Source organism: Podarcis muralis, chromosome 15, assembly GCF_964188315.1.
Source record: "Podarcis muralis chromosome 15, rPodMur119.hap1.1, whole genome shotgun sequence".
In the NCBI taxonomy this organism is placed as follows: domain Eukaryota; kingdom Metazoa; phylum Chordata; class Lepidosauria; order Squamata; family Lacertidae; genus Podarcis; species Podarcis muralis.
Window position 1 is genome coordinate 42,218,400 of NC_135669.1, and position 141,469 is coordinate 42,359,868.

A 141,469-nucleotide genomic window follows, 5' to 3' on the forward strand; every position below is an offset into this window, starting at 1 on the left:
GTCATTGCTAGACTGGTTCATTTGGGCCAAATGGAGCACTGCCCCAACAACCTCGGTTTGCCCTCAGCCAGCCCCCCATCTGCCTGCCTGCCTGCCTGCCTTCTTACAGCCAGCCCAGAGCCAGGGCTCTGCCTTTCAGCTTCCTCCTCCTCAGTCTCAGTAGAACTCAGCTGGGAGGAGGATGGGGACAAACCTAGACTTAGTTGGCTCTGCCTTCCATTGGCTCCGGCTCCCCCTACTGTTAATCTCCCTGCCTTTTGCCTAAGCAGTCCCAGTAGCAACCAGCCGCGGCTCATGACTGTCCCATTTTTATTTTTAAAGTTCCATTGGCACCCCCATTTCAAATAAAAAAATACTAAGGGAATGCTATGGCACTTCCTCACATGGAAATACTGTATGTGCCTCAGAGGACCCACTGGAGAGACAGTCTGGTGTAACGGTTAAAAGTGCTGGACTAGGACCTGGGAGACCAGGTTTCGAATCCCCACACAGCCATGAAGTTCAGTGGCTGACCTTAGGCCAGCCACTGTCTGTCTCAGCCTAACGTAGCCTAACAGTGTTGTCGTGAGGATAAAATGGGGGGTGGGGGAAACCATGTCTGCCCACTTGAGTCTCCTTGGAGGGAAAAGTGGGATAAAAATGTAATAATAAAGTAAACCTTGGGTGGGTGGGTGAAAAATGAAGTGTCTTGGCTTTTTAACAGGGGAGGGAGAGAAAGGGGACAGTATTTGGGGCTTTTTAGTTTAGAAAAGGACGCAGGTGGTGCTGTGGGTTAAACCACAGAGCCTAGGGCTTGCCGATCAGAAGGTCGGCGGTTCGAATCTCTGCGATGGGGTGAGCTCCCGTTGCTCGGTCCCTGCTCCTGCCAACCAGTTCGAAAGCACGAAGTGCAAGTAGATAAATAGGTACCGCTCCAGTGGGAAGGTAAACGGCGTTTCCGTGCGCTGCTCTGGTTCGCCAGAAGCGGCTTAGTCATGCTGGCCACATGACCCGGAAGCTGTACGCCGGCTCCCTCGGCCAATAAAGTGAGATGAGCGCCGCAACCCCAGAGTCAGCCACGACGGGACCTAATGGTCAGGGGTCCCTTTACCTTTACCTTTAGTTTAGAAAAAGGGGTCATGGCAGAGGTGCATAAGAATCTATTGGTGGAATGGAGAAAGTGTATGTTGGGAGATTCTAAACAAAAGGAAGGATGGTTCCTCGCATGGTTAAAACTATGAAACTCCCTCCAAGAGGTTGTGATGCAAACGGCCACCAACTTGGATGGCTTTAAAAGTTGTTGGGACAATGGAGTGCTCCTCCAGGGGTGAAGTTGTACCGCAGCACGGAAGTGACTTTCCACGGTGTGCAACGCCTGGGCAGTGTGTATGGAGGTCCTGGGCTGCCCAGACGACAAGACCCCCTTCTCAGCCTCGCTGGAACTCATGTGGGACTCAGGAGAAGGCTCTCAGTGGCTATTAGCCATGATGGCTAGGTTCTCCCTCCGCAGTCGGAGGCCGTAATGTTTCTGAACATTGGACTCTCAAGTGGGGAGCGAGGGCGTTGCGCTCAGGTCCTGCTCGCGCGCTCCCCATTGGGGATCCCGGTTGCTCACGGCACTAGATGGGTCCCCTTTGGCCTGACCTCTCCTGATCTTGATTCACGTCGTCACCATCGCCGCTTCGGATTCGGGGTGCCGCTTCGAGCAAAGGGGAAGCCTCCTCCGGGTGGGGCGCGAGCCAGCCACCCCCCGCGCTCCTCCCCACCGCTTGCCGGCAACGCTTCCACGTGACGGCGAGGCTGGATCCAGGGAGCCGCCCACCGGGAGCCGAGCGAAAGAAAACACTCGGCGGCGGGCGGCGAGAGAGGCAGTGAGCGCACCTGCTCGCTGCGCACGGAGGCGCACCGCTCGCCAAACCTCTCCAAGGGCGCGCCTGACCTCTCCAAAGCGCGCAGGGAAGAAGACGGAGAGGTCGCCTCTCGCTCGCCACGTGCGCCGCTGCCCCTCGTCCCATGGCCCTCCCCGGCCCGAGGTGAGCCAGCCAGAGAGGGCCCTCCATGCCGGCGCGCCAGAAACAGGAGGCGAAGAAGAAGAAGAAGAAAGGCGCCGGCGCCGGCCGCGTGGATGCGGCGGCGCTGCTGCTGCGGGAGCGCACGGCAGCCGGAGCAGCCACGGGCTCCCTGGGCCAGCCGCCTCCCGCCGCCGCCGCCGCCCTGCCGAGGATGTTCAGCTGCGTGGGCTGCTTCTGGGTCCTCTTGTCCTCCTGCCTCGTGGCCGTCTGCAGCTTCAGCTTCCTCTCGCCGGCTTGGATCGTGAAGGAGCGCGGCGGCGGGCGGCGTTTGGTGGTGGCCACGGCCGCCGCCCTGGAAGGCAGCGAAGGCGGCGCCGGCGGCGGAGAGGTCAGCTTCGGGCTGCTGTGGCACTGCTCCGAGTCCCTGCGCCACATGTACGACTGCTACACCTTCGGCGGGCTGGGAAGGTTCAGCGAGATCCCCTCCGGCTCCTGGCAGGTGAGAGACGGGTTGAGCCTATCTAGCTTTGTGTTGTTCACACTGGCAGGCAGCGACGGCGGGGTGGGGTGGGGGAGGCGGTTCGGATAACGGGACCTACCCAGCCCACCAGGAGATGCCGGGGATTGCACCTGGGACCTCTTGCGGGCAAAGCAGGCGCTCTATACCACTGGGCTACAGCTCTTCTTTTAAAAATCAAGAAAGGTTCTAGTCCTCATGCTTCTGAATTACAGGCTGGTTGAATGGGAACATAAGAAGCTGCCTGGCAACAGCTCTTTCTCTTTTTAATAAGTGGATATTCCCAGCCCTACCTAGAGGTGACATCAGCAATTGAACCCGGGACCATTCTGCATGCAAAGTGGATGCTCTGCCAATGAGCCTCTGCTTGGAGCTGCCTTATATCAATTGTGCCAGGCGGTTAGTCTTTCTAGCTCAGTATTGCTGGTGGCAGCTCTCCAAGGTTTTGGCAAGGGGGGGGAAGGCATTCCCAGACCACTAGGGAATGGTGGGCATTGAATCTAGGAGCAAAAGGAACATATGAGGAGCTGCCTTATGCACATTAGATGCCCCTCTGTCAAAGATGCTTTAGCTAAGATTCCTTCATTGCAGGGGGTTGGGCTGGATGACCCTTGGGGTCCCTTCCAACTCTACAGTTTTATGGTTCTATACTGAGTCAGACCATTGGTCCTTCTAGCTCAGTATTATCTACCCTGACTGGCGGTAGTGGCTACCCAGGGTTTCCCATGGGGAGACATTCCCAGCCACACCTAGAAATGCTAGGGACTAAACCTTCTGCATGCAAAGCAGGTGTTATGCCATAGAGGTGTGTGATCCTTCTGCTGAAAATAAGCATAAAATTCTGGTTCTGAATAAAGAGCTGGAGCCAGAAGCTGCCTTTTGCTGAGTCTGACCATTGGTCCATCCAGGTCAGTACTGCCTACACTGACGGGCAGCGGCCCTCCACGGCTTCAGGCGGATAGTTTCCCCTCCGCCCTCCCTAGAGGTGCCATTGGGGATTGAACCTGGGACCTTCTGCATGCAAAGCAGATGCTCTGAAATTGCGCGGTGGCCTTTCTCCTAGCCCCTGTGGAATTGCGTCGTAAAATTGCACCTAAATCTGCAGCGGCGACTTCCAAGGAAGGTTGTTTCGTGTCAAGGTTGCCAGCTGGATTGGCTTGCCTCTGAGGTTTTTAATTTTAATTTGTGTCCTGGGTGTGTGTGCACGCGCGTGCCTTGTTTTGATGATGCCAAAAACGAAAGCCTAGCAGAAAACAAGCCGGAGATGTTTGCTGGGCTGTCCGGGTGTCAGCAGGCCGACAACACGTGCTTTGCAGTTAGAAATCTGTTGGGAGCTTCAGGGGAGGAAAAAAGAAAGCGCTTCTTGACATAGTGCATAGTTCGTACTGGGGCATTTGTTCCCACAAGAGGGAGCAATGGCCGCGCAGGTGAATGAATTTTAAGAGTGGGCTCACAGAGGCTGTCATGGTGGTTGTTCTCCCCTCCACTGTTGAAGGCAGGATGGTGGGAATCACAAATGGAGAGAGTGTTGCTGTTGACACTCAGGTTCTGCATGTGATCTTCTCTTTCGCGCATCCGGTTGGCCGCTGTGAGATGCAGGGCACTAGGTGCACCCAGTGTTAGAAATTAGCCAGAAGCCAGGCGCGTTTTGCTACTGGCACGGGTCCAGTTGCAACCACGAGGGGATTTCTGGATGGCAGTTGGGTAACCACAGTTTAAAAACCATAGTTATTACCATTTCCACTGTGTCTCCCCCCCCCCTCCTTCTTGCATTCTGGGGCAAGTGAATTGTAAGAGCAAGCTACAGTCAAGCAGTGTAGTTGAGATCAGAGAATCGAAGCCTTGGAAGGGACCCCAAGGGTCATCTAGTCCAACCCCCTGGCGAATAGACTATGGTGACTGTAACCTAGGTTCAAGGTGCCATTTGGCGAATAGCTTACATATCTGAGTTTCTAACACTGGACGCACCCCCATGGGCCTCTTCCAGCAGCTAGGCTTCCGGTGTTCTTAGAAGCTTCCAGGTTTGATCTCCAGTGTCTCCTATTATAAAAATCTTGGGCAACAGGATTGGGAAAAGACCTGTCTTTGCCTGAAACCTCCTTCCGGGGAGTCGGGCCACTGGATGGGGCTGATGGGGGAGATGTAGTCCAAAACATAGAGAGAGGGGGGCACCAGTTTGGGACTGGCCAGCCCAGACAATACTCAGGAGAACAGCAGACTTACAAGTATCGTAGCTTTCGCAGGAGGCTTAGAGCTGGTGTTTAGAACGATTTCCCAGTTAAAGCATCGTCGTTAGGGTGGCTCTTTAGAGAAAAAAAGTCAGTTGCAATTAACAAAGAAAAGTAAGGATGGGGAAGAATAAGGCCCCCAGAATAAGGCCAATGAGGAGTTGCTATGCTTGGTAAGGTGATGGCCCTGAATGTTGAATATGAGTTTGAAACTGGGTTTTTATGTAAGAATTCAATGGAGTATCCTGCTGAAGGGCATGGCTGACTGGCTGGCAGGTACCCTGAACTGGAATGCTCCTGTTGACAGCGATGAAAATTACATTGCAGTAGTTTGTTGTGGGGCATGTATTTATGCAATGGAATGGAGTACACGGTCAGTTGGTTGGTTGGCTGGCTGGCTGGCTGGTCCCCTGAACAGGAACAGGGGCATAGATAACATTGCTATATTTTCTTGCTGGTTCCACTTGCCACTGTATACATTTAAATGATTTATAAAGGATTAAAGCAACATTTAAACTCTTATTCATCACGCATCGGGGGTTGGTCCTCCCCGCCGCCCCCCCTGCAAATCTTTCGTTCTTGCTCAGTGATGGTGTGGAATCAGCGCGGATTCTTGTGTAGCGCATTAATGGGCTAACAAATGTGTTATTATGGGGTCTGTCAGCCACAGCAGCCTGACACTCTTTTACCCCTGTGGAAACTGCCATGGTTGTTGTGGAGTGGAAATGTCAATCGGCAGCTAATTATCACCGCTATGGAACTGGGCTCTTCCACTTGGCTTTTTTGCAATATTTACAACTCACCTTTCATTGACTTGTCTAAGAGTTGGTTGGAAGACTTGTTGATCCGGAGCACAAGAGAGTTTGATATCTATCTATCTATATCTATATCTATATCTATATCTATATCTATCTATAAGGCACCCCCTGCCCGTATGGGCCAGTCTTGCCAGACTCTAGGGTTGTGCGCTCATCTCACTCTATAGGCCGGGAGCCAGCGCTGTCCGGAGACACTTCCGGGTCACGTGGCCAGCGTGACAAGCTGCATCTGGCGAGCCAGAGCCGCACACGGAAACGCCGTTTACCTTCCCGCTAGTTGTTGTTGTTTAGTCGTTTAGTCGTGTCCGACTCTTCGTGACCCCATGGACCAGAGCACGCCAGGCACTCCTGTCTTCCACCGCCTCCCGCAGTTTGGTCAGGCTCATGTTTGTAGCTTCGAGAACACTATCCAACCATCTCATCCTCTGTCGTCCCCTTCTCCTTGTGCCCTCCATCTTTCCCAACATCAGGGTCTTTTCCAGGGAGTCTTCTCTTCTCATGAGGTGGCCAAAGTATTGGAGCCTCAACTTCACGATCTGTCCTTCCAGTGAGCACTCAGGTCTGATTTCCTTAAGAATGGATGCGTTTGATCTTCTTGCAGTCCATGGGACTCTCAAGAGTCTCCTCCAGCACCATAATTCAAAAGCATCAATTCTTCGGCGATCAGCCTTCTTTATGGTCCAGCTCTCACTTCCATACGTCACTACTGGGAAAACCATGGCTTTAACTATACGGACCTTTGTTGGTAAGGTGATGTCTCTACTTTTTAAGATGTTGTCTAGATTTGCCATCGCCTTTCTCCCAAGGAGCATGCGTCTTTTAATTTCGCGACTGCTGTCACCATCTGCAGTGATCATGGAGCCCAAGAAAATAAAATCTCTCACTGCCTCCATTTCTTCCCCTTCTATTTGCCAGGAGGTGATGGGACCAGTGGCCATGATCTTCGTTTTTTTGATGTTGAGCTTCAGACCATATTTTGCGCTCTCCTCTTTCACCCTCATTAAAAGGTTCTTTAATTCCCCCTCACATTCCCGCTAGTAAGCGGTCCCTATTTATCTACTTGCACCCGGGGGTGCTTTCGAACTGCTAGGTTGGCAGGCGCTGGGACCGAGCAACGGAAGCGCACCCCGCCGCAGGGATTCGAACCGCCGACCTGACGATCGGCAAGTCCTAGGCGCTGAGGTTTTACCCACAGCGCCACCCGCGTCCCTATCTATATCTATATCTATATCTATATCTATATCTATATCTATATTTATCTGAGTTGGCTTCATTCTGGAGAGTTTGCATTTCTGCCTTGAACTTCTGCCAATTTCATTCCTGAGTTTTGTGCTAAAGGGGGGTTTCCCTCTTTCCTGGCCTGACCCTGCACCTCTTGGCAAGTTGCTTTGGTACCTCTCTTCCAACAGCACAAATAGCTTTGGGGGGCTTTTTTCTTTTTACTGTGCTCCTAGCATGGGGGAATCAAGTTGAAAATAACAAGCGCCCTCCTTGGCCCTTGCTGCAAACTTGAGCCTTGTTGCCCCCCCCCCCCGCAAATAGGAGCAGAACCTGGGGCCTTCTTCATGCAAGCAGATGCCCTACCACTGAGCTACTCTTCTCCCCCTAAAAATGAAGCAACATTCCAGTCCTCATGGTTCTGACATACCATATTTTCCGCTCTATAAGATGCACTTTCCCCCTCCTAAAAAGTAAGGGGAAATGTGTGTGTGTCTTACGGAGCGAATGCAGGTGGGAGGCTCTGTTCAGCGCTCCCTTTAAAAAGCTGTGTGGAGCATGTGTGTGGCTCTTGGGGGTTTTTCCTCGAGGAGGAAAAGCGCTGCGATCCTGCTGGCTGTCCTGGCTTCTTGCTTAGCCGCATGCAGCCTCTCCTGGGCAAGGGGAGCCTTCATCCCGCTGCCTGGGAGAGGCTGCGAGCAGCTAACCCATAAGCCAGGGCTGCGCAGTGATCCCACTTGCTGTCCTGGCTTCTGGGATTCAGACCCCCCCCCCCCTTGTTTTCCTCTTCCAAAAACTAGGTGCATTTTATGGTCTGGTGCATCTTAAAAGGTAAAGGTAAAGGTACCCCTGCCCGTACGGGCCACTCTTGACAGACTCTGGGGTTGTGCGCTCATCTCACTCAAGAGGCCGGGGGCCAGCGCTGTCCGCAGACACTTCCGGGTCACGTGGCTAGCGTGACAAGCTGCATCTGGCGAGCCAGCGCAGCACACGGAAACGCCGTTTACCTTCCCGCTAGTAAGCAGTCCCTATTTATCTACTTGCACCCAGGGGTGCTTTCGAACTGCTAGGTTGGCAGGCGCTGGGACCGAGCAACGGGAGCGCACCCCGCTGCGGGGATTCGAACCGCCGACCTTTCGATTGGCAAGCCCTAGGCGCTGAGGCTTTTACCCACAGCGCCACCCGCATCCCCTGGTGCATCTTATAGAGCGATAAATACGGTAAATAGGATTATGGGAAGCTGTCTTATACTGACTCAGGCCACCGGCCCACCTACCTCAATATTGTCTGCACACACCGGCAGCTGATCTCCAGCGTTTCAGGCAGTGGGACATATCCAGCTCTACCTGGAATTGCCACTGGGGATTGAGCCTGGGACTATCTGCTTGCAAGGCCAGATGCCCTGCCACTGAGCTACACTCCCCTCTATTTAAATCGGGAGTAGGGGAACCCTTTTCAGCTCGAGGGCCGCATTCTGTCGTGCGCAACCTCTTGGGGGCCGCATGGCAGGGCCAAAGGCAGAAGTGGGCAGAGCAACAAATGTGCTTCGTAGAAAACGTCAGGGGTTTGATACATGAGCACCCCAGCGACACAATTTTACATCTTCTTCCGCATAAGCGCAGAAGCACAGAAGCAGGCAGGGCAAAGCACTCAAAGGGAGCTTATCCAGGTGATCTGTGTTGTGTACCTGGAAGGGGCATGTGAAAATGCCCCCAGGGCCAGATAGAGAAGCCTGGAGGGGCCACATTTGGCACCCTGAGCCAGAGGTTTCCCTACTCATCATCATCATCATTTTGTTTGTATGCTGCCTTTCTGTAGTTGAAACCATGCTCAAGGCGGCTTACAACATGACGAGATTTACACAATTACAAACGTAACAGAAGTCATGAACAATAAAAAAAACCCACATCAAAAAGTACACAACCAAATGGAAGCAATTTCCACATAAATAATAAAATCCCAAACCAAAGATACAACAATAACATCAATAACAGCAACAACTTCTCCCAACCCCCTGTAAAAGGTTTGAAAAAGAATCACACAGTGCCAAACAAGCTTGAACGTTGGAGGCATTTGGAGCCTCAAACCTGCACAGAAGTTTAGTTAGGTGCTAATAGTAGTTAGGGACACGGGTGGCGCTGTGGGTTAAAGCCTCAGCGCCTAGGGCTTGCCGATCGAAAGGTCGGCGGTTCGAATCCCCGCGGCGGGGTGCGCTCCCGTCGTTCGGTCCCAGCGCCTGCCAACCTAGCAGTTCGAAAGCACCCCCGGGTGCAAGTAGATAAATAGGGACCGCTTACTGGCGGGAAGGTAAACAGCGTTCCGTGTGCTGCGCTGGCTCGCCAGATGCAGCTTTGTCACGCTGGCCACGTGACCCGGAAGTGTCTCCGGACAGCGCTGGCCCCTGGCCTCTTGAGTGAGATGGGCGCACAACCCTAGAGTCTGGCAAGACTGGCCCGTATGGGCAGGGGTACCTTTACCTTTACCTTTAATAGTAGTTAGGCTACTATTCCTAGCTTGGTGGCGAAGAAACTGGAACATTTTTGGCTTGCTAAATTACTGTGTTTGAACAGATTTAGAAGAGACGCTGGGCATGTATAAAGACACACTGTGTGTTTATGATGTGGCTTGCAGGGTGTTCTGAATAAGCTTTGTGGTTGTCCGTGTGCACAGTGCGGTTGTAGATGTTTGGACTACAACTCCCTTCATCCATGGCCATTGGCCATGCTGGCAGGAAGGCTAAGCAGAGCCCCACTGGATCAGACCAAAGGATGCTCCAGCATCCTCTTCTCACAATGCTCAAGCAGATGACCCAATGGGAAGCCTGCGAGCAGGAGCTGAGAGCAAGAGCCATGCTCTCCCCATGCGTGATTCCCAGGTAATGGTCCCCAGACACATACTGCCCCTGACAATAGAGGTACAACACAACCATTGTGCCTAGTAGTCATTGATAACCTTCTCCTCCATGGGTTTGTGTAACGCCCTTGCCAAGCCACTCAGGTTGAACTATGCGCCATATTATCTTTAGGGCAGCCTTTTTTTCATGCAGCGCATTGTTAACAGTGGCAGAGCTTCCTTTTCCTCCCGCCCCCCTCTTCCTCTGCCAGTGATAGTTAATTTATGGAACTCTCTCCCACAGGAGACAGCAATGGCCCCCAACTTTGAAAAAGGATTGGGCAAGGCTGTTGATGGCTACCATCTACGATCAGAGATAGCAATGTTTCTCCATCCCTGGGATACAGCGGTTGTCACCCTTGGGCCAATCAAGGCCCTGCCTTGCTGTGGCTATTCATTCTTCTAGCATGTCGCAGGAGTTCTGCTGGCATTTTATCGGCGCCGTTGGCATTCTGTTGAATTTCCACCAGATCCTAATTTCCCTGCTGTGCTGGTCCCGGGGGGAAGGTTACTGTTATCGTAGTCCAAGTTCAGTCCTGAGTTACTAGCCTGGTAATAGTCCACAAGGTGCGAGGCGAGGTCCGAAACAGGGAGCCGGGCGGAGACAGGAACACTCAAAGATCAGAAGCAGGAAGCCGGGTGGGGAACAGGAACGCTGGAAGGTCAGAAGCAGGAAGCCGGGTGGGGAACAGGAACACTGGAGGAACAGGACTGGATGCTGGCCGAAACAGCTCTTCAATAACGACGTTGCTCCCGCAACCTGGGACTGGGCTGACTGGCCTTTATCTTCTCTAAGGCCAGGGGCGGTCCCGGCCCCCAGGAGCCCCGCCTCTCCTGGCCTTAAGGCGAGCACTCCTCCTGGGAGAAACCAGTTCCCTTCGCCTCTCTGCCCTAAGCCTCTGCAGTTCAGGAGAGGCCGAAGGGTTACTGGGTCCCGGGAGAAGCTCACCTGTAGACACTGAGTCCTCAAGCACCTCTGGGGCCAGAATGGATTCACCTGGTGCCTGCTCCTGAGGATCTGGCACAGGTGCAGGCTCCTCAGAATCTAGGCCTTGCCCCAGTTCAGCCGGCCCTGGAGGCGGGGACTCCTGTGCCGGCTGGGATTCCTCCGGTTCGCTCTCAGAATCAGAATCCCAGGCCATCACACCTGCCCTTGAAAAAAGCTGGTCTCAGCTGCAATAGAGGGTGGTGACCTTTACGAATCTCGAAGATTTCCGAGGTTGGCTTCAGATGTTGTTGGAAAACCTGCCTCCCCACCCCATTGCTGGGGCTGGGGGTGCTGAAGTAGTGCCCCGCAAATCCTCTTACCCAAGCGGTGGCTGAGAGAAGGAACCTGAGGATGTGTATGTGTGTGTGTGTGTGTGTGTGTGTGTGTGTGTGTGTGTGTGTGTGTACACAGCCTGTGCCTTTTGTCTGAGGGAGCCGCTCTCACCAAAGGATCATTAATGCACGCTGTGTGTTTTGTCGGAAGGGGAATTATGCTAATCGCCTTACAAATGATGCTTTGAGTCGTGCCTGGAGGTTAATTAAGGGGCCTTTCCCCTCAGAAAGAGGGGCACTGTGTCTGTTTAAAAATGCAAACACTGTTTTAGATCGAAGGAGCGGTCTCCCTGGACTTCTTGTTTTGCAGCTTGAGAGCAATGTGTCTAGCTTCATTATATATATATATATTTACCCCCACTTCCAATATCCCAGGCCCGGAATGGGGAAGTCTGTGGTCCTCCATAGGTTGTCTCCATCTCCCATCAGCCCTTGCAGGAGTGAGGGGACACTGAGGGTCACAGTTTGCACTATACAACTTACTCATCTGTACCCTAAATGATGCATCTGCAGGGCGGGGAGCCTATATTGCCTATACTGCCTACCATAATTATGTACTTCAGATTTTGGGTCCTTAGGTTTCTTGAAGCCTCAGGGCCCATTACTAACTCCAGCCCTAGCAATCGGTTATCGCAGTAAGACCTGCAGAAGCAATCATCCCTCCTATTAGCATCATTCGGCTGTGTGCGCTGTTCCTTTTGCAACCAAACCACTCGCCGTCCATGCACAAGAGTACGGCAGGCTTGTGGGAACTTCTGGCAGAAGTAGAAAAAAAGCTTTTTTTGCAGGGGGAAAACCTGAAACTGAAAAGCATCCAGCGAGCAGGCTTAAAGAATTTTGTTTAACTTTTTTGGAGTGTGTGTGTGTGTGTGTGTTAGGAAATTGAATGGAGTGGTCTTGGCAGAGGGCCTGGCTGGCACCCTGGCGAGGAATGCAGCCTACTGCAACATTTTGTTGCAGGTCATGCCTGTTGGTTCAGTCTCAGGTTAGCTTAGGCAACAGATCTCTTTCCTGCTTATCTGTGTATTCAAGGGAAGGATCTTTTTCCAGCCCAGAGGGTGGCTTTGAAAGAGAAACTGGGGGAGGGGGGCTTTGGGTAGCGCCTCTCCTTGCTGGGAAACGCTCTCCTTATTTGGCACGGGGGAGTAATTCAATTCAGTTTTTCTTTTAAAGACGAATCTTCCTAATTTGCACTTTCTGAAACAATATGCAAAGCACACCGACCCTTCGAAATCTCCAAATTCTGCAAATTGATGGGCATTCCAAACCCTACAGGGAGATGCATGGGACTGAACCCTCAACCTTCTGTATGTCAAACAGGTTCTCTGTTGCTGAGCAGCAGCCCCTCCACCCCACCCCCCCAGATTAATGTGCTACGGATTAATTAATATGAATGAATCACACATTGTGAATTGGGGAGACTTGGATGAAGCTAACCATGTGTCTCTTTGGGTTTTCCCCCTGGGAGCGTGCAGCGTCTGCTAAGATACTGATCCGGCAGGAAGGGCGGGGGTGCAAGAACCTGGGGGGGCTCCTCTAATGAGGATTCCATTCTTGATGTTGATTGGGTGGCAAGGAAAGACCCCTTCGCTCCTCTGGAGCAGTAATGAAGGCAGGTTGGGAACAAGAGAAAGTGGGGGTCTGATCTGGCAAATGACAGCACCCGAGGTGGCCGCCTAATTAAAATTTCATTAAGCTTCTTTGCCTGCCTTGGTGGGGGTCTCTGGCTGCACAACTGATGTGCTAATGCCTTCGCTTGCCTCTTTCCTTTCTCTTTCCCTCCCTGTCTATCATCTCCTCCCCCTCCCAGATTAAAAAAAAGGAGCATTGTGTGGACTGCACACAGCAATCATCCCCTCTCCCTTCTCTCCACAAACATCAGCAATGGGGTGTGTTTATTACAGGAACTTGCTTTAAAGCAAGGCAGACTTATTTGCACATCTACCCACTGTTGGCAACTCTGACTGGCAGAGCAGGGTTCCCCACCTCATGCCCCATTGCCTGCTACACTGGGGGGTACCTGTAACCACTCTAACCACTATGCAATACTGCCTGTTGGTGCTATGACTTTACCCTTGTCCAGCCTCTTCCATCCCCTCCGATTGCAGGATTGCTTTGGTTTTCATTCGCTATGGAAAGTAAAGGCAATTGTCGTCTGCAGCCTTTGCGCACGAACCGACGCTGTCAGCTCTGGTCAACTCTCACGGCTGCAGCTTGGAGATGATCGCATGTGTGAATGGAAGGGTGCTTGGGGCTGTGGGGTTGGCTGCAAAAAGGCGCAGCCTGGAATCTATTCATAGATCAAGGGAGATGAAAGCATCGCATTAAGAAAGGCTTCCTTGCTGTTTCTTGAATCTTAACCCCCTACAGCATGAGAGACGTTTCTAGGGAAACGAGTATTGCTGAGCAACTGCAGAGTCCAGTACGATTGCCCTTCTCCACTGCGTTCAATAAATTTGGGGAAAACATAGTATCGCTGAGCACATGCAGAGTTCAGTGCAACTGTATTTTACACGGACCTCTGATAACTCTACTCAAAGAGTGAGGGCTTTTAAGAGAAGGGCAGGCAGGCACTTTACAGGGACAGACCGCTGTCCCTTTGGAAAGGGGGTTGGTTTGGATGGCCTCCCAGGTACCCCTCACAACTTACTTTTGATCCTAACTTTGTGTTTCCTCTGGCACTGAACGTTTTCTTTTACTGCGCTTGCAAACCACATGTCGACTGTTGTGTTTCAGGGCTGGGGATGTGCAACCCTCCTAGATGGTGCTTGGCTGAAACTCCCATTATTGTCCCTGGCCATGGAGCTATGCTGGCTGAGTTGGGAGTCCAGTCCAACAACATCTGGAGTACCACAGATATTCCCCACCCCCCAGTCGACTTGGCGGGTGAGCAGAGGTGATAGAATCATAGAATTGTAGAATTGGAAGAGGCTGCAAGGGTCATCTAGTCCAACCCCCCAAAGGATCCTGGGAATTGTAGTTTACCCCTTGAGCTGCAATTTCCATCTAAGGGACCCCTGACCATTAGGTCCAGTCGTGGCCGACTCTGGGGTTGCGGTGCTCATCTCACTTTACTGGCCGAGGGAGCCGGCGTACAGCTTCCAGGTCATGTGGCCAGCATGACTAAGCCGCTTCTGGTGAACCAGAGCAGGAAACGCCGTTTACCTTCCCGCCGGAGCGGTACCTATTTATCTACTTGCACTTTTGTGCTTTCGAACTGCTAGGTTGGCAGGAGCAGGGACCGAGCAATGGGAGCTCACCCTGTTGCCTGGATTCGAACTGCCGACCATCTGATCAGCAAGTCCTAGGCTCTGTGGTTTAACTCACAGCGCCACCCGCATCCCTAATTTCCATCTAGTCCAACCCTAACCCTAATCATTGTCCTTAGCAAACTACAGTTCTCAGGATTTTTCAGGGGAAGTAAATGTACAGTGTAGATGTGGCCGCATGTGGTGTGAAGAGCAATGAATCAGAGAGAACTTGAGCAAAATAAGTATCTTCTCCCCATGCCCCAGTTGGCTCTATCCCCTGACTCCAATCCTGCTTACTTCCCTGGTGAGCTGGCATTGAGCCAAATGGGCTTCTCAGAGCATTCTGTGACATCAGAGCACTTCCACCTATAATTGGGGAGGGCTGGAGCTTGTAGATAACAGCCAAGTTGTTATTTTTTTTAGCCTGACCTCTTTTGAATTTTGAGAGTTCACCAATAAGATATGCAGAATCCAAGTATTTGAAATTCTCTTCTTCCCTCTTTTTACAAACAGCTTTACTTAACTTTCTAATAAAAGGATAGAACAAAGAGGTTTGATACTCGTTTTAAAAGCACTATTTGTAGAGAATGAATATGTCATAAACATCATTGTCTGTAATAAACATTAACTTGTGAGGTTGCCCAATGCACAAGTTGGCTCCAGTGCTTCTGTTTAGTCAGGTTGTCAGCTTCCTAAACATGTGTGCTTTAATTGTGACACCCTTCCCCCCCTTCCAGACACAAGAGGGTCCCCCTACCGCATAGTTTGAGGACTCTGCTTCAACTACCCCTTTACTAGGGAGGTGCTTTCCATGGTTTCATTCTCCTCTCTTGGTCACTATTGATCTCTTTCGATCCCACAAGCAGAATCTATTTTTTTGAATTATTTCCCTGCCAACAAAAGGCCATAAAATCTCCCTGTCTCCTGCTTCTCTTCCCACCCCCAATCCTACTCCTGAGGGTGATTAATTGTTTATCCCCCAAACAAATTAAGAGCCTCTTGGCGGGCCCATCAATATGCCTTTATGTGGCCTAATAAATCCTGATTAATGACAGACCCGTATAAATCTCTGTATTACCTTTTTGGTGGGTGGTACGAGGTGTGAGCTTCAGCCATCCTCTCGGTTTAAAAAACACACACAAACTTTAAGACCTGCATGCGGAACAATACTTAAATCGGTTAGCTAATTCACAGTTGAATTAAAATGTGCTCAACAGATTATTCTGAAGGCCGAGGATAAGAACTTGTGTCCCTGTTCCCCAACTGGCTGGCAAAGACTGACTTTCCTGTTAAGACAGCCAGAGTGTCTTTGGTTAGAGATACGACAGAACAAAATTAAGACCATTAAACTCAGTTGCTTTGTTTGCAGTTTGACAGCGTAACCGACTCACTCAGAAGCTGCTGGGCTCTTTTCTTGGACGTTGGATGGCTACCTGTCAGGGGTGCTTTAACTGTGATTTCTGCATTGCAGGGGGGTTGGACTAGATGATGTTTGGGGGGTCCCTTCCAACTGTATGAATCTACGAGTCAGCAGTCTCTCTTACTGGATTGCCACTTGGTGGCTGGATGACCGAGCAGCCTTCTCCAATTCATAGTCCTGGCAAAGGGGAAAACCCACTGGTGGCTTGGTACATGTATGAGCTCACAGGCCGCTGATAAAACAAGGCTGAGCAACCTCTGATCAGGAGCCAAATGCAGCCCTCCCTCCCCCCCAGGTCTCTCCCTCTGGCCCCCTGGAACTCTCCCTAGGCCACGCCTCCTCTCCTCGGGCCACGCCCCTCACCAGCCCAGCTTCACAGCCTCCTTGAATGGTTTTGCGTGGCTGGAAATGTGTCCTTGGACTCGGACAACGTCCCTTGCTCGCCTGGATGGAGGGTAGAGAGAAAAGTGTGAGAGTGACTATATGCAGAAACTAGCTTGATATGCCTCTGTCCTGTATGCCTGAAGGAGCGTCCCCACCCCCATCGTTCTGCCCGGACACTGAGGTCCAGCGCCGAGGGCCTTCTGGCAGTTCCCTCACTGCGAGAAGTCAAGTTACAGGGAAACAGTCAAAGGGCCTTCTTGGTGGTGGTGCCCATCCTGTGGAACACCCTCCCACCAGATGTCAAAGAGAAGAACAACTACCAGACTTTTAGAAGGCATCTGAAGGCAGCCCTGTTTAGGGAAGCTTTTAATGTTTAACAGACCATTGTATTTTAATATTTTGTTGGAAGCCGCCCAGAGTGGCTAGGGAAACCCAGCCAGTCAGGCGGGGTATAAATAATAAATTATTATTATTATTACTATTATTATTATATTTTATTTAAAATGTCTTCTTTTTTATTATAATAATTAATTGTATCCTGACTTTACCCCAGACTGGGACTTAAGGTGGCTTACATGAATTAAAACACCCCGTATAAAATACGGAAAGTGAAAAAACATATGAAAAATATTAGTTAAGAAGTAATCAATATAATTCAAACAATATTTAAAACAAATCTGTTAAAATACAGACAGTAAAAACAGCACAGAATTATTATAAGCCCTTTCCTTGAAAATAACAGTCACTTCCACAAAGCCTGCCGGCGGAAGGATAGCAAGCAGGGAGTCACTCTAGCTTCTCTAGGCAGAGAGTTCCAAAGTTGTCTTGGGGCAGCCACCAAGAAGGCCCTCTCCTGCATCCCCACCAAGCCTGCCTGTGAGGGTGGCAGGACTGAGAGAAAGGCCTCCTCCGAAGATCTCTGAGCCCAGGCATATGTGAATGGGAGTGTCCTCTGTTCCACCTAGTGGCTGACATTGCATGGTAGAAAGCTCCCTTCCCCCCAAATAAATAAGCGTATCAACAGATGCTGCAATTGTTAAGCAAGGGCAGGACAGATTGTGTTTTTGTGTCTTTCCCCAGTCAGCCTATCCTTTTGCCACTGAACTATTTTTGGCACGTTCCCTTCCAACTCTTTCCTGTTTTTCTCTCTCTCTCTTTCTCTCACCCCAGATTTCCTTCCTGCTCTGTAGTAAAGGACAAGGGAGGCTCTGACTTCCCGAAAGGTCAAAGATGGGTGTGTGTGGCTGTTTTTTTATTGTTCTAGCAGCTGATCACAGTAATTTAGTTTTCCTGTTTTAGAGAAGTGGTGCCGTTTTTTAAAAAAGCGCTATGCATTCCTGCGGGACCTGCCATTGTGCAGGACACAGACGAATTGGCCGCCTCCACCGTGTGAGTCTGCTTGGCAGGCAGACAAGTCGGAAGAGGCTCCTTATTTTTCCAGGGTTGTTGTGGTTGTTTTTTTGCATCCACAGTTAGCAGATATTTTGCACTTCAAGCTGAATCATAGGAACATAAAAAATTGCCATAAAGGTAAAGGTACCCCTGACCGTTAAGTCCAGTCGCAGACAACTCTGGGGTTGCACGCTCATCTCACTCTATAGGCCGAGGGAGCCGGCGTACAGCTTCCGGGTCATGTGGCCAGCATGACTAAGCCGCTTCTGGCGAACCAGAGCAGCGCACGGAAACGCCATTTACCTTCCCGCCAGAGCGGTACCTATTTATCTACTTGCACTTTGATGTTCTTTTGAACTGCTAGGTTGGCAGGAGAAGGGACCGACCAACGGGAGCTCACACCATCGCAGGGATTCGAACCGCCAACCTTCTGATCGGCAAGTCCTAGGCTCTGTGGTTTAACCCACAGCGCCACCCGTGTCCCTTACACTGAGTCTAATCATTAGTTTGCCTGGCTTGGTATTGTGCGTTCTGTTGGTGTCCCGTTCCCAGAGTTTCAGACAGCGGGATGTTCCCAGCCCTACTTGAGCACAGGCCATTCTGCTTGCAAGGCAGGTTCTCTGCCTCTGAGCTGCCGTTCTTTCCCTAAATATAAAGTGAGATGCTATTCCTCATGCCTCTGGATGAAGCGACTGAATTAAACAAGAAGTTGCCTTAAACTGAGCCAGACCTTTGGTCCACCTATCTCAGCTGGACATGACGGGGGTTGAACCTGGACCCTTCTGCACGCAGAGCAGGTGCTCCCCCGCTCAGCCGAGGCCATTCCTTGCTCTTTTGTAAACACACAGCCTGTCATCCCCGGGAGCTGAGAGGCAATCTGTTTCCTTGCATGAATGCAGGTTCTGGCACAGACTTTCCTCTCTACCCCCCCCCCCACCTTAAATGGAAGCTCCATTCCCCTGCAGGGAAACTCTGAAGCAAGCCGAGTGATGGTTATGGCGAAGGGGGTGGGGAGAGGCATGGGAGGCAGGGAGTGGAGTAATCTCTTGCTCAGTTCCAGTAAATAATACATCAAGATGGCAGATCAGAAATGAAATTATCATTGGAAATGCAGAAGCACTGGCTAGTAATCACATGCAGACCACTACGTTGTGTTTTTGAGTGTGTGTGTGTGCATGCAGGGGGGCTACTTCTGCCCTCTTGATTAATTATGTAGACAAGAGAAGGTGAGGCATCTTCTTATGTTATTATTGTGCGGCTCCCTGCAATGCATGGATTATTGGGGGAGAGTTATAAAAACCCCTCCTTGATATGGGGCAGAGGGATTTGCTTTGATCAGCTTGGAGGACAAAGAGAAAGCTGGTTCCAAATGGGAAGGTGCACATCTGGAGGGCCACCCCCTCCCACCGGCCCGGCCCCCATTGCTCATGCTGGGAGTTTCAATCCCGCAGCCCACAACCCTTAAGCGGTTTCAGCACCATGGTGAGTTCCAAGTGAGCCGCTTGCCCCACCAGGCAAGGAGGCCAGTGGTTTCAGCACCATGGAGAGTTCCGCTTCCCCCAAATAAGGCCATCAAAGTGGTCTGCTGGATCTTTCAGTGTACCTCAGGTTAAGTACTTAATTCTTTCCGGAGGTCCGTTCTTAACCTGAAACTGTTCTTAACCTGAAGCACCACTTTAGCTAATGGGGCCTCCTATTGCTGCCACGCCGCCGGAGCCCGATTTCTGTTCTCATCCTGAAGCAAAGTTCTTAACCTGAAGCACTATTTCTGGGTTAGGGGAATATGTAACCTGAAGTGTATGTAACCGAGGTACCACTGTATATGCAAAAGAGGTGTCTTTATTCACCTTCCTCCCTTAAGAACAGAAGAAGCTATGGAGGAGCTGCCCCCCACCCAAAAAATGTTGGTGGATTTAATAATAAAAAACAATAATAACAATAATAATAATTATTTTTATTTATACCCCGCCCTCCCCAGCCAAGACCAGGCTCAGGGCGGCTAACACCAAATATAAAAACAATGGATTAGAATACAGCTTAAAAAACGAAATTAAAATACAACATTAAAACATTAAAATGCAGCCTCATTTCAGTGGAACTCAATCAAAAACTTTTTTGGGGATAAAAACGTCAAGTCTGCACCAAGGCTAACTATCTAGACTGGTCCTACATGGGCCAGAAAAAAGCCAGGGAAGTCCCCAAATAGGAGTTCCAACACCGAAGAAGAGGGGGAGGGAATCAAATTGATTCCAAGCCAAAGGCCAGGCGGAACAACTTTGTCTTACAGGCCCTGTGGAAAGAAATCAGATCCCGCAGAGCCCTGATCTCATGAGACAGAGCGTTCCTCCAAGCCGGAGCCAGTGTTGAAAAGGCCCTGGCTCTGGTTGAAGCCAATCTAACTTCCTTAGGGCCCAGGACCTCTAGGGTGTTGCTATTTGTGGACCTTAAGGTCCTCCGTGGGGCAGACTGGGAGCTCTCATGGTCCCTGCCCATTGCTCATACTGGCTGGGGGGCCAATGGTTGCCCCACCACAGCCGTGGCTGAAGCCTCATCCATCCAGAGAAGGTGCCCATGAGGCAGAGAGTTCCAAGTGAATGGCTTGCCCCAGCTAAGACTAACAGAAGAGCCTGGCTACTGGATCATGCCAGAGGGGCCTCATCTAGTCCAGCATCCTGTTCTCACACCAGGTACCCCAATGGGAAACCCACAGATGGGGTGCAAGAGCATTCCCCTCCCCCCCTCATGCTAGAAGCATACGGCTTCTGGCCCTGGAGCCAGCAGGCAGCATCTAAAGCGTTCCCCGGCTGCGTGGCGCCAGGTCATGCATCCATTAATGGGAGCTTATCTAGCCCCCGGATGATGAGGGTGAAGAAAGGAGCAAAATGAATTTCTTTTATGAGCCCATGTAGTATAGTGGGTGAGTGGGGGAAGAGAAGGTGTTGGTTGAGGAAATGAATTCCAGCTATGAATACCGAATGGAATCTCTAAATAACTGTGTGCACGTGAAATGTTCTTTTCCTGCTATTTGGGGGCGGAAAGGAGAGGGCTCATCAGGGTTCTTCTCGGGTGTAATTCTTGGGCAAAGTATCCGTGGACAGCATACTAAAGAGCCGAGAGATGAAAACCTCTCTATGTAGTAGAGTGTAGTAGTGGTGTAGTGGTTAAGAGTGGTGGACTCGTAATCTGGTGAACTGGGTTCGCTTCCCCGCTCCTCCACATGCAGCTGCTGGGTGACCTTGGGCCAGTCACACTTCTTTGAAGTCTCTCAGCCCCGCTCACGTCACAGAGTGTTTGTTGTGGGGGAGGAAGGGAAAGGAGAATGTTAGTCCCTTTGAGACTCCTTCGGGTAGTGATAAAGCGGGATATCAAATCCAAACTCTTCTTCTTCTATGTGTGGCGAGTACGCATTATTGGAAGCGAACTCATTGGAACTTCTAAAAAGATGCATACTAGATTCCATTGGCAATTACCGAGTGTTTAAAATTATTGCAATTTCCACCCCTTGGTCCTTAAGTCCTGCTCCATCTTCTGCACAATAGCCTTCCTGATTTGAAACGTATTCATTTGTCTGTGTTAAAAATGTATATCCTGCTTTTCACCATCTAGCCCTCGAAAGCGGCTTTGCGACGATAAAGATACATGCAATGTACACAGAGGTGCTTCTGTTCTCCCTGGCTGGCTGGGCGCCTTCTGCGAAGGGTGCATTTTAATTAAGGGACGTTCAGGAGCGGCCGGCAGGGCTGGTAACTGGATCCGTTTAATCTATCAGCGGAGGCAGCGAGACGCGTCGGCAGCCTCTAATGGCACTTGCGTGTTCAATCTCTAATCCCGCCAAGCATGTAATACATTTCCTATTAATGCTCAACTGCCGGCATCCTGATCACCCCGGGGACCGAGCGGCGGGTGAACCGTGGGCGATAGATTTAACGGCACGAAAGGGACCGCGAGAGGTGTGCGTGTGTTACAGGGAGTTGGGGAGCAAACTCGGGTCCTGATCCATCCTGTGTTCTGCTTCCTGTGAGACAAATTGTGCTGGTCCCGGGGGGAGGTTACCGTGGGGCGAGGTCCAGGACCTGAGTCGAGGGTCGGCAGACAGTCCTCCACGGGCAAAGCGGGGTCCACAGGGAGGAGCCGGGCAAGGACAGGAACACTGGAGGAACAGGACTGGATGCTGGCCGAAACAGCTCTACAATGACGACGTTGCTCCCGCAACCTGGGACCGGGCTGACTGGCCTTTATCTTCTCTGAGGCCAGGGGCGGCCCCGGCCCCCAGGAGCCCCGCCTCTCCTGGCCTTAAGGCGAGCACTCCTCCTGGGAGAAACCAGTTCCTTTCGCCTCTCTGCCCTGAGCCTCTGCAGTTCAGGAGAGGCTGAAGGGTTACTGGGCCCAGGGGGAGACTCACCTGTAGGCACTGAGTCCTCAACCACCTCTGGAGCCAGAATGGATTCACCTTGTGCCTGCTCCTGAGGATCCGGCACAGGTGCAGGCGCTTCAGAATCAAGGCCCTGCCCCAGTTCAGCCGGCCCTGGAGGCGGGGACTCCTGTGCAGGCTGGGATTCCTCCGGTTCATCCTCTGAATCGGATTCCCAGGCCATCACACAAATAATGTTCTTTAATTATTGTGTGTAAGAACAAAAGGCGTTGGCCCTTCAGGCTTCTCTGCCTGGCCCACAGAACTCTCTCCAGGCCACATACCCCCATCTGCAGGTGATTACCCTCTATGGCCCTTGCTTTGCACCATTTGTGGGTACTTCTGGGCTGGAAATGCATCTTTCTATGGCTCCTCCTGTGGGATGCGGGTGGCGCTGTGGGTTAAACCACAGAGCCTAGGACTTGCCGATTGGAAGGTTGGTGGTTCAAATCCCCGTGATGGGGTGAGCTCCCGTTGCTCGGTCCTTGCTCCTAGCAGTTTGAAAGCACGTCAAAGTGCAAGTAGATAAATAGGTACCGCTCTGGCAGGAAGGTAAACGGCGTTTCCATGCGCTGCTCTGGTTCACCAGAAGCGGCTTAGTCATGCTGATCACGTGACCCGGAAGCTGTATGCTGGCTCCCTCAGCCAATAAAGCGAGATGAGAGCCGCAACCCCAGAGTCGGTCACAACTGGACCTAATGGTCAGGGGCCCCTTTACCTTTATGGCTCCTCCCATGTCTGGCATGTGGCCCCTGAAAGGTGGCCCAGAAGGGACAGCGGCCCTTGGGCTGGTGAAGGTCCCCTACCCCTGGATTAAAAGGCAGTGTGACTTACCTGCCTTTCCTGTACCTGTGCATTTGATGAAAAAGTGTTCAGAATTAAGTCAAATGGTTTTTTTGTCTGCAGAAAGACCGACTCAGCAGCAGTGTTGCTGCTCTGCGTGCAGGACAATCCAGGTCCAGCCCCTAAAGAGGGTTTAATCTCCTGGCTCACATGTCCTGCCTCACCCCCAACCCAACATTTTCTTCCCCAGGTATTGCGTTAAGGGCTCAAGCAAGCCAATTCCCTCTCCCCGCCAGACACACCCAGTTGGGAACTCACTGAGTAGGGGACGTTGTCAGGCCATTTGGGGGGTTGGGGTGGATTTAACTTTTTTTGTTCTTAAATCGTTTTTATTAATTTTCCAATAAAAAGCACCCAATTAACATGTCAAGTCATAATCCAATAAAAATAAAAAAAAACTAAAATTAAAAAAAGATCAAATTATCTTCCAAGTTGTAATTATTAATTTTTGGACTTCCCATAGTCTGGACCTTGAAGCACATCTCCAAATCTCAATCCTGCCTCTCGTCGTTATTTCCATATTTCCCACATCTCGATTTTAACACTCTAAACTTCTTTGTCTCTGGCTCTGCGATTCTCATTCATGTCAGAAATCATATATCCTTTCGTCTGTCGATGTATGAGTTTAACTTTTTTTTTAACAAGCAGATATAGAGGTAGAATTCCTGCCCACTGTGAATGTGCAAAAATGCCTTCTTTGTTTTGAGGCCACCAAAATGATTGGCACCCGACCGTCCAAGTTTGGTATTAGAAGTGCTTATGGCAGTGATAAGGATCTGTTTGCTTGGTAGTCTTAACAGGGTGTGTGTGTGTGTGTGTGTGTGTGTGTGTGTACAAATGGAAGACGTTATCTCCTTCCTTGTCCACTCACCCCTTTGACCCTCTGACCCCCAGTTGATACTGAGCTCCAGCTCCTGGCAGCCAGCGTGACCAATGGTCAGAGCTGGCGGGAGTTGGGCGTCCAGCACAATCTGGTGCTCTACAGAGCCCCTGTTCCCATTGGAAGTGCATGTGGTTCCATCTTGTTTAAACCCCCCAGACCCGTCCACTTTCCCCCCACCGTACTTATGACGGCACACCTCTTAATTGCTTGGCTTGAAGCAGATAACCAGAGGGTCAACCCATGCTAACTGAACAGTGGCGCATCAGAGAGCCTGTGCGGTGTAGAGGTTAGAGTGCTGGACTGGGACCTCGGAGACCAGGGTTCAAATCCCGCACTCAGCCAGAAACTCGCTGGGTGACTTTGGGCTCCGGCTCTCAGCCTAACCTACCTCGCAGGGTGGTTGTGAGGATAAAAAGAGGGAAGAGGAGAATTTGGAGGAAACGGAAGTATAAATGTAACAATGAATGTGGTTTTTTTTTTTATTCATATTTTCAGACGAGTGCTGTGCTCTGTTCGGGGGGCTGTGCTCTCCTAGCCTTCAGCTCCCTCCTGGCTGTCATTGTGATCTTCCTTCCCAGCGGGCCGTGCGAGAGGAGGGTCTGCACCCTGGCTGGATACATTCAGACGGCAGCGGGTAAGTCTATAAACCATCCTTCTTTGAAACTTGTATCTGCGAGTTTAACTGGATCAACTGTTTACAGCAGAGAAGGGGGACCTTTTATATGTGTGTGTGTGTGTGTGTGTGTGTGTGTGTGTGTGTGTGTGTGTGTATACATATACACATTTTTATTGGTTTTTTTAACATATCATTTCCAACAATCATATAACATAACTGATGATTTTTCATTCTTTATCACTTATTCTGCATTTCTTAATTTCTCTATTACTCTTAATTATCATTCACTAATAACTCTCCTCACAGTCTTTCTTGCAATATTTCAAATAGTCCTCCTTACAAAACTTCTTGCAGTCCTGCTAGTGTAATCTGTTCATTACAATTTTCAAACAGTTCGTATATTTACTCCAGTCTTCTAAGAATTTCTGGTCCCGCAGGTTTCGAACCCTTCCTGTTAATTTATCTAATTCTGCATAGTCCATCAGATTCACCCGCCATTCTTTTTTCGTTGGTAATTCTTCTGAGAAGGGGGACCTTTAGAATCCCGAGGGCCGGATTCCCTTCTGAGCAGCCTTCTGGGGGCCACTGGTGGGCGGAGCCAGAAATGTGAATCTTGCCTTGCTGCAGTAGGCTAGTTTCTACACCCACATTCACACACCCCTCTCTCTATCCAGGCAAGCAAAGAGGCATGATAAGAGGTAAAAGGCACATTTCTAGCCAGGCAAAAACACTCGAGAGGTGTGGCCTAGGAAGAATTCAGAGGGCCGGTTAGAGAGGCTTGGAGGGCCAGAGGTTCCCCATCCCTGATTTAGCCATTTAATTTTCTAAAGAAGAATTTCAGCTGTGTGGGTGTAGATAGGTACATATCTATAGAAGAATATATATCGTATATATTATGTATATGTTATTATTCTATTTTTAAAAAATGTTTCCTTGTTGCTTTAATCAATTTATATTCACTGTATTTTTCCTTGAGCTTATTCCTTCTTTGCTACTGGTGTTTTTCTAGACTTTTTAAAAACATGTTTTGCTCCAGTGAACTAGAAACTTAGATGCGCCTCCGCTGAGAATATGCGAACCTTCTCCATGGAACACATAGTGGACTAGAAACCTAAATTTGCCTCCCCTTGTTTTACGGAGAACATGAGCGCTCTTCACAGAACCCTGTGGAAGGGAGTACATTTGCGCCTGCGATTCTTTACCTGTTCTTCTTCCCATCTGCCCCCCTGTGCCAGTAGATAGATAGATAGATAGATAAACCACAATGATATTGTTTATTTATTTTTGCTGCTTTTGCTAAAGCGGAGACAGCGCCTGGGTTTCTTGATGAAGAAGACCAAAGCTAGCAGGTGGAGGGGAGGAGGAATGGGCGAGCGACGTGAGGTACCCAAGAGTAGCCTTACGACCTGAATCCCAATTGATTTCAGATTATTACTGTTGACTGGTAAAGGCACCCCGTTTCAAAGCACCATTAATCCACAGCGAACTGAAATTAAGAGGCATGGTGCTTCCTGGGCCATGGTTTGTGCGCTGAGGCCAGGAAGAAAACGTCTTAAATGACCTCATTAGCTTGATTATACATGGAACAGTAAATTCTCCTTTGTCAATACAGCTTCCAGTTCTGTAGTCTGTTTACCTCCAGTGCGGAATCTCTCAATTCCACCGCCCACGGATCCTTTGTTTTATTTAGTTGCTGGAGTCTCTTTCCTCCCTTTTAAACATGGGGGTACAATGGCAATGGTGTCTGTCAGGGGTGACGCTGCTTAGATTAAGGACGAGCAAATGTGTCACAGTTACCTCCACTGCTTCCCATTTTTTTCCCCAATCTCCAGTTAAGTTTTTCGCATTTCCACATTGGAAAGCCAGTCTGGCTGTAGTGGTAAGAGTGTTGGACTAGGATGCGGGAGACAGGAAGACCCTCATGAAAATTATTTTGCATTTTAGGGTGAATTTCTCACAATGCATGTTTTTCTATGCAGTTTTGACTAACATACATATTTTTTGCAAGCTGTTTCCCCTAATATGCATGTGTGCATGAGAGAGAATTTCACTAAAGTATACATTTTGATGCACAATTCCTCCTAATACATGTCTTTGGCTTGGTTGGGGTTGCAAAATTTGACAAATGGTAGATTTCAAAGGATTGTCGGGTTACCTTTCTTGCGTTGTAATGGGAAACTGCCTAATCTGCCGTTTTCTGAACCAATCTGCAAACAAAATTAAATTTCTCTCCCATCCTTAAGCATACTTCAGGTTGGTACCTTTGCACCAATGCCAGGAAAATGAAACTTGAGCATTTCAGAGCTTGAGTCTTGAGAATAGTCATTAAAAACAACAACAACAACCAAGCCAGTTCCTCTCTCTCTCTTTTTTAAAATAATTTTTATTAACAGGCCAATCACATCACATTATCCATATCACATTAGTTCCAAATTATACAGCCAAATTTTAAATTTTGTTGGGGGTACCCATACATCAAGCTCCGCACGAGTCCAAAACAGCATCACTTATCTTACTGCTTTAATTAGACAGTTCTGTCCAGTTTGATCCGGATAGTCCTTTATTACTTCCTTTCTCTTCTTGTTGTTATCGTAAATTCCTTTCTTTGCGATCTCTGATGATTTTCACAAGCAGGTTGTAAGCTGGCATTCTATGTGGATTTTGTACTCTTCCAAAAGTCATATCGGTCAGGGACAGCCTGTACAACCAAGCCAGTTCCTCTCAAGAGGGCTTTTTAAATCCTTGCAACAGTTCCCCAATCTTTTTGTTTATTTTTTTTTTTAAAGAAAAAGGATTTCTTTTCCTCCTACCCATCCCCATTTGAGCAAAGATGATTTGGAGTAAAAATGTACAAAGATGTGCTTTGGAGTGTTGCGGGCAGCCCAAGGGCTGAAAGTAGCAAAGACCTCCACTTGGCCAGTTTTCTACCCTGGCAGGAACCATTTCTCTCCTGTTTAAAAGAAAGAGCCCAAAAGTAAGCTGAAATTTAAATAAGGTGGTCTCCCAGTAATATCACATGGGGTGCTTTGTTCTGCTTTTTGAGTGGGGAAGGGATGCAGCTCTGCGACAGAGCCCTGCTTTGCAATTCCCAGCATATCCAGGCAGGGCTGAGAATATCATCTGCAGAGCAGCTGCCAGTCAGTGCAGACAGCACCAAGCTAGATAGACCCAATGGTCTGATTCAGTGCAGGGCACCAGCCTGAAATCCTGGAGGGCTCCTGCCTGTCAGTGTGGACAGTACTAAGCAACAGGAGAGAAAGATCTGACAAAGGCAACTTTGTCTGTTCTGAACCTTTGATTCAGAACCATGAGGCCTGGAATCGTGGTTTATTTTTAGGCAAGGAGCTTTAACTCAGTAGGAGAACACTTGCTTTTTTGCAGATTCTATTTCTGGCATCTCTGGGTAGGACCGGGAATGTTCCCCACCTGAAATTCTGAAGAGCCATTGCCATTCAGTGCAAACTATTCTGTGCTGGATTGACCCAATGGTCTGTAATAAGCCAGCTCCCTATATTCTCCTGGTGCGTTTATACTGTCCAAAATGTTCTGGTAATTTTTTCAGAAATTGTCATTGGCGGCATTTTTTCATCTCCGCCAAGCTAAGCAGTTGGCTCCTTACCTCTCTCGCCCTGACCTAGCCACTGTGATCCACGCGATGGTCACCTCCAGACTGGATTATTGTAACTCGCTCTACGTGGGGCTGCCCTTGAGACTGACCCAGAAACTCCAGCGGGTGCAGAATGCCGCGGTGAGACTCCTTATGGGGTCTTCGCTGCGAGATCACATTCATCCGGTGCTTATCCAGCTGCACTGGCTCCCGGTGGAGTACAGGATCAGGTTTAAGGTGCTGGTTTTAACCTTTAAAGCCCTATATGGCCTAGGACCCTCGTACCTATGGGGCCGCCTCTCCTGGTATGTCCCACGGAGGACCTTACATTCTTCAAACAAAAACATCTTGGAGGTCCTGGGCCACAGGGAGGTTAGGCTGGCCTCAACCAGAGCCAGGGCTTTTTCGGCTGTGGCTCCGATCTGGTGGAACGCTCTGACACAAGAGACTAGGGCCCTGCGGGACTTGACATCTTTCCGCAGGGCCTGCAAGACAGAGCTGTTCCGCCAGGCCTTTGGCCAAAGCACAGCCTGACTCCCTTCTTTGGCTATCTTCACAGAACTCTAGCCCAATGGTTGCCATTAATTTGATTGGAATTAATTTTATAATGAAATGATTTTAGAATGTTGTATTATTTTACTGTTGTTAGCCGCCCTGAGCCCGGCTTCAGCTGGGGAGGGCGGGATATAAATAAATTATTATTATTAGACCACATCTTGCTTCCCTCTGCTCCTCCTATTATTTCACCGCTCACCGCTGTGTTGAATTTTTGATTGGAGGCATCTCAGGGCAGAGACCTGCCCTGTCGTATTGCCTCAAAGCATCAGACAGACTGACGATGCTACTCAAAACAGCTGAAGAATTGCAGTTCCCTCCTAACACGCCTCCAGGAATAAGATGAACCTGCTGGATCAGGCCAATGGCCCATCTAGCCTAGTATCCTATTCTCACAGTGGCCAATCAGATGCCCTAATAAGAAACTAGCAATCAGGACACAAGCACAACAGCACTCTCTTCTCCCTCCTGCAACATAATAATAATAATAATAATAATAATAATAATAATAATAATAAATTTTATTTATACCCTGCCCTCCCCGGCCAGAGCTGGGCTCAGGGCGGCTAACACCAACAAAATCACAGTAAAAACATAATAGGGGGAAAAGAAAAGAAAAGAAAAGAAATTAAAATACAGGTTAAAAGGCAATTTAAAATGCAGCCTCATTTTAAAAGTAGCCGATATATCAAGACCATAAGGGCAGGGAAACATAATGGTCAGACATAAGGGTCAGACTGAGTCCAAACCAAAGGCCAGGCGGAACAGCTCTGTCTTGCAGGCCCTGTGGAAAGATGTCAAGTCCCGCAGGGCCCTAGTCTCTTGTGACAGAGCGTTCCACCAAGTCGGGGCCAGTACTGAAAAGGCCCTGGCCCCAGTTGAGACCTAACCACCTTGCGACCTGGGACCTCCAAAATGTTGTCATTTGTGGACCTTAAGGTCCTCCGCGGGGCATACCAGGAGAGGTGGTCCCATAGGTACGTAGGTCCTAGGCCGCGTAGGGCTTTAAAGGTCAAAACCAACACCTTAAACCTGAGCCCGTACTCCAACTTGTATTCCGAAGCATCGCGGCCTCTGACTGCGGTAGCAGAGCACAGCCATTCTTGGCTAATAGCCACCCATAGCCCTCTCCTCCTCCATGAATTTGCCTAATGCTCCTTTGAAGCCGTCCAAGTTGGTAGCCATCGCTGCTTCCTGTGGGAGCGAGTTCCATAGTTTAACTATGTGCTTCCGGTCTGCCTCCGGGCGCTCCTTGCATCTTCCTCGGCCACCCACGGAGACGCCACATGGCATTCGCATATGGATTCCGCCCCCCTGTGCTAACTGGCTGTTGTCGCCAACGGCTTAATCCAATTCCAGGTCCAATAATCCTTCCCACGCTCCCCATCCCAAAATCTCAAGGGCTCCAGATGCATTTGTACTTTTCATTTTCTTAAAAGAAAAGCAGCATTTTGCAGGGGGGGGGTCTGAGGGAAGGGGGTGATTCTGGCATCTGTCACTGGCTTTCTAGTGCCTCCTCAGACGCTTTGGGGCTCATCTGAGAGAGATTTACGGGGCCGCTATGGATCATCAGCAAGTTGATAAGGCTGTCATGTGGGAGGACTGCCGTAAACTGTTGCTTATGAACAACAACAGTAGTAGTAGTAGTAGTAGTAGTAGTAATAGTGTGATGGCCTGGGAATCTGATTCAGAATCTGAACCGGAGGAGTCCCAGTCTGCACAGGAGTCCCCGCCTCCAGGGCCGGCTGAGCCGGGGCAGGGGCTTGAATCTGAAGCGCCTGCACCTGTGCCGGATCCTCAGGAGCAGGCACCAGGTGAATCCACTCTGGCTCCGGAGGTGGTTGAGGACCCATTGCCTACAGGTGCGCCTCTCCCAGCCCTGTCAGGGGAAGGTGAAGCTGCCTCTGGGTCCAATAACCCTTCAGCCTCTCCTGAGCTGCAGAGGCTCAGGGCAGAGAGGCGGAGGGAACTAAGTTCTCTGAGGAGAAGTGTTCACCTTAAGGCCCGGAGAGGCGGGTCACCTGTGGGCCGGGACCGCCCCTGGCCTCAGAGGAGATAAAGGCCAGTCAGCCCAGTCCCAGGTTGCGGGAGCAACGACGTTGGAAACCTGTTTCTGCCAGCACCCAGCCCTGTTCTTCCAGAGTTCCCGTCCCCGCCCGGCTCCTCGCTTTGGACCCCACTTCGCCCTTGGTGGACAGTCTCCAGACCCTCGGCCCAGGACCGGACTCTGACCACGCCTCATGGTAACCTCCCCCCGGGACCAGCACAAATAGTTTCTAACACTTTCTAAATGGTATCTCCAAGGACAGAAGTGTTGTGGTTTATGCTTAAAAAGACACCCCAGAGTTAAAGGCTGTTTGAAAATTAACATAGGAAGCTAACTTAGACGGAGCCAGAGCATTGATCCATTTACCTCCATGTTGCCAACACTGACTGGCAGCAGGGTTTCAGGCAGGGAGACTTTTCCCAGCCCTACCTGGAGATTCCACCAAAGATTGATCTTGGGACCTTCTGCATGCAAGGCAGATATCCTACGCCGCCCCCCCCCCCGCCATAGTGAACTGTGACTGATGCAGTAAAGAAGTAGGTTTTGTCTTGCAGTGGACATGGCAATGTGCAAAAGTGGGTTCCCTGGATCACAGCTCTCATCGTCCCTGCCCATTGGTCATGCTGGGACCATGGGTCCCTGCAACCTCTGGAAGGACTGTTGCGTCTAGAGCCTGATCCATCCAGAAGAGGCAGCCAGGTAGCAAGGTTTTATCAGCACCATGGAGAGTTCCATGTGAGCCGCTTGACCCAGCTATGACAACCAGAAGAGCCCAGCTGCTGATCAGGCCAAAGGGGACCAGCGTCCCGGACTCCCAGTGGCTAACCACATGTCCCAGTGGGAAGCCCACAAGCGAGGAATGAAAGCAACAGCCCTTTTCCCCTCGAGGTGGCCAGCAACAGGGATTCAGAGGCATGCTGCCTCCGACACGGGTGGCAGAACATAAGAGTTGTTGTCTCTGGCAGCCACCCATAGTCTTACCCTCCATGAACTGGTCTATATAAGACTGGTCTGGTGAAAGCCTGCGATTATCATTATTTGATCTATTTGCGGGCAGGACTCCATCTCCCTCCCTGCCCGTCCCCTCGCCTCCCTGAAAGGAACGGGCATCCTGCCAACAGCTGCTCTGAAGCTCTGCCAGGTAAGCATTTACGCCCTCCAGGGGAGGACAGTTGGCAGGTTGCGCGTCAATCCCTGCATCTTTACGGACCCATTGGAGAGCAAGTTCAGATTCCCTCCCCTCTCTCTCTCTCTCTTTTTAAAAAAGCCCTTGCCTGGGCCTTCCTGAAAGCTGGCGGCTCTTTGGATTCAAGAACCTTTCCTTCATAGCTTTTATTTTTAAGGCAAAGCCATGCCATGTCTCTCTGATCCTCTGGTCCAAAGTGGCAGGAAAGGGTTCCTCGAACCCTGAAGCAGCCTTCCATCTCGATTCAAAATGTGGTCCTGTTGTACCCAAACATAAGACGAAAACTCAGCTTAGGAGCTGTCCTGCAAAAGTTGCCTATCGCTTGTGAAGAGGTGTCCCAATTGTGCGGCGAACGACAGACCTCTTTCCAAAACGCTTGTTTTGCCATCCTCCGACGCAACACCCATCTCTCAGAGGAGCAGTCTCTGCCCAGGGGCCGTCATGTTGCAAGCCTCCGCAGGGATGTTGTGCATTTGCTTAATCCTCCCTGCTCATGTCTAGAAGAATATCTGGCTGGGGAGGTGTTTAATGTAAGCAGATTGCAGCCAGCTCTCTTAAGTAGCTGCCACCCAGTCAACAGGATTACCGAGGTGAAGACTGTTCAATAGGAGGGCATGTGGCTTTCACCACCGTCTCCCTAGTTCTGACTTAATTGGATTTTTTTGGGGGGGGGAGGAGAGACAGGATTGACAAGGGCACCCCTTCTGCAAGGAACTCTCTTTCAGGGAAAGTATTCCCAGCTGTTTTGCAAGCCAGTTGGAATATCCAATTGGGACTCCCCGCAAAGGTTAATTAAAAAAAGATTACACAATGCTAACCTTTTTTTTTTAAGTAACCTAATTAAATTCCCTAAGTCTGGGTGGCTTTTGTTGTCCTCCCCTGCGAAGTTCTTCAGGAACTGGAGGATACCCTGGCCAGCAGTTTGCAGGCTTAACCTGATTAGGTTTGAGCCTCAAGGCAGACAGGCTGATTGCTGACGCCAGGGGTCTGTGCCCGGTGGAACTGGGTGGGAAAGCAGACTGGCCCAGCTAATCTATTTAACCTCCTCTACTCCCAATGTGGAGGGATTGGCTTGAGAGGGCCTTTCTGTGGCTGTGCAGCTGCTATACATACGCACCAAGTCGGACTATACCTCCCTTCTACCTCTGTGTGCTACCTGCTCTGACTGGCAGCAGCTCTTCAGGGTTTCGGACAGGAGTCTCTTTTCTCAGCTCTGCCTGGGGGTGCTGGGGACTGAACCCAGGACCTTCTGCATGCAGACTCTCTCCCTTTCATTCTCCTCTCTGAAATCCTGGAGAGTGGCTGCCAGTCAGTGTAGAGAATAGTAAGCTAGATGGGGCAAAGAGCACTCTGCCCTGTGCACCAGTCTCTTGGTCTGGCATTGATCTGTGCAAATGATGAGTCTTAGGGAGTGTGTAAGTTGGAGTTTTTGCCATAAAACAAACCACCTTGCAAACCCTTGAACACCTGGTGGGGCCTACAGCAAAGCGTTGCTCCTGATAAGGGTCCCAGTTTGTTTGCTTTGCCCTGCTCCAGTATACTCCATTCCGTTGCTCCTCTCGCCTGGTTTTCCATCCCTCCAACCTGTTGGCATTAAGTGACCTCTGGGCATGCTCTGTACTCAGTTGGGCTATTTTGGGGTTCTCTCCCCTACACTTCAGGTTTTGCGGGCGGGTTGGTACTTCTGCAAACCTCGGGACTCAGCAGATCCTGTTGATACCCTCCTCTTGCATATAGGGCGCTGCTTTGGCGACACAAGCCTTGCCACACACACACACATACCAATACATCAGAAATAGTGCACCTGAGAGAGGAGAGGGAGCTATGGCTGCATCCCCTGCCCCGTATGATGGATGGTGCTGAGCCAGTAATTGACTATACTGTTGTTAAAGAGGCTGACAGCCCCATCCAAATGGGACTAGAGGGGAGGGTGCTGTCCTGCCTGGTGTCAATTCTGAGTTATAGGAGGGAGAATCCTCTTAGGCTCAAGTGCGCAGCAGCTATAAACAATTCCCTATCAGAGATCAGAATTAAAGCTGCCAATTATTGCAATGCCTTTACACAAATTCCAGTTCACACGTCGAATACTGTGTACATTTATGGTCGCCTCAACTCGGAAAGGATATTGTAGAGCTGGGAAAAGCTTCAGCCCAAACGACCCAAGGCCTGGAATGACTCCCCTGTGATGGAAAGTTGCAGTGTTTGCAGCTTTCTTTTCTAGAGAAAAGGGGAATAAGCGGAAATCTGTTAGAGGTGGTGTACAGAAGGATGCCTGTTGTGGGCAAATTGAGCAGAGAAAAGCTTTTCTCCTGTACAATACTAGAATCCGCGAACAGCCAATGAAGCTAGCCATTGGAAGATTCAGGACAGGCAAAAGAAAGGACTTCTCTGTGCAGCACGTTGCTAAACTGTGGAACTCACTGCCACAGGATGCAGAGATGGCCAACAATTTGGCTGGCTTTTGTTGTTGTTGTTTAGTCGTTTAGTCGTGTCCGCCTCTTCGTGACCCCCTGGACCAGAGCACACCAGGCACTTCTGTCTTCCACTGCCTCCCGCAGTTTGGTCAAACTCATGCTGGTAGCTTCCAGAACACTATCCAACCATCTCGTCTTCTGTCGTCCCCTTCTCCTTGTGCCCTCCATCTTTCCCAACATCAGGGTCTTTTCCAGGGAGTCTTCTTTGGACTGGACTTTGGCCTGGGAGTGGCCAAAGTATTGGAGCCTCAGCTTCAGGATTTGTCCTTCCAGTGAGCACTCAGGGCTGATTTCCTTCAGAATGGAGAGGTTTGATCTTCTTGCAGTCCATGGGACTCTCAAGAGTCTCCTCCAGCACCAGAATTCAAAAGCATTGGCTGGCTTTAGAAGAGGTTTAGACCAGGGGTCGGCAACCTAAGGCCCATGGGCCACAAGCGGCCCATGGGGGTCATTTAACCAGCCCATGGACCCCCGCCGCCCACTCGGTTGACTCCCGTGCGCCACGCTAAACTGCATTCTGGGAATCAGGAGTGGGGAGGGTTGCTCTTGCTCTCAGGACCTGCTTGTGGGCTCCCCATCTGGTTGGCCCCTCTGAGAACGGGATGCTGGACTAGAGGGGCATATTAGGCCTGATCCAGCAGAAAAAATTCTCACGGGTGTCTAGCATTTTGTGCACCAGTTGAAATCTGCTCTTGTGATTTGTCTCTGCCCCCTATCTCCCATCAAACACTTTGCCAAATTTGAATCAAGGTGTGGTGAAAATGATTGCCGTTGCTCCATTAAGGAAATCTAGTTGGTGGTTGCGAATGTGTTGATTCATCCCTTTTAGGGTTTGGACTGGCCTGGGCAGAAGCGGGACCCTCCTCCACTCAGAGGAGTGGAATAATAATAATAATAATTTTATTCTTTATATTCCTCTCATCTGACTGCGTTGCCCCAGCCACTCAGGGCGGCTTCCAGCAAAATATAAAAACACATTAAAACATCAAACATTAAAAGCTTCCCTATACAGGGCTGCCTTCAGATGTCTTCTCAATATTTAGATGGCAGTTAGTTTATTAATTTAAATGAGAGTGGGGAACATTTTTAGCCTGGGGTGTCTCTCATACCCCCCATGGGCCAAATTTGCCAGGTGAGCGGAATCAAACCGGGAGGCTAATTAGACCCACGAACTGGAGGCTGCCAACCCTGGTTTCCCCCAAAAAAATATGCTACCTAGTACCAACAAAGGCTTGTAAGTCAATCCAACTCATTGTAAGCTCATCGGGGCAGGGCTCTGTTTTTGCACTTAACCCTGTCCCGTAAAACTAAGTGCGTGTTGATAAACGTAAGCTGCGGCTCGGCGGATTTGCATCCGCAACGGTGCCACTGTGGCGCTGCAACAGAGAGCCTGCGTGCCAGGGGAGCCTGGCTGGCAGCGGCAGGTGTTGATCAGGGCTCCGTGGCGACAGGAAACACTGGGAGAGGTTTGGAGCAGGCAGAGGGAGCGAAGAGAGGAATTTAATGGGTGGGTGGAGAGTGGCCCATCTGTCACCCATGACAGCGCAAGGACTGAGCCCGTGATTCATTTTTTGCCTTGATAAATATATTAATCAGAGAGGTAATTGAACCAGAGTGGCTCTTGACGGGTGGCTTTCGGGAACCAACAGCGAGCCAGTGCGAAGTGTGGCCCAGGGGGTGGGGAGGGAGGGAATTGCTGTGGGGCAGCAGCCGCCACCTCCCGTCTCCCCATCCCACCCCATAGCCTTCAGGGAGTGGGAGCATACCTCATCCCCCCCAATATTTTTTTGGGATAACGTGTTGGATGCTGTTCAGTTGTGGTTCGGCCCTTGATGTTTCTGCTGCATACGATTTGAACAAACATGCGGCTGAGTAAGGAATTAGGAAAATGAGAAGCTGCCTTTGTACGGAGTCAGGCCCTTGGGGCATTCCAGCTGGTGGTTATGCGCACTGACTGGCAGCAGCTCTCCGGGGTTTCAGATGGGGAGACATCCTCAGCCCTACCAGCAGATGTTGGGGATTTAAGCTGGGGTGTTCTGTGTGCAACGCAGATTCTGTCCCGCTGGGTTCTGATCCTTTCCTTCAAAATAAAGTAAGAGTCTAGTCCTCATAGCTCTGAATGAACAGGTGACTTTCATATCTGCCTTATTTACTGCCTTATATGCGGAGTTCAATTGGCTCACCTAGTTCAGTATTGCCTACACTGACTGGCAGCAGCTATCCAGGGTTTCGGGAGAGCTATGAGTCTATGAGCTTGGAAGATGGTGGGCTCTCCTTCAATGGAGTTTTCCAACGGAGCTTGGATGGCCATCTGTCAGGGATTCTTTAGCTGCGATTCCTCCATTGCGGGGGGGTTGGGCTAGATGACCATTGGGGGGCCCTTTCCAACTCTACAGTTCTATGAGTCTATGAATCTTCCCCACCTATACCTGAAGACGCTGCTAGGGATTGAACCTGGGACCTTCTGCCTGCCAAGCAGGTGCTCTTCAACAACAAAAACCAAGACTCCAGTCCTCATGGTTCTGAATCAAGCATGGGTTAAAGAAGGGGGCTGCTTTTTCCTGAGTCAGACAAATACTCCCTTGAGCTCATTCCAGTCTACAGCTCTGAATGTAGACAAACCCTGGAGATTTGCTGCCAGTCAGTGTCGAGAATACAGAGCTGGATGGAGCAATGCCCCAATTCAGAATAAGGTAAAGGTAAAGGGACCCTTGGGACGCGGGTGGCGCTGTGGGTAAAACCTCAGTACCTAGGGCTTGCCGATCGCATGGTCGGCGGTTCGAATCCCCGTGGCGGGGTGCGCTCCCGTCCTTCGGTCCCAGCTCCTGCCCACCTAGCAGTTCGAAAGCACCCCTAAGTGCAAGTAGATAAATAGGTACCGCTTTATAGCGGGAAGGAAAACGGCGTTTCCGTGTGCTGTGCTGGTGCTGGCTCGCCAGAGCAGCTTCATCATGCTGGCCATGTGACCCGGAGGTGTCTCTGGACAGCGCTGGCCCCCGGCCTCTTAAGTGAGATGGGCGCACAACCCTAGAGTCGGACATGACTGGCCCATACGGGCAGGGGTACCTTTACCTTTACCTTTAAAGGGACCCTTGACCATTAGGTCCAGTCGTGACCGACTCTGGGGTTGCGGCGCTCATCTCGTACATTTTCCGGGTCATGTGGCCAGCATGACTAAGCCACTTCTGACGAACCAGAGCAGCGCACGGAAACGCCATTCACCTTCCTGCCAGAGCGGTACCTATTTATCTACTTGCACTTTGACGTGCTTTTGAACTGTTAGTTGGCAGGAGCAGGGACTGAGGAACGGGAGCTCACCCCATCGTGGGGATTTGAACCGCCGACCTTCTGATCGGTAAGTCCTAGGCTCTGTGGTTTAACCCACAGCGCCACCCGCGTTCCCAATAAGGCAGCTCCTAATTTCAGGGAGCAGATATCCCTTCCTGGCCAAGCAAATTCCTGCTGTTGGGACTCCTTGTTTTTCATAGATGTTGGTGGTTTCAGAGTGATCCCCTCCCTGGAGTGAGCAAAGCTGTCCCAACCCTTCTAAGGGGCTACTGTGGTAGAGTCCTCGACAGCATTTCCTCCCCGTTGTCAGTAAAAATAGTCCTCTCCCAGCTTCCTGTTTATGCAGCAAATCCTGTGGCAGGTCTGTTTTTATGCAGCTGCTGGGAAGTGATGCTGTTCCTTTTGGTCGTTATAGAGGGACATCTCAAAACTCACGTTCAGCTGCCTCCTCTTGTCTCCTCCAAATAGCCATTCCTTACTCTCTCTCTCATCCCAGTGGTGGGCAGCCTGTGATTCAGTAGAATGAACTTCACACATGCGCTGAGACCCATACCTCTCTCCCTGCATTAATTCACCTGGGTTGTATTTAAGGCCCTGCCTGCAGTATATATTTAAAGGACTATGATGCCATTTTTAACAGTGGTTTCACAGTCAGTCCTGTTTGTGAGGGGTGTGTGTGTCTCCTAACAACTCAGAAGTGTGCATGCACACGAAAGCTGATACCAAGAACAAACTTAGTTGGTCTCTAAGGGACGCGGGTGGCGCTGTGGGTTAAACCACAGAGCCTAGGACTTGCTGATCAGAAGGTCAGTGGTTCGAATCCCCACGATGGGGTGAGCTCCCGTTGCTCGGTCCCTGCTCCTGCCAACCTAGCAGTTCGAAAGCACGTCAAAGTGCAAGTAGATAAATAGGTACCGCTCCAGCGGGAAGGTAAACGGCGTTTCCGTGTGCTGCTCTGGTTCACCAGAAGTGGCTTAGTCCTGCTGGCCACATGACCCAGAAGCTGTACGCCGGCTCCCTCGGCCAATAAAGTGAGATGAGCGCCGCAACCCCAGAGTCGGCCACGACTGGACCTAATGGTCAGGGGTCCCTTTACCTTTAAGGTGCTACTTAAAAAAACTGGAATTCTCAGGAGTCTTAGAGGGAAGGCACAGCTTCTTACAGCTGTGATACTGCTTTAAATATATAGAGCAAAAGGGGCCTAAGTTTTACTTCGAACAGACCCTAGTTAGACCTAAGTCATGCAGGAATCTCAGCTAAAGCATCCATGACAGAGGGCCACCCATCCTCTGGTTAAAAACCTCCAATGAAGGAGAGGCCACCACCTCCTGAGGGAGACCGTTCCACTGTAGAACAGCATTTACTGTCAGAACGTTCTTCCTGATGTTTAGTCAGAATCTCCTTTCTTCTCACTTGAAGCCTTGGGTTCGAGTCCTACCCTCCAGAGCAGGAAGAAACAAATATGTCAAGAAATTGCTCCCATCACGCCTGAGGCTGACAGGAGTTGGTGTCTAGCAACACCCGCAGGGGCATAGGTTCCCCGTTGCAGATTTTGGGGAGCTGGGGGTTGCTGCGAAGAGGTTGAACAGAGGAGAGGAGAGGGGAAGAAGGGGGGTGTCTTCCCAAACCGCCTTCTGCCCGAGGGAGAGTTTCCTGACCAAACACACCTCCAGACGTCTCTGCTGTATCCCTACAGCTCTCCCAAATCCTCCTGCGGCTTCTGCCTTCCTCAAAGTGGGTGGCGGAGAAATATCTGCCCCCTCCCTTCTTTTTCTTGGGCATGGGGTGTGTGTGTGTGTGTGTGTGTGTGTGTGTGTGTGCCTGGTTCTTATGCCAGACTGCCTCGGTTCTGGGCTGCCTTCCAGAAATGCAAAGTGCTGCTAAAATTAGTTTTTGAAGGAAGATGGTATGCTTGCATGTGAAACAGGGCGGTGGTGGGGTTTTGCCACATCTTAAAAGCTAGGTGCAGCTGCCTTTCTCTCCCCCCCCACCATTTAAAAAAATTATTAAATATTTTGCACATCAAAATAAGGCGGGCGCTGCTTTTATTTCTTTTTGGCTCTTGGAAAGAATTGAATAAGCAACGTGGGGCAGGTTTCCTGTTCCTGGAGTTGGCTGCCTTGCAACATCTGGGCAGCTGCAGGCTCCCTGCCCTGGCTTTACAAGAACAGGCAAGGTCCAACAAGCCAGCCAGCTGTTTCCAAAATGGTTCAGGCGGATGGCTCTGGCAACCTCAGAAGCAGGCCTTTTGCTGCTAGGCCCTATAACTAAAATGGTAAAGGGACCCCTGACCATTAGGTCCAGTCGTGGCCGACTCTGGGGTTGCGGTGCTCGTTTCGCTCTATAGGCCGAGGGAGCCGGCGTACAGCTTCCGGGTCATGTGGCCAGCATGGCTAAGCCGCTTCTGGCAAATCAGAGCAGCGCACAGAAACGCCGTTTACCTTCCCGCTGGAGCGGTACCTATCAGCGGCGTAGCGTGGGTTGTCAGCACCCGGGGCAAGGCAAGTAATTTGCGCCCCCTAACCTGCTGCCACTGCCAGCTTCTTCTTGCTGCTGCCTGGGCTGGGGTATTTACGGTAGCCGCGGGGGCGGGTCCGTGTCAGGTGATCTGAGGCGAGTTGCCTCTGTATTTTGTTTTGCAGCTGGAGGCTTCATTAATTCCGTCATTGATGCATATATTCTCATAGGATACCTGCCCATAATGTTCGGAGGTAATTTATTGCCTCCAATATCTGCCAGAAATACCTCTACCAGAGCAATCCCATATTTGTCTTACCCTCGGGGGGGGGGGACTATTGTGCCATAATGGCTGCTGTATCCCATGCTTGCTCAGATGTTGGGGGTGCAGGGACAACAACATAGGTAAAGGTAAAGGGACCCCTGACCATTAGGTCCAGTCGTGACCAACTCTGGGGTTGCGGCGCTCATCTCACTTTATTGGCCGAGGGAGCCGGCATACAGCTTCTGGGGCATGTGGCCAGCATGACTAAGCCGCTTCTGACAAACCAGAGCAGCGCACAGAAACACCATTTACTTTCCTCCCAGAGCGGTACCTATTTATCTACTTGCACTTTGGCGTTCTTTCGAACTGCTAGGTGGGCAGGAGCTGGGACCGAGCAACGGGAGCTTACCCCGTCGCAGGGATTCGAACCGCCGACCTTCTAATTGGCAAGCCCTAGGCTCTGTGGTTTAACCCACAGTGCCACGCGCATCCCTTATGAGATACCCGCTGTATCCCATGCTTGCTCAGGTGTTGGGGGTGCGAGGACAACAACATAGAGAACCGCAAATGTAGCAACACACAAACAGTCCTTTGAAACACCGCCAGTGCCCACCAATTGGGGATTGTGCCATTGACGTCGCTCGCAAGCCGTCCACTCTCGGAGGGAACCAATGAACTTGCAATGACAACAGACACACAAACACACCCCAACATGGACTCTCACACCTAGGGGCAAAGGAGGAGTCTATTTTACCCTGATTTATATGCAGATTTAGGCAGTTTGGACCCAATTGAGTTTTAAATTGCTTTTTGCGTCAAACGCTCACTTACGTCCAAGCCACTCGTGTTGTTAGTGAGTCCGATTATAATTGGGTTGTAGCCAGCTAAGTTTAACTCAGAGAGCACCTACTGAAATTAATGGGCCCAGGTTAGTTATGTCCATTGTTTTCAATGGGTCTGCTCTGAGTAGGGCTAGCATTGACGATAACCCATAATATGCTAAATCACATATATAAAATAGTCAAATGCTCTGTTTCTGCAACGTGATTAATTTGTTCCATCGCCCTCAAAATTTGCCACCACCTGCTCCTAAATACCCCCCCCCCAAGTACGCACTTCCACAGCTTCTGAACACGAAGGGGTTATTTTTCGCTTTGCCCTAAATACCCCGCCAGTGCCCAGGCGCATGGCTTTCAAGTTCTTTGCAAAGGATTCTGGGTAGGCTGGCTGAATTATCAAAGGCCTCTTTTGTCCAATATGGCTTTCGAAAGCTGGACCCATCATTCTCCCGGCTTTTTTTCTTGGCAGACGAGGAAGGGTTAAGCCTGGATCTGCCCCCCCCCCCCCCGTGACCTTGGTGGAGCAGTCGGATTGCTTTGGGAAGCCAGTAAAACCGATAAACCCTGTTGCCTTCTGATAGGGATATAAAAAATATAATTACTTCAGCGGTGACTTATGATTCAATGAAAGCAGAGCCTTCTCTCTCTCTCTCTCTCTCTCTCTCTGCCCCCACCGCTCTGGTTTTCTTTTATTGAATTATGCAGTGGTATTCCTCAAAGACCGTTAGCAGATGGCCGACTCCGTCCAGGCGTTTAATAGGTTGAATTAGTGCCCTTCGGAGAGAGTCTCCCTTCCAACCAAGGTGGATTAGAATGCCATTTCCACCACACACACACACACACACACACACACACAGACAGACATGGCCCACCCCCAGCGAGTGTCGTTCTTCTGGGTTGCCCTGCCGCATGTTTACAACAGCGAAGAGAGGGCGCTGCCATCGCCGTGTTTTACAGAGAGAAAGGTTCACGGAGCGAAACCCACCAAGGCGTCGGACTGGATCGCTCTCTTTACCACGGTGCTTTCACGAGGGCCCAGCAATGATGCGCGATGCTTTGCAACTCCTGTTTTGCAAGGAACGGGATGGAGGGGAGAGTTGGGGGGGGGGAGAACCCCACACCAGTGAGATATTCAGAATGGGGAGCACTCTGTTGTGTGCTCTGGATAATAGCAAACTCAGGTGGCAAGTGCAAATGGGAACAGAGCCGAAATACAGTGGTACCTCGGGTTAAGAACTTAATTTGTTCCAGAGGTCCGTTCTTAACCTGAAACTGTTCTTAACCTGAAGCACCACTTTAGCTAATGGGGCCTCCCACTGCCACCGCCTGATTTCTGTTCTCATCCTGAAGCAAAGTTCTTAACCTGAAGCACTATTTCTGGGTCAGCGGAGTCTGTAACCTGAAGCATCTGTAACCCGAGGTACCACTGTAGGACTCTTGAGGAACAGGAGGGAGGAATCGGCAGGTTCAGAGTAGCCCCGAGGGTTGGAGAAAAAAATGAAAGGGGGGAGAAAAAACTGAAGATTCAGCATCCACAACCGGCACGGCCAACCCCCAACATAACTCACTCCCTGACTAGCTGTGCAAGATGCTTAGAAGCTGCTGCCAAACCTTTTTATATGAAGAACCATAGAATTGTGGAGTTGGAAGGGACCCCCAAAGGTCATCTAGTCCAAGCCCCTGCAATGCGGGGATCTCAGCTAAAGCATCCATGACGGAGGGCCGCCCAACCTCTTCTTAAAAATCTCCAATGAACCTCCCGAGGGAGACGGTTCCACTGCCGAAAGCCTGTTCCCATCAGAAAGCTCTTCTTGTTTAGTTGGAATCTCCTTTCTTGTAATTTGAAGCCATAGGTCCTACCCTCCGGAGCAGCAGGAAAAAAGGATATCAGCTGATTTTCTGTTTTGAGTTTAATGTATGAAAATTTTAAGGTGTGTGTGTGTGTGTGTGTTAAAGTTACCTGACTATCATCAGAATATTTTGACTGATCTGGATAACTGGTATATGTGTTATCTACCTCTCTTTCAAATCAGAACCAGTGAAGGCCGTGAATATCCTGTGTGAGTGTCTGGAGGCGGTTGGAGGATGGATGGCGGCTAACAGATTGAGGTTGAATCCTGACAAGGCAGAAGTACTGTTTTGGGGAGACAGGAGGCAGGCAGGTGTGGAGGACTCCCTGGTCCTGAATGGGGTAGCTGTGCCCCTGAAGGAACAGATGGGAGTCATTTTGGACTCACAGCTGTCCATGGAGGTGCAGATTAATTCTGTGGGCAGCTCCATCTGGTATGCAGGCTGAGACCCTACCTGCCCGCGGACTGTCTCGCCAGAGTGGTGCATTCTCTGGTTATCTCCTGCTTGGACTATTGCAATGCACTCTATGTGGGGCTACCTTTGAAGGTGACCCAGAAACTACAACTAATCCAGAATGCAGCAGCTAGACTGGTGATTGGGAGTGGCCGCCGAGACCACATAACACCGGTCTTGAAAGACCTACATTGGCCCCCAGTACATTTCCAAGCACAATTCAAAGTGTTGGTGCTGACCTTTAAAGCCCTAAACGGCCTCGGTCCAGTATACCTGAAGGAGCGTCTCCACCCCCATCATTCTGCCCAGACACTGTGGTCCAGTGCTGAGGGCCTTCTGGCAGTTCCCTCAGTGCGAGAAGCCTAGTTACAGGGAGCCAGGCAGAGGGCCTTCTCGGTAGTGGCACCCGCCCTGTGGAACGCCCTCCCACCAGATGTCAAAGAGAACAACAACTACCAGACTTTTAGAAGACATCTGAAGGCAGCCCTGTTTAGGGAAGCTTTTAATGATTGACGCATTACTGTATTTTAATATTTTGTTGGAAGCCACCCAGAGTGGCTGGGGAAGCCCAGCCAGGTGGGCGGGGTATAAATAAATTATTATTATTATTGATTAGAGTTTGGATACGGTCCTTATGTACGCTTAGGGAAGGGTGTAGCTCAGCTGGTAGAGTCCCTGCATTGCGTCCAGAAGGTCCCAGGTCCAATCCCTTCTCTACAACCCTTCAAGGTAGCTAGGACTGAGAGCGGCTGGGCTGAGCTTCTCTGCTGAGTGGGCATTTGAACCCTGGCTCAGATCCAGCGCTCTGTCCTCTGCCAGACAGCGGCTCTTTAGCACTGCGTGTGGCAGGGTCCCACAGGAGGAGCACAGGATTTGAACTCGTGACCCTGGAGCCCACGTGCGCTCTTCCTCGCAGTGACGACGCAACTTCGCCTCGGAGCTGCGCTTTCCTGTTTTGGTCGGCTTGTGCTGGAAGAGCCGCTTTGTGGGATTTCTTTTTTAATCACAGCGCTGACAGGCGGAGAGAGCGAGAGACTATTCCCTGGAGTGTAGGGCTGGGATTGAGGAAGTCGGCTGCAACCACGCGGCTTAGAAAAGTGACTTTCCTCTCTGTAATGAATGGGGGAGGCTTGACAATTCCACTCCGCCTGGTCAGCATCTGCGTAAAAAAGAAAGAACGAAAGTGGTAGGGTGGCGAGTTTATGGGTGTGTATATGTACATGGAAGAGAGACTGGGAATTTTTTTAATTCTGTGCCATGACTAGCCTTACGTTAGCGGCTCACTCTGGCCTCTCCTACCTCTGATCCAAAACATTTTCACTGAAAAGTATACTCAAAAGTCTCTGTGCCTTCGGGGAAATTTCATGCAGAAGGCTGCATCTTTTTAAAGGCACGATTGCATCCCCCCCAATGGATCTGTTAAGGAAGGGCGCCTGCGAGTTTTTTGCGCGATCTTTTCACCGGGAGATCTGCCGAGCGGTTTGGAAATAGGGAGAACGGAATTTAAAAGAGGGAAAGTAGCAGAGGGAAAGTGGAATTGATGGGTCTGTCCATTCCTGCTTCAGATAAAGAGTTTCTCCAAGCGATGGAGAATGACTACATTAATTACCGTCCTGCCGGCATCCGCCCACAAGGCACCATTCATTAAGATCTTACTGAGGCGGGAATGCCTCTGCTAAAACGCCCCCCCCCCCCATTCCCCATGGGATCGTAATAGGGGGGGGGCTGAGGAAGGGGAAAGCGCAATGGACCTAATAATCCCATCCCAGAAGACTAATCCGGTTAAATGAATCTGATATCTGAGATGTTTTCGGAATCCCAATTCCACTGAGGGTCGTATATTTCGCCTAAGTACAGTGTATGGCCTTGTGAAAGTACCTTTTATGGCTAGGCAGATCTCTCTCTCTCTCTCTCTCTCTCTCTCTCTCTCTCTCTCTCAGTGGATGTGGGTCTCTCTGCCTAGCATAGCTCTTTAGCCTGTGGCCCCAGCCCCACCTACTGGGGAGCAAGCCCCATTGAATTCAATAGGACTCACTTTCAAGTAAAGGGGAAGGCAGCCATTGAGGGAGGGAGGTGGAATGGCACACACTAGAAAGGGCAAGCCTGGCTGGCACCCAGAACTGGAGCACTCCTCATTGCAATATTTTGTGGCAGGGACAATTTGCCATTTTTAAATGTATATAAACCTCTCCCTTCCTCCAGAGATCTACGGTTTTGCCCCCCCCTTTTTTAATCCTCACAACAGCCCTGCTAGGTGGGTTAGGCTGACGCTTAGCTAGTAACCCAAGAAGGTCACCCACTGAGCTTTGCAGTTAAATGTGGATTCGAACCCAGCTCTCTTTGCTTCTGGTCCAAAGGTGGGGAGTCTCTGTCTCCCCATGCCCTGCAGACCAGCTTTGCTAGGTAGGCGGGGCCACCCAGCCTCAGTTGATTGACAGGTGGGGCACCACTTGGGGATATGGCTTAGAGGGCTCGATTGCACTGCCCTTTCTGTCTTCAGCCTTCCAACTAGCCAGGGCTCACCTAAATTATTCAAACTGCAGATTTTGCACGGCGCTCAGAACGAATACTGGCTGTGGACTTGATTTCCAAGTACAGAGTTTCGATATTCCCTCTGTGTATATTAAAAAAATATTTTTTGGAATAAACAGAAGTGGCCCCGGCATCACCCAGGTGATTGTGGAGCGCTGTGGGGAGGATAGCCAGACCCCTCACCCTTTGATCCTAATCTTAGATTTCACCTACTAGGGAGGAAAGAAGCTGGGAAATCCTTGTTTTGCAATAGCAGGAGGACACAAACGCCTCTTTTGCTCTCTTTCTCTCCCTCTCTGCAGATGATAACGTTCTCTGAGATGGCTATTATTTAGGCCATTATTCTAATGGGGCATGTTGGCCATCTTGAATTCATCATCTTAATAGGAGACCATTTGCAGTATCCCATTAGCTTAATAAAGGCTCCCAGCTGCTTGGAGAGCTGGGGGCTTGATGTTAGCACAGGGCATTGGGGAGCAATGGCAGCAGAGGGAGCGCGAGAGAGAGCAAAGGCACATTAATTCGACAGATTATATTGGATGGCGATGCTGACGAGGCTCCTTTTCTCCAGACCTCATCACACTCTTTGTTTCTGCAAAGCATTCGCCCTGGCAGATTAGGCCCTGTGTTGGTGGATTTCAGGCTCTGCATCTGGATTAGCTCCTAGGGCTGCGCTCCCTTCTGGGTGACCCTCTGGAGGTCAACATGGGCAACAAATGTAAATGCCTCTTTTGCCCAGTAGGGCTCCTAGGTTCCTAAGTTTCTGAGGTGTGTTCAAGGGCAGCCCCATATAGAGCTCATTGCAGTAGTCCAGCCTGGAGGTTACCAGAGCATGGAGTGCCCTGAGCGAAGGTGGGTTATCAGGGGAGGCCTGCGTGGTGCCCTGCAGATATTGTCGCGCTCTCAGCTCCCGTCAGCCCCAGCCAGCATGTCTGACAAACCAGGGATGGTGGGTGGTTTCTAGAGAACGGCTGTCTCTGATCGGCCCAACAACCTGGTCTGGCATGGTCCACATTGATATATATTCTGCCAGTATCTATCCCGGTTGCAATGCTTGGAACCAAGTACAGCTGATAATAAAACACATTTTCTCCAGGCGCCTGCAGAATTGTGGGCCTGCTATTGTTCTAACAGGGATGCGGGTGGTGCTGTGGTCTAAACCACAGAGCCTACGACTTGCCGATCAGAAGGTTGGCGGTTCGAATCCCTGCGACGGGGTAAGCTCCCATTCCTCGATCCCTACTCCTGCCCACCTAGCAGTTCGAAAGCACGTCAAAGTGCAAGTAGATAAATAGGTACCACTCCGGCGGGAAGGTAAATGGCGTTTCTGTGCGCTGCTCTGGTTCGCCAGAAGCGGCTTAGTCATGCTGGCCACATGGCCCAGAAGTTGTCTGCAGACAAATGCCGGGTCCCTCGGCCTATAGAGTGAGATGAGCGTGAAATCCCAGAGTCGTCCGCGACTGGACCTTGCGGTCAGGGGTCCCTTTACCTTTATTGTCCTAACACCAAAAGACGAGCTAAGTTAAGTTATGAACTTTTAAAATCCCCATCTAGCTGGAACCAGGTGAACCTCACCCCCACCCCTAGAAAATATGGGAACAGAGTGAGAGAAGATTTTGTCACTTGGGAGACTGTGATAATTGGGATGGAAATCTTGACCCAGTTCTCTGCCTCCGAGGGGAATCTCTGCATGTGAAAAGCGCCACCTCGTTCCCCTCTCTCTTTCCCCGTTGGGTTTGTGGCCCACTGGGGACCTCTTCTTGGGCTGGGGCAATTGAAAGAAATTCCCTGCAAGTTGCTGTAGTGTGCGGTCCTCTCATTTTTTGGCTGAGCACATGCACAAGAGACATCTGCCTCCACGCACACAGATTTGTGCGCATGCTCTGGGGCCGTTTTGACTCTCCTTCGGGAGTAAGGAAGAAAGGGTCCTTGGATCTTGGCGCTTGCAGGCAGGGAGAGCCTTTTGTCAAATTTGCCTCCGCAAGATCTGAGCCGCCTGTCAGCCTTTTGAACGGGGAGTTTTGCTTCGCCTCTGTGATCTCTGTTTCTTCGTCTCCTGTGGGGAGGTGTTTAAACACCTCCCTGCCTTTAATTATCTGTCCCCTTTGGTGACTGAGTGAAAGGCTTGAACTGATCAAAGAGACAGATGGCAGTTGACCGAATTTAGAGACCCCCGATGCCATTCTACTTCACTCCCAGTGCAACTTGATGCCCTTTCGGCATTTGGGATGCAGCTCAGTGGCAGAACATCTGCTTTGCATGCAGAAAGTCCCAGGTCCGATCTGGGTGAAAGGGCTGGGGAAAAGACCCCCTGCCTGAAATCCTGGATTGCCACTGTCACTGCTCAGGGAGGGCTTTTGGTGTGTTTTAACATTTTCTTGGAAGCAGCCCAGAGTGGCTGGGGCAACCCATTCAGATGGGCAGCAAATAAGCAATAATAATAATAATAATATAGGTAAAGGTAAAGGGACCCCTGACCATTAGGTCCAGTCGTGGCTGACTCTGGGGTTGCGGCGCTCATCTCGCTTTATTGGCCGAGGGAGCAGGCGTACATCTTCCAGGTCATGTGGCCAGCATGACTAAGCCGCTTCTGGCGAACCAGAGCAGCGCACGGAAACGTTGTTTACCTTCCCGCCGGAGTGGTACCTATTTATCTACTTGCACTTTGATGTGCTTTCGAACTGCTAGGTTGGCAGGAGCAGGGACCGAGCAACGGGAGCTCACCCTGTCGCGTGGATTCGAACCGCTGAACTTTTGATCGGCAAGCCCTAGGCTCTGTGGTTTAGTTAATTAATGCAGCTACTTTTCTGTCTCAAGCCGAGGTGTAATTTGGGTAATTTTTAAGATTGTTCAGCTCCATGCCTTGTCACTCTCTGTTTCTCTCACTCCTGTATATGTGGGTACAGCTTGGCCCAAATGTACACACAAAAGAAGATGGTAAGGAGGAACACACCCCTTCAGGTTGCCAGTGGTTTTGTGGGGCTGGGGTTCCTTTTGAATGACAACTCACCTCTGCAAGCAGAAAGCTTAGTGCAGGGGTCAGCGAACTTTTTCAACAGGGGGCCGGTCCACTGTCCCTCAGACCTTGGGGGGGACGGACTATATTTTGGGAAAAAATTAAAATGAATGAATTCCTATGCCCCACAAATAACCCAGAGATGCATTTTAAATAAAAGCACACATTCTACTCATGTAAAAACACGCTGATTCCTGGATTGTCCATGGGCCGGAATGAGAAGGCGATTGGGCCAGATCCGGCCCCCGGGCCTTAGTTTGCCTACCCATGGCTTAGTGCCTCAGGAGAGGAAATGAGCTTACCTAGCTGGCTCCACAGTACACTAATTTCTGTTTCCAGGGAGAATACCCCCCCAATGCTCTCCCACCTGTAGTCCGAAGTAGTTGAGCCCAATGCTGCCTTGGATTCTGTACAGCAACCGCTTTGGCTGCCGTATTCCAAAACATTGACCTTCCAAGTGGCTGCAGGACCAGGACCATGGAGTCACGAATTCCAGCATTCATTAACCGCTCTGGGGCAGGGAGAAACTTTGCCTCACTGCGTCCTGGCACATGACCTTGTTCACCCTGCTTGGTAGGTCTCCGCGCTCACCCTGGGCTCCCTTTTTTATTTTAGGTTTGCAAATTGGCAGTGGTGCCCTTAGAAGATCAGACCTTGGGCGTGTTCTTTAATTGGTGCAAGAGGGCTTGGGAAAGCAGCGCCGAAAACCCACGCGGGCTCATTTGATCCTCCCGGCATGTTGCTTTGATAATTACAAGCTTATAGGTGAAGATGAGTCTTTGATGTATTGACAGCTTTCATCCGGGCGGGAGGAAAATTTCGATGAGGTTGAAGATGTGCACGGTTTTCCTAAGTGGATACAGGCAAAATGGTCTCCTTCACTTTTGACAGGTGTTTCTAAGGCTGGGAGAGGAAAGCAGAGATATCCTTGGATGGATTAATTTTCTATATTTTTAAAAAAAATTCCAAGACAGCAAGCAGAAAGAACAGATTGTAGTTAATTGCTGCTAAGCATCCACGGTTCAGAGCAGCTCAGGAGGGAATGGGGAGCAGCACACACTAGCTGGTGGGCTGAGGCGGACTCTGTCTTGACCTTGAAGGCAACATCCGAGGACTTTGAGGAAAGAGAGAAAGAAGGCAGCCAGAGTTCTGACTATCTTGGCTCTCCTTGGCAGAAGCAGAACTTGAACTCAGGTTACCATTTCTGCCATACAGTCATACCTCATGTTATGTCCGCTTCATGTTACGTTCTTTCAGGTTACGTCCCGCGGCAACCCGGAAGTACCGGAAAGGGTTACTTCTGGGTTTCGCTGCTCGCGCATGTGCAGAAGTGCAAAATGACGTCATGCTCAGAAGCAGCAAATCGCAACCCGTACATGCGCACACGTGCTGCTGCGGGTTGCGCTCTTTTCATGTTGCGAACAATGACAAACCTAGGTCATAAAGAAGGTCCGTATAGTTAAAGCTATGGTTTTCCCAGTAGTGATGTATGGAAGAAGGCTGATCGCCGAAGAATTGATGCTTTTGAATTATGGTGCTGGAGAAGACTCTTGAGAGTCCCTTGGACTGCAAGAAGATCAAACCTCTCCATTCTTTAGGAAATCAGCCCTGAGTGCTCACTGGAAGGACAGATCCTGAAGCTGAGACTCCAAGACTTTGGCCACCTCATGAGAAGAGAAGACTCCCTGGAAAAGACCCTGATGCTGGGAAAGATGGGGGGCACAAGGAGAAGGGGACAACAGAGGACGAGATGGTGGGACAGTGTTCTGGAAGCTACCAGCATGAGTTTGACCAAACTGTGGGAGGCAGTGGAAGACAGGAGTGCCTGGCGTGCTCTGGTTCAGGGGGTCACGAAGAGTCGGACACGACTAAACGACTAAACAACAAACAACAACAAAAATGTTGCGATTCATGTCTAATTAAATCTGAGCGGAGGGAAGGGTGAAAGGACAAGCAGGTGACTTGGCTGGCTGAGGGCAAGCTGGGATGTTGTCCAACAAGCGACACACCCCACCCCCAGGACATAAAAACTTAAGAGGAGCCCTGCTGGATCAGACCAATGGCCCATCTTAGTCCAACATCCTGTTCTCACAGTGGCCAACCAGATGTCTCTTTGTAGATCAGAGATGGGGGAACCTGTGGCTCTCTGAAGATTTCTGGGCTCCAGCTCCCCTCGACCATGCAACCAAGCACTGTCAATGGTCAGGGATGATGGGAACATCCGGAGGGCCCATCCCAAGAAAATATGTGTACACAAGCTTTGGGGTATTGTTTAAAGCGTCTGTTTTTGGCGAGCGACCGAGTTTAATTAACGTGGCATGTCAGTGATTTTGCAAAGCTCCCAGTTAACTAACCTGCGCAACAGAATCGCTTTATTAATACGTCTGCCCAGGCAGGTCATGGCAAAGTTTTGCTTTATAAAAAATAGTCCGTTGCCCAATTTATATAGAAAGAACATGAATTGTCTTGTTGTTGTTTTTTATTCAGAAGGCTTTCACTAGTGTGGCCGCCTTTTTATATTGGCTGTTTTCGTGTGCTTTCTGTTTCTTTCTTTCTTTTTTTAAAAATAAGAATTCTGTGGTTCTTTTGGATGAAATAGTCATTACTCTGCTGTGATTTCCAGTTTATTTAGCTCCCCTAAAATTGGTGTTTAACCCCTGCGCAAACTCACTTTTCTTCTTTTTTGTATTTTGTATTATATCTCATTGTGCAGGATTGATTGTATATGCTTGTGTGTGTTCATACACCAGGTACATACCAGGTTCATACACCAGGTTTGCTGTTCTTGGAGCCTGTCTATTATTATTATAATTATTATTATTATTATTAATTTTATTTCAATTTATATAATGCCTCTCATCTGTAGATCTCAGGGCTGTTCACAACATAAAAATACAATAAAGAAAACACAAAACACATAATAAAAATAAGAACAAAACAAACCAATAATCCTTCATCTCACAACACATTTAAAAGGGTATCTGATGTTAATCAGCCAGAGGTCTGGCTGAAGAGGAACGTTTTCGCCTGGCGCCTAAAGGTGTACAACTAGACATGTGCTATAAAATCTGATGGCAATATTCTGCCTTGGCTGTCTGGAGGTGTTAATGCATCTACATCCCAGTTGCTGGGAAGGAACTGCAGTTGGGGAAAGTTCCTTGTGGGCTTCCCATTGGGGGCATCTGGTTGGCCGACGGAAGGACAGGATGTTGAACCAGATGGGGCCCCCTAGGCCTGATCCAGCAGCTAGGCTCTCCTCATGTTCTTCCCCAAAGCCCCTCCTTGGATCATGGCCATTTGGCAGGTTTCCCCTCCCCGCTCTGAGCCTTCTTAACAAGAGAAGAAAGCAAACCCAGCCACCTGTCAGCGCCAAAATTGGGCGATGAAAAGCAGCCACTTTGGGAGAGTCGCCGCAGAAGACGCCGCAGCCTGCGGCGCTCTTGTCTTCTTGCCACTTGTTTCTAATTGCACGCATGTTAAGATGCCGCTTAGAGAGAGCGGGGGCACTTCCCCCCCCAGCCCCTCCTCGCCCGCCTGCGTCCCTCAAAACAAGAGGCAGACAGATGAAGCGGTCGGTAGTGAGGATGCTCGCAGACACCAATCTGTTACTCCACCCCTCAGGTTCCAGATGAAGAAAACTAAATATAGACCCTTGGGATGTCTTCGCTTTTGCCTTCTGCTTCTTCAACCTGTGTGCAAAGGCTGAAATCTGACTGTGCATCGTAGCCTCTCCTAAGCGACCCTAGTCAGAAATGCCCCCTCCCCACTTTTACCTCCCCTCCCCCCTCCTGGGGCCAAGCAATCCCTCAGCAAGGACGCGTTATTGGCGAAATGGGTCTTCTGGCCTTGTTTCAAAACTCGCCGCAGACCACTCTATCATATTACTTTTTAAAAGTAACTCGGTAATCAATTTGACTCCAGGGCTCGAGGCAAAGGGATAATGCTTAATGGCTCAAACCCGATCTATATTAATCATAGCACTTTCCCCACCAAAGTCGGGCTTCCCGACTGAGGGTTGGTGAGCAACAAACATCGGAGTGAGCGTTTGTGTCAGAGAGATGTAGTTAGCTTCTGAGCATGTGCAAAGTGTTTCCGTACAGCAGGAGTGGGGGGCTTTTTCAGCCTGAGGTCCACCTTCCCTTCTGGGCAACTTTCCAGGGTCTACATGTTGTGGGTGGGTGGAGCCAGAGGCAAAAGTGGGCAGGGCGACGAATGCAAATTTCCCCTAGTCCCCCCCCTCCATTCTCCATTGAGACAAGCAAAAGGCATTCTCTGAGTTCAAGGACATATTTCCAGCCTGGCAAAAACACTCAAGGCATAGCTGTCAACTTACAGATTTGAAAATAAGGGACCAGCAGCTTCAAAAACAAGGGATCAGCAGCCAAAATAAGGGATTTTCCGAACACAGGTATGTTCAACTTCTGAGCCCCTCCGAGCCAAAGGCAGAAAGCCCAGCCAGCAGCCAAACGAAGCCTCAAGGAAAACCACCGTCACCTCTCCGCTGGGAAGCGCTGAGCAAAGGCAAGTCCCCAGGCAACACGGCCGATTTGATCAGCACAAGGCATGCAAGCTCCACCCCCCGGTCATTCTTAGACTCCTTATTGGGTGAGCAACGCAGCCAAGCAACACAGTTGGAGCCTCCCTCCTCCCTGGCTGGCAGGGAGGGAGGGAGAGGAGCTGCTTCCTTTGAAACCCGGGAAATTTAAGGGACATCATCAATAAGGGACAGCAGCGGGACATGGCGCTGGGATAAGGGACTGTCCCGCCAAATCAAGGAAGGTGCAAAGCAGGACCAGAAAGGGGCGTGGCCTAGGAAGAAAGGGTGTGGCTTGTGGAGTGTCCCAAGGGCCAGCTAGAGAGGACAGCATTTGGCCCCTGGCTCTGAGTTCCTCATCCCTGTTGGTTACCTTATACTTTTGTACCCATGGTGACCAACTTTTACCAAGTTGCAATTGCTGGGTGATTCTGAGCACCTGTGGGGCCGGGGTCCCGGAAATGTGAGTCATAGCAGAATTGGGCCCAGAGTAAGCCTGGAGTAAGGAAGCACTGTTCCCTCCCTCCCAATTACATTCTCTTTTTAGGGCTCTGTTTGTTTTCTCTGTCTCAAATTCCCCCTGGATTCTGGTTTGACTACAAAAATTTTCAAAGAATTACGTAGCTGTTTTGCTGCAGTTCTGATCGTTGTTTGCAAGTTCACTGCAAGCTCTGCAATCAGGAGTGGGCACATTTTCTTTGGCGTGGCAGAGGGGGCTCCAGTCAGGAGTGGGTGGGGCCACATATTTGTCCTCCCTCTCTTCCTCTTTTTGCTTTCTCTTTCTGTCCCCATTCCTCTCTCTCTCTCTAGCACCCCTCTGTGGCAACAGAGAACAAGTTGCACAACCCTAATAATAATAATAATAATAATAATAATAATAATAATAATAATTTATTTATATCTCGCCCTCCCCAGCCAAAGCCGGGCTCAGAGCGGCTAACAACAATAAAAATAACACAGCATTCTAAAATCAATTATTTTTAAAATCAATTCAAAATCAAATTAATGGCAACCATTGGGCTAGAGTTCTGTGAAGATTACCAAAGGAGGGGGTCAGACTGTGCCTTGGCCAAAGGCCTGGTGGAACAGCTCTGTCTTGCAGGCCCTGCAGAAAGATGTCAAGTCCCGCAGGGCCCTAGTCTCTTGTGACGGAGCGTTCCACCAGATTGGGGCCACAGCCGAAAAAGCCCTGGCTCTGGTTGAGGCCAGCCTAACCTCTCTGTGGCCCGGGACCTCCAAGATGTTTTTGTTTGAAGACCGTAAGGTCCTCCGTGGGACATACCAGGAGAGGCAGTCCCGGAATTACCTGATAAGAAGAGAATCTGATCTGGGTTTGTTTTAACTCATTACAGCTAGAGAAAACCACAGTTCCCTGAGTCCAGACGAAACAGGGAACGGTGGCTGTTTTGAAAGTGGAAGCTTTTGATCTCTTCCTTTTATGGAAGGTTCATCTAGCTAGAAACCACTGTTTTATCAGTGACCGCTACCTTCCCATGGCAAGGCTTCATTTCTGTGCAATTGCATTTAGAGCTTGTCACAATCCAGTCCACACACCCCCCCCCCGCGCTCCATCCTGACTGCCTTGTGCGCTAATGACAGCCCCCTCCCCCAAATCCACCACCTCTTTCCCCCTCCACCTCAGCTGCTATGCAGATGGCCCCATTTGCATCTGTCAAGGTTTTAATTATCATTCAAATTAAATTAAATTTGAAAAGGCAGCGAGCTGTTCACGCTGGAGCAAGGTGCACACTCGATGTAGGCCACTTTTTTTCTTTGTCTCCCCCTGCCAGTCTTTAAAAAAATGGTGGGGAATGTTTAAACTATAAGCCGACCCCCCCATCAGCTGATGTGTCCTGTAATGTTGGTTGATGTGGCTTTGTGAATATGTAATAAATGAGCCACGCATGATATTAGCGTGGCATCTGTTATGGTCCCAGACCAGGACTCCTCTGAGTTAGAGTCCACCAGCAATTGTACCACTGAGAGGGGATAAATCCACATCCTGGTCCACCCTGTGCTGGTCTTTGGGCACCAGAGTCCACTTCCCCTCCAACCTGAGACAACGCTGCCTTCAGACTCTGATGGCAGGTCAATGGGCCCCTTGGGGTCGCAAAAGATCCCTGAGGAGAGGTCCCTGCAGCTAGACACCCTGTTATCTTGAAGGAGTTAGCAGCTGCAGGGAAAGGCAATGTCCCTTTAGCTGGTCAGGAGGGGACTTGTGACTATCCAACGCCTGCTAAACCTCAGCTAGTGGCTCCAGGCTCTTGCTAAGACAACATGGATGCTTGGTCTCAGCGGCAGGAGTGCTGTCCATGGTCCTGAACTTAAACCTGGCTCTCCTACCAAGGTCCTTGCCATTGTGCTTACTAAGAAACCTTTGAACTTCCCTTCCTTGGGCCATTCATGGGCATCCACAGATTTTTTTTGGGGGGGGGGCATAATGTTGAACCAATAGTTCTCAACTTGCAAGGCAGGTCTCCCCATGCGAAGACAGTTGGAAGGGAAGGGGTGAAGTTCCACTGCAGAATGATTCCCCTTTTCCCATGATGATCAGACATAGGTAGCTAGGTTTTGTATTAATGGGTAAAATAGCCTTTCCTTTCCTCCTCCCTCTTTATTTGATTTGACAGAGATGACTAACGTAGGGACAGGCAGGCGAGTCGTGTCTGCGTGTAGACTAGTAACTTTTATTTTGCAAGGCCGAGACAGTGTGCGTTTACCCAACATCAGCGCAAAACACAGAGGTCTGTATTTGGGTCGATTTTTGAACCCTCTGCGACCTCGGCCTCTCTCTGAGTGAATTGGCTTTCTGTGTCACTAGCAAAAGGGGCAGCGGGCAGGGAGGGGGGGAGAGAAAGAGGCAGGCTGTACTCAGCACTGGAGAATTTAATTTCCACTGTGCCGAAATAGAAAGCGATTGCCCTCCCGCCCCACCTAACAAACCAGAAAATCACACTCCTCTCCCTCAGTTTCCCGTAAGCTGGGGAAACGGCTTTCTGGCAGCCATGGAGCTGTGAGCTTAGATAACAGGATGGCGGTGGTGCCTCGAGACAGACCGATCCGTTGGGTCTTTTAATGCAATCAAACCAATTAGAAAGCAGAGGATTCCAGGGGAAATTATTGGGGGATTTCCTCTCCTCTGAGACACCTCCCCTTTTTATTCTTAGACATTTGCTTTGCTTACAGCGGTGGTTTAACTCCTTTTACCGCCATAGATAAATAAATCTAGGCCAGGGATCACCAACAGAGTGCACTCCAGATGTTGCCGGACTCCACTCCCCATCAGCGTGGCCAGAGGTCAGGAGGTAATGGGGAGAAACCACATGGCCTACACATACCTACACCCCAATCTAATGTAAACCAAGGGAGTGTGTCTGTTTGCTGTGGATGGAAGTGAATTTCAGGGGCTTATGGTCTCCCAGACGCAGCCTGTTCACCCCCACTCTCCATCCTCCAGGCAGATTGCCAGTCTGGAAGAGGGAGAGTGGAGGGTTTTAGCAGCAAACTGGAAGGTTTTAGCAGCAAAACAACTGTTTTGGAACCTTAAGTTTTGCCTGTGCTGCAGACATGGAGACAACTAGATTTGTTTTGTTGGTTTGCTTCTACAAATTCCACTGGACTTCCAAAATTCCAGTTTTGTGTGAAATGTGCTGGAGGATGAGAAGCGTCCTTCAGTGGGGAGTTCTATCATGAAGCTGAATGTTGGAAGACTTGGGACAGAGGAAAGAAAGGACTTCTTTCACACAGCACAGACTGTGGAACTCTCTGCCACAAGAGGCAGTGATGGCCACCAACTTGGATGGCTTTAAAAGAGGATTGGGCAAATTCTTAGAGAAGGAGGCTACCAGTGTTTACTAGCCACAGTGGCTATGCTCTCTCCTCAGCTGTTAGAGGCAGCACGCTCTCAACATTTGAAACGTGCCCGCTGGTTCCAAAAAGTTGGCAACCCTTATACTAGAATTTTGGGGTGGCGTGTGCGATGCCCAGTGAAATTCTTCGGCAGTAGTTTTTAGAGTTGACCCTAAGAAAGCTTTCCTTTTTGTCAGTTCACGGCAGTTGATGGCCTCTGGCTTAGATGGCTCTCTTTTCTTTTTGAAGCGAGGGGTGCTAGTCACATTCATGGTCTGTTGATGGGAGAGTTTTAAAAAGCTGAACTTCCATGTTCTGGAGCAGACTACCACTGCTGGTGACTAGATCCTGGATTTCTTGTGGCTGGGGATGATCCGGCAGGGGCTTCTCTTATGCCAGTTCTCAAGCGAGGAAATGGAACGTTGTACATGGTAGACCTTTCCTGCTGTCAGGTTGTAATAAATTTGGGGGGTTACTGTTCTTGCTGTCATTGTGTGCATAAACATTTTGATGAACTCAATCAGAAAGAAAGAAAGAACTGGAAAGACGACAGAGGGGAGGGGGGAGAGAGAGAGAGAGAGAAACATTTGGCTTGTTTATTTTTCCAAAAGCATTTATTGATCAAAGGTCAAGATGCACCCTTCACTTTTTAAATAAATAATTTGGCTCCGCCCCCTGGAAGCAACACAAGGTCTTTGCAGAAGCAGCAAAGTAGGCTTGGCCAACCCAGTGTCGTCCGGGTCGCGTCACCCAATGGCAGTTGTGTGAAGGGTGCTTGGGGAGACGTGCCCCATGGAGACCCCACCTGGGCAGCCTGCTCAGTAGTACGTCTCCTTCTCTACCCAACCCCCTGGGTACCGACGGATCAGGTACTTCCGGATCTCGTCATAGACGAAGATCAGCACGCTGAAGGGCAAGGCGCAGAGCCACCAGGTGACCCGCAGCGGGAACATCCTCAGGGCCACATCCAGCCCGGGGCAGTAGGACAGGAAGACGGCCAAGGTGGTCTCTTCCACGAGGCCGAAGATGAGGATCCTGTTGCGCATGCCCTGCTGGAAGAGGGAGAGCTTGCGTGTCTTGCAGATGATGAGGTCGGCCCATTGCACCACCACGATGCTGATGAAGAAGGCGGTGTGGCAGGTGTACTCCACCACCTTGCGCTGCGTGTAGGTCCACTCCTGCCCGTAGCTGTCTTCCAGGTCGTTCTTGGTCTTGTCTTCCCAGTCCAGGCGGAGGCCCAGCAAGGTGAGAGGGAGGAAGCCGTTCTCCGCCATGATCACAAAGTAGGAGTAGAAGCCGGCCAGGGCCTGCATCATGCCAATCTGCCCGTACGCCATGCTGATGAGGCGCTGGTTCACCAGCTTGTCCTTCTTCGGGTCCCGCGGTTTCCTCTTCATGATGTCGCTCTCGGGGCCCTCGTAGGCCAGGGAGATGGCCGGGACCATGTCCGTCCCGAGGTCAATGCAGAGGATGGTGATGGTCCCCAAAGGGAGAGGGATGTTGAGGAGGATGAACAGCAGGAAGGGGGAGATCTCGGGGATATTGCTGGTCAGGGTGTAGGCGATCGACTTCTTCAGGTTGTCGAAGATCAGGCGGCCTTCCTCCACACCCGTCACGATGGAGGCGAAGTTGTCGTCGAGGAGGATCATGTCCGCGGCCTGCTTGGAGACGTCGGAGCCGGCGATGCCCATGGCGATGCCAATGTCGGCCTTCTTCAGGGCCGGCGAGTCGTTCACCCCGTCGCCCGTCACGGCCACGATGGCCCCCTGCCTCTGGCACCCTTCCACGATGATCAGCTTCTGCTGCGGGGAGGTCCGGGCGAAGACGATCTCGGTGTGGTTCCTGAGGATGTTGTCCAGGTCCGTAGAGGTCATGTCCTTGAGGTTGGTGCCGTGGATGACGCAGGCTTTTGCATCCCTCGGGTTGACTTCACTGACGGGGATGTTGAGCCGTGCGGCTATGTCCTCCACGGTTTCACTTGTCTCGGAGATGATGCCCACGCCCCTGGCGATGGCCTTGGCTGTGATCGGGTGGTCTCCGGTCACCATGATCACCTTGATGCCGGCACTCCGGCACTTGCCCACGGCATCTGGCACGGCGGCTCGGGGCGGGTCAATCATGGAGATGAGCCCCACAAAGCAGAGCTGCTTGATGGGAAAGTTGACCTTCTCTGCGTCAAACTTGAAATTCCTGGGAAACTGGCGTTCGGGGAGGTAGGAGTGACAGAAGCCCAGCACTCTCTCTCCCAGCCCGCCCAGTTCATCGTAGGCTTTCTGGAACTCCGCTTGCATCTTCTTGTCCATGTTCACCTCCTTCCCTTGGATCATAATGGTGGAGCAGCATTCCAGGATCCTTTCGGGAGCTCCCTTCATCACCAGGATGTGGCCCTTGGGCTTGTCTTCAGCTTCGTGGATGGACAGCTGGTATTTGTTTGTGGAGTTGAAGGGGATCTCCACCACTTTGGGATTCTTCTCCCGCATCTTTGCCACGGGCCCAGCGGACAACTCTATGCATTTCAGGAGCGCGGACTCGGAGGCATCCCCAGTCGTCTCCCTCTTGGTGATGGGGACTGCCTCCTGACCCACTTTGAAGTCCGCTCTGTTGCACAGGCCCGCGATACGAGCCAGGGCTGCCCATGTGGGGGAGCGCTTGTTCAACATGGCCCCAGCCTGCTCCTCGGTGGTGTCCGCTTCGTGGATCTGGTTGTCCATCCACATGTGGGAGACGGTCATGCGGTTCTGAGTCAGGGTGCCCGTCTTGTCCGAACAGATGGTGGAGGTGGAGCCCAGCGTCTCCACGGCCTCCAGGTTCTTCACGAGGCAGTTCTTGCGGGCCATGCGCTTGGCAGTCAGGGTGAGGCACACCGTGACTGTGGCCAGCAACCCTTCGGGCACGTTGGCCACGATGATGCCGATCAGGAAGATGACGGCATGCAGCCAGGTGTAGCCGAGGACAATGGAGAGAGCAAAGAAGCTCACACCCAGGAAGACGGCCACGGCCGTGATGATGTGGATGAAATGGGCTATTTCCCTGGCGATGGGGGTGGGGCCTTCCTCCAGGCCGGAAGCCAGGGAAGCGATGCGCCCCATCACCGTGTGGTCCCCCGTCATGATGACGATGCCGCGGGCCGTGCCTTCCACGCAGTTGGTGGAGAAGAAGCAGATGTTGCGAGTCTCCAGTGGGTTGTCGTTGGTGAAGTCCGGGGAGCGGCTCTGCGGCTCCGACTCGCCCGTCAGGGAGGAGTTGTCCACCTTGCAGCCGCTGGCGGAGATGATTCGCAAATCGGCGGGGATCCGGTCTCCGCCTTTGATCTCCACCAGGTCCCCCCTCACCACATCCTCGACGGAGATCTGCATCTTCTCCCCGTTGCGGATCACGAGGGCCTGCTGAGGCACCATGTGCTTGAAGGAGTCCATGATCTTGGAGCTCTTGGCCTCCTGGTAGTAGGAGAAGCAGCCGGTCACAATGACCACGGCCGCCAGCACGATTCCCAGGTAGAGGTTGTCCTTGAGGACATAGGGCTCCATCATGACCTGGATGCCGTAGGCCAAGAAGCAGAGAATGGACCCCAGCCACAGCAGCATGGAGAAGCCGCCAAACAGCTGACGGCAGAACTTCACCCACTCCGGGGTGGTGGGGGGAGGCGTCAAGCTATTTGGCCCCTCCCGAGCAAGGATCTCCGCGGCATGGGCGCTGGTCAGACCCTTGCTGAGGTCCACCCCATACTTTCTGCTGATTTCCTCTAAGGTCAACTTGTGGTCCTCAAGTTCCACTTCCTTTTTCAGGTCGTCCAGCGTATGTTTCTCATGACTCTTGCTCTTTGGCTTCCCCATGATGGGTGCAAGACACTCCTCTTCTCACCCGTCTCTCAAGCTCCCACTCTCAGTATCGTGCGGCACTGCTCTGGTGGGGCGGGGGTTAAAGGAAGGAAGGGGGGACGGGCAAGTTGGGGGAAGGAGGGGACCCGGATCCCCAGGAGTGCCCCCTCCCAGGAGCTCCACCCCTCCACTGGCACAGCCAAGAAAAAGGAGGTGAACGGCAGGCGAAGGGTTGGCCCAAAGGCCACCTGTTAAAGGAACAGCCCTACCCACCTTTCCAACAGAGGGAGAAAAGGAGAAGCGAGGACACGCCCCCTAACCACCAACCAACAAAGCTTCTGTGTCCTAGCAGCCGTGGCCCCGCCCCTTGTGACCAAGGACCCACCCACTCCCCTGGCATTGTTGCATCATGCAAGTCCCAGCTCTTAGCAACTGGGAACCAACCCATTGATGGTGATGTCACACTGCCCTAGCAACAAGCGAAGGTCCTGTTGTTTATTAGCAACCCGGGCCCTCCCGCATCTGTTGCTGCTATAAGGCCCAGCCCACAAAGATGGTGCCAATGCCCAGTGGCATCTCCAGGCACGGCTGGGATAAACCCCTTGTCTGAAACCTTGGAGGGCTGCTGCCAGCCAGTGTAGGCAGTACTGAGCTGAATGGACATCGATGATCTAACTTGGCAGGAGCCAGTTTCCTAAGTTCCTGTTTAAACCAGCCCTTCATTCAAAACCACGAGGACTGAAATTATAGAGTCATGGGGGGGGTCATAGAATTGTAGAACCTCTGCTTAAAAACCTCCAAAGGAGTGTCCACCACCTCCTGAAGGACGAGTCTGTTCCACAGTCGAAGGGGTCTTACTATCAGAAGGTTATTCCTGATGTTTATTTGGAATCTGCTTTCTTGCAACTCGAAGCCGTTGGTTCCTACCCTCCCAGAACAAGAGAAAACAAGTTTTATTTTTAGGGGCTCAGCAGCAGAACACCTGCTTGGCATGCAGAAGGTCCCTGGTGGAATCCCCGTGTCTCTAGGCACAGCTGGGGAAAATCCAGATAACTGCTGCCGGCCAGAGTATACAGTATTGAGCAAGGTGGATTCAGTGGTCTGATTTGGTAACAGGCTTCTTGGGATCCTGTTCTTGGCTACCTTTACTGAACCCACAAGCAACCACTTATGCTTCAGAAATCAACATCTCACCGTGGGAGACTCTCCCACGTCGTCCCTTTGATTGTCTTTCCCTTAACCCCCCCCAAAAAACCCTTATTTTGTTCCTTCCCTCTTCGAAGCGAACAGCCCCCAAAGAATGAAGCATTCATTCCCTGACAGCGCCAGGACCCCTAAATAAACCTCCCTGTCACCCTGGCCACACATCCCTTCCCGGCTCAATTAAAATTCAGCCTTCACGCTGTGATATGCGATGCAGCAACCCTTCTCTCTCTCCCACCTCTGCTTCCCTCTGCTGCCAGGCTGTTTGGAGAGGCAGCGAACGCTGGGGCCGGTGAATGAGAGTGTCATGCGGGTCAAGAGCCGAGACGGACACCCCGTCCTGCAGAGCCAAGCGCTTATTGTTTGGTCGCCGCTGGGCTTTCTCTTGCCGTGTGAAAAAATGTGCCGTAGTGCCATAGCAACCACAGAAGAACAGCCACAGAGGGGGACGCGCCTCTCCTGTCCAAAATAAGACCTCTTCCAGCTTTTGTCTTTAAAAAAAGAACACTTTCCTCCTTTTTAATGTTTCAAACTTCTGTCTCCCCACCACCACCAGTGGAAAGGATGCCAGAAAATTATATTGGGAAGGGTGTTTTGAAAAAGGAGTTGGTGGCAAATAGGACCTGCGTGTTGCTGTTTAGGGGTTCACAGCTCCCAAAATCTGGTCTGTTTTTTGGCTCTCAAATAGTAATCAGTTTTCAACACACACCCCCTTTTGATAGATGGTTGCTTCTGGTATAAATAAAGCAATAAAAAAGGGGGGATGGCATTATTATCCATCGTTCTCATTCCACTTACATCCTACCTCTCCTCCAGGGAGCTCAAAGTGTCATATGTGGTTCTCCCCTTTGCCATTTCGTCCTCACAACAGCCCTGCAAGGTAGTTCAGGCTGTGACTGGCTCCTAGTCACCCACGGAGCTTCCAAGCTTGAGTCAGGATTAGACCGGGCTGACAGTGAGGTTATAAGTCCCTTAGCCTGTTCAAACAGCTCCCTCACAAGCTCAGAAGAGAGGTGGCCCTGCTCAGACCCAGGTTCCAGATGCTGCCCTCCAGATCTCTCTGCCTGGCCCTCCGGGTTCTCCTCAGGCCACATCCTGCACCCTCCGTGGAGTGCTTTCTCCTGGATGGAAATGTGTCATTGAACGGCGGCACATGCCTCATGCTTGTCTGGATGGGAGCTCTCTCTCTCTCTCTCTGTGTGTGTGTGTGTGTGTGTGTGTGTGTGAACTGCCATCTTTTGCATGCAAAGGTAGAAATTGGGCCCTGCCCACAATGGTCATTCCGCCTCCAGAAGGTTGCCGCTGATACAATGAGGCCCATAGGCTCACAAAATGTTCCCTACCCCTGTCGCAGAGCTCTCTTGTTCAGTTGGTGAACCTTTCAAGGGCTGGGTGGGTGTGAGAAACAGATTCTATCAGCATAGAGATGAAAGGCATAACCCACCCAGAAAAACAAACTTATGTTTATCTGTTTTCCCCAAAGGACAGTTGGCAATTAACAGGGTCAGGAACTCGCTTGAGGAATGCTATTTTTAGTGGCTAACCCTCATATTTCAAGCATCCCACAAACTCCCCCTCCCTTCCCTTGTTTGGAGAGTTGAAAATCTCCTCCAAATGTTTGCTTAAGCACCATAGTCTCCTCCTATCTATTCTAGGCAATCCAGGAGCTGTCCGTGGTGTTAAATGAAGGCTTTTCACGCAGCTCCCTTGACTTGGAATCTTAGAATCAGAGATTTTGAAGGCACCTCTAGAACAATGTAGCTTTATCCCCTGCACTGCAGGAATCTCAACTAAAGCATCTGTGACAGAGGGCCATTCAACCTCTGCTTAAAAACCACTAAGGAAGGAGAGCCCGCCAGCTCCCGAGGGAGTCCGTTCCACTGTAGAACAGCTCTTACTGTCAGAAAGTTCTTCCTAATGTTTAGTCGGAATCTCCTTCCTTGTAACTTGAAGCCGTCAGTTTAGGTCCTGCCTTCTGGAGCAGGAGAAAGCAAGCTTGCTCCATCTTCCATGTGACAGCGCTTTAGATATTGGAAGATAACATACGTCTCTGCTGACTCTCCACTTTTCCAGGCTCAATGTACCCAGCTCCCTCAAGGCTTAGTTTCCAGACCCTTTATCATCTTGGCTGCCCTCCTCTGCATGTGTCCCAGCTTGTAAACTTGGGGCAGTGTTAGAAACTGTCGAAGCCCAGATGAAAATGGAATTGCGGGTTGCTTCTGGATCAGGCCATAGGGGGCACATCTAGTGCAGCAACCTGTCCTCACAGTGGCCAAGTAGACGTCCCAATGGGAAGCCCCAAAGTAGAACCTGAATGACAGCAACTCTCCCCAGTTGGCTAGCTTCTGGCATTCAGAGGCATCCCACTGCAGTTTTATGGGGTTGTAAGTCATCACAACTAGGGATGCGGGTGGCGCTGTGGGTTAAACCACAGACCCTAGGACTTGCTGATCGGAAGGTCGGCGGTTCGAATCCCCGTGACGGACCGTTGCTCGGTCCCTGCTCCTGCCAACTTAGCAGTTCGAAAGCATGTTAAAGTGCAAGTAGATAAATAGGTACCTCTCTGACGGGAAGGTAAATGGCGTTTCCGTGCACTGCTCTGGTTCGCCAGAAGCGGCTTAGTCATGCTGGCCACATGACCCGGAAGCTGTATGCCGGCTCCCTCGGCCAATAAAGCGAGATGAGCACCGCAACCCCAGAGTTGGCCACGACTGGACCTAATGGTCAGGGGTCCCTTTACCTTTAAGTCATCATGCCTAGTGATGTGAGGTGAGAATATTCTCAAGAATTTAACATCACTAATCACGACCCCCTTGAATTGAGCCTTGGCAGTCATAGCAAGCCAGCACAGGGTTCGGATCTATACTTAGAGTAGGCCTCTTGAAATTAGCATACATTGCAGTCATAGGCACCTTAATTTCATTGAGTCTTCTCTTGAGTAGAATGTTGCTTCCAACAAGCACAGAAATTTAGATGATGGTGCAGTTAAATTAGGAAACATTTTCTTAACCAGATTCCATTATTTCATAGAAATACCACAGACTCCTTGTCATTCAAACGATGTACGGGAGCAGTAAGGATTTCTTTAAAGAACAACAGAGGATTTTTATCATCTGCTTAGAGGCATTCGAAAGCCTAAATCAGCAGAATAATAAGCCAAGCAGATGCGAAGGCGATATCTTGCTAAGGACTGTTAGAAAAATCTTTCTTGGAAATGTGAGCTTGAAAGAACAATAGTCTTCTGCTGCTGATCTAACTAACGTGTGCTTGAGAACCCATTTAATATTTTTTCATTAAAGATCTCCCAGCTCACCTCTGGCAAAAGGAAAAAGAAAAAGGATAAATGTTTCCTGCCTAGAGATCCATGACTGGCGCGTTCTATAAAACAAAGCGAATAATAACTCTGTCCTTGAGATCAACTTCTTCTTTCAGAGATAAGGTGGTGATTAATTGAAATTTTGTTCCCTTCAGAGATTGCTGTGTGTGTGTGTGTAAATAAATAAATGGTTGAGGCTCCCAGCCTTCTGTGGCATCTTGCCATAAATATTTCTCCTTTGGTGATGGAAAAAGAATCTGTTCCTGGCTGTTTGAAGGTGAAGATACTAAGAGACAAGCTGATGGCCCTTTAAGGCCGGGCCGTGGAAGCACCAAGGGCCACACTGACATGTGCAGAACCTTCCAGGGGCCATAGGAGGAGCGCCCTGCTTGTGGGCTTCCCAGTGGTTTCGGATTGGCTGCTGTAGAAAGCTGGATGGTGGATTAGCTCGGGGATGGGGAACCGGTGGCCCTGGTGGACTACAACTCCCATCATCCCTGACATTCGGCAACGCTGGCTGATGGGAAGTGTAGTCCAAGCATATCAGGAGGGCCACATGATCCCTGTTCCTGGACTAGATGGAGCTTAAACAAAAAAAATTCCTTCCAGTAGCACCTTAAAGACCAACTAAGTTAGTTCTTGGTATGAGCTTTCGTGTGCATGCACACTTCTTCAGATACTCCCACTGTGTATCTGAAGAAGTGTGCATGCACACGAAAGCTCATACCAAGAACTAACTTAGTTGGTCTTTAAGGTGCTACTGGAAGGAATTTTTTTTGTTTTGACTATGGCAGACCAGCACGGCTACCTATCTGTAACTAGATGGAGCTTGGGTCTGTTTCAGCAGGGTTATTGCTGTGTCCTTATTTGTTATAGTCTTATATATCCATGTTTGCTAAGATCCTCCTTGTTTTAGTTGAAGGCACACTGCCTTAGGTTCATCCATCAAGAAATGCAAACGATGTTAAAAGGGCAAATTGGCTTGGTTGGAAGAAAAGCATCTTAATAAAAGTGACTGATTCTCCCCACCTGCCCCCAACCCCCTGCCCGCCGTTGAGAAGATGTATGAACCCATCTTGCTGAACTCATCAAATCCTTCCCCTCGGGTGGGAGGCGGTTGACCCCCTCTCAGAACAATTCAAAACAAGAGGCTTGGCGATGGGCGAGACTTCACTTGGTAAAAGGCCAATGTCATATATCACAAGGGGGGTGGTGGTTCTGAGCAACGGAGCCAGCAAGATTGTAGTTCCGTGAAGCTTTTGCACAGCCTTGGCACAAGCGAGTTTTGAACCCAGGACCTTGGCTTCATAGCCAGGAATACTACATGCATTTAGAGCAGGGGTTGCCAGGTCCTGATGGGAATGGATCAGGCCAAAGGCCTGTTTAGACCAGTGCCGTGTTCACACAGTGACCAACCAGAAATCCATGAGCAGACTCTGAGTACAGCAGCACTCTCACTACCTGAGATTCCCAGCAACTATTCAGACTTGGGAGCTAGGCAGCTTTTATAGAACTAGGCAGAACGCTACCGGGCCTTTTATTGTCACTTGATCTCCGCTGAGTTGGAATCCGTTACAGAATTAGAGATAAGAGTTTATGAGTAGAGATAAGTTCATGTTAGTCCATAGTCAGATTCGACGTGAAGGTCTTCGTTTCAGTCATTGAGCAGAAGTCAGAAGTCAATTATGGGTCAGAAACCAGGACAGGGCCCTGTTTCAAAGTATTCACCTTCACCAGCTAATTTTTAAGGGGAGGTCTGAAGAATTCGTATAAATAGATCCTGTTATTTTCTAGGTTTCTCAGAGATAACAACTAAGTGTGAGTAGATCAACGTGTATCTCATAAACTCTTATCTCTAATTCTGTAACGATTGTGTCATACATATCCTTATGAGTTTGAGTTTGTAATCTCTGTTTGAGTTTGTAATCTCTATTTGAGTTTGTAATCCTTGTCAGAATACATACTTTTGAATGGATTAGTTTTTGTTACAATTGACTATTGATTTGCGAGTAGGGACCACTCCCACTACTGAAACTTATATTGGCCAGAGTTCTTGGTGTGCTTTTTTCTCGGTATATTTAATAAGAATAACTCCAACTTATTCCTGGTGGGGTGCAACAGAGTGCTAGTCTTTAGCTCCTTCTCCCCCACAAGCTTCCAATTTGGTGCAGGCCAACAACCAGTCTAGCTCAGCATCCTGTTCTCACAGGGAGCAGCCAGATGCCCCACTGGGCAGCCCGCAAGCTGAGAATCCTCCGGAAAAACAATCTCTCAAAGGACCTGTTGTTGGCATTTTACCATTGGACTGTGGAGAGTGTATTAACTTATGGTCTCTGTGTGTGGTTTGGGAGCTGCACGGCCAGGGGAAAAACAATGCTGTCCAGGATCGTAAAGACTGCAGAGAGAATAATTGGGTGCACTCTTCCCACCTTGGATCAAATCTATGCTTCCAGGTGCCATAAGAAAGCCGCAGAGATAGCGCAGGATAGTTCTCCTCCAGAAATGATCTCTTTCAGCTTCTGCCTTCTGGAAGAAGGTCCAGGGTTATAAAGACTAGGACTAGCCGCCTGAGAAACAGTTTCTGTCCAAATGCGCTTTTGGTTTTAAACGCAGTGTAAGGAGTCTGTATATGGGACGCGGGTGGCGCTGTGGGTTAAACCACAGAGCCTAGGACTTGCTGATCAGAAGGTTGGCGGTTCGAATCCCCGTGACGGGGTGAGCTCCCGTTGCTCAGTCCCTGCCCCTGCCAACCTAGCAGTTTGAAAGCACGTCAAAGTGCAAGCAGATAAATAGGTACCGCTCTGGCGGGAAGGCAAACAGCGTTTCCGTGCGCTGCTCTGGTTCACCAGAAGTGGCTTAGTCATGCTGGCCACATGACCCGGAAGCTGTACGCCGGCTCCCTCGGCCAGTAAAGCGAGATGAGCGCCGCAACCCCAGAGTCGGCCACGACTGGACCTAATGGTCAGGGGTCCCTTTACCTTTAAGGAGTCTGTATGGGAGTATATTGTATTTAAAAAATGGGGTATCAGAGTTTTTAGGGGGCTAACCAGGTTGGGATAGCAGGGATAGCAGGCTTGTTGGGTTTTGAATGTCTTATGTGGATTTTTCAATTTCGTTGTTCTGTATGGGACAATGACAATAAAGATTATCGTATCGTAGAAAGCACAGCAGAAACTCTCACAACTTGTGATTCCCTGCAACCACTATTTAGAGGCACACCGTCTCCAGCCATGGGGGAAGAAATTAGCCGTCGGGGCTAGTAGCCATTGAGATACCTCCATGAAATTTGTCTAATCCTCTTTCAAAGCTATCCAGGTTTGGCCAAGCGCAGATTCGGCTGGGCAGAGAGAACCGTTGTTTGCTAAAGGCCACAGCAGAGGCAAGGCTATATATATATGACTCTCTGGGTGTTTTAGCCATTGTTGCTTATTGATTTTGATGGCTCCGTGTATATTGTGAACCACCTTGGGTTTTACGTGATAAATAAAAGGTAAGCCTTTAAAATAATAAATGGCATTGGAGACATCTCACCCTCCCCTAGCCAAAAGCTGCCTGCCCAGAAGCTTTTCCGACTCGCCCCCCCTTCCGCAACGCAAATAACATTTGCAAATAAGGGTTGCACACTCTTAAATCTTTGGTTTTGTGGTCTGCCGTATGGCTGGAATGGGGCTACAAATGGCTGTGGGCGGGGGGTGGGTGGGCTGAGAGAAAACTGGAAGATGGGGGAGACACTTCAGAGAGGATAATTATTTCCTGTGCTGATTTACAGCGTGTTGGGAGAAGAAGTGTGGAATGGACTAGGGAGTGGGGGGGTGGGGGTGGAACCATGGTCTTCTGAATGGTGACAGGACTTGGGAGCGGGTCTGATGAATGGGAAGCTCTGTTTTTGACCTCCACATAAGAGTATTAGCAGCCTGAAATGGAGGGGGGTGGGAAAGCTGATGTTTGGGTCTCTTCCTATTAGAAACACACACACACACACCCCTGTGTCCCAGATATAAATAATAAGTAAACCTCTGAATTTTAGTTAGGAGCTTAGCTGCTTGGACACATTGAGCACTATTGTTTTAAGGACATGTTTATAGTTATTATAGAATCATAGGGTAGCAATGCAATCTGCTATATGTTTTGGGAAATGGTTTCTCCATTTGCTTTCTGGGCCTCTTGAGATGGCACTGCCATCTTTGTTGATATTTGGACGCCGGGTGCCATTTTGAAGCAAGATGATGGACCACAACTTGACTTTGTTGTGACCCCACCCAGTTTTGTATGTGTGACTGACAGGTCCAAACTCACAAATTACACAATCCCTTTATAAATCAAAATATATTTATGTTTTCTAAAAAATTCCCAGGCAGTGCTGGGCATTCCCTGCTAAATAATAATAATAATAATAATAATAATAATAATAATAATAATAATAAAAAAATATTATTATTATTCCAAATTTATATCACTTCCTTTCACAGAAGTTATATGGTAGCTTTCCAAACAAAGTGCTATTCTGTGCCCACTTTCAGACTAGGATTGAAGGAGGAGTTCTGATCCAGTTTGCATTTAAAGTTGAATTTCCCTAACCCACCCTGTCCCTAACAACACATTAACTGAAGCGTAGAGCCATCTTTCAAAACCCTGCAGTTCTCCGACCAAGTAATGGGTGCAAGAGTAAATATATTAGGAGGTGGGAGTGTGTGTATAAAAGCAATTATTAGCGGAGGCTGCAGACAAATTATATTAGGGGGAAATGTTTATATTCGGCAAAACGTCATAAAGGAATGTGTCTATTAGGGAAAATTTGCACTAAAATGCTGCTGGATTTTCATGGAGTCCCTCCCCCCCAAATGCAAACTGATCTGGAAATGTGGCAAATTGGATTTAAGATCAGGGTGGGGGGGTGGGAGAATCCCCTGCAACAAATGTTGTGTGTGGTGGACAAGGAATAGTTTTTCCCTGGAGAGAATGGAGCCATCGTAGAGACTCCAAGGTGACCAAGGAAAGCCCTGCCTGCCTCTTTGGCCACGCCTGTCCTATTGGTTCTGCTAACCGCTGGCTTTTTTAAGCAGAGACACCCCCCGCCCCCCCAGGAGAGGAGAGAGAGGAGCTAAAGGACAGACTCTTCCGTCCTGATGCAAATGCATCAAGATGGTTTTCGAAGAACGCTGGGATTTTGCCAGCTGTTGCAACCTAAATTGAGCCAAAAATAACCGCTCCTTGCTGGAGAGAGGGCGAGAAAGAGGAAAACAGCTCTACCCCCCAACACCTGGCCTTGTGGGCAGCTGCAGGCAACAGCGAGACTGGGGAGGGTGTCTAGTGCCTGCCAAACCTTTGGAGTTTGGGATTGTAGGTACTGCTGGAGTCTATCCCACCTGCGTTGACCTCATTTCAACCATGGCTACCAGTCCCGGCTCCTCAACAGCTTTGCTTCCCCACAGGGCCACCTAATAATCAGTTCTGGCTCTTTAGCTTTTTGGCATGCCAGCCTTGGTTGGCCCCTTTAACCTGGAAGAGGGAGAACGCGGAAACCGAGAGTCCCCTCCCGCTGCATCTGATCGCCTTGGGTGCACTCTTGGCAACAGGGAGCGTGGCGTCGCCTCTGCTGCGCTTGGAGAATGTCATAGAATCATTGAATTGTAGAGTTGGAAGGGAACCTGGGGGTCATCTAGTCCAACCCCCTGCAATGCAGGAATCTCAGCTAAAGCATCCATGACAGAGGGCCATCCAACCTCTGCTTAAAAGCCTCCAAGGAAGAAGTAGCAACTTTGCCATCTTCGGGGGGGGGGGGGGGTTCTTCAGGCCCTGGTACCAGGCTTGCCCCTACAGCCTTCTCTGTCTGGACCTTGGTTGACTGCATAATCGCATGAGCCCTGTTCCAGAGTATTTTTAATTCTTGTGTATATTCTATCAACGGGACGTGGGTGGCGCTGTGGGTTAAACCACAGAGCCTAGGACTTGCCAATCAGAAGGTTGGCGGTTCGAATCCCCATGACGGGGTGAGCTCCCATTGCTCGGTCCCTGCTCCTGCCAACCTAGCAGTTCAAAAGCACTTCAAAGTGCAAGTAGATGAATAGGTACGGCTCCGGCGGGAAGGTAAACGGCATTTCCGTGCGCTGCTCTGGTTCGCCAGAAATGGCTTAGTCATGCTGGCCACATGACCCGGAAGCTCCCTCGGCCAATAAAGCAAGATGAGTGCCGCAACCCCAGAGTCGGTCACGACTGGACCTAATGGTCAGGGGTCCCTTTACCTTTATATTCTATCAATTCAAAAAAGATTGGTTAATGAAGAAATTACACATCTTTCTTTTTATTTTAATAACTTTTTAAATTCAAAATTAAAACAAAACATATTATCCAGAAACATATCATCCTTAGCCCCCCCCCCATTTTTCCTCCCCCCTCCCTCCTCCTACAGAACCCACCCACCCCCACCCCCGGACTTTCCTCAGTTCCAGTCTTTGATTTCTCTAAAAATGCTGTTTTCTGTGTGTTACACAGTTGTGTTGTTGTTGTTGTTGTTTAGTCATTTAGTCGTGCCCGACTCTTCGTGACCCCATGGACCAGAGCACGTCAGGCACTCCTGTCTTCCACCGCCTCCCGCAGTTTGGTCAGGCTCATGTTTGTAGCTTCGAGAACACTATCCAACCATCTCATCCTCTGTCGTCCCCTTCTCCTTGTGCCCTCCATCTTTCCCAACATCAGGGTCTTTTCCAGGGAGTCTTCTCTTCTCATGAGGTGGCCAAAGTATTGGAGCCTCAACTTCACGATCTGTCCTTCCAGTGAGCACTCAGGGCTGATTTCCTTAAGAATGGATGCGTTTGATCTTCTTGCAGTCCATGGGACTCTCAAGAGTCTCCTCCAGCACCATAATTCAAAAGCATCAATTCTTCGGCGATCAGCCTTCTTTATGGTCCAGCTCTCACTTCCATACATCACTATACAGTTGTATAGATCCTCAAAATATTTAGCTGATTATATCAATAAAAAGTTTGTCAATGTTTATTCAAAGCCAGCCAAGGAGTCCAGTTCGCTTTGTTGCATCTTTCTACTAACGAGTGTTTGTTGAACTAATTGGCTGATGAAGAACTGAACGAAACTGTACAGTGGTACCTCGGGTTAAGTACTTAATTCGTTCCGGAGGTCCATTCTTAACCTGAAACTGTTCTTAACCTGAAGCACCACTTTAGCTGCCACCGCCGCACGATTTCTGTTCTCATCCTGAAGCAAAGTTCTTAACCCAAGGTACTATTTCCGGGTTAGTGGAGCCTGAAACCTGAAGCGTATGTAACCTGAAGTGTCTGTAACCCGAGATACCACTGTAGTTGCTACCCGGAAACACTGTTCAGCAGAGTTCAGAGTTGGACATCAGAATTGGACATTTGCTGATTATACAAAGCTTTGCAAGCTAGATCTCCGCCGGGCAAAGTCTGGCACCGTGACTTATTCAAGGACTTTCAGAGACTTCAGTTTAATAGTTTTGATGTTTTGCATTATTCCATAAAGTTTTCTATTCTGTAATTGTTTCTGGCCATCGAGTTGCTTTCGATATTGCTAAGCTAAAACTTTGTCTCCTTTCTCATGGGGACGCCGTAGTGGTCTGCCCCAAATCTTGTTAGAGGTGCAGGACAAATTTTTACACTCCAGTTCCCCCCACCAGCCACTTAGAAGGGGAAAAGGCTGTCTCTTTATAGTTCACACTTTTTTAATTAGGTTTTTTATTAAAAGATTTTCTTGTGTTACCAATAAACAGGGGGATGCACACAGCGTCTCCACTTTCAATTCATAGAGTCTTTTTCACAGTTCGTTTACATGTAGGGAGAGACGCTTTTTTCATACAACCAAGCCCTGGACCCCCTAACCTCTCTCAATGTCAGTAAAAATAAATAGTTCATGCTTTGTTGGTGGAGATACTTAAGGAACAGAATGGGGGACTGATGCCAGTTCCTGAACATTGAGGCTACCGAGACCTGGGTGGTGGTGCCATCTAGAAACTTTAGGGTGAATTGCAGCTGTTTCTTTTTAATCACCGTTCTCCACAGCCTGCTAGCTTCTGGGTTACACTGCTGCTGTGTGTGTCATACTTGGGGCTGCCTCCGGAAACTCCCTGTACAAAAAACTGCAGCTGCTGGTTTAATGGTTTTGCCCCTGTGGATCTCATTCTCCCAGTTCTTAAACAGCTCTTCTGACTTCACACAGCCCATAGTTCAGGGGTCTGCAACCCGCGGCTCCGGAGCCGCATGTGGCTCTTTTACACCTTTGCCGCGGCTCCAGGGCGGATACTAGCGAGGGGAGGAGGCGCATTGGGCGCCCCGACACTCCCCACTGTGGCGGGCGCTGTACTGGCTGTGACGTCGCATGGGGGCGGTGCGTGCGTTAGTCACGCACCGTCCCGATGTCACCTTCCCGCCCGCTGTCAGATTAAGGTAAGAAACAATATATGCAGTGTTATATTTGTTTTAAATGTCGCAATGGTTTTGCAGTTCCCAGTTTTTTTTCTTCGGAAACGGGTCCAAGTGGCTCTTTTTGTCTTAAAGGTTGCAGACCCCTGCCATAGTTGAAATAATGGAATTAGATGGGTTTAAAATGGGACTAGGCAGATAAGGCTCCTGAAGGCTTCTAGCCACCCATGATGGCTGGGGGCTACTTTCTGTTAGAATTCCTGCTCCATGGTTGCAGTCATGGGATTGTTGTCTATCCCATGACGGTATATGTTTTGACTCCACAGAGTGGGAAGTGACGGAGACAGGATGTTTGTGTTCCTGTGTTCCGTGAAGTGGGACTATTGTCCTTTGTTTTTCTCTCTTTTTGCTGTCTGATGCTAGAGAGAGGGGAAGCCTTGCTGCGGTGCTCCGTGTGTGTTTATATGTAAATAAAGTAGATTATCCAAAATGCTGAGTTGCTGAGGTCTGTTACGCAAGCTGCGAAGACTCTGCGGATCCCTAAGTGTGCCGGTGTCTCTTGGCATCGGTCACTATGATGTTCGGGCTGAAGAAAGCTAATGAAGCTCCCGAACAATCGTCCAGGAGGGAGAGAACATGCCAGTCGGACATGTGTGTCTGCGGGAGTCCTACTCGAGTGTAGGCTGAACTCCTGACACTTTCTATGTCAGATAAGGATGCCTCTGAATACCAGTCGCTGGAGGTCACAAAAGGAAGAGGACTGTGACTTCCTGGAGGCATCCGTTTGAGTGCTGGACTTAAGAGGCCCTTTGGGGTGTTAATGAATGTGGGTTCATTTCTTTCAATGGGTCTGAGTAGAATGTAGCTGGAGACAACCTGTATTTATAGCCCACTTTCCTCCAAGAAACTCAAGGTGGCACCTGCAGCCCTCCTCTCCATTTTATCCTCCCAACAACCCTACGAAGTTGGCTAGGCTGAGAGAGTAGCTCCCAAGTTTGCCCAGTGAGCTTTGTGACTGAGTGGGGGATTTGAACCCTGGTCTCCCATGTCCTAAAAGGTAAAGGTAAAGGGACCCCTGACCATTAGGTCCAGTTGTGGCCGACTCTGGGGTTGCGGCGCTCATCTCACTTTATTGGCCGAGGGAGCCGGCGTACAGCTTCCGGGTCATGTGGCCAGCATAACTAAGCCACTTCTGGCGAACCAGAGCAGCGCACGGAAACGCCATTTACCTTCCCGCTGGAGTGGTACCTATTTATCTACTTGCACTTTGATGTGCTTTTGAACTGCTAGGTTGGCAGGAACTGGGACCAAGCAATGGGAGCTCACCCCGTCGCGGGGATTTGAACCACTGACCTTCTGATCAGCAAGTCCTAGGCTCTGTGGTTTATCCCACAGTGCCACCCGCATCCTAGTCTCACCCTAAATGCCACACATGCACACACATTGTCTTATTTGTTGTTATTTAAACCTTTTCCACCCTTGAATAGTACATAAGAGTTGAGAGAGGAAGTTGAAAGTGTGCCACTCTTCCCCACTTCTTCTTCCAGCTCTATGTTCTTTTCAAGGCTCAGATTAATTCTACTGGCTGCAGCGTTTGCTCATATCTTACAAAGTGTGTGCATGTGGGTTTTTTTGTCTCCAGGCCAGGGTGCGAGGGGGGTGGGCAGATCTGGATGAAGTAGGGCAAGAAGTGACCCTTCTCCCGGTTGAGGAGAAGGCAGAGCATCCCTGCAGGTCTTCCTTTCTGGATTTCAGCTGTGGGAGGGAAATGGGTGTTTTACGGGCAGGTTGTAAATCCTCCAGAAGAAGGTTTTATATAGCGGAGAGCATCCGCTACTGTAGAGCGCAGGTAACACAAGCCTGTAAACCACAGCCCCGGGGAAGCGAAACCCCCCGCTCCCTGGAAGCCAGGCAGATTAGAAAGCAGAAATAAAAGGTGACCTTCTGTTAAATTGATGCTTGTGGTCTCAGCCATAAACCATCTTGCTAGCTGACAATGACTTTTCTGGCGAAGGACTCTGAGTGAGGGATTCTTAATGGGTTACTGGTGTCAGGGCGGGAAGGAGTGTGGAGGGCAGTGCAGCAAAATAATGAATGGCCTGAGCCGGGCGACTGCGGGAGGTCGCAAAACTGTCCTAACCGAGGTGAGCCGTTAACTTTTGCGGGGTCAGAGGGATGTCTTGGCGGAGGGTGAGAGGTGTCTGGCAAAGGAGCACACCGCCATTTATCGGATTGCCCCTCACCTGCCGCATCCTTGCCTGTGACCTTCACTCGTCCACTTCTGCCACTCCGGGCTCCTCAGAATGTAAAAGAAGAGCCTGGCTGCTGGATGAGGCCTGGGGATTTGGCTCAGCATCCTGTTCTTACAGGGGACAACCAGGAACCCAAAGGGAAGCCCACAAGCATATACTGCCCCTGACAACGAAAGGAGAGCATAGCCATCGTGACTGGTAGCTTGATCAATGAGTTTGCCTAATCCTCTTTCAAAGCCGTGCAGCTTGGTGGCTGTCACTGCGTCTGGTGGGAGAGAGTTCCATCGTTTAACTCTGTGCTACGGGAAGAAGTTCTTCCTTCTATCTCTCCTGAATGTCCAGCTTTGCTGGATGCTCATGACTCCCAGTGTTACGACAGAGGGAGAAAGGTTTTCCTCTGTCCACTTTCTTCATGCCAGGAATCATTTTATAAACTTCTATTATGTTGCCTCTTACTCTCCAAAACTCTGCAACCTCTCCACATAGCGGTTTTGCTCCACCCCCACCCCGATTTAGTATCTAGTATTATGAGAGAGAGGGACGCGGGTGGCGCTGTGGGTCAAACCACAGAGCCTAGGGCTTGCCGATCAGAAGGTTGGCGGTTCGAATCCCCGCGATGGGGTGAGCTCCTGTTGCTCAGTCCCAGCTCCTGCCAACCTAGCAGTTCGAAAGCACGTCAAAGTGCAAGTAGATAAATAGATACCACTCCAGCAGGAAGGTAAACGGCATTTCCGTGCACTGCTCTCGTTCGCCAGAAGCAGCTTAGTCATGCTGGCCACATGACCCGGAAGCTGTAGGCCGGCTCCCTCGGCCAATAAAGCGAGATGAGCACCGCAACCCCAGAGTCGGCCACGACTGGACCTAATGGTCAGGGGTCCCTTTACCTTTACTATTATGAGAGAGAGGTGGAAAATGTCCTTCCCTTTGACTCTGCAAATTGAGCCTGCAACAGGGCTGGGGGAACTTCTGAGGGCCTCGTGCTAGCATTGGGCAAAGCAAAGGATGCAAAATTTGCTTCTGTATGTTAGCAGTCACAATCAGAGGGCAACTGATAATTACATTTGGAAGCTTCTTCTCCTTTCAGCATCATTCTGGAACTTAAGTTGAGCAATGAGTGGTCCACACAGCTGCTCTTAACAAGATCCCCATTAAGGGATCCCTGTTAATTTTGTGGACTCCCCTGGCGTGTGACTCCGCTGACGGACAGCACTATTAAGCGGTCATTAGTAAGCGTGTCTGAAAACGTGGCTTCCACCACCACCAACAGTTTATTGAGTGTTCTGGGGCTCAGTGACAGGAGAAAGCCGCGGTTCGTGCAATGGGAGCTTAATGGGTTTATTTTCCTACTTGCTCGAGGTGGGCATTAAAGCTGACAGCCGCTTATTAGCTTATTTGATGTTTGGACAAATCTAATTCTAATATTCCCACACTGCCAAACAAAAAAACCGTAAAGTCATTTCTGTGGATAGGAGAACACTGTTGTCAAGGATAGATTGCGCAGAATTGCTGAAAATTGGGTGCAGAAACACAAGTGAAAATGTTGACACAACACTAGAAGTGTGTGTGTGTGTGTGTGTGTGTGTGTGTGTGTGTATTACTATATATATACTAATGCCATCTTCTCCTTTTCTGCCTTCTCTCCTGCTAGTGTTCATCATGGGATTTGGGCTCCTTGTCTACCCCTTCGGTCTCGGTTCCACTGCTGTGCAGAGGCACTGCGAAAATTCAAGCATCTACTACGCTGGTGACTGCCAGATCGGATGGGGCTACATGCTGGCAATCGTGGGTGTCATGCTCTCTGTCTTTCTGCCCTTCTTTGCAAAATACGCCCCGAAAGAGCACGCCTCCCCCACTCCGATACCCACAATTTTATAGTACTTTCCCAGTATCGAACATCCAGATGTTCCCACCTGAAATCGGCGGACAGAAGAAATATTAGGGCACTTCCGTTGAGCCTCATTGCTAATAAATGAATGGGCAGGGGGAATAGTAGAAATGACAGCAAGAAGCACTTGAATGACTATAAAAGACCCAAAGTGCACTGATGAGTCTTCCATACACATGAGAAATGGACGTTCTGGATCTGCATAATGGGTGCTCAGCAGTGGTTGGGTTGCCTTGGACATTTATAATGGCTGAACGCCTCAAAAAACCCTGTTTTTTATCCTCAAAAATCTCTGTCTACCTCCCAGTTTCTTTGTGTGTGTGTGTGTGTGTGTCAAAGCCTTTTTTAAAGCCTCAATCCACTTTTTATATCTTGTTTCTTAAATATCTGGACTTTTTTGAACCTGCTTTTTGGTTTTTTCCAGCCTGATCTGTGCTATTTTGTAAAGTAATATAATAAATGGCAATTTTTTTGGAGGGGGCATTCCTTGGAAATGAGTTGAGCTGTGGCAAAAATTGTGTGCCGTTGACAACAAATGTGTCTCTTCCTTGCCCTCTGTGGCCGAATCAGTGCATGCCAGTCCTGAAAATGTACAGAGACACCTTTTTCTAAGATCAAAAGTGTAACTCTCTGAATTGGCTGTTAAAACTTTTTTTTTCTAGGTTAAAGAGGTGTTTTCTGTGCCTAAAAACATGTGGCTCATATTTCAGGAAGAGCAGGGCAAGATTCTCAGCCTGGCTTAGAGGGCTCCCCCTTGCGTATCTTCACGATGAAATTATTTTTAAGAGCCTTTGCTGTGGCGGCTCCTGAATATCTCATCATTAACTGTGACAACTGCTAACTTGGATTGGTTTAAAAGGGGGTTAGTCAAGTCCACAGAGAATGGTAGATCTATCCGTGGTTTCAAGTCAAGATAGTTGATCTGATGCAGCAGAGCTCCTATTACATTGCTAACTATAGTAAATATGAAGAACGCAATTCAAAAATCCTCTTTTTTTTAAGCAAATGGCATTGTGCCTAAAGTATCTGTACCTGATGCATAGCCCCATATAATTGCTTAATTGGTCTCTGTGTCTTTGCCAGGGAGTTGGCCATAAATATTAGTGTTTCTGAGAATTAGCTGTGTGTGGTCACTCAATCTTTCTCTTCCTGCTAAACTTCCACTGGAACAACATACACGTGAAAGGCAGAGGCTGTCCCTTTAAACCAGTGGTTCCCAAATTGGGTGACACTGCCCCATGGGGGGGGTGTCAATGGAATTACTTAGGGGGTTGCTAAGAGGCATGGGGGGGTTGCTGGATATATAATTTTTGGCTGGATGTGTAACAGTTTTGTTGAATCTAGTTTAATTTAGTTCAACAAAACCGGTGATCCAGTGATTCCAGCCTTTCAAATCTGATAGTCATTGTTTTAACTGGATTTGGAATAAATGTGCAATTAGTTGTTACTGTTTTGAGTTTTATTGTGTTATTCTCCTCCTCAGTGGGTCGTGCAAACCCTACACCCTTTTTATAATGTAAAGGGCACTGAGGATGAGTTTATGGAACTTAGAGGGACCACTTAATTTGGGTACCACTGCTTTAAACTCACTGATCGGTTTAACCAAGCTGTGGTTTTAACACAGAGTTGCATACCGTAATTTGAGCCACACACAAAAAGGTAAAATAATGCAAGCTGACTTTTTTTCGGTTTTCTTAAGCAATAACTGTTAACCTTTATTTTTATTTATTTCAATAAGAACTTGGCCTCAGGCCTGACCCTCGTGCATACCAGGACGCAGGGAGAGTAATTCATAGGTTCGTAGTCAGTTGAGTCTGTCTGGCCTGTATCTTCCTATGTGTACGCATGTAAGGATTAAAGGAGTTAAGCCACTTATCTGAAAATACACGTACTGAAGCCAGAAGTCCTATCTACAGATTGCAAGGATGGTAGTCAGAGAGAGAGGGGGAGAGAGAGGAATGAGTTCTGTTTCCATCTTGAGAACCGTGTCGCTCTGAGTTGTTGACCCTGAGTCCGTGACTGCTGACGTCTGGCTAGAGCTTCCTATTCAGGTAAGGATGCTGAGCGGGGCCATTTCTGTGGCTTATAAGATACAATCCGGCATAAGCAGAGCTGGCTCTCTCCCATCTGAACAGAACTGGATCTGATGTGGGGAAGATTCTCGCTGCAGGCCTGGCATCTGCTCTGGTTTCGTTTTGCCACGGCCAGCTGCTGTAACAAAACGCACCATTTGCCTTAAACCTTACGAAATGATTTGGGTCCCGAATCAGATCTCAGCTTCATTTCATTAAAAGCAAACCAATTCTGGCTTTTATCATTCATATCCGAAGGTTTCTCAGCAATGAAACTGGTTAGGGTTTGGCAGTTGGTCTGTTTAGACCAGGGGTAGTCAAGCTTTTTATACCTTGTTGTTGTTGTTTAGTCGTTTAGTCGTGTCCTTCGTGACCCCCTGGACCAGAGCACGCCAGGCACTTCTGTCTTCCACTGCCTCCCGCAGTTTGGTCAGACTCATGCTGGTAGCTTCGAGAACACTATCCAACCATCTCGTCCTCTGCCGTCCCCTTCTCCTTGTGCCCTCCATCTTTCCCAACATCTGGGTCTTTTCCAGGGAGTCTTCTCTTCTCATGAGGTGGCCAAAGTCTTGGAGTCTCAGCTTCAGGATCTGTCCTTCCAGTGAGCACTCAGGGCTGATTTCCTTAAGAATGGATAGATTTGTTCTTCTTGCAGTCCATGGGACTCTCAAGAGTCTCCTCCAGCACCATAGTTCAAAAGCATCAATTTTTTATACCTACCGTTCACTAATTCATCTTTCTTGGTGGTGAAATTTCCTTACTGCCCACAAGTGCTCAATGGAAGGAGAATTCAGCTTGTGCCGTAGAACCTCCTACCGCCCACCTAGAATCCTGAAACGTCCACTAGTGGGTGTTAGGGACCAGGTTGACAACCCCTAGTTTAGATCAAAGCAGAGACTGCTGTAACACTGGTGTTAACATATGGACTTCCACTTTCCTTGATGACCCTGGAAGTTGGAGCATTTAACTAAACAACCAAGACCCTCTCTTTGTTGTCGTCGTTTGCTTATTAATGTACATTATCATATACATGGTTGTCCGTATCCTTCTCGGGTCCAGGTCCAGAGCTCACGTGCTTGCAGTGCTGTTTCGTGTGCTTCCAAGATTATGAGATGTGATCAGGGACCTGCGGCTCAGCTGAACAATTATCAGTCGTTGTTTTTGAGGTTTGCAAATTGCCCTGATTCTATGGCCAAGTGACAGAGGGAGGAGAATGCAGAACGTCCCAGGTTCAGTCCTCGTTGGCATCTCTAGGCAGGGCTAGGGAAAGACTCCTTGGGGAGCCAATGTCAGTCAAAGTAGACTAGTAGCGGAAAACCTGCTTGCTGGCTTTTTTGTGTGGGTGGGTGTCGAATAGCTGAAGGTTATGTAACTGGGGGGATGCGGGTGGCACTGCGGGTTAAACCACAGAGCCTAGAACTTGCTGATCAGAAGCTTGGCGGTTCGAATCTCCGCGACGGGGTGAGCTCCCCTCGCTCAGTCCCTGCTCCTGCCAACCTAGCAGTTTGAAAGCACCTCAAAGTGCAAGTAGATCAATAGGCAGCGCTCTGGCGGGAAGGTCAACGGCATTTCCGTGCACTGCTCTGGTTCGCCAGAAGCGGCTTAGTCATGGTGGCCACATGGCCCGGAAGCTGTATGCCGGCTCCCTCGGCCAATAAAGCGAGATGAGCGCCGCAACCCCAGAGTTGGTCACGACTGGACCTAATGGTCAGGGGTCCATTTACCTTTATGTAACTGGGATGGTAGCCTACAATGCAAAGATCAGAGCTGCATCTGTTGTTCCACCCACTTCTTGTCTGTGGCCACAGCCACAGCTGGCATGAGCTCTCCAGTGTCCCTCAGGCAGAAATTAAATTCCCTGTCTGCTGTGTATTGAGCTAGGTGGACCCATCAGTCTCGCTGACAGCCACTGTGGTGTAGTGGTTAGAGGATTGGGCTAGGACCTGGGTAGCCAGGGTTCAAATCCCCACTCAGCCATGAATCCCCCTGGCATAGCTGTCAACCGTCCCTTATTTGGCAGGAAAGTCCCTTATCCCAGCGCTGTGTCTTGCTGCTGTCCCTTATTGATGATGTCCCTTAAATTTCCCGGGTTTCAAATGAAGCAGCTCCTCTCCCTCCCTCCCTGCCGGCCTGGGAGGAGGGAGGCTCCAACTGTGTTGCTTGGCTGCGTTGCTCACCCAATAAGGAGTCTAAGAAAGACTGGGGGGTGGAGCTTGCATGCCTTGTGCCAGTCAAATTGGCCGCATTGCCTGGGGACTCGCCTTTGCTCAGCGCTTCCCAGCGGAGAGGTGACAGTGGTTTTCCTTGCTGCATCCCCTTTGCCGGGTTGCTGCGCTGTGGGAACCACCGCTTGAGGCTTTGTTTGGCTGCTGGCTGGGCTTTCTGCCTTTGGCTCAGAGGGGCTCAGAAGTTGAATATACCTGTATCTGAAAAATCCCTTATTTTGGCTGCTGATCCCTTATTTTCGAGGCTGCTGGTCCCTTATTTTCAAATCTGTAAGTTGACAGCTATGCCCCCTGGGTGACCTCGGTCCAGTCACTTACTCTCGGCCCAATCTACCTCACAGGATTGTGGGGATTAAACAGGGAGGAGGAGAATGATGTTCCACCTTGTTGAGCTCCTTGAAGGAAAGGTGGGGTATAAATGTAAAAATAAGACGAAGAAAGCCGTTTCCTATGGATGTATGCTCACAGGGAGCCTTGGACATGGAAAAGGGCTTCTGCTTCCGCTTTGAGGAGTCATTTCCAAATATATATATTCTCTGAGAAGAGGTGAGGGCCCACCCCTCTACTGCACTCAGTCTTGCTCCATTAAGAGTTGAAGTGGCTTTTGATTGTCACAAGGGCCAGCCAATCAGCCCTGTGTACTAAGCAGGGCAGAAGTGGCTTTCATGACAGGCCAACATTTTGACTCTGCAAATTAAAGCTTCTTCTGCAAATGGGAAACAGAGGTTTCCTCTGAGCTTCATCCAGGGGAGAAGATGGCGGAGGTGTCTGAAATGGTGGGAGTTGGCTTCCACAATGGGTTTTTCTCCTTGTGGCAGGAATTAGGGAAGTGCTACTTGCATGCCCTTTATGTGAGGTTCTTATGCCCAAAGCAGAGGGCGGAATTCATTTGGTCTTCCTAGAGCGATTGGTTCAGTAGGAGGTTTCTGCTGGAGGAGAAAAGTTAAATTTTTTTGAAAGTCACTTCCAGGGGGTTGGAGGAAGGATGGGGCAGACCTTGGAATCAGTTCTCATTTAAAGGACAAAGCAACCTAATTTGAAATTACCAAATTGATACACAAGCTGAAACGCAACAAATCCTTTGGGATTGACACGTCTCTGAATTTTGCCATTTCCAGCCAATATCGTGTACAAAACATGTATATACCAGGGCAGAGTGTGCATCAAAATGCATGTATGGGTCAAAAGAGATGCAAAACAGCAAAAATGCAAATATATGTCATATAAAATTTGCATTAGAATGCTGGAGAGAGACCCCATCCCAGCTCCCCCCCCTCAACTGATGTGGAAAGTTGAAGAAGAGAACTGAATATTGGAAAAATGAGAAACCAAAATTGGCTGATTTTCTTATCCCCATCTGCAGTGCTTTTCTTCTAGGAAAAAAAACCCCGGTACCGGTACTCACCATGAAATTATTACAGTAAGTGCCACACATTTAATTTGTGCTTTTCTTCTAGGGGAAAAAAAAGAAGAGGTGTCAGTACTGCGTACCTTTGAGTACTCCCAGGAAAAAAGCACTGCCTTTCGGTGGGGAAAGGAGGCTGGGGTCTGCAGGCGGAGGGGGAAATTGGCAAAAACTGCCCCCCCTTCATCATGAGACATCTCCTGCCTTGAGCAACAACACTAGGAGGACCACTTAAGAGATAGCCCAGAGTTTCTAGATTTCACACAGGCATCCAATTTAATTTTTTTTATTTTTTGTAGTTCTGCCTGATTCTCTAGACATAGCAGTTTGGACATTTTCTCGTAAATGTTTAATGAGGTAAGGAGTATAAAAGAAGCAAGTAAGAGGCAGAAATTAAATTCTTAACCTCTATCGTGAGAGTCAGAGGGAGGGTGAAAAGTGAAAAGTTCCCATCTTTCCTTTCCTTTCCTAACCAACTGTCAGGGAACTGCCATCGGAAGGACAGGAGGTGCAAAGGCTCCCTCAGGTTGAAAGAGACGGAGCAGCTGAAGAGGGAACCAGTAGGGGGCGAGCAGGAACTTCCAGGGAAAGTGAGTCGGAGGGGTGGCTCAGAGACGTTTCCAGCGAAAACAGTGGAGAGGTCTCAGGACCTCCTATAGGGACACCCACGCCTCGCCGGAAACTGTCACGCAGAGAGTCCAGAAGACGTGTTTCCGTGAAAGAGCTTTTATGTTGGAAACGTTTCCGAAAGCAACCACTTTCGGATTCTACTAGCGATTGACGCAGCCATGCCGGAGGGGCTCCGTCACAGGCAGAGGTTTGAAAACCTGATCAAACTCTGAGGGACTTGCATTTTACGCACAAGCAGCTCATCATCCCACCACAGCAATCCGAAAGTCACTGAAAGCCAGCTTGTGCAAGCAGCGGCATCATGAGCGACCCAGCCGGAACCGGAGGAGCAGGAGCAGCTGGAGGAGGTCCAAGCCTGGAAGAAAGGTACAGGGCGTTGGAGATCCAGCTGGCCATGCAAACGGCGAGGCTTGAGGAGAGGAGGGCTCAGGATGCAGAAAAGGGAAAGGAGAAAACCACCTCGATAGCCAGAAAGGTGCCAGGATTGGTGCAGAAATTCGGGGGAGATCCCAGAAACTATCATGCCTTTAGAACTGAGATGCAATACGCTCTCAACCTGCAGTATGATGACTTCCCCGACGAGGAATCGCGAGTGGCTTTTGTAATTGGCCATCTCGAAGGGGGGGCGAAGGATTGGGTTCGACCCCTGATGGCAGTGAATAATGAGATACTAAAGGACACGAGGAAGTTTTTTCGTGCCATGGACCTGATGTTTTCCAGTGACATTGAGCAGGGGGTGGTACGAAGGCAGTTAATGGCTTGCAAACAGGGGAGCCGATCTGTCCGTGAGTACTGGACTGAGTTTACTATGCTGATTCATAAATTGGGGTGGGACCTATCAGCGGAACCCATCCAAATGCTTTTTGAAGAGGGGCTTTCTTCGGCCGTTAAAGATGAACTTTCCCGGGGGCCAAGGGCGGAGTCTATGGACCAGCTGACCAAATCCGCGCTGGCCATAGGAGCGCGCCAGGAAGCGAGAGCTTTGGAAAGGCGGGAAGGGAAAGGAGAACGTTGGAGGGAACTGCGCATTCCGGACATTCCAGAGCCACCTTTCCCGCCGGCAGAGCCGATGGAAGTTGGAACAGCGCGGGCGCGCGCAGTTTCAAATCCCAGTGAAGGGCGGAAGAAGGAGGGAAAGAGCGCCAAGAAATGTTATCTCTGCCAACAGCCAGGGCACTTTGCCAGAGTCTGCCCACAAAGAAAGGAATGGCAAGGGATGGCAGGAGCTGTGGGGGAAAGGGAGGAGGAAAACAAGGAGCAAGTAAAAGCCAACGCCTGGCTGCCACCGTCGGGGCACAGCAGCCAGGCCAAAGAGCAGTGAAAGTGCCCACCCAGACCCACCCAGTGAAAGTGCCCACCCAGAACCACCCAGACCTGCTTTAGTGATAGAAGTGTCACTAGAGCTGCCAAATGGACACCCCCTACAGGTCAAGGCGCTTTTGGATTCAGGCAGCTCCTGTAATTTTATGAGTAAGGAGTTTGCAGCTGAGCACCAGATACAGACCATCCCTTTAAGTAATCCCTTGCAGGTGACCACGATTGATGGCAGAGAGCTGTTGGGAGGAGAAGTTAGCCAACAGACTGTCCCGATGATAATGAGGGTGGCAAGGCACACCGAACGGATAGCGTTTAATGTGGCCACCTTGGGAGGAGCTCCCATCATCTTGGGGATGAGCTGGCTGGCGCTACACGATCCGCTAGTGGGCTGGCATCAGAGGGTGGTCTCCTTTGGGTCAGCGCATTGCCTAGAACACTGCAAGCAGGGGAAGGTTCAGGGCGGAGACAGAGTCACCCTAGCCGGGATGGAAGTAATGGGCAGAGGGAAGGTGCCCCCGCAATACGCAGATCTGAGCAACGTATTCAGCGAAAGGGAAGCAGACAAACTGCCGCCGCATAGACCCTTTGACTGTCAAATCAACCTACTCCCTGGGGCCCAACTCCCAGTGGGCAAGCTGTACGCCATGTCCGACAGGGAGATGCAGGAGCTGAGGGAGTTCATTGACAAAAACCTGAAGCGAGGTTTCATCAGAGAGTCCCGAGCGGTGGGGGGCAGCCCAGTGTTTTTTGTGGACAAAAAAAAACACAGATAAGCCGAGACTTGTGTGTGACTTCAGGGCCTTGAATGCAGTGTCGGAACCCCTGGCTTTCCCTATGCCCCGAATTGATGACATTTTGACCAGGGTAAGGAAGGGAAAGATTTTTACAAAGCTGGACCTGCGGGGGGCGTACAATCTGATACGCATAAGGAAGGGAGATGAATGGAAGACCACCATGTTCACCCCTTTGGGAGCCTTTGAATACCTCGTTATGCCCTTCGGTCTACAAGGAGGCTCCGCGTGCTTTCAAGCGTTTATTAACCACGTTCTGGGGCCTTTGCTCTACAAGAACTGTGTGGCCTTTTTAGACGACGTGTTGGTGTATTCGGAGGATGAGGAGCAGCATGTGAGGGACGTTCGAGAAGTGTTGGGCAGGCTGCAAGCCAACCAGCTGTGGGTGAAACTGGAGAAGTGCCAGTTTCATACCAAGGAGGTGGAATTCCTGGGGTACCGCTTGTCAGACAAGGGATTGGCCATGGATCCAGGCAAGGTCCAAGCGGTACTGGAATGGAAGACACCGAAGACCAAGAAGGATGTGCAAAGATTCTTGGGGTTTGGGAACTTTTATCGGAAGTTCATCAAGAACTTTGCCCACTTGACGGCGCCCATCACCGACTGCCTCAGCAGCAAGAAGAAATTTGTTTGGACGGCGGAGGCGGAGCGAGCATTTGAAGAACTGAAAAGGGCTTTCGCCTCGGAAGAACAACTTCTGCATGTGGATTTACGAAAACCCATGAGAGTGGAAACCGATGCGTCCGACCGGGCGGTAGGGGCGGTACTTCTTCAACCGGGGAGGAGTATGTCAGAGTGGAGACCGTGTGCCTTCTTCTCGCGGAAGCTGAATAAATCCGAGAGGAACTACACGGTGTATGACAGGGAACTACTTGCCATTCACGAAGCGTTCCGGAGGTGGAGACATTTATTAATTGGGGCGCAACACAAGGTGCAAGTGTGCACCGACCACAAGAATTTAGAGTATTGGAGAACAGCTCGAGTGCTCAACCAACGACAAGTGAGATGGGCACAGGAATTCTCTAAATTCAACTTTGAAATTTGTTATGTGCCAGGTCCAGAAAACGTCAGGGCGGACGCTCTCTCACGCAAACCAGAGTATTGGGAGGGGGAGGGGGCGATTGAAGAGAGACATGTCATCCCTGAGGACCGCTGGGTGTGTGGGGCGGCGCTGGTGGGGCAACGAGAACTGGTAGAGGAAACGGAAAATGATGAATATGCCCAGGATAAGCTCAGAGGACTCAGGGGGGAGGGCGAGAGCCCCGAAGGTTTTGAGGAAAGAAATGGGGCATTGTATTACAAAGGGGCACTGTATATACCCGAAGGTGAATTGAGGGGGAGAGTACTCAAGCAGTTGCACGATAGCCCCACGGCGGGACATTTTGGGCAACACAAGACCATGTGGTTGGTTACCAGGGAATTCTGGTGGCCCAAGGTGAGGGAAGATGTAAGGGAGTATGTAAGAGGGTGTGACCAATGTCAGCGAGCCAAAGGGGAAAGACGGGCGCCGGCAGGGTTATTAGAACCATTACCCACACCAGAACGGCCTTGGGAAGCGGTATCAATAGATTTTATGACGGATCTGCCGAAGTCCAAGGGGAAAACAGCCATCATGGTAGTAGTAGACCTGTTAACAAAGATGTGCCACTTTGTAGCATGCTCACATGCAGTCACAGCGGAAGAAACAGCGAAGTTGTTTGTAGAACACATCTTTAGGTTGCACGGGGCTCCCTTGAGGGTGATCTCGGACCGCGGCAAACAATTTACTTCCAGGTTCTGGAGGAAGCTCATGAGCTTGCTGCACGTGGAAGTCAATTTTTCAACGGCCCGGCACCCTGAAACCAACGGGCAGGCGGAAAGAGCAAATGGCATTCTTCAACAATATCTGAGGTGTTATGTCAATGACAGAGAGAACGATTGGGTCGAAAAGTTGGCGCTGGCAGAATTTGCCTACAATAATGCGGAGAATGTGTCCACAGGGATGAGCCCCTTTTTGGCTAATTACGGGTGTCACCCCAGGGCATTTCCAGGGGAGGGAGGGGAGAGATGGAGCGTTCCAGCGGCTGAACATTTTGTAGAAGAGATGGAAGCGATCCATCATCAGCTCCAGCTCAACTTAGAAAGGGCCAAGGCACAATATAAGAAGCAGGCAGACAAGAACAGAAGGGAAGGTGAAACCATAAGGGTGGGGGATCAAGTGTGGCTGTCAACCCAAGGGTTGCCGTTCAAAGGGGGTTGTAAGAAATTGAGGCCCAGAAGATTGGGACCCTTTGAGGTCATTCAGCAGGTCAACCCGGTGGCTTTCAAACTCCGGTTACCCAACCACATGAAATTGCACCCAGTGTTCCACAGGTCGTTACTGTCACCATACAGGGGGGGACGTGAAGGGGAGCACGTCAGGGGACCAGCCTTGGAAGAGAGGGAACGCAGCAACCATGTAGCGGAAATCCTCGATTCCAGGTGGAAGGGAAATCAGGTAGAGTATTTGGTGGCGTGGGAAGGGGAACCGGAGTCAGAAAACACCTGGGTGACTGCAGGGGAGGTCAATGACGAGGTTTTAACAGAAACGTTCCACCAAAGATTCCCTAGGAAACCACAGCCGGTAGAAAGGTTTAGGAGGGAGTACTTCGGCACCACCGACGAGGAACAGGAAATGGAAGGATTCACGGAGTCGGAGTTGGAAGAGGGAATAGACTCCGAAGACGAGGAGTATCGAGAGACGAGGGACAGTAGCAGGTGGAGGGAAGTGTTCGAAACTTCGGACGATGAGGAAGGTTCTTTCAGGGGTTTTACTTCCTCCCAGCCCGGAGGGGAGGAGACGGGAGGGGGTGAAGGGGGCCCTGGAGGGGAGGTGGATGTCAGGGAACTGCCATCGGAAGGACAGGAGGTGCAAAGGCTCCCTCAGGTTGAAAGAGACGGAGCAGCTGAAGAGGGAACCAGTAGGGGGCGAGCAGGAACTTCCAGGGAAAGTGAGTCGGAGGGGTGGCTCAGAGACGTTTCCAGCGAAAACAGTGGAGAGGTCTCAGGACCTCCTATAGGGACACCCACGCCTCGCCGGAAACTGTCACGCAGAGAGTCCAGAAGACGTGTTTCCGTGAAAGAGCTTTTATGTTGGAAACGTTTCCGAAAGCAACCACTTTCGGATTCTACTAGCGATTGACGCAGCCATGCCGGAGGGGCTCCGTCACAGGCAGAGGTTTGAAAACCTGATCAAACTCTGAGGGACTTGCATTTTACGCACAAGCAGCTCATCATCCCACCACACCAACCTGTGCCTTTTAACAATAGGACGAGTACAGAATGGGATCAGTATTGACCATCAAATCAAAACGTTCATCAGCCAGTGAAAATGTTGTACAATGTCGTGAAAATCGTATTTCTCTGTGTGGTTTGCTTGTTTTTCAAAAACATCAGTTTTGTGTAATGTTTACAACTGTTTGCTGAAGCGTTTCACTAGGAAAGCGGGATGCACAAGGGGTGTGTGTGTGTCCTTTTTGCAGAAACTGGACCTTAAATTGAGCCCCAAGTAGGGTTTTTTGTGCCCTCTGCCAACTCTTTTAGTGTGGGTTTTGTCTTTTTGTTTTGCCGTTTTTTTAAAAGGATCTGTACAAATTTTCCTGTCGCCAAAACACAATTTCATATTTAAAAGCTGGTTTCTAGAGCCCCAGCATAGTTAATGATGTCAAACGTCGTCGTTCTGCCCTCCCCCAATTGAAATATATATCAGAAAAGAATTGAACAATGCTTCTGTTTTTTGTATCATTTTAAATGCTCCTTAAAAGGACAGTTTGTTAATGCAACTTGAAACACAGGGAATAGCCATTTTTCTGCTGGAGAGATTAGTCCTGAGAAATGTGGCATTTCAAGTGGGGGGGGAAACTGGTGGATAAGATTCTTTTTTTAAAAAAAACAACCTTCATTACACTTGTAAAAAGATGAACATAATCAGTTGACTGGTACAGTCTTCTTGCTGCAGAAACATCAGTTTGGATGCAGAGGTTGCTTTCAAGACAGGCTTCTTCAGTCAAGAGGGAAGGGAATCTTTGCATCTAACCAATTTCTCTTGTGAAAGTCCCCATGAAAGACCAGAGGGTCAGAAAAATGTGGGATTTGCCAGCAGAGGGGCTGGGGAGGCAGGAAACACCAGCCCTTTAGCCTGCTTGTTTCCTCTTTCCTCCCAAATATCCAAAAGCCATTCAGAGTCACACAAAGCAGCAATGACTGCGTCAGCCATTCGCAAGTGGCGGTGAAATATACTCAGAGGCGAGAGTGAATTTCATGCTCTTTATTCAGCTCATAGTGGTGAGGAGGGAATGAAAGTTTCCCCAAAGTATCTGCTTTATATACATTATTTACACAATGGGCTGCACATGATTGGTTAATTCCAGAATTCTCCTGTAGGCCAATCAGGTTGTGGATTCACTTCTATCTGGAGCTGGATTGGGTGGTTCCTGCAGACCAGTCAGACTGCTGCATTCTGAATCCTATTGTTCTAGGACCAATCAAACTGCTGCCTTTTGGATCCTATTGTTCTAGGACCAATCATACTGCTGCATTTTGGATCCTATTCAACTCAGTACATAACAGGCATGCAGCGAGAAACCAGCTGTGAGAAGCCTTAGTAAACAAAACACGGCTTTTGGGACCAAACCAAGGGGTGAATGGGGCGTCTTTGTGGATCATGTCTCCGAAGGCATTGCCACCTTGTATTTTCCAAAGCAGGAGCAATTCGGAGCTTTCAGCAACGACAATAGATGCAGCACAAGTGGCTCTCTGTCAGAGGAGTCTCCCTGTTTTACCTCTGCCCTGGTGCCCAGGATCTTGGGCCAAGTGCCAGGACCCCAGCAGCACCCTCCAGTTGTGCTTACTCTGTGCCTCCTTTTCCAGCACCCCCAACGAAGACCAAGGTGGCATGGATCTTTCCTGGTATAGCACAGGTATAGTTGTCCTTTTACATTTCCCGCAATGCACTGGAGCAAAGGGGCATAGCTCTGTGTTGGAGCATCGAAGTTGCTTGCAGGAGGCCCTATAACACCTGCAGGTAGGATTTGGAATACCCCCTCTCCGCCCTCTGAACCCCCGGAGAGACGCTGCCAAACAGTGCAGACTACACTGAGCTGGATCCGCTGCTGGTCTGATATGGTAGCAGGCAGCTTTCTCTGTTCCTCCGGTGTTACATCCAAGTCATTGCAGGAAATTCAGATGACACACATTTCTCCTGGGAAGAGCAGAAGCGTAGGAGAGAAGCAATGGGAGGCTGCAATTCTGACAGTCCCTTCAAAGCTAGAATCAAGTCTTAATGAATTACACAGAAATACAGGTGAGCGTGTGCTTCTGAGACCGTGGGTAATTCTTGAAGGCAAACCTTTCCAGGTATAAAAATGCAGCACGCCTCTGATTTTAACAACTACGGTATGTCTACAGCTGTCAGAAATTTGGGGAACACTCTTCTAAGTTTAACGGCTCTGCTTGGAGACATGAGCTGTCTCCGCCGAGGTGTGTGGTGTTTTCAGTTGGCTTTGCCAGATCTTGACATTGACAGCTCATCCCGCTGATGGCTTGTTTAGACATACAAGTTGTTGCCTGATTCTAGTTAACTTTTCTTATGGCACGGGTTAATCACGTTCTGCCTAAAGGCAGCACCTTAGTCTAAAACACTAATAATAGGCAAGTACACTGAGAAATATGGAGGTGTGGTTTGGCCCTCGTGGTTTGGTTGCGACAAGGCACCCTCAGAGATTCATAGTGCAAAGCTGCGCATAATTACAATGGCTGCATTTGACCATCTCAATAGACTATCACTTCAAGAACAATCCTGCCCTCCCTCCATGTTGGTGAAGCCACAAGGAAGATGGATATTAATGATGGATTGTTTAAACAAGCCAGCTTCATAAAGGATGGTTTGAAGTTGGCTTGTTTGAAACAAACCATAGTTAAGATTGGATCGCACGGCAAGCTGTGGTTAATTAGAAGTGAGAGTTGAACACTTCTGAGCTCCTCCTTGTGGTCACACTTGGAGGAAGATGAAAAGGGAGTTCATGAAGGCTAGACTTTCTCCATAAACCATGGTTTATTGTGATGTGGTTTGTTGTAACATACAAATGCAATCATTCATTGACTGAATCCAAAACAGACAAGGATATATTATTGTAAAGTTGCCTTGGGAAAATAAATATCAATACTTACATTAGTGCTGAGAAATTGCAAACAAGTACAGTTTGTAAATTAAATTGTGCATAATAGCTTCCCAATTTCCTTTTCCCTTTTTTCTTTTTTAACTGGTTCAAGTTCAAATTTGATTCTAAATATGTATATAAATATATAAAAATATAAAAATATAATTTTTATGTGTAACTAAAAGCTGTATTTTCCATTACTGTGGTTCCTTGTATTTTTGTCCAGGTGCCTCCTTTTTTTAGACTATTACCTTCCCACTCACCCCACACCCCCTGGCTGTATTTGTGGAATAAAAATGCTTCCAATGATTTGAAATGTGAAATTTTCTGATTTGCCAACACTGTATTATTATAATAAAGCGATACATGCTGCCAGTAGGGGTTGCTTTCATTTCTGCAAAACCTTGCATGCTCAGTTAAGTGAGGAGGAGTGGATGGGATGGGAGAAAATGGCAATGGAGCATTTATGGAAGCCTCCGTGGCAGGTGGGCCATAACTGTCTTGGTCCAGTGCAGGCTTGCACTCTTTAAAAAGGCACTGGCTTCCCAGTTCACCCCTCACAGAGCTACAGTTCCCATTGCTGCTGCTGTTGTTGTTCAGTCGTGTCCGACTCTTCATGACCCCATGGACCAGAGCACGCCAGGCACTTCTGTCTTCCACTGCCTCCCGCAGTTTGGTCAAACTCATGCTGGTAGCTTCGAGAACACTGTCCAGCCATCTCATCCTCTGTCGTCCCCTTCTCCTTGTGCCCTCCATCTTTCCCAGCATCAGGGTCTTTTCCAGGGAGTCTTCTCTTCTCATGAGGTGGCCAAAGTATTGGAGCCTCAGCTTCAGGATCTGTCCTTCCAGTGAGCACTCAGGGCTGAGTTCCTTCAGAATGGAGAGGTTTGATCTTTTTGCAGTCCATGGGACTCTCAAGAGTCTCCTCCAGCACCAGAATTCAAAAGCATCAATTCTTCGACGATCAGCCTTCTTTATGGTCCAGCTTTCACTTTCATACATCACTACTGGGAAAACCATAGCTTTTACTATACGGACCTTTGTTGGCAAGGTGATGTCTCTGCTTTTTAAGATGCTGTCTAGGTTTGTCATTGCCTTTCTCCCAAGAAGCAGGCATCTTTTAATTTCATGACTGCTGTCGTCATCTGCAGTGATCATGGAACCCAAGAAAGTAAAATCTCTCACTGCCTCCATTTCTTCCCCTTCTATTTGCCAGGAGGTGATGGGCCCAGTGGCCATTACCCTTAATAAGCTACAGTTCCCAGGATTCTTTGGGAGAAGCTCCGTGCCTTAAATGTGCAGTGTGTACACAGCCAGAGATTAAGGAATCTGACAATCGCATCTTGAAAAATGTAAGATCGTTTCCCCCAAAGAATCCTGGGAACTGTAGTTCTGTGAGCACCAAAACCCTTAAGCCTGTGCAATGAGGAACTAATATTCAGAACATGTACATGCCAGGTAAGGACTCTAGCTCTGTCATGGGGAACATGCAAACCTGGAACCAACAGCTGGCATCCCAGGGCATCTGCCTGGTTTCCAGCAAAGCCCAGCAGTGCTGATACCTGCCCTGGACCCTTCTCACTGAGTAGCTGGCTTTATGAGCACCCATTTTAATTTCCTGAAGTGCTCTGTTAATATTAGTCAGGCAATCCCAAGCATTGTTTTTCTCTGCAAGGAGGAAAAAACAAGATAGAGTCTTCACGCCTTTTCTTTTCTCCAGCAGATTGGAAAGCAGCCCCATCCCAGGCCACTGCTCAGATCCATGCAAGTCCATGTGGTTGCATTTGTTTTTGTTTTAATAAAGCCTTTAATATCATCTAACACGGTCACTAGCGTTTAAAACAAATCTTAAAAGAATTGCACACATTGAGGTAGGTTTCCACCAAACGTTCCAGGCAGCTGAGGATTTGACTTTTAAATAACTTACCCTGATTAGTACTTAAAGTCAATTTTTAAAGCATTTTGTTTTCTTAGCATGAAATAGATTTTGAATCTTTTTAAAAGATGCCTACTCAGAGTAATTTCTTAGAACAACGGCACTGAAAATGCAAAAGGGCAATAGGTTTGAATTAGTATCGATTCTGTTATTACTTCTAATCCATTTGAGACAGTAGCAGAATCAGTTCTTTGTTTCTGCTACAGTTACTCTGAATGAAATGGCCATAAACGTTGCAAGTGCGGGAAAGTTTTCTTGAATTCCATTATCGTCAGTAACTGGCTTTTAGGAGATTGTGCAGTTGAAAAAGAGAGTTGTGCAAATTGTGCAGTTGAAAAAAAGAAGAAGGGAGATGCAAAGAAGTTTTCTTGTCATTCTGCATTTTGTTCCATCGGGTGCTGATATTCCCTTGGCAGCCCTTTGTGATATTCCTTAGTAACGCACGCAGGCACACACACACCTGAGGCACTGAGAGAGAACACTTTCGCATTCTCAGCAGTCCTCAGCTCCCTGAGCGCCTCTGACATTTCAGCCTCTAAAAGTAAGATCAGCTTTATTTAGAATTTAGATGTACATGATAACTATTGTTCTGCTTTCTATGGACCACACCAGCGAGGCCGGAAGGCGAGTCTTGCCATCTGGGCAGCCCAGGACCTCCAACACACTGCCCAGGCTTGTGCCCCAGAGAGGTCACTTAGGTGCTGTTACAGTGGTTTAACTTCAGCCCCGGAGGTTCTTGCCAACAAGAAGATTACTATATTTTAAATGTGCTTTTAAGGTTCTTTCAGCAGCTTTATGAGATTTTATACCTCGTACCTGAGGTGTTTATCTTCCTGAGTCTCTGGTTGTGTACACACCACACATTTAAAGCACACAGCTTCCCCTTAAGAATCATGAGGACTGTAGTTTCTTAAGGGTGCTGAGAACTGTAGCTCTGTGAGGGGTAAGCTACAGTTCCAAGGATCCTTTGGGGGAAGCTGTGTGTTTAAAAATGTATGGTGTGCATGCAAAGTAGACAAACTTGATGAGTGTGATCTTTAGACTCCAAGCAGGGGAGTTGTTAGGGGGTGGAGCAGGCAGCCAGGGCCTCAGACTTTCTGAACTGAGCTCCATAACCCTAACCTTTTAAAAAAGCCTTTTTTTATAAAAAGGCCATACAGGGTGACTGGGCCTACTGCAAAATACTTATGAGATTCTAGCCATTCACCATATAAATCAACAGGTTCAAATTTTATGTGCGTTTGTGCCTCATGTCCTTTTAAGCACCTAGCAACACTCCAGACTCCAGCTGAGCTCCCTGATTTGTTGTGATGTGTTTCTTAAGAATTGCATTATATTTCAATGGGTCCTCTCCCCCATTTGGTTTGTTGAAAACCACCCTGTGGCTTGGGCAAAGGATGGAACTGTATATAAATCATCTGAATCAAATAAGTAAATATCCACTGAAAATGTGTGCTTTTTCAAAACTGAGGCCACGTAGCCCCTCTGCGAGGCTCCATTGCATTTCCTTAAATGATACCACCTAAGGCTGTCCCTATTTAGAACCTATCTGCTGGGCTTTTATTTGTAGCTGCATCTTGGCTAAAATAGGTAAGCACTGTTTTATATTGCAGAGAGCTGCCTTTTAGAATGCATTAGGCAAATAGGGCAGTGATCAGTCACTGTCTAGCCTCCATAGCTTTGGGAGAGGATGTGCTCCGCCAGGGATAACCAACATGATGCCCTTCAGATATTACTGGGCACCAACACCCATCAACTCTGGCAGCTGGCCATGCTGATGTCCAGGGACATCTGGAGGGCACCATGTTGGCTATCCCTGTCCGACATGAAATCCCTGATCTGAGGCCTCAACAGAAGAACAGCAAGTTCTCTATCCGCTGAGCATGGCCCTTGTGATTTGAGCTGTTAGGCTTGCAGGAAATCCTAAATAAGCCACCCAGACTGAAAAGCGTAACGGATGTAAACCAGAACTACTTTATTTTAGGTAACATGTTATGGTGATGCTTTCATATCGGTGCTGAAAATATGAGCTTTAATAAATATTTTGCATTATGCCCATATTATGGTTCCTAGTATATGTGTGTAAGTTAAACTTCGTTGCTTGTTTTGACATATTTGCTCATCTCAGCGTCTGCAATTTTGACAAAATTCTGGAAAGTTTGTTGCTCAGGAACCGTTGCAGGTCTGACGGAGACGCACTTGAAGACTTTGCGTTTTGTGTCATAGTTTCCCATGCATCTGTGGACTCGACCTCTGATTAACCTTGGCAGCTCCCGGTCCTGTTATGCAAGAAGAATAAGAGGTAATACCTCCCAACCCTTAGCATGAAATACTAAGCATGGACAGAGGGAGCCAACATGGGGCCCTCCAGTTGCTTGTGGACTCCATTCCCCATCGGTGCAAACAGCCAGCATGGCCAATGGTCAGGAATGATGGGAGCTGGAGCCCAGTGGCATCTGGAGGGCAACACATTGGCTATCCTTCCTTTAAAGCAACAGTAACATTGGAATTCTCCTTTTTGTTGTAGTTAAACAATAGCTTCATGCTTCTTTCCCACAATCTAACTCGTATCAACAAAGAAAGTTGTTTCAATTTTTATTATTATTTTAAAAATGGCTTTTGGAGAATTACAGTTGCAATGGTAAGGCTGGTAAATGTCAAGGTAAGGTGTTTGTTTTATTTAACAGGATTTATATATTGCTTGATCATCCGTAACCTCTAAGTGGTTTACATAGGTGTTAAATGTTCTGCTGTCAAAATAAACTGGAATAATCTACAGAAATAATATTTGTTTTGAAAATATTTTTATATGCTACTTTGTATATCATGAAATACATATTCCATGAGTATGCATTTGACATGTGTAATGACTTGTGAAAGAAAAACAGGGTGAACACTCGGGGAACCTGTGAAGCTCCCTGATTGATCATCCTGCTGGGCATGGCCTCAATCCCTCTACTTGTATCAATGGTGCACAGGTGTTTATTGCAATAGAAGTGGTGGCTTCTGCAGCACATGTAGTACTCACTTGAATAAACATGTGAAACACTTACAATCTCATAGAATACACATGGCATGCTCTCCTTCCCGTCTCTCAACAGGAAAGTCTTGGCTCCGTACTGCCCAGGGGTGACTGCAGAATCCAGGACGCCTAAATATATAGAGCAGGATTTACACTAACAATTGTATCCCATGGTGTCCTAAGATAACATAAACGGCTTTTTCTAAAGGTCTGTTTGGTTGATTTTGTACAAAGATGGAAGTGGGATGACAATCTATTCTTCTAGGGTACTACAATTTGAATTCTATGGGTTAGCTCAGGCTGTGTGGCATCCACAGTTCCGTCCTCCAACACTTTGCTGCTGTTCTCTGTACCCACCCATCCCAGCATCTGCCACTTGAGGCAGCTTCCTCACTCTGTCTAATGTTAGAGCCGGCCCTGTGAGTGAAGCTCAGGTAATGTGCCATAGAATTGGAGAGCTGGAAGGCTGTATGCTTTCACACAGGATCTAGACATGATTCTCAGGTCTGAGGTAGACCTGTGCAAAGTGCCCTCTTGTTGAGTTTGCTGGCAGCAGTGACAGGGAGTAGAGGGCACTTGCAGTGCCCCAAGCAGCACTGGGCAGTTGGATCTAGCCAGTGGCGTAGCGTGGGTTGTCAGCACCTGGGGCAAGGCAAGTAATTTGCGCCCCCTAACCCGTGGATTTGCGCCCCCTAACCCGTGGATTTGCGCCCCCTAACCCGTGGATTTGCCCTAACCCCAGATGTTGCGCCCGGTGCGGCCGGCCCCCCCTGACCCCCCACGCTATGCCATTGGATCTAGCCATTGTTTACACTTGCCCCAAAGCAGTGTTCCTCTGAGCCAGGGGTGGGGAACCTCCTAGGCCAGACCCCTTCTCCCCAGACCATACCCTTCACCAGCCCTGCCTCGCACCCTCCTTGGGTATTCTTGCCCAGCTGGAAATGTGTCCTTTGACACATGCCTCTGATAATGCCTCTTTACTCGCCTGGATGCTGACGCTGATGATTTCATTATTTATACCCCACCCTTCTAGCTGGGTTGCCCCAGACACTCTGGGTGGCTGGAAGGAGGCGCTGTCTGAGTATGCGCTGATATTAGCCTACAGTATCGAGGTAAAATTTACAACTGTTGCTCTGCCCACTTTTGCCTCTGACCCTGTCTACCACTGGCATGTGGCCCCTAGAAGCTTACCCAGAAGGGAATGAGAGGCCCTCGGGAGTTAGAAGGTTTCCCACCCCTGCTCTGAGGCATTGCAGCAAAGTAAAACAATGCCTTGGCCCAGCTCCTGGGTCTGCTGGGAGCACCAAGCTGAGAAAAAAATGCAAAGCATGTTGGCAGCAAGATAAGTGTCAGCAACGTGCCTTGCTTAGGGTGCTGGGTCCCAGGCAGCTGATGCTGTTGTCTGAAATATATATTTAATTGTCCGTGCTTGGTATCGTGGCACCAGCATTCTGTGTAGGAAAAAAACAATACCCTGTTGTACTTACCCAAGACCTCAAATAACAGTGGCACTTTATTCGTATACTGACTCCAGTGTTTCATGCTTTCAATGACGACAGATATAATTCTGAGAGAATTGTCTTTTTCCTGCAGTTTTGCTTGAAACGCCGCTGGCCCTTTCTTTCACACAGAAGAGGCAAACAAAAAGAGAACTTGAGGCAATTAAAGACCTTTGCACAGTGGTGAGTTCCTGCTCCAATACTTGGAATTATATATTTTTAAATGTTTTTTCTGTCATATGCAACTTTGTTTTTGAGATCCAGTGGGTGCGGGGAGTGAGAATGCAAAATGGACTTCATGTTTCTACCCTGAATGGATGAGCAAAGCAATTTTTGAGGTACAGTAAGCCTGTGACTTACGATCACAAACTTACACGGGGTGATCAATAAATAAATAAATTGGAAAAATGAGGGAAATCAAAATATGAGTAGAAAAAAATGTCAGAAGGAGTTGGGAGAGCAGGAAATGACAATTGGCAATCCCATCAGCCATTGCACTCAGCCTGGGAGAGTGTTTGGCCATTGTCACAGCTGGAGAGTAAGATAGGGCCAAGCGAAAGCACAGAGAGCAAGTGGAACTGGCCTGTGAGCAAGGGGAAGGTAGTCTGAGCTGGTAAGTGCTGGGTTTTTTTATGTTTGGTTTTTTACAGGTTGCTTAAGGGGCCTTCCTGGCTTTATGCATTTTTTCATTTGCACACAGTTCCCAGGAACCGAACTCTTGCATAAGTTGTGGGCTTACTGTACTCATTCCAGGGCAATTTCAAGGACTAGTGTGTGGCCACTAGACCTCTTAGTGAGAAATGATCTGAACAAATCACTCCTGCACAAGATGAACAACTCATATGCCCCCCAAAGACCTGGTTTGGTAGAGAAATTTGTCCAGCATGTAATGGTCAGCTGTACTATGAACTGAGCACCATTTTCCTCCATCAGTTCTTTCTTTAGCTCAGAAAGCTGAAACAAGATGCTGTGCCTGCATGGTTTTCATTCAGCCACGCTCAAAGTCAGCCACATGCTCACAGTTTGAACATGCTCAGAAGCTCTTGAATGTTTTTCCCCACCCCCTTATTCTTAGACTGAATCTAGACACATCAAAGAAGCGTTTAAGTTAAATGCGTTGTAAATTTACACAGGGAAATCCCGTAGGGAAAAACAGGACTCCACAGCACCATCTGGTGGAACAGTGTTATATCACATATACAACACATATAAATCACTTTTTCTTTACCAATCTAGCTGAGTCCTTAGAAGAACTTTCATTGAGTTCTGTGAAACTGCATGGCAGAAAAAGTTAGCTGCTTTATTCAGCAGGTGTTCTTTGATGTTAAGCACCTTGTCTTAACTCTTGGTGATTGATCTGAGTTATGAGACCAGATCACTTAACCCAGCAGCACTGGGTGGATGGGTGTAACTCTGTTTGGGTTAATTTTCTTGGTAGCTCCTTGCAAAATGTTTTATGTGGTTGTCTCATACCCAAATCTAAAACCCACTTTTAAAAAGGTATACAATATGCTAAAAAGTGGGTCTGGTGGGTGGAAACAGGTAATTCAGCTGAGGAAGCAATTTGATTTTATTGGATGATGTAAAATAATTTACAAGTCAACCACTGTCTTAAATTGCAGATTACTTAAGATTAGAGGTCCCATCCAACAAAGTTTTACTCGGTGTGGAGCCATTGAAATGAATGGGCCAATGTTAGTCATGCTCATTACTTTTCTGTGGGCCTACTCTGAGTAGGACTAGCATTGGAGACAGCCCTAGGTTTTGTGGGAAATGGAACACACAAACCTTTTTTTAAAAAAAAATACATGTGTATTATAATGTTACCTGAACGATTTTGACATCTTGAGCACAATCAGCTTTTTTCTCGTTAACTTTTTGTTGTAAAGGGCTGGGTTTAAATGTATACGGTGTACTCTGACCCTGTGGGCCCCTCGGCCCTGTGTTCTTTCCAGCTGGCCATTGGGCTGTGGCTGGATAGCTTTGTTCTGCTCCTCCTGCCTTGCTACCATGTGAATAGACAGCTGATTTCTGTTGCTTTGATCCAGTTCCCATCAAACACTCTGGACTCTTGTCAAGCTGTGAACCCTTCCTGTTGTCTGTTCCACTGCCCAAAGCTGGGAAGTTGTTTCTTTTCCAAGTGTTGTTTTTCTCCTCTAGTCTGCAGTGAAAATAGTTGATATGGCTTGAATATATCAAAATATGTATACAAGCATTTAGAAGCCCAACAGCATTTTGAAATCCTTTCCTCTAATTCCTCCCAGAAATATCTAGAACAGGGAGAGCCCATGTGGGTTCTTCCAGATGTTACTAGACTCCAGCTCCTATCAACCCTGACCGTTGGCCATACTTAATCTTTTCCCATATATTTGCATGGTAGTAGAGCCAGCGTGGTGTAGTGGTTAAGAGCAGTGGACTCGTAATCTGGTGAACCGGGTTCGCTTCCCCGCTCCTCCACATGCTGCTGCTGGGTGACCTTGGGCTAGTCCAGGGGTAGGCAACCTAAGGCCCGTGGGCTGGATGCGGCCCAATCACCGCCTCAGTCCGGTCCACAGATGATCTGGGAATCAGCGTGTTTTTCCATGAGTAGAATGTGTGCTTTTATTTAAAATGCATCTCTGGGTTATTTGTGGGGCATAGGAATTTGTTCATCCCCCCCCCCCCCCAAAAAAAAATAGTCCGGCCCACCACATGGTCTGAGGGCGGTGGACTGGCCCATGGCTGAAAAAGGTTGCTGACCCCTGGGCTAGTCAGACTTCTGTGAAGTCTCTCAGCCTCACTCACCTCACAGAGTGTTTGTTGTGGGGGAGGAAGGGAAAGGAGATTGTTAGCCACTTTGAGACTCCTTAAAGGGTAGTGAAAGGTGGGATATCAAGTCCAAACTCTTCTTCTTCTTCTTCTGTTGCAACCTACATTGGATCAGGCTGCATCCTATCAGTGGGTTCCAACCCACCAATTGAAGACTAGTGACCTAGTCTAACGCCCTGCATGTTGTTGCACCTTAAATTTTTACAGAATTCCTCCCCACCCATCCTGCATTTCTAGTTCACGTCCAAAGGACAGAACTTGAAGCATAGGCAGAGTGAATTGTTTCATCAGCACAAAAAGGTTTAACTCCAAAATCCACCCGCAGGGATCCCAATGAAGCAAAGTTTCATGTCAAATGATATTATGACCTCAGCTGGAAGCAGTTGTACGCTTTGGGGGATGCAACCAACCTCCAGTTGTTGAAGTTCTTTCCTGCTTGTGATACAGCTGATGTCGGTGCGTTTGGGTGTCTTAACACTGAAGGTGGAACAGGAAGCTCTGCTGGGCTTTAAGGACATAATTTTAGAGCTTACAATGCATGCTGAAGAGACAGGTGCTTGTAAAAATCGTATGTGTAATCATACAGTATCAGTTTCCATAATTTTAAAATAAATATAATTACAGGAATATAACTGTATAAAATATACTTGCAGTGAGGAGGATTAATATATTTAAGATGTGTTGCTTTTCTCCATACATACATTGTTTTCTGTAATCGAGTTGGTTCTGGCTTTGCAGTTTCCCATTCAAAATCTTAAAAAGTCAAAGGGCACAGTTAATTGAAATCAAGTTCATGATATTGGTAATATGTTGTTTGTGAGCTTGAAAAAATATATACAGTGGTACCTCGGGTTACATACGCTTCAGGTTACATACGCTTCAGGTTACAGACTCCGCTAACCCAGGAATAGTACCTCGGGTTAAGAACTTCGCTTCAGGATGAGAACAGAAATCGTGCTCTGGCGGCGCGGCAGCAGTGGGAGGCCCCATTAGCTAAAGTGGTGCTTCAGGTTAAGAACAGTTTCAGGTTAAGAATGGACCTCCGGAACGAATTAAGTACCGAGGTAACCACTTAACCCGAGGTACCACTTAACCCGAGGTACCACTTAACCCGAGGTACCACTTAACCCGAGGTACCACTGTACATGCGAATTGCATTTGCACTCCTCATAATCGCAGTGTTGTGGATTCCACCACACGCCCACCCTGAACCAGTAGTGCTTCAAGTTCCAGTTCTCCCAACACTGAAGATAATTGCACTTTCATCTCTCACAGTAATCTCCATGTGTGCCTGGAATCCCATGAAACTTTGAACTGTGACAATAACTGTTCAAAATAAGAGCTCTCAGGTGCCCTTCTAAGGGCGAAAGTTACTTCAGGTTAGGGATAGACATATCTGTCACTTCTAATAGATTTGCTATGTTTATGTTCTTAATTATTTATTGTAAGCTGTCTCAGAAATGTGGCTGAAGGAGGTTCGAGCCTGCTCAGTGGGAAAGGAATGCTGAGTGCCAGGCGGAGGGGTGGCAGGGAGTGGAAAACCGGGAAGACTGAATGAAGCGGAGTATCCGAGAAAAGGGATGCCTGTCTGGCCAGAAACCCTGAATAGGAGAACTTTACAATGCAACATTGTGTTGCAGGTCCCGCTTGGAAATAAATAAGTAAAATAAATAGCAAGCACAAGGGGAGGCATCCCCCTACCCGCCGTGGATTCTTTCACAGCATTCCTCTTGATGCTGACAGCCCTGCAGACATGTGGGCTGGTTGATCACATGTGTACTTTCCCTACAGCACTCCTGTAACATTTAAAGGGCACCAGTGATATAAGTCCTGGCTGGATCAGATGTCAGGGCCTATCTATTTAGTCCAACATGCTCCCTCTATCAATGGCCATTCAGAAATCCCTGGAGGCTCAGAAGAAGGACATGAAGCCAACAATCATCTCCTGCTTTGTTTCCGCCCAGCATCTGGAAATTGGAGGTACATTGACTGAACATGGCTAATAGCCGCAGCCGAACTTGTGCTCTCTTAATATAATTGTTTATAAGCAGTTGTCGGTATAATCTATCAGTTTCCTATTTCTGTGTCAGTAGTTTGCATGGTCCAAGTTGAATGCACTCCTTGAGAAAAGCTAGGTAAGCAATTATTTTACGGTTGCACTGTTGTACATTACCATTTTCCAAAGGCAGCATTTTGAAACCACAAGGCAATTGAGAGGTAGAAGTTTCTTCGCTAAGAAAGCTCCCCCTCCCCTTTGACCAGCGTAAAATAGGATTAACTGTTATTATTACAGTAATTAATCCTGGCAGAAATTCTGCACAGTAGCCTTTTCAAGCATATTAGAGATGACAGATATATCTTCTACAATAGCGCGCCCGAAATTCTCCTTTCCTGTAACATGGACCTATGAGATGAACTGAAAGAAAAAAGGGCAGAGTTTCAAGAACTCCTGTTTAAATGTCAGCGTTCCACATAATTAGTAAAGACAAGAAAGTAGTCCTGCAGCCCACAGATATTTCAGTTGTATAATTGTGTAATATAGACACACACACACACACACACACACACACACACACACACACATTGTCCTCCACTTACCAGCTAGCATGGCAGAATAATCCACATTTTCAGCTGGTTTGCTGGTACATAGCTCATTTTTAAGTGGGTTTGAAGTGAGTGGTTGCCTGTTCCTTTTTTTCTGATTGAACAATGGGACTGGAAAGTAGCCTAAAATGCGAAGTTACAACATAATATGAATAATAATAATAATAATAATAATAATAATAATAATAATAATTTATTTATACCCTGCCCATCTGGCTGGGTTTCCCCAGCCACTCTGGGCGGCTTCCAACTGAATATTAAAAACAATACAGCATTAGACATTAAAAACTTCCCTAAAGAGGGCTGCCTTCAGTAGTCTTTTAAGAGTAAAATAGTTGTTTATTGCCTTGACATCTGCTGAGAGGGCGTTCCACAGGGCAGGTGCCACTACCGAGAAGGCCCTCTGCCTGGTTCCCTGTAACCTCACTTCTCGCAATGAGGGAACCGCCAGAAGGCCCTCGGCTCTGGATCTCAGTATATTATGTTATGATATTATTCTCATAACATTATTTGTATTGATTCTCACACACAAACACAAGCTAAGAGTTTGCTCTGAGGCAGAGTTTGAATTATTCCCCCACCTGCAAAGGCCACCTCCCGCATGCAGAAATGGCACAGAAGGCTGCAGAAACTGTACTTCCAGTATTTCAAACACTCAAGGGGGTTGCAGAGCAGGTCTAGTGAGGAGTGTGGCTTGAGGACAGAGGATATGGCCTGGAGAGAGTCCCTAGGGCCAGGTAGCGAGGTCTGGAGGGCCACATGCTTGCTGTACATCCTACCCTGGATCTCTTAAGCTCCCCCACTTGAACCATCATGACAGGCATTTCATCAAGTCATCGGAATAATTTTCAGATTCAGTACCAGTGCAATATTGATACCTGCAGTAGAGCGGTTTGAATTGTCAGTTAAAGTCCTCTTCATTTCTCCTTCCACAATACCTAGACACACACACACAAAGATAAATGACTGGGCACTCGTCTTTTCCCAGGGGTGATGTAAGCATTGCTTTTAAGAGAATTCTAGTGCATTATTCAAGCACAGTAGTTTATAACAAGATTGTATTAAATTTAAAAATATAATATATAGATTGGGGGTCAGCAAACCTTTTCAGCAGACCTTGTGGGGGGCGGACTATATTTTGAAAAAAATATATGAATGAATTCCTATGCCCAACAAATAACCTAGAGATGCATTTTAAATAAAGGGGCACATTCTACTCATGTAAAAACACACTGATTCCCAGACCTTCCATGGGCTGGATTTAGAAGGCGTTTGGGCCGGATCCGGCCCCCAGGCCTTAGTTTCCTACCCATTATATAGATGCACACACACAACAAGCAAAGTTCCCACCAGTATGCTGCATAGATAATGCTCTACTGATCAAACAGATAACATTAGGATTCATTATAAACGTTTATTTGTTTGCCTATTATTTGCAAACTCCTCAGTAAGAAAAATGATACAGTTAATAAAAGCATATTTAAAACATTTAAAGATGTGTAAAAATATATAGGGCACACAGTGCTCCATACACATAGACAGAAAAAGCTGATTTGGTATCCAGGGTGCATTGTCTGTTTAGGACATTGGCTCCATGATTGCATCGCTGTCATTTTAATTGTGCTTAATGTTTCTTTCATGTGAGACTGCGTATCACCTTGAGGCTTTTCGCATGAGGTGACTGATAAATATAACAGGCAGATATTATGGGCTGAATCCAACCCACTGGATTATTGGGTTGTTGTTTTTATTTTGATTATATATTTTGTGGTTTTATATTTTGATTTTGTTCCGTCAACCGCCCTGAGACCTCCGGGTCTAGGGCAGTATATAAATTCAATAACTAATAATAACTAAGTTTTCTTCATCGTAGACCCATTGAAATTAATGGATCTAAGTCTCGGTCATGAATTCCAATAGGTCTTAGGACAAACATTGGCTACAACCCTATGGTGACCATTTTTGTGCCTTTATTATTTTTTTAAATGCAACTGGAGAATATTTTTTTGAGGAAAATACCGAGGGACCCTTGGGCCAGTTACTGTCTCTCAGCCTAACCAACCTCACAGGGTTGTTGTGATGATAAAATGAGAGGAGAACCATGTGCACTAATGTCCATTAAAAATAAAGGATAGCATGCAAACCTAGGTAGAACAGAGTGGCATGAGATTAAACTGTTACCTAGTTTAAGCAGAATAAAAATAATCCCGTCATTCACTTTGTGTATAAATACACATCCAAGCTTTCATAACTTCTGTGGCTGGCAAGGCTGTATATGGGAAAATAAAAGTTTAGGAGAAGAGCTATAAATCATGTCTTACAATGCAATTGAGAGGGTTTTTTGGGCGCAGGGGGAGGGGGAAAACAACCTGGAATTTCTAGTTTTTAACCAAGCTCAGTTTTGTTTTAACATGTTGGATTGCTTTCTCCCGTGTGTGTTTAAGTCACATTTTTGCATATGTGTACAACTCTCTAGCTGCAGGGGAAGGAGGGGGAATTAAAGGACTGACTAAATTACAAGAGCCTTATTTTTTAACAGAAACACACATTAAGGGAAAGAATAATGAGATTTTAAAAGGCGGGGGTGAGGACAGAATCAGAACTGGTGACCAAGCTGCCCGGAAAACAAAAATCATGAGGAAAAACTAGGCTTAAATGCAAACATAAAAAGGTCATCTGTTGCTGGCATCGTAAAGTGCCTCTATCTACAAGCACGAGGCTAATGGAGGAGGCAAGAAAGTGCCTCAACCCATTTGCTAGAGGTTGATGGCTCCGTGCAAGAAAAATGGCGGTGGGTGGAGGGAAAAGCCTAAACGCAAACCTGACAGAGGAGAAAAAGGCAGGCAAAGTGCCTATATCTATTAGTGCAACGCTGATGAGGGAGAATAGTGGAAGAGTGCCTAAATCTAGCTGAAAGGGGAAGGTAGCGAGAAAATAATTTGCCTACAATCCATTAAAATCAAGTTAATGAGGGGGACGAGAAGGAGGCAGGGAAGGGCCTAAATCCGTTAGGTAGCATGAGGTGGAAAAGGCGGGAAAACACTTAAGCTTTGAGGGGTTACAAAAGGCAAGAAAGTGTGTGTGGGTGTGGGTGGGTGCTTAAATACATTTAGAGAAATGGTTACCTGAGGAAAAGGGAGGGAAAGGCAGGAAAAGTGCCTAACTTGCTTAGTTATGGAGTGCCAAAGCATGAGGTGAAAAAGGCGGGAAAATGCCTGACTCCACTATCATGAGGTGAAAGTGAGGGTGGCACAAGGCTGACAAGAAAGAGAAAGATGGAAGTAGCACCTAAACCCACTATTTATTTATTTACAAGTATTTCTAAAGCACTCAGTATTTTTAAGAATTAGCACAAGTCGGGGGTGAGGGGGACGGGAATTCCTTCAGGCTTTCAGCATTTTCCCTTTCCTGTGAGATTCTTCGGAGGGGGAGCGAAAGGAGATAAATCTCTCTCATTCGGACTTTTAATTCCAGAGAGAAAAGAGCAGAAATGGGAAAAGGAGAGAGAGAGCAGGACTTCAGGGGAAAGAGGGAGGAGAACTGAAAGTATTAAGTACTAAAAACATAAGGAGAAAAATGCAGAGTTTCTCCTTCCTCCTGTTTGTATAGTGATGTCAAGAGCTGCCACCCTCAGCCCCTGAGGAGAAAACCACCAATCTTAACAACTGTTAACATTTTTAAATATGTGCAGTTTATATAATTGGTATATTATCAGATTTTTTTTTGTGGTTGTTTACCCCCCCACTTGTCTTTCTCCTAGTTGCAGAGTAGCCAAGATGGTTGTCAACACAATTCTCTCTTTTTCTTCTGCTGAAGGAATATGATTCCTCCTCCTTCCATTAGTAGCATTCTGGCCCCATATAACATTATTATTATTATTATTATTATTATTATTATTATTATTATTATTATTAATGCTGCCTTTCCTCCACCTCTTATTTTACCACACATCCCAGTTATGATGATGATCATAATGACAATTAAGTTTATTAACACACACCCCACACACCTTGACCAGCAGGTTCCAGGGCGGGTTTCAACAGTTTAAAATTCAAAATTAAGAACAGTTAAAACAAATGACCATCGCAGGACCCCTGAGACGTTCAAAAGATCTCCTTTCTTCTGGCTAACTGACACATTTACTAGAAAACTCTCAATTAATATGATGTTCCTTCCCCAGAAGTCCTTTTGATTTCTTCAAAATGGCCACAACTAAGCTTTTAAAAATAATAATAGTGTATATAATACTTCAGGTATCCCCCCCCACCTCCTTTTCCATCTTGACTATAAATGAATTAAGACTGGTGTAATAGAGAATTTGCTGCCCCATGAACCCTTTATTATGCCAGATATTCAGGCAGCCCCCAGGTTCCTTAAGGAAACCTTTTTTTTGGCTTTATATTCATTTATATTTCAAAAAGCATTTATAGGCTGCCTCCTCATGCAAAACATCAGGGCCGTGCGCAATAACATTTACAGCATCGCATAGAACGCTATAAAAACAATCCAAAGGAATAACAGAAAAGGCCTGGCTTCTATTGTCTTGTGTCCTCTTGGGATAGTTTGACTATTCTTTGGACAAACTCCACCTGTGCTATGAGCGAAAAGGGAGTTTCTGCGGCATCTGCCCTAAACTGTGTTTGGAAATGCGCTGTGCGTCTTCTGTTCGGATGCTTTCTCACCCTGCCGCATGCCGGACATCAAAACAATTAGCCTCAATTTTTCACACGGCTTTAGTAAGAAAAGGGTTTTAGACTCTCTCTTTCTGGCCTGTTAACAGAGGCTAGATCGTGGCGTACTTATGGCCGCCGCCATAGAGGCACTGCAGACCCCTCAAAACACTCTGTGCACGTTCCGAAAGCGCCGAGTTATTCCAGCTCTTTACAACTGTAAAGGCTCTGGCGGCTTGTTAATTAAGAGCCTGGGGGAAATGAGGGCAAAGGACAGTACAGATTGTACTTTGACATACAGTGTAACTGCTCCATCGCAGCTTAAGAAATCATCTACCATCACAGTTATTTCTCTAGGAACTTTGAGGGCAGGGTGCAGGGAAAGTCGAGGCAATATAGTTAAAAGAAACGGTGTCTGTCTGGATTAAGACACCGACAGCCTCAGTAAATATTAAGTTGGTAATGTGAAGCCGATGGTGTGAATAGATTGCTGGTAGTGTAAAAGGAGGTGTATTTTTGAATCCGTGGCTGAGCTGTCCAGTTTTATATCTTCTAACAGAATCAGCATAGGTGAGTGGTTTGTTTGTTTTTAATCACTGCTGTATAAATTCAAATAGTAGGGAAGCCAATTGGTCTCAAAGAAGGATAGAACTTTCTTTATGTATGCTACAACAGCAGCAAGAATGCTCATCGCAAAGTACTGGAAGACACAGGATTTACCCACCCTGGAAGAATGGCAGATGAAGATGATAGACTATATGGGACTGGCAGAAATGACCGGCAGAATCCGAGACCAGGGAGAAGAGTCGGCGGAAGAAGATTGGAAGAAATTTAAGGACTATCTACAGAAACATTATAAAATTAATGAATGTTAGAATGATGTCGGATAGAAATTAAGTGGTTTCTGGCTGTAATGTTTTAAGAGAATATGGAGAAAAAAAGATTTAGAAACAGGTTAAAATTTTTTGATAAGGATTTGCTGAATTTACAATTTGAATTGGAATACAAAAAAGGGAGGTGTGAGGAGGTCAGGGAAATAAGTTAATGGAAAATAAGTAATGGAAACTTTGTGTGTTTTTAATTATTTTTCTTTTTTGTATTAATATTGCAAAATTTTAATAAATATCATATATAAAAAAAACAAATAGTAGGGAAGCAAATCTTCCTCCGCATTCATCCCTCTACAAGCACTGAAGGTATGGCAATTATTTTTTGCATCTCTGTGGGACATGGCTTTGCAAGGAGAGGAGCTTTTTCAGCCTCCCAGCTGGGTAGGACCACCTGGGTTTTGCCAAGCTGAGCCTTCCTTGAGCTCAGTGTAAGTTGCACAGAACGTGACTGTGAGGCAAACTCCAGCAAAGACCCTTCATCAATAAAGGGACCACTTTCCATGGCTGCCAGCTTTCATCTGGAGCTAACTGCATCATGCTCATTTGGGTTACGGATGGATGGCTATGTCAATTTCAATTCCTTTCTGCTTCTCTCTTTTCCCAGTTTTATCAGTCGGCACATTTCCAGACCTATGTTTCTCTTGCATAAGTCTGATAATTCTTTTTAAATAAAAACAAAAACAAAAAACAACCTCATGAAAATTTGTCAGCATTTTAACATAACACATTTTTGTGTGCAGTTTCCCCTAAAATGCAATTATTTTTGCAAGCAATTTCCCCTAATACAATGTGTTTTAATGCTATTTTAGTAATATATTCATTTTATGACTAATAATAATACCTTTATTGTCAATGTACAACCTGTGTACAATGAAATTAACTTCCCTCTTATATACACATTTTTGTGAACATTTTGTTTGTTTCTGGTTGGAGAACTGTTATGTAGAATTTTGATAAATGTAAATTTTGAATGCTTGCTCTGTTTCAGTATCTGCATTGTTTTGGGAAGTGTGAATTAAGTGGATTTGCATCAAAATGTGAACTGAACTGAATTTCTCACTATTATTTCCCTGCCAGTTGGTGTTGTTGTGTTCTGTTTTATACCATTGTTTTGTGCCCTTTATAGCTTGTTCAGGGTGCTGAGACAACATGTCTCTGTAAATTGGATATTACTGATATTTGGAAGGCAATCTGAGCAGAGGAGAGAGATTTCAGGATAATATAAATGTAAAAACTTGATAGCGGAAATAGCAAGTTATCCAGAGGAAAGTATGGTTGCTGCTTGTGATAGAGAGGAATGCTTAGCCTCCTTAGCAACTTTTTATCCAAGGGCGTTTTTAGTATCTTTGGTATGTATATTGGCACACATTCCTTTAAACAAACAAACAAAAACACTTACAAGAGAAGAAACCTTCTGCCACCCTTAGAGCCTTACCATAGAACTCTTAAAGCTGATTCCAACATATTACTATCCAAATATAGTTGAAAGAAGGGGCCGGTCTTGGGAGGAGAGTTAGTTGGGGAACACCCATGTAGCAGAATAAGCATCTAAGACTTGTTAGGGAAATGTTTATTTTCCAGATAACATCAATTCCAGGCAGACCAGGGAGCTGTAGGAATCACAGCAATCTGAACCATTTTGTGTGGCTTTGTTCTGTGTCAATTTGTGTTGGTTTTTTTGTCACTTGTTCTTATTCCTAGCCTTTCTGTTTTGGTTTGTTGTTACAGCTGTCATTAAAGCTGTTTCACAGAATGAATTCTTGTCCAGTTGTAGCAAGAGAGGGTCCTGTGAGAAGGGTCGCTATCTTTGGAGGAACACACGGCAATGAGTTGTCTGGGGTATTCCTGGTCAAGCACTGGCAGGATGATGGAACAGAGATTCAGCGACCGGGGCTGGAGGTACGGCCTTTTATCACCAATCCAAGAGCAGTGGAGAAATGTTGCCGATATATTGACTGTGACCTGAATCGGGTTTTTGATCCTAAAAGACTTGGGTAAGCCTAACCTCTGCCTTGTGTGTTTGAATGTATAAACGATTAAACAACAACAACAACAAAATGTGCATGCATTTAAGACTGCAATGCTGCATCTGCTTACTTGAGGGTAGGTAAAGGTAAAGGTACCCTTGACCGTTAGGTCCAGTCTCTGTGGTTGCGCGCTCATCTCGCTCTGTAGGCCAAGGGAGCCGACGTTTGTCCGCAGACAGCTTCCGGGTCATGTGGCCAGCATGACTAAGCCGCTTCTGGCGAACTAGAGCAGTGCACGGAAACGCCGTTTACCTTCCTGCTGGAGCAGTACCTATTTATCTACTTGCACTTTGACGTGTTTTCGAACTGCTAGGTGGGCAGGAGCAGGGACCGAGCAACGGGAGCTCACCCTGTCGCGGGGATTCGAAATGCCGACCTTCTGATAGGCAAGCCCTAGGCTCTGTGGTTTAGACCACAGCGCCACTTGAGAGTAAGATCTACTAAATTCAATGTGACTTACTTCTGAGCAGACATTTAAAGGGTCGCACTGTTCTGTAATACTTGACCACAGGAGCAGTAGTCATCTATGCACAAACAGCTGTAACTCAAAGGGGGAAAATACATGCCTACTGCTTAGAGGGGCCCTTCTGGGGTAAGGCAAATGTTCCTCATGTATTATCCAGTCGCAGGGTGACAAATGTATTTTTTTTCCCCCTGACTGACGGTCGAATAAAAGGTTGACTGACTGACAGTCGCAGGGTGAGGTTTCTATCCCGCTGGAGTCTTCCACATCCAGAGCAGCAGCACACGTAGAAATCCTGTTTTCATAAGTCCACAGGGTTGAAGCGGTTATGTCTGCAAGAAACATCCCTGAGGTTGGGTGAGAAGACTCCAGGCGGGCACTCAAGGGTTCTTTGGCTGTGCATTTCTCAAGCAGCCATCCTGCCAGATGAATAATGCCTTTTTGAAACTTGAGTTTTCCAAAGCACTGTGTAACGAGGCAGTTCACGTGTGTGTATACCTGTCATTCAAAGGAAAACAAGCATTGCCCACTGCCTTCGAACACTCCTAATTTGAAATGAATCTTAGGCAGCCTTCATAAATGTATCACATTGAGATGGTGGAGTATATCAGCAAGCCATGTCCCCAATCTTAGGTACCCATGCCCCAAAATCCATGCAATCAGATCAATACATAGAATGGGCTCCTACTTGTAAGCAGCTGTATGTTCATAGGGACATGCACATGTTCTCGAACCCTGATTGCACAAGGTTTCTGTTTATGTGCAAACCTGTACATGCATAAGAATCCCTTCAGTTGAAAATGTGGTTGTTGGGGTTATGCCAGCATTAAAAGGGGTGGCTTGCTAGCATGGCTCAACCAACCACCTCCTGCAAGCATTTAGGGCTTGTGTGAAAGCGAACCAGTGAAAGAAACCTTTGAATCCCTTGGGTACAATCACATTGCATAGATAGGGAACAACCAAATTAAGACTGATGTGCATTATTTAGCTTTTTCATCCTTTTAAAAATGCTAATTTCACAGGAAGCTAAACTGCCAGCATAAAGGTTTAATGAGAATCAGTGCCAGCATTGCTGTGCGTGTGTTAAATTAAAGTGCTGCTATTCATCTGAGCTCCCAGTGTCATTTTTCCCCATGTGTCCTGAAATGAACTTCCTGGGCAATCTAGCTTCATGGGACTGTTCAGAATGTCACTGCACACAGGCAGCCACTGCACATTGCCAAAAGTAAAAATACGACTCTGTTTAAATACAGATAGGGCAGCTCTCTGTTGTAGTGTGAAGAAGGATTACAAAATTCCAATAGCTGCCTATGTTCTTAAGCAATTACCAGTATTAGTCATTGTAGGCCAGACGCTGCTGTCAGTAATGAAGGAGACAAACACACGTGCAAATTGCTGATGGCCACCAATTCTGACATTAAAGAAACACATACAAATGGAAGAATAAGTATCCTGTGCCAGATAAATGAAGAGTTAGTTATTTTTCTTTTCTTTAATTGCAAAAGGAGCAAATGGCTAAGTGATTTTTTATTTGTGTGCACTTTTTATCAACAGCGAACAGCTTGCAGACAACACTCCGTACGAAGTGAGAAGGGCTCAAGAAATAAACTGCATATTTGGTCCAAAAGGTAGCCATGAAGCCTATGACCTTATCTTTGACCTGCACAACACAACAGCTAACATGGGTGGCACCATCATACTGGAAAACTCCAGGGATCATTTCACAATTCAGATGTGTCGCTATATAAAGGTAAAAAGTTCTAATCCCACATGAGTTAACTGTGCTGAATTCGGAGTATTATAGAACCAGCACCAAATTCCCAGAGATCATAGGGACATAGGAAGTTGCCTTATACTGAGTCATACCATTGGCCCATCTTGCTCAGTATTGTCTACACTGACTGGCAGTGGCTTTCCAGGGTTTCAGGGAGCCCTATCTGGAGATGCTGGGGATTGAGCCAGGGGCTTAGAATCATAGACTTGTAGAGTTGGAAAGTACCCCACGGGTCAACTAGTCCAACCCTCTGCAAGGCAGACACTCAACTACTGAGCTACAGCCCTCCCTCTAATATGGCATAGCGTGAAGATGGGGGGAGGGAACCATAATATAATTCCATGCCCTATAACTTGCATCTGCTTCCAGCACTGGAATCACAGCTATTGTCAGCCAGTCTGTGGCCAGCAAGTCCTTCTGTTTAATTCCTGAATTAGCTCTTCTACATCATTCCAGGGCCAAGGGAGGGGCACAGGTGTATGTGGCTGAGCATTGCTAACTGACCAGAAAAAAATAATTCTAAAAAATATTTTATTTTGCTGTATACTGCTGACTAAATTTTGCTGTTAATTGTTGCTTTTAATATTTGGTTGTAAATAGGGATGAGTGAATCTGCCAATTTCAGTTTCTCATTTTTCCAATCTTAAGTTCAGTTCTCCATATTTCCATATCAGTTTGCATTTTTATTAAAGCCTGCATTGAAATTCATCAGCATTTAGTGCACATTTCTTCTACTTTAACATGTCAATGCCATAATCTTTTCCTTCACGTGCCACAGCTGGAGGCAGGAATGCTCCTGAATACCAGTTGCTGGAAGGAGAGGAGAGTGCTCTTGTGCTCAAATCCTGCTTGTGGGTTTCCTCTAGTGGCCATCTGGTTGACCACTCTGAGAACAGAATGGTGGACTAGATGGACCACTGGACTGATCCAGCAGGCTTTTCTTATGTTCTTATGTGTGAACTGTGTAGCTCACTCTGGCACCAAAGAGCCAGGTTGTTGAGCTCAGCACCATTTGGAGATGGCAGGGTGTGTCTCTGTGTGTGGTTTCTCTATAGCAAATTCCTCTCCTCTACCCAACACTCACAAAGTTAACTTGACATAAGTAAGACAGATGAGTGGAACAAGTAACAATTAGTTTTTAAAAAAACACAATAAGGTGATTATGGATCTGGTTTAAGGTGATTTGATGAAGAGCTGAGCTCTGTGTTGTTTTTTATTCACCACACATAAGACATTTAAATGTTACTTCCCCTGCAGGAGTGGTGGAGGAGAACACTGCAGGAACATTTGAGCAGTGTGCTCAATTGTACTGCTCATTTGCAATAAAACATTGCTTGTTTAAAACAACAGTTTAATGTGACATGCAAACTGGGCCAGTATGTGAAGACTGTCATATAGCTAAGCTACAAATATCCTGGTTGTTGTTGTTGTTTTTTCCTGTAAGAAAACCTAAATCAGAGTTGAAAGGATGTGGGATAGGAAACTGCCCTAAAGGCAGCTTAATGCTTGGTCCTCTTGAGCACTGCTACATTAATTTTCTCTCATTGATAATTTAATGCTGGAATCATGTTCACTTATATTAGCACAAAACAGAATTCAGTGAAGCATACTTTGTGTGATCTAAGAGAAAGAGCACCAACAAACACTGCTTTGTACTTTTTCTAAAGATGGCCTACTTATTTTAAGACAGCTCAATATGAGACAACAGTTGAAGACAATGCATAAGCCAACTTTTGCACCAGTGGCCTTCTGTTAACTCAGCATTAATGTTTGGACAAGTACAATATTTAAACAAATATTTTCCACAGGATGCTTTGGCTCCAGAAGGCTGCCCTGTTTTCCTCATTGAGCATCCCAACCTGAAATATGCAACGACCCGGTCTATAGCAAAACATCCTGTTGGTAAATATGAACATTATAAGCTTTACCCAGTCCTCAGAGAATTGAAATATATGCAATTGTGTTCCCAGATAGGCTGGTACCTAAGTTATGATTCATTGAGTCATACAAGTTAGTTATTTTCAGCAACGCCCATCTGCTTTTGGCAACCACACCTGAGGGCCAAATTCAAAGTATCCACATCCACACCCTGCATTAAAGTACTCTTGTAGCACTTTAAAACTTGTAGCTTACCTAAAATAATTCCTGGGAGCTGTAGATTTCTAAGCATACTGATTTCATGTAGCTTCACAATTCTCAACACCCTGAGCAAACCACAGTTCCCAAGACCCTGCGTGGCTGTCAAAGTGGTATAAGAGTGCTTCAAGTGTAGGGTGCAGAGGTGACCAAATTTTTAGTGCCACGCTTTAAGAAAGATATAAGACAATATTGGGATAAGTTTAGAGGAGGACAATGGATATGGTCAGGGGTGTGCAAAATAAGCCCTGTGAAGTAGGGTGGAAAGAACTGGATATGTTCTGCCTGGAGGATAGAATTTGGATGCTGACCTCTGTCCACCACTCCCATTGTGGTAACAGCAGTCACAGCCATGGTTGCTTCTCTCCTGGGGAACAGACTCTGCATGGAGGTACGCTTGGCAAGCACCTGGGTCCCTAAACTGTGCAACTGCTTTCCCCATTTGGACAAACAAAAAATGTGTGCAATGCATGAAGGAAAATTTTAAATAACTGGGAATGTATACAGTAATTGAAACAAAAAAATGTGGGGGGAAAGGGTATAATGCCAGTCGGATAGTGCTAAAGAGGAAGGGGGAGCTGATATATCCTTCACTTTTTATGCAGGCATTGAAGTGGGTCCTCAGCCCCAAGGAGTTCTCAGGGCTGACATTTTGGACAAAATGCGGAGGATCATCAAGCATGGCCTTGACTTTGTGCAAATGTTCAATGCAGGTATAGCAGTTGTCAGTATTAAGCAAGCATCAAGTAGTTTGCTAATGTGCTGGTGGGAAACAACAATCACAAGAGGGACATGCAACAGATTTTTGCAGTGTCCCTCCTAACAGGAGCGCTTCTGTTCAAGATTCCAGCCATGCCTTCTTCCAGCATACTCCACTCCATCCCACTTCCTTTTTTCTTTTTCAAGTAATACTCAGCATTATGTGACTAACCTGAATTCAGCTACTTGGTGATGTGGGGGTTGACCCTTGCAGTTTTGTAAAAATAGGCACTGTAGTTCTACATTCTTGGTGAAATGGTTCTCAGTGACACTTTCTTTGGCTCCAAGTCTTTCAACACTCACCACCTGAATTCACAGTGATGACTTAACAAGAGAATCTTCTTAAAGCTGTACTGAAGACTAAATCCCACACATCCTTTCCCATATACCTGGGCCTAAATAAATATATCCACAATTTTAAGCAGGCTTTTATTGTGTACCTACACAGCATCAATGCCACAATACTATACAGTACAAAATAATATTTCATTTGAAAAATTCCTTCACAGATACAATAATAGCAACTGACAATAGCTACTATTGTTATCTCTGAAGGTATGATCTGATGGCACCTGAGAAATATAATTACTAAACTTCATAAGATGCTGACAAAAGGAAGCATTTTACTAAATTCTATCATCTGCAGAATATATTTTATGCATTGTATATTGTGATTAAGGTCCCTGATTTTCGCTGTTCAGATAAAATTTAGATCCGACTTTCATGCATCACTGCATAACTGGGTCATCTTTCAGTAACCCAATCTTCTGAAGTGAGACGATCTATAGAAAAACATTTTCCTGTGACCAGATCTAATTATGATATTAACAAGATACAGATAGCTACCATCTTAATGACTTCAAACATTGTCAATAAAAAGATTCCTTAGATTCAGTTTCTTTCAAAAAAAATACTAAGAGCTGTTTGACATAATACTTGGAGACGTTGCTCTTTTTTTCTCCCTAGGAAAAGAATTCCCTCGGTGTACTATTGAAGTTTACAAAATAATGGAGAAAGTAGATTATCCAAGAAAGAAAAATAATGAGATCATGGCTGTCATTCACCCTAACCTGCAGGTAAACACATGCCATTTCTCTTCAGATATATAGTCCGCTGCCCTGCCCTTGAACAACAGCAATGTCAGAATCTGGTGTACAAATTCCCCTTTGTTAACAGGAAAGTTACTAAAGGACCATGATTCACTTCCATATGGAATGAGTGTGTGACTGTCTTGAAACAGCTCCCATATGGCTGATTCTTGAGTCTCACATTCATTTCATGCACAAATCTTGCTCACTGGAAACAAACATGAGAGCCCGTGGGCCTTGCTAGGGCCTGCTCTGGATATAATCCTCATTGAAAGACAGCAAGGGCCTTGCAGGCTTTCTCCCTCCCCCCTACTCCCCCCCAAATTCCCTTATCCATTAGTTTTCCACTGTTAACTATAGTTTATGGTTGCCTGCTAGATGTAAATATATATCAGGGGTGGGGGAACACTTTTGGCCTGGCAGGTCAGATCTTTATCTGAACTTTAAGAGATTGCCAGGGTCACCCACCTGTCAGATGACTATCTGACATCATGACCCACCATGACCTGTGGGTAGGAAGAGCAATCCACTTCACCAGTGCTCTTCCTGGGAGGGGGGGGGGCTGCACTGGTGAAGTGGATTGCTCTTCCTACCCACAGGTCATGATGTCATCATGACAAAGCAGAACCAAGCAGAATTTAACCCCCTGCTCATCAGCTGATGAATGGAGACTTCAGTCCTGCTCATGAGGAAGAGATTAGATGAGCATGCAAGTTCACTGGCAGGTGCAGCCAACATAGAATTAAGCTGGGTGACATCAGCTGATGGACAAGTGAGCATGGTTTGGGGAAGTGGCCAAACAGAAAATACACCTTGGCAGGCCAATATCGGCCTAGGGGCAAGAGGTTTCCAACCCCAGTATAAATGAAGGCTAACAAGATAGGCAGTAATTAAAAATACTGTGTTTTTATCTTCTTGTTTCCTCCTGTCCCACAAGGATCAAGACTGGCAGCCTCTCAACCCTGGTGACCCTATGTTTTTAACTCTTGAAGGAAAGACAATCTCATACGAAGGAGACGTGGTAGTATATCCAGCCTTTGTGAATGAAGCTGCTTATTATGAAAAGCAACAAGCTTTTGTAAAAACTGAAATAGAAAAATTGAGTGCAGAAGGGATCAGAGCATGTGTCTCTTAGAACTTGAATAATTTTTCATTTAACTTTTTCAAATCTTAGGATGAAACCCAATTACAGATGCATTTGATCTTTCTAACTCAAGACGGCCAGAACTTGTAGGCTGTAACTCAAACAGAGACTTTAATATTTAATGGTAAGGAATATTTTTTTAAGGAATAAGCACTTTGAAGGCAATATGATCAAGCAACATTCAGAAGCATTGTTAGTATGAATGTATTTTAGTATTTTTTAATAAATACCAAGTGCTAAATATTTTTTTAAATTAATGGCACTTTTTAATAACAGAGATATATGTTTTGTATTTAATGTGTTATGCCCCAAGAAGCTGAACATGGAGATATTTCAAGGCCATTACTGAGTAAGGAGTACCACAGTTTGGGGGCAAGCACCCTTTGGTGAGAGAACCCCAACAGAGATTTAACATAGCAAAACATGCAACAAAGGAAAGTGTGGAGATAAAGGCTGTAAAACCTTTAAAATGTGTCATTTCTAGTGAATCCCAAAGTATACCACTTTTAATGGTTCTTTCCAAAGTATTCCACTTCTCTAGCACACAGGTAGACCACACGTTTAGTAAGCTATAAAATGGATTACTTACAAAACTCTGCAAATGTCAGATTCATGTGCTTTTCCATACAGCAGCCAGAAAAAGTTGCACAGGCAGTAAAACATTGCTTGGTTACAAAATGGTAAAAGTTCCTAAACTATTGGTGTAGGATAACATTAGTTTCAGACTTCATTCTTGTCTGAAACAAAATAGGCTGGTTAAAGCCATGTGGCTGGAAGGAGCAGCTCAGAGCTCCTCGCACACCAAATTCACATGTAGACTGAATAGAACAAAAGGCTTGGTTTTCTAAGTTGAGGGGAAGTGGCTTAGGCTAAGCTTGCATACTAGTTATATGAGGCTGGTTTAGCCTACAAGATTCACCTCTTGAAATCCTGCCTGCCATGGTTAGTAGCAAAATGCACCAAAATGCACTGGCTACTACATTAACATTAAGCAGCAGAGAAGCACGGAGAAATGGGCATGGCGGCTTCAGAGTAGCATTCTTAATAGAGTCATATCTGAATATTATTTAGGGAAGTTAATCTGGAACTGGAGTTGGGGAAAGGTTTCCAGTGAGAGTGGATTTATGAGCCAAAACATTTGGGTCATGAGGATGATCTCCCCAGCATATGTCTGTGCGTGTGTGTGTTTAGATTTTTATCAGAGTGGTAGCCCCGGGGATATATAAATAAATTATTCCAATATTTTTCTGCTGTGGAGGAGGGGATACTTGTACTCTTGAGGGACAACTCAACCGAGGATCCCCTCTATCCATTGCAGAAAAGGTACTTATAGCGGTAAGTCCAACATTCTGTTTTTTAAAAAAATGTTTTCTAAAGTTTGGGGTTAATAAAATGGAACAGGGGTCTATCTATGCAGCAATGGCTTCAGGCCTGAACACGCCCCCTTCTATCTTAATAGACCCATGGCAGGCTTACCTAGCAGTGGTGGTAAGATCAAGCAGCAGAAATAGCAGTGGACAGTTTGGAGCTGTTGTTTACATTTCTCATAATGGCATTGTGAGAAATAAAAATGTGGGCCCAAGGGCACAATGAACTGGTTCCATGGTACCTTCTGTGCTTAGCATATATATATATATGCGCGCGCATGCTATTTATTTGCATTTGGGAGGGGAGGGCTTGTTGGGTCAGGTACGCCAGATTGATTCGTATGCTGTCAGTGGATTCTTGTTGCTGCCTTGTTGGGCTATGAAAGTGGAGCCATACTGGGGTGAAGGCGCCCTCTTCTATTTGTTCCAGTATCAGTTTCAGTGTATTGGTCCATGTTTACTCCTGACCAGTGGCGTAGCGTGGGTTGTCAGCACCCGGGGCAAGGCAAGTAATTTGCGCCCCCTAACCCGTGGATTTGCGCCCCCTAACCCTAACCCCCAGATGTTGCGCCCAGTACAGCCGCCCCCCCTGCACCCCCCACGCTACGCCACTGCTAAGGGGACAAGGAACACGCGTGGGGTGGGTGGAGAAGGATGTGGCTAATAATGCAGGAGGGGGGTCTAAGGGGAAAAGGAGCTCGCATGGGGTGGGTGGAGAAGGAGCTTTTCGGAGAGCTGAGCGGGGAGGGGGGAGGGAAAGAGCACTGTTGCTTTAAAGGAGCCAACCGGACAGCAGCCACTTACAGCAGTGTAAGCAGCTCCTTTCCACTCCCGCTTTGCTCCTTCTCTCCCTCTTTGCTGCTTTACACAGCTAATGGTGAATCCCCTGCAACCCAAGTCCTGCTCAGCGGATCAGCTGAGACGCTGGGAGAATTGTAATTTCCCCCTCTCCCTCATCCCGTGCCCTCCTGTCCCCAGCAGCCTTTTAAAAAACTTTTTTACTGGTTTTCACTGCGCTTGTGGCTCAGAGCCCTCCTGTGCCCTGCCGTCCCTCTGCAGCCTCATTGCTCCGTTTAGAGAGCGTTGCTAGCTGAGGCTGCAGCAGCTGTTGCTGGCTACGCAGCGCTTTTTCCGGCTCGCTATGGCTCCCGTCTGTCCCTCCTCGCGTGTAAGCGGCTGCTGCCCGCTTTGCTGGCATGGCTCTCCTTCCCTCCCTCCTCCTCAGCTCCACCCCCTCCTCCTGGCTGTAAAGCAAGCATGAGTGCATTCGCTCTGTAACACGCACAGGCATTTTCCCTTCCTTTCTAGGAGCAAAAAAGTGTGTGTTTTGGAGCGAAAATTACGGTAATTCCCAGCAAGCAATTAGCAGGCTCGCTCCACCTCCTCCTCCTCCCGGCTTTGCTGCTGCTGCTGCTGCTGCTGCGCGGCTCTTTTCCTCCACCGACGGCGCGCTGCGCCTTGGAGAGGTTCCTGCTTCCTCGAGGGGGGCCGGCCAAACGCGCCCCCCAAAATGTTGCGCCCGGTGCGGCCGGCACCCCTGGCACCCCCCACGCTACGCCACTGCTCCTGACAGTTCTCTCCAGTGTCTAGCTATGAGGGTTCTGGCTGCTAAGAATAGGTGGGTTATAAGCTCTATATAATGTGCTCCCATTGTTCTTTGATTGCTATTTATTGGTGCTAATGTGATTTGTGGAACAACTAAACAAAACATGAATGAGAATCAAATGCTTATAAAAGTATCCATTTTATTTCTCTTATTCACAATAAATATCTTTTTCTTAAAAACATTGAATAACAACAAATATTTAAATAAAGGTCATAACATTCAGCATAACAATGGCACCATATTATAGTTCCTATCTTTTTCCTCCTTTTTTTGTTCTTTGGAAGACTTATTTCAAATGGCCATTTGGCTCTAAAGTGCTGATTGGGAAGCAAAAGGGTACAACGGCCATAAAGACACGCCCTTAGAATAGTCTTCGGAAAAATATACTGGGCTATTGCTGCACCAGTGTCTCTGTGTATGTGTGCATACACATCTTGTTAGCATGCAAACCATCATTCATAATTTCACAAGAACATAAAACAAGAACATTCTTCAGTAAGGATCCATGAGGATTAAGGCACATTCTGCAGGAATGACTGGATATAAATACTGTACATATACACCATAAACACATATAAAATATTCCCTTTGGATTTGTGCTCATCTTCCTTTCGCAGGATAAGATTGGCCACCTTTTTGAATCTCCCATTAAAGTCAGGAGGTGAGGTGGCTCCTCCCATCCATTCCCTCTGCAGTACTGTCTTCTGGCACCCGGGCAAGCAGGTACCCAGGTGAGCCCAGGAAGGGTCTGAGAGAATAACCGCTCTCAGAATGGTTAGTGCTGAAGATTTCATACTGTGGTTTCACTTCAAATCTGAAATGCATTTTGTGTGTCATAATTTCTTCATTGTTTCCTAGTAGAGAGGTGGATGGAAGAAGGTAGACAGCGATCTACTAGTACATCTCAGGGCCATTTGCAGTAGATTGGCAAGGATTTCCAGCTCCCAGCAACAATAGCAGCAACAAAATGACTCCCTGCACCGCCCTTAATTTATACTGCTGAAATGAAGAGAGCATAGAGGTAACCAAGAGTGGGTTTTCATGCATAACTCTGTTCCATTCTACTGACCAAAAAATGCTTCTAGGTTCAGTATTCTTTTAAGCATATGTCTTTTGCACCCGGCTCTAGTTGGTGGATCTCAAGGATCTAATAAAAAACAGACAATAGATCCCAAGGGACTCTAGTAAAAATAGAAGTAGATCCCATAAATCTGATGTTTGCCCACCCCTGCTCATAGTACAACCAACAGTCTCAAGATTTCATAGGAAGTAAAACAAACAAACAAACAAACAAACAAACAAACAAACAAACAAACAGCACCCTTCAAAAAGGCAAAAGAGAGATTCTGTATCACATATTGCCAAGCTTTAAGAGAACATTTTGACAAAGAGCTGTCTTTAAAATATTTATAGACCTGAGGTTTCATTTGGCACACTTTCAAAGCAGAGTTGTGAAAAGTTAGTTGTTGGTTTTGGAGATGGAGGGCCAGCAGTTGTGAAAAGGCACTCTGTTTCCAGCTACGCAGTTGGTCAAAGCACAGAAGCAACATTTGTGGCATCCTAACCAAATATTTAAATGCCTTCAGTCCATGGAATATATTACCATTTGGAGTGCAGAGGCCCAACCGAATAATCATTCCTTGAACTTACGCAGATGGACCTTCACACAAGTGGGCTATCTCAAAATCTTATTTCACCGTACCATTTGGACCAGTTGCTCTTTCTTTTCCATGTCGTTGCCCATATTTCCCCTTCCAGGACTTTGCTTTTCTGTCAGCAGTAATGCATATCATTTCCACAAGAAACCAGTTCAGGCAACCTCTGGAAGTGAAAGCTGGACTGTGTGAGGAATAGCAGCAGTAACAGCAGAAGTCTTTCCTGCCCACACCCCTATCATTATGCTAGGAGTCTAGATAGTCTTATATAGTCCAGTGTGCAGCTCTATGGGGTTCCTATTGGGGCATCTGATTGGCGACTCTGAGAACAGGATGCTGGACTTGGGATGGGCCATTGGCCTGATGCAGTAGACTCTTCTTGTGTTCTTTCGTTACACAGATGTTTCTGGCAAATCATAAATTTCTTCATACGTATTCAGAGTGGTCTTGCTATTACTCCTTGATGCGTCATGCATTCTGCTGTAATCTAAAGAAAAATAGTCAAAATTGTTTCCCCACCTCACCAGTACATTCATTTAAAAACCTTTCGTAAATAAACAACAGCACATGCCCCACTTATTCATTGAGGCTGTGATCCATCTTCTGTGTGCACAGTGGGCTTGGGAAGCTGCTTTATTCTTAGTCAGAGATCATTGACACATATTGGTTGGCATTGTCTACACCAGAAGCAGTGCACTGGGTAGGGTGGAGCTTCTATGCTAGCTTCCTGTCTGATAGGTTGCTGTTGCTTACCAATAGGGGATGGGCAAGGAGGCTGATGTCATGCAAACATACTAGCTAGGAGCACTGGATTTGCTACACCAGAGCATTTGCACTATTTATTACTTATTTAAACAAATTATATACCACTTAACTACAATAGTCTCTAAGCAGTTTGCAAAAATACAGCACAAGGAATATTAACTCAGTTAAAACTATAAAATCACTGAACATGCCTACCAGAATGAAAATATCTTCAGTTGGCTCTAGCCGTTTAACAGGGAGTGGGCCTGTCTGACCTCAGCTGGAAGGAAGTTCTGTAAAATTGGCCCACAATTTGAAACCATGGCTCCTGGTGGATACAATCTGTGCATCTGAGCCCTGGGGGACAACTAACAGTGACTCCCCCCCCCCCCCGAAGACCTCAGTGATCAGGACACATATATGTATGTGATTGAGTGGCCCTTGAGGTATCCTGGACCCAGTTTGTTAAAGGCTTGTAACCTGGGCCCAGTAGGACTGGAACCGACCACCTGGCCTCTCCTAGTAAGCAACAGCAGCCCCACCCCAGCTAGTGAACCACTTCTGGTCTAGATCAAAGGGTAGGCAACTTTCTTCAGACCAAGACTCACAATCCTTCATAGGCATCCCTATGGTGGGTGGAGCCAGAGGAAAAACTGGGTGGATCAACAAATGTGACTCTTTTCCTTGGATGGGAGGCTACACTCCAGTTGTGCAAATGTCAGAGGTTTAATACATAAGCCCATACATCTCTCCATCCCCCATGCAGGCAAGTAAGGCATTATCACACATCAAGAACACAGGACTCAGTGAGGAGTGTGGGCTGAGGAGAGACCCAAGGGCCAGAGAGGGCTACAGTTCAGCCAGTCCCTGGTCCCGAGGTTCCTTCCTCTAGATTAGAGTGTGTGTGGACACACAGGACAAAAAGGCCACAAAGCTTTTAAAAAAATATATTACTCCAAAAATTATAAATGTATCTTACCTGTTGGACCTGGGTCTTCATTGATGAATGCAACATGTGTTTTCCATTCAGTCCATTTGACTTCATTAATCCTAGTTAGAGAATTCACGCATTATAATGATTCATCTTTTACACCATGACAGAAACACTTCATGTTTTCAGATTTTTAATCAGGGCTCAGTATTCATTTAATCGATGCACACTTAATCAGTATATGAAAAAGTAATGCCATGTTTTGAGCAGGGGCAGCTAACCTGTGGCCCTCCATACGTTGCTTGACTACAGCTTCCATTATCCCTAACCATTGGGGATGCTGACTGCTGAGAGTTTGAGTCCAACAACATCTGAAGTGCCACAGATTGCCCACCACTGGTTCAGAGCATAGTTTCACTTTTGGAAGTTTGTAGAGGATGGACGTATTTGATTTTTCCCTTTGGGATATCAGTGGACAATCAGTAGCCACCACAACTAGAAGCCTTGATGTAGTGGCAGCACAGTTAAAAGAGCAGCTTGGAAACTATCAGATCCCTTAAACATGCTATGTAGAGCTTGTTCATTTCTCTCTCTAATAGGACACAGTTATCAAAACAGAGCAGCTTCATCCATTTCTGAACATCTGATTTACCTTAAACATAACCTGGTGTCATTCTCTGCCACTTTGCACCATTCTCCAAGCTGGAATTTTCTCCTCAGGAATTTTGGAAGGATCTTTTCTGTTTCCACAATAGTTCTTGCCCTCTGGTGGTAACAAGAAAAATGTTAGCAGATAATGTAAAAAAAAAAAAACCTTTTAAGAATGCCTATCGGTGGGTGGATTTCATACTTCTAGTCAAAAAGAATAAAGAAAAAAAAGATCCTACAAACATAAGGTGTGCTCACTCTTGGTCTACAGCAGGTACGGGAACCCACATTAGGCCCAGCATGGGCCTGTTTTGGCCTGTTTTCTCCAAACAACGTCTGCATTCCCCACACCAGATATCATACATGACTGCAAAAAGGATTTGGAGCTTGAAGTGAACACTTGATTGTTCCTTTGCAAACAGAACCCACTAATTAGCTAGTCGAGGACTGACAACGAGCCCCACTGAGATCACCCATGCTAAGGCGAGGGGACTAACTAGCTGTGCCGATCAGCTGATTGGCGCTGTCAGCTGACATTCTGTTTACAGGCATGGTTCAGATTTGGGCTGGAAGGATATGTTTCCCCCCCCCAGTGGTAATGGGAAAACCAACCTGAAGCCTCCAGATATGTTCACTCTCCTTGGATATATCTTCCACTGTCTCCCCCATCAACGCGATCAACATGTTAAGGAGGAGAACGAAGGTCAAGATGACGAAGGAGATGCGGAGCAGCAGAAACAGAATGGGGTATTTTGCATCCTCGTGGATCTCCAGGTCACCGAGGCCTAAAGTGAGTTTGAAGAGTTCGATCTCGACATTCCCTAAAGTGCTGAAGTTACTGCACTTACTGTTTTCAGGACAATCGTCTATCAAGGCAGCAAGGGCTGTGTTTGAGAGAGAAAGAGAGAAGGGCACCTTTAATACTGTATATTTATAGATTGTCTTCTGTGTTCCTGTGCACTTCTCTGGAAGTTTACAAGGAGTTCTTAACAGGGTCAAGAATGGTTGACAAGCTCCCCAAAGACTCCACAATCCTTGCATTTATCTTACCCCATATTCAGAAGAAAATGTTGGGGGGAAGCTTCCACATTGCAGTCTATTGGAGACATGATGCTGCTCATCCACAGAAGTTTTGTTCACCATCCACACAATGTTGTCCCCATTAAAATCCCATCCCATAACCCCCCTCCCCCCATTTAATTTGAATCTACCATTTCCACAGGGTGATTTTTTGGTTTTTTTTACTTGCTGCATTTTCTGCAGAATTGGTACATCTGGGTTCAATGGAGAAATAATATGGGGCAGAGTGTTAGAATGATTTTCTGTGGAAATGACACAAAACTTAGCCGCATGAACTGCCATGTGGAAGATCCAAATCATATACTGGTCCAATTTGGATTGGTGTAGGAGGATGCAAGCTTACACATTCCACTGAATGCTTTGTTGGGCAGAGCAGGGCTGTGTTTACCTAGGCGGGCCATGAGCTCTGCAGGCTTAGTCCAGCAAAGATTAGATAGCTCACCATTCCAGCTATGCAAAATGTTTTTAAGATACTGCCACCCTCCTATAGTAACCATCAAATTCTGCTTACCTACACCGAATCCAAGCAAAAATACAATGTACACCACTAGAAACTTTATCACGTCATGCAAGATGACCTATAAAAGGAAAAGGAAAACACAATGGCATGTTAATTGGAACCTCAAAATTCTCCATTTTACCGCTCTACCTCTTTCAGTAGTCCAAGTTATCAGCATCAGTGTGTTCAGTCTATATGCATTTGGAAAGCTGACCCCAAAAGCACTTTTACTGGATGCTGATACATTGTGAAGACAAAACTGTCTCTCTCAATTTGTCTGCATTAAGATGTGCTTCAGAGATCCTTATGCCGAATCAGACCATTGCTCCATAAGAATATAAGAAGAGCCTGCTGAATCAGGCCCATGGCCCAACTAGTCCAGCATCCTGTTCTCACAGTGGCCACCCAGAGAATACCTGTGGGAAACCAGCAAGCAGGACCCGGGCACAAGAGCTCTCCCGCCTCCTTCCAATTGCAGGTAAAGGACCCCTGGACAGTTAAGTCCAGTCAAAGGCAACTATGGTGTGTGGCGCTCATCTCGCTTCAGGCCAAGGAGGCCAGTGTTTGTCCGCAGACAGCTTTCCAGGTCCTGTGGCCAGCATGACTAAACCGCTTCTGGCACGACGGGGCACCGTGATGACTGCCAGAGCACACAGAAACACCATTTACCTTCCCACCACTGTGGTACCTATTTATCTGCTTGTGTTAGTATGCTTTCGAATTGCTAGGTTGGCAGGAGCTGGGACAGAGCAACGGGAGCTCAACCCATGGCACGGATTCAAACTGCCGACTTTCTGATCAACAAGCCCAACAGAGGCACAGCATAGCCATCATCTATCTCTGTGTTATCAAATGTGGCTCTCCATGGTTTCAGGCAGGGAATCTTTCCCCATCCTGCCTGGAGATGCCAGGGACTGAACTCCTGCATGCAGAGCAGGAGCTGCTCTTGCGCTTCCCTCAAAGACAGGCCGCTTTGTTTCAAAAGAAGGGGAAATGGGCATTAGAAGAGCCAAGGTTATAGCCAAGTTCCTTAAAACAAAAAGTAACAATAAGGACATGCAGCAGCTCATGCAGCAATGGAGCTGCCCTTCTGAAGGACGAGCACTTCTGAGACCAGGGTGCTGGAGATGGTGGACAGACAGCCACCATCAAGTATCGAATGGAACTTGGAAGTGCATACTTGCCTGCTGGATCATCACACTATAGATTCCCATGGACTGCAGACCCCGGGTGAAATACAGCATGTTGGCCCACCCTAAGGACATGGCCAAGACGAGGCACGCAAGGTGTTCTTTGTAGGAGAAGAAGTACAAGCAGACAGAGAAGACAACCAAGACTGCTTGTATAAAACTGTCAAGACACAACAGGGGAAAAGTTGCATCTCTGAGGAAAACTGGACAATTAAGAATCAGGTAGAGACTTTCTTAACGTGGGTATGTTACAACTACTAAGGATGGGGGGCATTTGTCAATTTCAGTTTCTAATTTTCCATTCTAAAATTAATTCTCTGCATTTCTACGCTGTGATTATTATTTTGTAAAGTCCACATGGAAATCCATCTGCATTTTAGGGCGTATTTCCTGAAATAGATGCTTTTGCATACAACCCCCCCCCCCAAAAAAAAATATAATGCGTATTTGTAAATTATTTTCTCCAACACATGCTTTTTTCTGCCCATTTTTTCCCTAGTATTTGTATTTTTGCAAATGAACTGCATTGGGAAGTCTGGAGGAGTGAGGATTTCAGAGGGTGGCTGTGCTTCAGTTTGCATATTGTATCAGAAAACGTGAATTAGGTAGGACGGTCTTTCAAGGCAAACAATCGAATTTCTCTCCCATTCATAATTACAGCACAGCCTTTTAAGATGCTTGTATTAAGCATCTTAAAAGCCACTCTGGCACCAGGAACACATTTGACCTTAAATGGCATATACATTTATATGTCTAAATCACATCAAGAGCTGGCAGAGAGATTAGAAAAGAGCTAAGGGCAGAGTTAAAGAGAGGCATTGCCCATGAGCCACTTAGCGGAGAAAGACTGGATGTTATTTCAGAGCTGTAATCGTTTACATTCTTATGCATGACTTACAATGCGAAATGGAACCAAGCGTCAGATAGGATTGATTGGAGATCTGAAGGCCTGAGCAGGAAGATAGCTACGCTCTGCAGGTAGAAATAGCCAGGATTAGATTAACAAAACACACATACACACAAAGCAGTGACTAGGGATGGACCAATGCATCAGTTACAGGCATAAGGAGCAGCGAGGAGCAATGAGAGTTGTAGCTTAGCAACATCTCGAGGGCCACAGGTGTCTCTTCCCAAAACCATTCATTTTACTTTTAGGATGTATCTATAAAACTGACACAAACACACAGCAGCTTACAAAGACAATAGTAGGGCCGGCCCCAGTTGCACTACAACCTAACAGATGAAGGCAAGAATTAGCACAGCCCTGTACATATATATTCAGAAGTAAATCTCATTAAGTTCAGCAGGGTGTACTTCTGGGCAGGCAGCTAAGGATCACAGCCTGAATGGGGCAGCAAGACTACTTAAAGTGTTGGTCCTAAAGGAGGAAGTGTGCCCTTTGAGCTCTGCATCAGGCAGCAAAATGTCTTGGGTTGGACTGAATGAGAGAGCATTGAAAGTTTCATAACAACTTATTTGACCCAGATATTGAAGACACTACAGGACATAGAGCTCTTGTGGCACAAGAATATGTGGACTCTGACTATTGCAGAGAAAATAACTCACAAATTATGCAATTCTAAGGATAAAGAGGACCTGGAATATTTTAACATTGGATTTAATTTCTGAAGTGTCAGATCCAGATGTACAAAACTCTTCCCCCAAACTACACGATTTGGCTATCATGGTGTGTTTTGCTGCTTTTATTTTAATATATATATATGGAAAATACAACCTCTGTACTGCTCCTATGTTTCATCATTTTGATTGATTGTTTGTACTTTTGATTTTACATTAAAAAGCAAACAACAACAACAATTGAATCTCACCTCTTTAATTGCTATAAATATGGCCCCCAGCATCACTGTCACTTGTCCAGTCAGCTGGAGCCAGCTGAGGTCATCAGTCAAACTCAGAGGATATGGTGGAGCCTGAAAACAAGACAAGAGGCCAGAGAAAAATTCAGAATGATCCCTGGACTGAATCTATATCCATTATTTAACATCCCAATTTTCAGTTTTCCAACAAGTTGCGGTGCATATGATGTGATGAAGTTGGGACAGGGAAAGTGGTAATGGCGCCTTTTCAGACCAGGAAGTGTGGGCATCTGGGGAGGCTTCAGAGTGCTGGAGAAACACTTAATGGAAAGGAAAGCATACATGACTCCCCCTTACAATGATGAAGTAAGCGCAACCTAATCCCCTTTATTTATGTTGTTGGCATCTGTCTGTCTCAAGAGACAATGAAGTACACCTCTGGGAGTGAAGTCAAACTGCTGTGTTAGCAGCACCAAAGCGACCTTCCCGAGGCACAAGCCTGGGCAGTGTGTGTGGAGGTCCTGGGCTGCCCACAGAATAAGAGCCCACTCTCAGCCTCACTGATGTGGTCCAAAGGAAAGCGGAGCAAGACTTTGGGCACCAGCTTGGCTGCAGGAGTTGCCGGAAGGAGGCGTACATGGCGCCACCCAACCACCAGCCAGCAGGAGAGTTTCTCCTTCAGGTTTCAAAGATCTTGGAAGCCCACTGCACAGATCACTCAGAGCAGAGCTTTTTGGCTGCCCCTGTTCTGCGGAACAGCATCCCCATCGAGATATGACGGGTGTCCACACCTGCACTTTCCAGAAACAACTGAGAACATTTTTATTCCAACCTCAACACTGAATGGAAACGTTTCTGCCATGGGTGGCTACTAGTTTTTTAATTCATGTTCTGTTGGTTTTTTAGCTGTTTTTGTTGTGTTTTGTATATCACCTTGCGACATCTGCACAAGGCAATTCATAAATAGCAACAACAGTAACCCTGCACACAACAATATAAATACAAGCTAAAGTGCCCTGTGAATGAGGCAGAAAAACAAAAAAGCATTTTTCGCAGAAGAAGAAAACTTTCAAGGAATTGGAGGGCAGGTGCTGGCCCATAAAAAATGTATAGCGCTGAGGTGTGAAATCTTCACTCAAAGCTTTCAGAACATTGGAAGGGTCTGGCTGCTACATCAGGCCAAAGAGGACCCAATCCACTCCAGCATCCTGCTCTCACAGTGGCCAACCAGTTGCCACATGAGCAACTCTCCCCACTTGTGATGCATTCAAAGGCATTTACTGCCTCTAGCAATGGAGATGGAAGGTTGCCATTGTGGCTAGTAGCCATTGATACATAGCTTTCTGCTCTATGAATTTATCTAACCCTCTTTTAAAGCCATCCAAGTTGGTGACCATCACTGCATATTTAACAGCTACATATTTTACAAATCAAAATGTGGGGCATTTTTTTGGAGGGGAGGGACACCTTACCATTTCTGCTTGAGGCCTGTAGTAGGAGATCAACGTCAGCAACACATTGTAGATGAAGTATAAACAGCAGGAGACGAAGAACACGTGTCTGGCAAACCTTTTCCACTTCATGCGCAACAGGGAATGCAGAGGTTCCAATGCCAACATTTCATGGCGATTCTGCAGAAGACAAGAGGAGTCAGTCCCCCCAGGGGGTCATCGTGACCAGATAGAGAATAAAATAATGAGCTCTTGGAAACAGACGGTGGAAGATGTCAAGCCTGCGGTTATACAAGCAGTTAATCCCAGCAGAGCCTTGCCTGGAGCAGGAGAACTGAAAGCGTTCAATGGGTAGATTAATCAACTAATGCCTTAGTTGATTAACTAATGGGGAGCCTATTTTATTATAGCTATTCCTTTCTTTTATATGTTGTTTTTCCTCCCTAGGAGCTCAAAGACGCCATACATGTTTCCCGCTTCCCCATCATTTTGCGCTCACACCTGATTTGTGAGGCAGATTAAGCTGAAAGACTGTGACTGGCCCAAGGTCAGCCGGTGTGCTGGGTGAAGATTTGAACCCAGGTGTCTGCAGGCCTTAAGGACGGGCTTAATTTTAACAATGTGATATATGATGGTGGGTTAATGCTGTGGGCTGTATCCAGCTAAGGACCACTCAGAGCAGTCCCATTAAAATTAAGCGACCTAAATTAGTCATGTCCATCAATTCCAATGGGTCTACTCTGAGGATGGCTAATGCTGATGTGTTCTAGAAACAACCTATGTTGGTGAATGAATAGGAAAGGCTGGTTTTTTTTATTTATGTAGAACTTTTCCAGGCATAGTAAAAGCAAGTGTGAGCTCTAGTTAGAAGTGTTTGGACGTGTGTGTGTGTGTGTGTGTGTGTGTGACACAGAGATTTGTTTTAATTGTATTGTTCTATGTAATACCACACACACACACACACACACACACACACACACACACACAAAACACCACTTTGCAAGAATCCAGCCAGCCAGTCAGCAGTGTCCATTCTGGGGTACTCCATTCCATCCACTATCCATTTTCTATCCTTGCCCCTGCCACAGTCACAGCCCTAGCAGATGCTCAGGATTCCATGGCAAATGGGCACGTCCAGTTGTTGTTGGGCTATTTTTGAGTTTCTCTCTCCCTTGCAGGATAGTAAAGGTAAAGGGACCCCTGACCATTAGGTCCAGTCGTGGCCAACTCTGGGGTTGCGGTGCTCATCACGCTTTATTGGCTGAGGGAGCCAGCGTACAGCTTCCAGGTCATGTGGCCAGCATAACTCTGGCGAACTAGAGCAGCGCACGGAAACACCGTTTACCTTCCCACTGGAGCGGTACCTATTTATCTACTTGCACTGGTGTGCTTTCAAACTGCTAGGTTGGCAGGAGCAGGGACCAAGGAGCAGGGACCAAGCAACGGGAGCTCACCCCATCGTGGGGATTCGAACCGCTGACCTTCTGATCGGCAAGTCCTAGGCTCTGTGGTTTAACCCACAGCGCCATCCTTGCACCTGCCACAGTCACAGCCCTAGCAGATGCTCAGGATTCCATGGCAAATGGGCACGTCCAGTTGTTGTTTGGCTAATTTTGAGTTTCTCTCTCCCTTGCAGGATCCCCCCCCCTCCAAAAAAAAAGTGTTTTTCTGCAAAGCTTGGAGCTCCTCCCTGCCCCACGTTTGATGTTACCATCCTCTTTTGCATAGATTCTGCCGTTTGGGCTAAATATAGATTGACGCTTGGAAAATTGAACACACTGTTGGTATGTAGGATTCCTAAAGCTACACTTTTTTTTTTAAGGGTGCACGAACTTACCCCAATATTTGTATTGTAGACAATAATATCCAGCAAGGAGTTCTCCGAGGTGGTGTCCAGTTCTGTCAAGTCATACAGGGAAGATTGCACAGGTCCGTAAGCCCAGTCAGTAAATTTCCTGGAAAGGCTTCTGTTTGGCTTGTCTCTGATTTCTCTGCTGAGAATGTATTTCAGAATCTAATGGACCAAAACGGAGATATGTGAGCAAGTTAAAAGTCCACTGACTAATAAAAAATAAATAAATAAATCATAATCAACCATTAGTCCAGATGGCTATGTGATACCTCCACATTCAGAGGCAGTCTACCATTTTCTGGGAAACAACTGATGGGACTAAGTTATGAGATCTGGCTCAGATCTAATCTTGCATACTGTGCTCTTACCGCATTCATTAAGTCTGGCAGTGGCTGCTAAGCTCCCACAGACATTGCACAACTAGCATATTGCTGTACCAGCTCCCTCTGTTGTTGCAACCAAATGAAAACTAAACTTGGCTCTCTTCCTGTTGCTCCTACCCAGTGAAGTCCAAAATGGCTGCAGAATCTACAGCGGCCTGAAGGCCACATTGTGTTGCAGGCAACCTTCTGAGGGCCGCATGCCAGTAGAAGGCAGGAACGAGAGGCAAAAATGGGCAAAGCAATAGATGTGCTATATTCCAGTCATACAACACACACACACACACACACACACACACACACACACACACACCCCAGAAAACACACTCCACATATCTCCTCATCCTGTTTGCAAGCAAGCAAGAGACTTTATTGCAGTTTAGGGACATGTTCCAGACAAAAGCATTCATGGAGGGCGTGGAGCAGCGCTGGTAATGGTGTGGCCTGGAAAGGGTTACGAGGGCCAGACAGTGGGCCACATTTGGGCCCTGTGCCTGAGGTTCCTGACCACTGGACCTCCAGATGTTGCTGGACTCCATCATTCCTGACCACTGGCCATACCTGCAGGGGCTAATGGAATCCATCTGGAGGACCACAGGTTTTCCTGGTCTACCCAAAAAAAATCCCCATATTTCCAGCATTTCATAAGATGCCACCTGCCAGGGTCTCCTTTTTCCTCCTTCGCTTCCCAAGTCAGGCTTACCTCCAGCTTCCCAGTTTTCGCAGCTAGCTGTAGAGGCGTCAAACCGTCCTTATTCTTCATCGTCTCCAAATCCCGGTTTCTGCTTTTCAAGAGGATGGCGTCGTACATCTTCCTCACAAAGTCATTTTGCGTCTTAAAGTCTTCTGCGACTGTCACCAAGGCATGGAGTATATTGTTCCCCCTCGAATCTTGGGAAGTGATGTCCGTCTTGCTGTTGTTCATTAATAGCTCGACAATGTCTGGCTGGTTTGTGCAGGCAGCTAACGCCAGGGGTGTCTCTCCTGAGGAAATAATGCATCATTGTAGTTGTTTGTTGCTCTTTATATTTTTAATTTAATTGTATTAGGGATGTACAGTTTCAGAGGGGCAGTTCTCAGTTTCTCATTTTTCCAATGCTTCACATTTCCACACCAGATTGTGATTTATTCATTTTTTATAGAGTCATTGTGAGAATTTAGCAGCCTTTCGGTGCAAATTTCTCCTAATATACACACTTTTGTGTGTAGCCTTTTGCCTGACACACATTTTTACAAGCAATTTCATGCAGAGTTTTTATGCTGTTTTTACTAACAATTGCATTTTAACACACACTTTCCCCTAAGATATATGAGCTTTTGCATACATTGTTTGGTTGGCAATCTGCATTGCAAAATTCAGAGAATTGCAAATTTCAAAGGATAGGTGTGCTTCAACTCACATGTTGCTTCAAAAAGTGCTGGTGGGCTAGGTATGCATTTGGCTGCAAGCTGAAGCAAATTTCTCCATCTGTATGTGGAGAAGAGGACATGGGGGTCCTCCTGATGCAAACATCAAAACATGTGGATACCAGGCAAAACTGCACACTAGTTTGTGTATCTTAGGAGAAATTTGCACTAAAGGTGCGGATGAATTTTCCCGAGGACTTTTCAAAATTTGCAATTATTTAGGAGAAATGTTGAGAAATGAACTAAAGATTGTGAAGCTGGTAAATTGAGAGAAAACAAAAACAGATTAATCCACCCCTGCTCCCATGGCATCATTGCATCAGCTGGCCTCCTGCATTCGCTTACCAAAATAAAAGCCTTCGTGCTTGTGTTTAGGATTGAAGAAGATGCCTTGTGCATGGGCGTTCACATCCGCTCCTTTCTCGATCAGGGTCTGAGTAATGTCATACTGCCGTCTCTCAATGGCAATGTTTAAAGCTGTCTGTCCTGCAGAACAAAGAAACACATGTACCAATGGGCCAGTGTGTCTGGTTGCGAACCAGAAGGTTGGTGGTTCAAGCCCACCCAGGGGTAGCCGTGGGCATTGCAGGAACTTGGACTAGATCAGGGGTTGTCAACCTGGTCCCTACCACCCACTGCTGAGCCTTTCAGGTTTCCAGGTGGGCACTAGGGGGTTCTACGGCACAAGCTGAATCCTCCTTCCGTCAAGCACTGGTGGGCGGTAAATAAATTTTACCACCAAGAAAGATGCATTAGTGGGCGGTAGGTATAAAAAGGTTGACTACCCCTGGACTAGGCGATCCTTTGGGCCCCTTCCAACTTACAATTCTGTGATTCTCATTCTGCAATTCCATAATTTGTCACCCTAGCATCCTACCCACTGATATTTAGTCTTGTTTCTGCTAAAACGGCATTTGCACTTGCTTTGCAGATTGGAAACATCTTTTCGAGTATTTATAAACCTGATCCGTTCCCTCCTCCCATCACTTAACAGAATGTGTCAGGGGTTCAGGAGCAGAGGCAAGGGCAAGGGAGGAAACAGAGAGCGAAGGGGAGGAGGCAGAAGAAAGGATGAGCGATGACGACGACCCGAGATCTCCGAGTCTCTCCAGTGAGTCGGAGGATTCACAGAAAGGAGCACCAGTGGCCAAGGCAAGGGGGGAGTTTAGGGGGGCACCCCAGGGAGATAGAGCCAGAGGGGAATCAGAGGAGAGCAGTTGGAGATCGGGTCCAGCGTCACCGCCAGAGAACAGGGAAGAGGAAAGGAGCCAGGGGGCAAGCGCTGGCAGCTCACAGCAGGAGGGAGGGCACGAGTCAGGGGTGGCCACACCTCCATCTGGGAGCGAAGAAACGGTTAGACGGAAGGTGGAAGGTTGGGCGCGCGCGCCAAGTTCAAATGCACAGGAAGGAGGCGCAGTAGGCAGCCCGGAAAGAGAGCCGGGTCCTAAAGCCCGGCGCAAGGAGACAGGAGAGTCCGGGGGGTCAGCGTCCGAAGAATCCCGGAAGGAAGAGACCCAGGGGGGCAGAGGGACCCAGAGAAGAACAGTCAGGCGGAAAAGGTGGAGCAGGGCTAGGATATTAAGTTGGTGTACGAGGGGCGGAGATTCAGACGGAGCTTCGCCGATCTAGCTACTAGACGTAGGGTTGCACGCAGCAGCTTGAGAATGGAAACTGTAACTCAATAAAGACTTTTACTTAATGACCGTTGGCTAGCGTGATCCTCTGTGAGCTAGGATCTTGAAGCAACCCTGACAGTAAGCTCCGTCCGCCGTATTGTGGGCATCTACAGCCTCGAGGAGAGGAGAGAAGCAGGTGCCTACTAGTGAGCTCACGAACGGCAGCCGACATGACGGCTGAACAGCAGATAGCGGAACTCAGAGAAGCAGTGTCACAGCTGAATGCCGAGGCTCTCGCATCCAGGAAGAGAGAGGAGGACGCAGCTGCCGCCTACAGGGATCTCCAGGTCAGGTTGGAAGTGCTTACGAAGCAAGGGCAACAGACACCCAAACCAGAGGGGATTGGGTTGGGGAGACGCACAGGCGGTCTGGTCTCTCACTTCGATGGGAACCTGCAACAGTATCCCAATTTTAAAGCAGACGTACTGTGTGCACTGCAACTGCTGAGTAAAGATTTTAGAGATGAGCAAGAGAAAGTGGGATTCATCATGTCTTATTTGCATGGGGATGCCAGAGCATGGCTGCGCAATTTATGGAGGGATAACGATCCGGCGCTCCAAAATGCGAATGCCTTTATTAAAGCGATGGATGCGTGTTTTTTATCAAGCATTGACGTGGATCTTGCTCGGCAACAGATTCATGGACTGAAGCAGGGAAGGGCCAGCGTACGGCAGTACCATGCCCGCTTTTTCGCCTTGGCCAGTGCCCTAGAATGGGACAGAGATGCGACCCCTGTAAGAGACCTTTTCTGGGAGGGACTAAACAGCTCTGTAAAAGATGAGATTGCGAGGGGGGAGAGACCCCGGACCACCCAGGAGGTCGTGCAGAGGGCGCTGGCAGTGGGGGTACGGCTGGAAGGACGTCCGTGGAGCAGGGACGAAGGGCGTGGAGGGCGCGAACCAGCCAGGGGCTCCTCCTTCTTTCCCAGAGAAGCAGCACGTACGCAATCCACGCCTCCGCCAGGGGGAGGAGCTGAACCGATGGAGGTTGGAGGTGCCAGGGCTCAGTCAGCAACCAGAGCCCTAGCACCAGCAGCAGTGAAAGCGAAGCCTCCTAGAGGGAACAGGAAGTGTTACGTCTGTGAGGAGCCAGGGCATATGGCGAAAGAGTGTCCCCAGAGGCTCCACAAGCTCACTGCAGCCTCAGCAATGGCGACTGCAGCAACGCAGCAAGGAGAACCACAGCAGGGAAACGACGCTGTCTGGCTGGAGGAAGAGGCACTGGGGCCCAGCCAGACGTATTAATGATGCAGTCCCCAGAGATTTTACAGCCCGTGAACCCCCTCCCGCCCAAACCAGTGGTGAGGCTCACCGCGTCGCTCCAGCTGCCCAATGGCATCACCATGGACGTGCCAATCACCATTGACTCAGGCAGCAATGCGGACTTTATGGGGCAGGACTTTGTCAACCAGCATGCTATACAGTTGCTGCCGGCCACACTGCCCCTGCAGGTGGTCACGGTGGATGGCAGGGAGCTGCTAGGGGGGCAAGTGGTGCAGCAGACGCCACCGATGGTGATGCGACTTGGGAATCACCAAGAAGTCATCAGCTTCAACGTCACTCAATTGTCGGACACGCCCATTGTGTTGGGCATGAGTTGGCTGGACAAACACAGCCCAACGCTGGCTTGGTACCAGAGGCAGCTGACCTTCGGCTCTTCCTTTTGTGCTGAACACTGCATCGTGCCCAGGCAGGAAGGAGAGGAAGAGGAGTCACAGCTACTGCTAGGCACGCTGCAAGCGATTCCCCACAAGTACGCAGAATTTTTGGAAGTTTTCTGCGAGAAGGAGGCAGACAGGCTACCCCCTCACAGGCCATATGACTGCAAGATTGACCTGCTGCCAGGGGCGGCGCTGCCTAAGGGGAGACTGTATTCCATGTCAGAGGACGAGCTGCAAGAACTCAAGGAGTTCATAGATCATAATTTGGAGCGCGGTTTCATCCGAGAGTCCAAGGCGGTGGGAGGCAGCCCGGTGTTCTTCGTTAAGAAGCGGGATACGCCCCAAAAGAGGCTCGTAGTGGATTACAGGATCTTGAACAGTGTGACTAAGCCGTCGGACTTCCCCATGCCCCGAATTGACGACCTCCTCGCAAAGGTGCGGAAGGGCAGAGTGTTCACCAAATTGGATCTGCGAGGTGCGTACAACCTCATTCGCATGCGGGAGGGAGACGAGTGGAAAACAGCCATGTTCACGCCACTGGGGACCTACGAATATAGAGTTATGCCTTTTGGATTGCAAAATGGCTCCCACGTTTTTCAAGCATTCATGCATCACGTGTTGGCGGGACTTCTCTACAAGACGTGCGTCTGTTTCTTAGATGACATCCTGATCTTTTCGGAGTCGCAACAGGAGCATGACAAACACGTCAAGGAAGTACTGAACAGGCTGAAGCACCATAGGCTCTACGCCAAGCTGGAGAAGTGCCAATTTGACGTGACGGAGGTGGATTTTCTGGGCTACAAGCTGTCTGACAAGGGGCTCGCCATGGACAGCGCCAAGGTTCGAGCGGTGTTGGATTGGAAGAGCCCGCGCAACCGGAAGGAGGTCCAACGGTTTGTCGGCTTTGCGAACTTCTATCGCAAGTTTATCAAGGGCTTCGCTATGCAGACGGCGGCCATCACTGACACGCTTAGCTCCAAGAAAAAGAAGTTCATTTGGACAGAGCAGGCGGAACAGTCCTTTCAGGCACTCAAGCGTCTCTTCGCGTCGGAAGAGCAGCTGCTTCATGTCAACCCCAGCAAGCCGATGAGGGTGGAGACTGACGCCTCGGACAGAGCCGTGGGGGCGGTCCTGCTGCAGAAAGACCCGCAGGGGGTGTGGCGACCGGGAGCGTTTTACTCCAGGAAGCTCAGCAAGTCCGAGCAGAACTACACCATATGGGACAGGGAGTTGCTGGCCATTCATGCAGCGTTCAAGGCGTGGAGGCACTTTCTGATCGGCGCCAAGCACACGGTGCAGGTTTGCACGGACCACAAGAACCTAGAGCACTGGCGCACGGCACAGTTCCTGAACCAAAGGCAGATACGTTGGGCTGAGTTCTTTGCGAACTTCGACTTCCGAATAGAGTATGTCCCGGGGGACACCAACATCATGGCGGACGCTCTCTCCCGCAAGCCACAGTATCTGGAGGAAGCAACGCCAGCGGCCGCCATGCACATCTTCGCACCAACAGTGTGGGCGTGCGCCGCGGCAACCGTGGATCTGGAGGCGGTGCGACGAGCGTTGCAGGGGGACGCCTTCGCGCAAGCAAAGATCTCAGAGGTGCAAAGGGGCAAAGCAGCGGCCGACGGTTTCCAGCTAAGAGATGGATTGCTCATCCGTAAAGGGGCCATCTACGTGCCGGGAGACGAACTTCGCGCCAAGGTGCTGCAGCAGCTGCACGACGCGCCCACTGCAGGGCACTTCGGCAAGGAGAAGACGGTGGAACTAGTAGCCAGGGATTTCTGGTGGCCTGGAATGAGAAGGGAGGTCGCGGACTACGTGGCGAGGTGTGACACCTGCCAGAGGGCGAAGCCAGTGCTTAGACCGCCGGCCGGACTGTTGGAACCGCTGCAAACTCCGGCCGAACCTTGGGAGAGGGTGGCCCTGGACTTTGTCACGGATCTGCCCAGCTCGAGGGGCAAGACGGCAGTGCTGGTGGTGGTGGACTTGTTCTCCAAGATGGCACATTTCATTCCGTGTGCGAAGGTGGCCACGGCGGAACAAACCGCCAAACTGTTCATAGA

The 141,469-nt window shown here is 48.0% G+C and overlaps 4 protein-coding genes and 1 pseudogene across 20 annotated transcripts in view; 2 read left to right on the top strand and 3 right to left on the bottom strand.

The window, feature by feature from the left end:
• Positions 1-1,393: 1,393 nt before the first annotated feature.
• On the top strand, positions 1,394-79,452 carry LHFPL7 (LHFPL tetraspan subfamily member 7). Its single transcript, XM_028707317.2, has 3 exons — positions 1,394-2,490; positions 24,064-24,202; positions 77,768-79,452. The coding sequence occupies exons 1-3, from the start codon at positions 2,038-2,040 to the stop codon at positions 77,992-77,994; spliced, it is 819 nt and encodes a 272-aa protein (XP_028563150.2). The 5' UTR covers positions 1,394-2,037; the 3' UTR covers positions 77,995-79,452.
• Positions 57,858-61,371, bottom strand: LOC114585062 (sodium/potassium-transporting ATPase subunit alpha-2 pseudogene; annotated as a pseudogene).
• A 17,071-nt stretch (positions 79,453-96,523) lies between the features above and the next one.
• Positions 96,524-108,709, bottom strand: SPATA22 (spermatogenesis associated 22). Of its 8 annotated transcripts, none has more exons than XM_077919936.1 (11): positions 108,499-108,709; positions 106,671-106,758; positions 105,350-105,427; positions 105,071-105,277; positions 104,484-104,612; positions 102,587-102,638; positions 102,296-102,391; positions 100,905-101,238; positions 99,066-99,198; positions 97,610-97,707; positions 96,525-96,835 (listed from the first exon to the last, which is right to left on the bottom strand). In XM_077919936.1, exons 3-11 carry the CDS (start codon positions 105,408-105,410, stop codon positions 96,644-96,646), a joined length of 1,302 nt encoding a protein of 433 aa, XP_077776062.1. In that variant the 5' UTR covers positions 105,411-105,427; positions 106,671-106,758; positions 108,499-108,709; the 3' UTR covers positions 96,525-96,643. The 8 variants fall into 8 exon arrangements, with proteins under 8 accessions (XP_028563684.2, XP_077776062.1, XP_077776065.1 ...); XM_077919939.1 differs by having other exon boundaries at positions 108,490-108,709; XM_077919940.1 differs by lacking the exon at positions 108,499-108,709 and adding an exon at positions 108,047-108,073.
• On the top strand, positions 99,158-133,393 carry ASPA (aspartoacylase). 10 transcript variants are annotated; one of them, XM_077919946.1, is made up of 11 exons: positions 103,303-103,865; positions 111,818-112,043; positions 114,094-114,289; positions 116,122-116,215; positions 117,055-117,162; positions 118,175-118,284; positions 119,234-119,317; positions 119,471-119,564; positions 123,031-123,144; positions 123,272-123,434; positions 132,876-133,393. In XM_077919946.1, exons 1-8 carry the CDS (start codon positions 103,757-103,759, stop codon positions 119,528-119,530), a joined length of 987 nt encoding a protein of 328 aa, XP_077776072.1. In that variant the 5' UTR covers positions 103,303-103,756; the 3' UTR covers positions 119,531-119,564; positions 123,031-123,144; positions 123,272-123,434; positions 132,876-133,393. The 10 variants fall into 10 exon arrangements, with proteins under 10 accessions (XP_077776075.1, XP_077776076.1, XP_077776072.1 ...); XM_077919943.1 differs by lacking the exon at positions 123,031-123,144; XM_077919944.1 differs by lacking the exon at positions 123,031-123,144 and having other exon boundaries at positions 123,275-123,434.
• Positions 124,461-141,469, bottom strand: part of TRPV3 (transient receptor potential cation channel subfamily V member 3) — a 32,358-nt gene continuing 15,349 nt past the window's right edge. Inside the window, exons 8-19 of the mRNA XM_077919951.1 lie at positions 136,413-136,553; positions 135,364-135,644; positions 134,266-134,442; positions 132,450-132,608; positions 130,990-131,091; positions 130,059-130,132; positions 129,155-129,320; positions 127,983-128,049; positions 127,004-127,275; positions 126,396-126,508; positions 125,792-125,862; positions 124,461-124,555 (exon numbers count right to left, since the gene is read on the bottom strand). Of these exons, the coding sequence (XP_077776077.1) occupies positions 124,461-124,555; positions 125,792-125,862; positions 126,396-126,508; positions 127,004-127,275; positions 127,983-128,049; positions 129,155-129,320; positions 130,059-130,132; positions 130,990-131,091; positions 132,450-132,608; positions 134,266-134,442; positions 135,364-135,644; positions 136,413-136,553 (1,718 nt within the window). The remainder of the gene's footprint in view (positions 124,556-125,791; positions 125,863-126,395; positions 126,509-127,003; positions 127,276-127,982; positions 128,050-129,154; positions 129,321-130,058; positions 130,133-130,989; positions 131,092-132,449; positions 132,609-134,265; positions 134,443-135,363; positions 135,645-136,412; positions 136,554-141,469) is intronic.

Excerpts from the sequence above, each read along its gene's own strand:
- LHFPL7 (XM_028707317.2), top strand. The coding sequence starts at position 2,038 with ATGCCGGCGCGCCAGAAACAGGAGGCGAAGAAGAAGAAGAAGAAAGGC. Across the intron at positions 2,491-24,063 it reads TCCCCTCCGGCTCCTGGCAG|ACGAGTGCTGTGCTCTGTTC; the intron begins GTGAGAGACGGG and ends TCATATTTTCAG. Across the intron at positions 24,203-77,767 it reads ATACATTCAGACGGCAGCGG|TGTTCATCATGGGATTTGGG; the intron begins GTAAGTCTATAA and ends CTCTCCTGCTAG.
- ASPA (XM_077919941.1), top strand. The coding sequence starts at position 103,757 with ATGCTCCCTCTATCAATGGCCATTCAGAAATCCCTGGAGGCTCAGAAG. Across the intron at positions 103,866-111,817 it reads CCAGCATCTGGAAATTGGAG|TTGTAGCAAGAGAGGGTCCT; the intron begins GTACATTGACTG and ends ATTCTTGTCCAG. Across the intron at positions 117,163-118,174 it reads TGTGCAAATGTTCAATGCAG|GAAAAGAATTCCCTCGGTGT; the intron begins GTATAGCAGTTG and ends TTTTCTCCCTAG.
- SPATA22 (XM_028707851.2), bottom strand. The coding sequence starts at position 105,410 with ATGAAGAGGACTTTAACTGACAATTCAAACCGCTCTACTGCAGGTATC. Across the intron at positions 105,278-105,349 it reads AGGTATCAATATTGCACTGG|AGATCCAGGGTAGGATGTAC; the intron begins TACTGAATCTGA and ends GGGGAGCTTAAG. Across the intron at positions 102,639-104,483 it reads TTATTCTGCCATGCTAGCTG|ATTTTGAATGGGAAACTGCA; the intron begins GTAAGTGGAGGA and ends TGACTTTTTAAG.